Here is a 141788-nt window from a genome sequence, read left to right as displayed (position 1 = left end):
TCTCAACCTGAGTGAGATGATCCACAGATGCCAACACTGACATGGCACAGATGTGCGAATTACCTGACAAGGATTTTAAAACAGTCATTGTAACAATGCCTCGGTGAGCAATTACGAACACACTTGACACAAATTTAGAAAATAGAAGTCTCAGCAGAGAAATAGAATAGAGAATCAAATGCAAGTGAAAAATACAATAACTGACGTAAAACCCAATAATGGGCTCAAATAGTAGACTGGAAGGGACAGAGGAACCAGTGAACTTGAAGACAGAACAATAGAAAATACCCAATCTGAACAACAAAGAGAAAATTGCTATGGACTGAACTGTGTCCCCCAAATTTATATGTTGAAGCCCTAACCCCCAATATGACTGTATTTAGAGATGGGGTTTTTAGAAGGTAATTAGGTTAAATGAGGTTATAAGTATGGGGTCTTAATGTGATAAGACTGGTAGACTTCTAAGAAAAGGGAGAAAGAATTCTCTCTCTCCACACCCATGCACTGAGGGAAGGCCGTAAGAACACAGCAGGAAGGTGGCCACCTGCAAGCCAGGAAGAGAGCTCCTACCAGAAACCAAATCAGCTGGCCCCTTGAAACCAAATCATCTTGGCCTTCCCAGCTCCAGAGCTGTGAGAATTAAATCTCTGTTGTTTGAGCCACCCAGCCTATGGTACAGGCACACCTCAGAGATATTGTGGGTTCAGTTCCAGAAAGCCACAATAAAGTGAATATCGCAACAGTGAGTCAGTCACATACTGTTTTTGGTTTCCCAGTGCATATAAAAGTTATCTTTATACTGTAGTCTATCGAGTGTGCAATGGTATTATGTCTAAAAAACAAGTATGTACCTTGATTTAAAAATACTTTATAGCTAAAAGATGTTAACTTTCAGCGAGTCATACTAGTAACATCAAAGACCACTATTCACAGATCACCATAACACATATAATAATAATGAAAAAGTTTGAAATATTGAGAGAATTACCAAAATATGACACAGAGACACGAACTGAGCAAATGCTGCTGGAAAAATGGCGCCAATAGAGTTGCTCAACAGTGGGTTGCCACAAACCTTAAATTTGTAAAACAAAAAACAAAAAACAATCCCACAATACCTGCAAAGCGCAATAAAATGAAACACAATAAAACGAGGTCTGCCTGTATTTTGTTTTGGAACCCAGACAGATTAAGATAGGTTTTGGTACCTAGAAGAGGGATGCTGCTCTAACAAATACCTAAGAATGTGGAAGTAGCTTTGGAACTGGGTTACGGATAGAGGCTGGAAGAGTTTTGAGGTGCCTCCTAGAAATATGGGTATTAAAGCCCATTCTGGTGAGGTCTCAGACCTCAGAAATGAGGAACACATCGTTGGAAACGGGAAGAAAGGCAATCCTTGTTGTAAAGTGGCAAAGAACTTCACTGCACTGTGTTCCAGTGTTCTGTGGAATGTAGAACGTGTGAGCAATGAAACTGGATGTTCAACAGAGGAGATTTCCAAGCAAAGTATTGAAGGCACAGCTTGGGTCCTCCTTACTGATTAGAGCAAAATCCGAGAGGAGAAGGACTTCCCTCATGGCACAGTGGTTAAGAATCCGCCTGCCAGTGCAGGGGACACTGGTTTGAGCCCTGGTCCAGGAAGATCCCATATGCTGCAGAGCAACTAAGCCTGTGTGCCACAACTACTGAGCCCGTGCGCCACAACTACTGAAGCCCACGCATCTAGAGCCCACGTTCAGCAACAAGAGAAGCCACCGCAATGAGTAGCCTGTGCACCTCAACGAAGAATAGCCCCCACTCGCCACAACTAGAGAAAGCCTGTGCACAGCAACAAAGACCCAACCCAGCCAAGAAAAAAAAAATTCGAGAGGAGAGAGATTAATGAAAAAGGAATTGTTAACCCAAAAGGAACTAGAACTTGGAGGTTTGGTAAATTCTATCCATGTTGCAAAACACGAGAAAACTTGTTCTGAAGAGAACACTAAGGGCGAGGCTGAGCAACCATTTGATAAAGAGATCATGGGTGTGACTCATAGATTTAATCAGCCATCTCAGCAGAAGCCAGGGACAGAAATGGGACTATACCAGCAGAAACACAGCCAGCTGGGATTAAAGGGGATAGAAAAACCAGACAAATGAAGGAAGGCTGTTGGACTTCTTAGATCCTATAGGGCCAGACAATAGAGCTTATTCAGCTGCAAACGTGCGCCGTGCTTCAAGAAAGGGAAGAATGACTCTGAAGTCGACTCAGAGATCTTGAGGCTGCCTCCTCAGCTTCAAAGGGTGGGGACATCACCTTGGTTTCAACAGGCCAGACAGCCTCCAGCCACAGTTTGGAGGAAGGGCTGCCCAGCAGAGCTTGGCAGCAGGATGGCTGCACTAGCAGGTCTGGAAGGTGGGACACAATGCTAGAGAGGTTTATCCTCACCTGAAGATCTCATGGAGTTTGCTTTGCTAGGTTTTGGGCTTGCTTGGGATCCATCACCCCTTCCTTCTTTCCTACTTCTCCCTTTTGGAGTGAGAACGTCTACCTTATGCTGTCCCACAATCGAATTTTGGAAGCACATCACCTATCTGGTGTCACAGGTTCACAGCTGGACATGAATTTTGCCTCAGGATGAATGATACTTCAAGTCTCACCCATATCTCATTTATGTGATATTTAGATGAGACTTTGAACTTGACTTTAGAGTTGATGCTGCAATAAGTTAAGACTTTGGAGGTTGTTGGGAGGGAGTGGATGTATTTTGCACGTGAGAACATGAATTTGGGGGCCAGGGACTGAAATGCTATGGACTGAATTGTATCCCACCAAAATTCATATGTTGAAGTGCTAACTTCCAATGAGACTGTATTTGGAGATAGGGTTTTTCAGAGTAAATTAAGGCTACATGAGGTCATAAGGCTGGATTCCTAAGCGGATAGGACTGGTGGTTTTACAAGAGGAAGACAGCAAGCGCTTTCTCTCTTTCCATGCTCAGGCACCAAGAAAAGGCCACGTAAGGACACAGCAAGAAGGCAGCCACCTGCAAGCCAGGAAGACAGCCCTCATCAGAGACCAAGGCCGACACATTGATCTTGGACTTCCAGCCTCCAAAACTGTGAGAAATTAATCTCTGTTGTTTGAGTCACCCAGGCTATGGCACTTTGCTAGGGCAACCCATGCAGACTAAGATAAAAACGTACCAAAGAGTAAGTAAACAGAGTCTCAGGAACCTGTGAGACTAAAGATCTAACATTTGTTAGAAGGGGTGGGGGTGGGGGCTGAAAATGTATTCAAAGAAATGGTGGCTGAGAATCCCCCAAATGTGGCAAAAGACACACACCTACAGCCTCAAGAAGCACAGAAAGCAGGATAAACTGAAAGAAATGCACACTAAGACATTACAGTCAAACTTGTAACCACTAAAAACACAGTACTCAAAATATTTGCAAAAATAATCTTCAAAGTTTCAGTGAAAAAAAACAAATATAAAGATGTCACCTGCCTCTATTCAAGAGTAAAATGATGAAAGGTAAGGATTTCTAGTGTTTTCAAGTTGTTTACAACCTAATATGCAGCGTCAGTTCAGGTCTACAGCTAAGTTAAACGATGGTATGAAAAAGCCTAGGGTACAAACTACATACAACTGAGGCAAATTTTTATAAATATGCACATTCTCAGGTAACTCAGCTTAAAACAGGTTGAAAGCATCAGAGGTCCCTTCTGTAGTCTCCCTTGCTAGGTTGTCAGTCTTGACCCTTGGAGTTAATGTGATTCTTAGTAGGTAACTTCTCAATGAACATGGTCTAAAAGACCAAAAGTGCAGAAGTGGACTTGCCAGGCCAACATTCCTTGGCTTCAAGGTGGAAACTTTGTGACCAACTAACAAGCCTGACTGATATTTTTGCTGGTTCTTGGTACTCATTTGAGTAGTTATCTCAATCAACATTTCCTGAGTTCATCCCCCAGCTCTTTTTGTCCATTCTTATTATCCACCTCCTAAGTGCTCTGGTATTTAAGACCACAGACAACGTCCCTTCCACCACCACTCTCAACCCTGTACAGGTTCACTGTGAATTGCCAACCTCTTATTTCCACCCTTGCAACTTGCCTAAAAGGACCATTTATCCCTTCAAAACTTCATCTCCTTAGCATTATGAGACCACCTACCCCAGCCAAGATGGCCTCTTTCCATCATGGCACACCCTATTTCTCTTGCAAGGATTTGGTAGCTTACACACACATTAGGGTGTTGGAAATAATTTTCCCCTCTCTCCAGGGAAATACACAACGTCCTCTGTTACTTTAAAAGATGTAAAACCCTTCTTTCACACTCTAAATAAGCTATGTCCCATATCAACAATGACTTCTCAATTCAATCTTTTTTTGTAACACAGTCTTAAATTCCTTTGTGGCCCTCACAGCATGTATAGTAATTGTTCAATAAATGTGTTCTGAATATACTACAGGTACATGACCTTTATCCAGTATGAATTCTCTTTTGCTGGCCAAAGGCTGAATGCTCACTAAAGGCTTTTCCATATTCCTTGGTTTTCCCTCCAGAATGAGTTTTCTGATGTTGAGAAAGGGATGAACTCTGGCTGAAAGCTTTTCCACATTCCTTACACTTATAAGGTTTTTCTCCAGTGTGAGTTTTCTGATGCTTTGTAAGAGATGAGCTCTGGCTGAAAGCTTTTCCACAATCCTTACACTTGTAAGGTTTCTCTCCAGTGTGTGTTCTCTGATGACGAATAAGGGCTGAGCGGTCACTGAAGGCTTTGGCACAATCATTGCATTTGTAGGGTTTCTCCCCAGTGTGAGTTCTCTGGTGTTGAGTCAGGGCTGAACAGTAGCCAAAGGCTTTCCCACATTCATTACACTCATAAGGCCTCTCCCCAGTATGAGTTCTCTGGTGCTGAATAAGGCCTGAACGATCACTAAAAGCTTTCCTGCATTCATTACACTTATAGGGTTTTTCTCCAGTGTGAATGACCTGATGCTGGGTAAGGAATGTGCTTTGGCTGAAGGCCTTCCCACATTCATTACACTCATAAGGTTTCTCTCCAGTATGAATTCGCTGATGTTGAGTGAGGTATGAACTCTGATTAAAGGCCTTCCCACATGCATTGCATTCATAGGGTTTCTCCCCAGTATGGATTATATGATGCCGAATAAGGGCTGAGCGGTGACTGAAGGCTTTCCCACATTCGTGACATTTGTAAGGTTTCTCTCCCGTATGAATTCTCTGGTGTAGAGTAAGGTGTATGCTCTGACTAAAGGCTTTACCACATTCATTACATTCGTAGGGTTTTTCTCCTGTGTGAATTCTCTGATGTAAGACAAAAGCTGAGTAGTAACTAAAGGCCTTTTCACACTCATTACACTTCCAAGGCTTCTTTTCTGCACAAATTTTCTCATGTTTCATTAGATCTGAATTTTGTTTCAAGTTCTTTTTAAGTGAATCACAATTGTGCCGTCGTTCTCCTTGCTGCTGAACAAGTAACGTCCTCCGACTAAAATTTCTTCCAAATCCATCACACTGGTAACTTCTCTCCCCAGAAGGTTTCTTCTGAGGGACAACCTCTTGTATTAAATGTTTCTCATGGTTTTCCTGCTGACTCTCTAAAGAATCCTCACATTCACTGGAACTTTCCTTTGGAAATCTCTCTATTAACACCCCGGTGTTAACAGGGGCTGATTCTTCTTCAGAAATGTCCTGCTCTGGAGTTAGCTCCTTGCATTCCGGTCCTGTATCCCAGTCTCAAAGAAACAAAAATACAATGTATCATTTCCTACACTGAGAGAAAAATAATTGCTGTGGTAGGAAAATAACAAAACAAACAAAAAATGCTTACAGGGGACTGAGGAACTTGTAAGTTCTCAAAAATAGTCCTGCAACCTTGAGAGAGCATGAGAAAAGAAAGATGACTGGGCAAAGCAGTGCTCAACATTCCTGTATCCAGCAGGGGAGGAAATGAGAAAGAATAACAGAACAAGACTAAACAGAGGTGATGGGGGAAATAGCAGATAAGAAACAGGGTCTGGTGGAGACTGGACTGGGATCTGAAAACGATGGTCTCCCATGCATTGCCCACTGTCACCACCTCACCAGAGCATCATGCCCTGAGAATGTCCATCACTAGCTGATCTTACCACCAATCTTTTCTTGTTCCAGTATGTCCCAATCACTGCTAGCAGACTAACCTTTTAAAAGCCTACCTCTTACACAAAAATCTCTGTTGGTTCCACTGTCTCAAGGTGAGACACAAATCCTAGAAGCTAGCATTCAAGGTAGTCCAGATCTACAAATTCAATTAGTAATTAAAAAGCAACTGATCATCTCTGATCGTGCCACACCGAGCAAATTGGAAACAGCAAAACAGAACCAACCTTTACAAAAAAATAAGTAGTGTGTGGGGAGGGGAAGGTCAAATTCCCACATGCTCAGATTGGTCCCCAACCTGTCAGGACTCCTGCCCCCCAAATTCCAGGCTTCTTAGGAAGAGTTTGGGGGAAAACCCTGCACTGCTAGAAATGTTTAAATATTCTAGGCTTAAATGGTCATTAATATCCATTCCAACCATGACTCTACATGAAATAAATCAATACAATATAACATTCTCAATGACGTATCATAATCAAGGAAGTGGCTAGGATTTTAAGGATAAATAGGTAGAAACAGCTTAAAGGCAAATGGACTTTTAGCTAAGGGGAGTGGAAGAATTGAAGCCCCAAACATTTGCAGAAAACACATGGTTAGCGGAGGATAGTCAGAGACTTGCCTGTCTCGTGTTAAGGGTTCAAGTTGAACAGAGAAGATAAAATGACTAGGCAGGTAGGTCTTGAAGGCAGGTAGAGGAATACAGAACTGGCAGAGTAAACAACTCACTGTGGGAAATCTGGCAGTATTATGCTGCCTAATTAGACAAGGATAAGAAAGTATAATTAAAAGCTAAAGAAAGTATAATTAGCTGGTAGTCTACTGCAGTATCCAGTTTGACAGAAGTGATAGGCTCAAATCCACGACATCTTTCAAAAGAAAAGTTAGCAGGACTTAATCATTAGCTATCATTTGCTTAGCATATAGCCAGGTACTGTTCTAAGCATTCCCTTGGGTTATTTCATTTGATCCTCACAACAACCCTATGAGTTAAGTGCTACCATTACCCGCATTTTACAGTTGGGGAATTTGAGTCACAGAAAGAATAATTAATCTGTTAAAGCTCACAGAGCTAGTAAGTAGTTCAGATTGGCTTTGAACCCAGGAAGAGTGGTTCCAAAGTCTGCACTCTTAACCACTATGCTATGCTACCTCCACTTAGAGAAGAAGGCAAGGGACGACTCAGAGATCAATTTATAGTCATTGTTCTGAGACAAAAAGTCACATTATCCTGCAGAGATAAAATAACACATATGAAAAAACCTGTTTAGAGCCTTGCACCCAAACAAATTATTAACAAACATTAAAATGTTGATTTCATTTCACCTTATTTGGGAAAAAGAATTGGTTTGAAAGGGTGGAAAGTACTGACTTTCTAAAAAATAAAATTATGACTCTATAACAGATCAGCATCCACAGACCTGGAGTATGGCCCAGGAGAAAGGCACTTCACTTCAACCTTTCCATGGGTCTAGCGAAATCTGGAAAGGCTCCTCCACAAGCACTGCAAAGACTTTTTTTCCCACTGACCATCTGGGTTTTACGTTCACTGTTTCCAAAAGTCACTCACCTGGACTAGTTGCTTTTGAGACTTCTCTCTCCAGCTCCTCCCCACATTCCAACCGAGAGATTACATCAGGCTTGGAAATTGGAAGCCCTGTTTGTGGAGAAAGAAAAAGGAGTCTGGTAAAGAGCTCAGTGCTAGCTCCTTGGTCGTTAGAAAAGACAGTCAGTATAAGAGAGAGAAAGGTCGGTTCTGGATTTCTCCCTCAAAAGCGCTCAGAAGAAGGTAGGAAGATTGATATGGGGTCTATTTGAGTTCAGAATAATTGAATGACTTGTTTTTACCTCTCCCTATTAAAAGAATAAGCACCCATCTCTTAAGAGGTGTTTTTATTAGAACTTTGTCTCAACATCCTTGGTCAGGGAGTAGGGAAGAAGGACGCTACCACCTAGGCAATTACGATATAAAGGTGTCCACTTCTAACTCTAGAAGGTTTAAACTTATATCCAGAAACAAAAAGAAGAAATTGCCCGCATCAGACCTTACACAGGGATTAAGAATCTTTGAATCTAAGAACCTCAGAGCTCCTAGGAACTGAGGAAGCAAAGGTACCACACTGGGTAAATTCCCACACTGGGTGTGGGCCGGGGTGATGCTTACCCAGCAAGACCAGATTCCTATGCTTCTCAGGCACATCTCCTTGAGGAGCGTTCAGCTGCCCCCACTGGGTGACAGCCTCAGCCATATCCCTGATCATCGACTCCTGAAAAACGGAACACATCAAGTGCTCACCAAGGGACGTCCTTCCAGAAGCCTCTGGGAAGGACTCAAACAGACAGCATAAGAGGAGAAAGACAGGAAGGACAGGAAGGTTAGACAAAACGACCTCTACCGTCCCTTCCAATACTAAGATTCTCTGGTGTATTTGGAGTCACAGACTCGCTCCTTACCTCCACGCATCAGAATCGCATGTAACCTGCAAGTGCGAAGGAACACCTGCAGGGTAAAATCTGAAGGTACCAAGTTACTAGTTTATGTGGTGAAAAGTTAAATTATAGAACTACAGAAATCCTTACTATTTGGCAATAGTGGAGATATGGGAAAGTGGAGATATGGGATATCTCCCAGTATGGGATATGGGAAAGTGGAGAAAATATAATTATGAATGAAGTATTTTCTTTATGGTATGGTTTTAGAATACAAGAGATTCAAGAAATATGAATTATTTTTCTCTCTCGTTTTCCTTTGAGAATAAAATCAGTCCAATATATTTTCTAAAAATTAAGATGTTTGCTACACATGTCACAGTATATAGATTTGTAAAACAGTATTTCAAGCCCAAATTATCAGAGTTCCGAAAGTGTTCTTGCCATTTCTCCCCAGTCAGTCTGACCACTCTCCCACCCGCCTCCACCATCTACTCTCTAACCCATCATACACTTCTCCTCCTGCATTCTCTGTGCTCCAGTTGCCGGCTGCCCTTTGGCTGCTTGAAATGTATGTCATACTCCCTCCCTTCTGCCCCTTTACACGCATTGCTTCCTGTCCCTGAATGTTCTCCCCTTGCCCCATCCTTTCAGCTATCTTAATCCTACTCACACTTCAGATCTCAGCTCAGGGGTTACCTCCTCAGGGAAGCCTTCCCTGACTCTCTGGGTGGTAGCACCATGTTCCTTCCCTCCTCTTGGGTTATGCACACATCAAGGGGACTTTGTGATTAACGTCTGTCTGTCCCATTAGACGCTAACCTCCAAGAGAGTAGAGGCCAGGTTTAATTTTGCTCAGTGAAGCAGCCCTAGTCTCTGGCACAGAGCAGGAACACTGTGAATATTTGTCAAAGAATTAAAAGAAGGTGAAACACTTGAACAAGAATTAAGTTTAAATGGGGTGTTCTATAAAAGTGTGCCTGGGAACAGAGGTGGGAGGGGAAGAGAAGTGTATCAAACATTGAAAACATTACAGGAGTGTTTACTTTACCTTACCTTAACCTAGATGACATGCACAAAGTTTAGATCATCTACTAAAATGTAGGGAGAGTGAGCAGGGTGTGTAATGCTCCTTTGAATCTAGAGCTGAATCGGTTTACTGCTGATAAAACAAATGTCTAATAATTGTTCTAACTCTATTAAAAATTTTTTCTATACAACTTCAATGTAATGGAGTCACATTGAAACAGACCAGTCCCTGGGATGCTAGCAAATGAACCAGTCATGGCTTTCTTTGAAACACCACTTTTGCCATAGCCCCTGAATATATATGTATATACATATATACATGTATATATGTATACACACACACGTATATATGTATACATATCCTCCAAAACCAAGTGGTAAAATAATTCACATCATGACATAAAGTTAAGAGAACTACCTACTTTGAAAATCCCCTGCTCAAAATAATTTAAATCTTTTTCTAATACTTGAACTATGAAATCACTTCCCTTTTTATTTAAGTTATGGTCCCTTAAGGCCACATGCCTCAGGAGTGCTCAACACAAGCCATGCAATTTGTACAGTCTCTTTTCTTTACAAACAACGCAGCAGTAACAGACTACCTAGCAGTTCCTTTCAGACTTTAGTTCTGAGAAAACCTCAGCAATCATACTCATTTAAGGAGCTGCTGCTCAGTGTGAGTATGTGGGGGGCTTGAGGGCACAGGCAGACCAATCACGCACTGTCCAGCAGATGCTACTGACTCTCTCTCCTCTTCCCTCTGAAAGAGATCTACCAGTTCACATCAGAATCAGTACTGGTGTTTCTTCCTAGAGTTTTGCATGGATTGTCAGCACCTGGATGCTGTGAGGCAGGTCTGAGGTTGACAGGCAGTCCCAATGCCTTTACCACGGGGTCTGCCATTCTGCCAGTATCCTAGGCCAGGTCCTACAGAAGCATCTTGACTAATCTTCTCTCTCCAATCATTCACAGCATGCTTCGTCTTGCTGGGCCTCTAAAAACTTTCATGGGGCCTCATCTGCCTTTGGAATAAGATCCTGTGTGGATTTTTCCTGTGGTCTGGCTACAACACGCCTACACTTCCCTCATCACACTCCAGCTCACTCCACAGTGACACACCTTCTCCCTGAAGACCTCTGACTCTCTCATCACTTGGAGACTTTTTGCCAAAGCTGTTCTCCCTCTTGGAATATTCCTATATTCTATTTTCCAACTACCTACTCTCTCTTGTCTTCCAAAATGCAGCTTTTATCCCAGCATTTTACCCCCAAATACTCTAGAGGATGGAAAACCTCTTCTAAGGTCTTTTATGACTTGTCTGTACTAGTAATTTCTCTATTAAAAAATATATATATATATATTTCTTCTTGCTGTTTAACTATTTTACTTATCTATATCATTTCCTCAGTAAACTTCACAAGGCAGAGGCAACTGGCTTTTATTCCTTTGCATCTCGCCAGGAGGCCAATTACAGCACTGAAGAGCTTGTAAGTGTGCATCTAGCACTAAGCGGATAGAGAAGTGATGCCAGGAGGGAAAGTTCTGTCCATGTGAGGAGCATTTACTATCAGGTTCAAAGCTCATCATTTTATTAGGATGAAGCCAGTGGTCTAGGAACCACGGCTGAGCAAGTCCATAACAATGCTAGAAACCATATTCACGTTCTGAGAACAGAAAAAAAAAGAAGAAATTTAAACCCACCTGGGATGCAGGGGTCAGCAGCACAGTGGTCAGGCCATTTTCTTTTGGGTTTCCAGCATGGGGAAGGTCTGAATTCTCAGAAAGTGACCCTACAAGTGGAAATAGGAGCCACAGTGATTACCCTTGCTTGCAGTACACTCACAGAAACTGCCACACACAACTACTTGTCACCTAAGAAGAGTCAACACAGGGAACCAAGGGACAATCCCACAACATCTCTTATACAAGACAGTCATGACCATGGCTGCCTCAGGTTCCTCCTATGCGCCTCTGCCCTTAAACTCCAGTAGAACTCTGCTACGAGATCCTGGACACTTAAATACATATTTCCATTTCTCATCTGCTGAGTGTAGTCAAAATAATCTCAAAGGCTCGGTGTGTCAATCCGTGCCTCAATGAGTCACTCCTGTTCTATTCCAGGCTCACAGGATGAAAGACTAGTTAAATTCTTTTTGAACATTGGCTTTTCAGATACAAAACTGGCTTTCTCAGAAAAGCAATGGGCCTGTGGGGAAAAAAATCCAAGTACTCTAAACAAATCCTGTGACTTCTCGAATCCTCACTTTCCCCATCTGCCAAATGGGTCAAATATGATAGTCTCCTTCCTCCATAACCGCCTTATGAGGTTCCTGTGAGAACAAAAGAAAGTCATTATCAAAAGCCAAATTGTCAGATCTGGTGATTTGGGGGTGCAAGAGGCATACTTCATCCTAAAGACCAGCAGGGCAATGTAGGTAGCGGGCTCCCCTTAAACCCCAACGTGAGACCAACTGGTAGGAATGGGCTCTCTCCCGGAGAAGTGATGCTTGTCCTTCCAGAGCTTGCCCCAGCCAGAGGGCAGCCTTTCTCCTCTTTTCTCTCCAGCAGGCGGCATCCCTCCGAAATTCTCACCTCTGCCCTTAGGCTCCATGGCGACTTCCTCCCCGCCGGCGCAAGTGACGACCGTGGGAGAATGGCGCGACGAACGCACTAGGGGCCGGGGGTCCACAGCTCTAGTCCGCCCCGAGGCCCGGGAACACGCGCGCGACCCTATAGCTGGGCAGCCCCGTGTCCTCCACCCGGGGGCCCTCCACCGCCCTCCTTCCGGCCACTCAGACTCAGAAGGACATGCGCTCAGCCCTCCCGGAGCCCAGGCTCGACCTCGCGAACAACACTGTGGAGGCCCGGCTAGCGACAAAGGCATCTAGGAGCCGGCTGGGCCGAGTCGCGCCGGCCCGAACTCGCTAATGAACTACAGCTCCCAGAATCCTCCGCAGGGCGCGGCGCGCCTTACCGGAGGACGCTTCCCAGAGGACCCCGCGGGGCCGCCTCTGCCCCCGGTCCTGCGTCTCTGCGGTGGCGCGCGGCCGTGCTGGGTCTTTAGGAGTGCTCGGCCCCTCGGAGAGCTCTTTCCTGGACGCTCCAGGGGCCGCCCCTTCCTCAGTGTGTACTCTGGGCTTCGACCCCGGAGGACGTGTTCGGCCGCGCCAAACCCCGCCTCGAGAGGGAAATTCACGCCCCGCAACTGTAACTGGCAGAGGGCGGCGCCCCCGCTACCCACCCAGGATTCCTCCCTGGCTGCTGTGCTCCCTCGGAGGGAAGGCGCCCGCGTTCCAAGGATGTTCACCCCACCACGTCGCTTCCCCTGTACTGCGCCTCCACGACCCATTGTCGGGGGGCAGAGATTACCTCAAGTAACCAGGGATGTTTATTCCATGCTGCACCTCGAAATAATGAAAAGCAGAATCTCAGTCCCGGAAAGCACCTCAGTCCGGTCCCCAAGAAGCTATTAGTTAATAGTTGGTACCGCTGACCTTAAGGTGCCTGGAACATGAAGGTCTTTCGAACTCCCAAGGAGCTCTAGGAAACGTCAGCTGCGAGTGGGGTTATCTTCAGGCTGGTGCATGTTCTCACCTTCCTTCCCACAATAAAGTGGCCAATTTGCTATCCAGCTCAAGTTCCCAAGAAAGAAAATCAAAGTACGTAACTGTCCCTGCTTGGGTATAAGCCACAACGTCTGTTTGTCCTTTCTCTAATAGAATCCCCAACTTTTAGCTAGGCTTAAGGCTGCCTGGAGTAAAAATGACATCTCTCATCGTCCCTACCTCTTACCAGGGGGATGAGAGCAAAGTGATTCTTAAAGGGAAGAAGAAACTCCTGCATGCTGGCTGGAACGCAGTCTAGTCATTGCGGATGGTGTGGACAAGGTTAATACCCTAGGAATGGCAAACCAATAAAACAGAAGGAACTGAGCCCCTAACATTTTGGTGGAACAGAGCTTGGGCTTTAATGTGGGAGAGATGTAAACTCCTGTTTTGTAGAAGCCACTATTATACTGGGTTTCTGCTATACAGATAATTATGCTTATCTCCTAATTCATCTCTAGGTTGGCTGATTTTGGTCCAATCAGCTAGGGCTGGGAGGAGAGGGTGCATGTGATAGAGAACGCAGCCCTGCCAGCTCAAGCTGGAGGGAACCAACACCCCCCCTCTCCACCCCCCCCCCATCAGCAGGAGGTATTCTTTCAAAAAATAGTGTGTGAAAGGTACCACCAGTTGACATATCTGGAACACCTGGGAATACCTTTCTTCCTTTTGTCAACTATCACCATGAAATTCCCTTTCGTTACCAGATCAATGGGCAGTTCTCAGTCCTCTTCACTTTACCTATGAACAGTAGCTGATAAAACGGACTAGTCCCTCCTGGGAACACTCTGGTTTTCCTCCTTGACTGGCCACTCCTTCTCAGTCTCCTTAAGTAGTTCTTCCTCCTCTTCTCCCTAGCCTCTAAACCAATGGTGGTCAAACTATAGCATGGTCAGGATCACCTGGAGAGCTTGTGAAACCATAGTGCCGAACTTCACCCCTGTTCAGGATGTCTGAGGTGGGCCTGAGAAATTGCATTTCTAAGAGGTCCCTAAGTGATGCTGAAGCTGCTCATTTGGGAACGAACTAAATGTTGGAATATCCCAGGGCTCAATCCTTGGACTTTGTTTCTTTTCCAGTCAACACTTACTCCTTGCTGATCTTGTTCATTCTAGATATTCTAAATACCATCCAAATTTAGTCAACTCCCAATTTATCCCTCTAGCCTAGGCTTCTCCCCTGACCTTGAGCTGTCTCCTCAACCTCTTTACTTGGATGTTCGATAAATATCGCTGATGTAGCATGTTCAGAAGTGAACTTTTGATGTCTTTCCTCCCCCACTGTAGTTTTCCCCACCTCAGTAAATGGCAACTCCATCCCTCTATTTGCTCTGTTCAAACACCTTGGAGTCACCATTCTTCTCTTTATCTCACCACCCACATCCACTTCCTCCCCAAATCCTGTTGGCCATACTCTCAAAATCTATGCAGAATCTGACCACGTCTCACCACCTCCACTGCTACTACACTTGTCTAAGCATCCATCATCTGTTGTCTGGATCGCTGCAAATGCCTGCTAACTGCTCTCACTCCTACTCTTGCCCTGCATATTCTAGTCTCAACACAGTGCTCCCCTATCTCAGAAAAAAAGCCAAAGTCTTTACAGTGGCCCGCAGAGCCCTTCAAAATCTGCATCACTGGGAATTCCCTGGTGGTCCAGTGGGCAGGACTTGGTGCTTTCACTGCCATGGCCCGGGTCTGTGTGGTGCAGCCAGAAAAAAAAAAGTCTGTATTATCCACACCCACTAACTCTCTGATCTCATCTTCGACTACTTTCCCCTCCTTTGTTCTGCTGCAGCGACACTGGCCTCTTTGTCACTTGTCAGTCAAGTGAACATGCTTCCACTATGGAACCTTTGTGCTTGTTCCCCTGTCTGGATATCCTTCCCCAGATGCCCACATGGCTTGCTCTCTCACCTCCTCCCAGCCTTTGTTCATCTTCCCTGTGAAGCCTTCTCTGACCACACTATTTTTTTCCCCATAGCACTTATTACTTGCTAACATATGATTATTAATTTTGTTTACTAGGTGTCTCCAACACACATGCACCACAGATTAAGCTCCATGGGGCAAGGAGTATCACTAGAGTATTTACTGGTACTTAGATGATCAACAGCTGTATGAGACTATGCTCTGTACTTGTAGAGAAGGAATAAATGCCTGCAACTAATATGGCCCTCGTTGCTTTTCTTGGCTCTCATTTGTGTGCTGTTGGAAAACCTGGACTTCCTTTATAACTCTGCTTTTATTTGCACAGGCCCAACGTTTGAACGGACACTACCAGCTGGCCCAGGTGCATAAATTGGTGTCACAAAGCAGCACAGAGGAGTTGGAACCCCTTGGGATTAAAAACCCATTGGTCCCCAGTGAGTCCCCATTGTCTCTTAAGGGTGGATTGACCTTGAGCTTTCCTAAATTTATTAAAGTTCCTAAGTTTAAATTTGAGAGTCCCTGTTTCCTTCTAGTCTGTCTTTGTGTTTGCCAAAACAACCTGCCAGGAAAGCATCCTTGCCTTCCTCAAGAAGCTACGGTGCCATCAAAGGCCATGAACTTTGACGTGAAAGTTGACGTAAAGAGAGGTAAACAGGGAATCCGTTAATAACCATGGAAGAGGGAAAAACCGAAAAGTAAAGAAAGGGTTTGGGTGGCAAACAGGTGGAGGTTTGAGGGACATGAGATTCAAGAGAAGAGAGAGTTACTAAAGGTCTCAGGCAGTCAGAGAGGAAGGCAGACTTGAGACAGGAAATTGAGCTTGGATTGAAATAGCAAAGGGAATAAATCAGGCGTGAGTCCTGTGCCTGGTCACGTTACCTCTGGGCCTCTGCACAGACCCTCAGCTCTTTGCTCCATCTCAGCTGCCAGAGCCTGGAAGCGCACTCAGCCTTGTGACTGCACCACCTGCAGCGGGACAGTTATTGGCCTGGGCGGGCCAGTCTCTCCCCTTGCTTGCCACAGGCCAAATAACTGCACACTGCAAGTTCCTGGCTCCTGGTACCACGCCCAGACTTGTTGATGTGCCACACGATGGGTTGTGGGATCTGGCTATGATGCAACCTGAAAATGCGAGGAAGATGGGAGGGATCTGATCAGATAAAATCCTTCTGCTTCTCTGCCCATCACCTGCTCCAAGGCGTGGTTTCTCCAAGTAGACTGTCTGGATAATTCTTTTTTTTTTTTTAATTTTTAAATTTTATTTTTTTTATTTATTTATACAGCAGGTTCTTATTAGTTATCTATTTTATACATATTAGTGTATATATGTCAATCCCAATCTCCCAATTCATCCCACTACCACCACCCCTCCCCGCCACTTTCCCCTTTGGTGTCCATACATTCGTTCTCTACAAATGTGTCTCTATTTCTGCCCTGCTAACTGGTTCATCTGTACCATTTTTCTAGGTTCCACATATATGCGTTAATATACGATATTTGTTTTTCTCTGACTTACTTCACTCTGTATGACAGTCTCTAGATCCATCCACATCTCTACAAATGACCCAATTTCATTCCTTTTTATGGCTGAGTAATATTCCATTGTATATATGTACCACATCTTCATCCATTCGTCTGTCGATGGGCATTTAGGTTGCTTCCATGACCTGGCTATTGTAAATAGTGCTGCAATGAACATTGGGGTGCATGTGTCTTTTTGAATTATGGTTTTCTCTAGGTATATGCCCAGTATATATGGGATTGCTGGGTCATATGGTAGTTCTATTTTTAGTTTTTTAAGGAACCTCCATACTGTTCTCCATAGTGGCTGTATCAATTTACATTCCCACCAACAGTGCAAGAGGGTTCCCTTTTCTCCACACCCTCTTGTCTGGAGAATGCTTGCAGAGCCAAGCAGATGCACTTGCTGAATAACCTACCATCTCTCTTCTCAGCCCATTGTGAGGCAGTGGCCAATGGGGAATAGATTGCCTTGCTTTTCTTCCCATCCCTCCCTGTTTCACTTCCTTTTCTTCACTCTTGCTGCCCTAGGTTTGTACCTCATAAAGCACCAGCTCTTAATTCTTGCCTCAAGTTCTGCTTCCTAGGAAATTTGGGCAAAGACTGGGAACGTGGTCTCTGACTCCCCCATCCCTCTAATGGCCTCATTGTTTCAGGGGAGAACTGTGGGGGCATGAGCGGTGTGATTCATGCTGGAAGTAGGAGCAGTTGTTAGGACCAGCTGAGTAAGGCTGAGGCCCAGCCTGAGACTCAGTTCAAGTAAGGAGGAGCTGGAGACATTGGGAGAGAATGATAGAGGATCTCTAGTCCTAGCACCAGGAGTTTCAAGGAAGCAAATACCTTAGTGTCAGCGGCCAGATGCTTAAGGAATGTATATTCTCTAATATGGAGTAGCAGAATTTGCACATAAAATTTCTGACCATTCATCAGAATGAAGGAGTCACCCTGATGGGAGAGGAGAAGTTGCAAACAGCAGTCCAGCAAAGAGCCACAGAAGGAAGCCAAGGTGGCTGGTGACTTCACAAGCAACAACCAGGAGAGACTTCTGGAACCTGACAAATGCTGATTAGGCATTTAATCTGGAATTTGGGAGGGGCAATCCTGAAGACTGAAGAACTTGAAGGTGTCTGAGACTTGGAGGTCTATCTAGGCAGTTTACATCAAAGAGATACCAAGTAATACAGTGGCCTGCACCAACTTTGTCCAGACAGGACATTCAGGGTTGGTTTCAGCCCATTCTTGGTTTGTTTGCTGGTATATGTTTGCTTTGTTCACCCACAACAAATAAATAATAACAGTATTATGGATTCTTTGAAACTCATCAAGTTACTTATTCAATTGAAGGAGGTCTTACTCCATCTTATCCTTCTATCAGATAGACTTATCAATGAGGCTTTTCAAGGGAAAATTCCCGTTTCCTAGCAGGGTCGCTGCTGGGGGGTTAATGGGAAAGAAATAGTGGGAAACGGCATTTGCATGGTGAGAGAAACCAACAGACCTTTAGATGAGAAACAACTTTCAGCCAACTCCACGTCATCCTTTTGCACCAAGACACACCATGTCCCTCCCTCTCACACACACCCCAAACAGAAAGAGACAAGCAGTAGACCTGGAGGATCATTAGGTCCTCACCACAACCAGGTTCAATAACAGCCAAGAGCTACATATGGAGCCGACTCTTGGCAACAAGTTAGCCAACTTCGAAGAGTGTGATTATATGTGTTTAATTTATAATTCATTCTCTGTGTACTTAAAAACGATAGTTGTGTATGGATAAATTGTTTGTTTGTTTGTTTGTTTAAGTAAGAGTGGCAGAGAATTGGCCTGAAGAAAAACAGCCCTGCAAAAGGATATTTGAAGGATTCTAGGGTTGAATTACCAGATGCTTATGAAGGATTTGCAAAGAATTATGCTGGGCTATAGGGACAGGAAAGATGTACCTCTTTCTCTGTTACCACTACTTTGCTACAATTAGCAAAACCCTGGAAGCATCAGCGCTCCAGAGCTGATTATAAAAGATGTGGTCTGTTACAATTCTGAGGTCAGGCCAGCCTCACAGGGAGGTACACTGCCTCCCCTCTGGTCCTGGTCTGAGATGGTATTCTCTCTGGGTGGAAGAGTTAGTTCCTTTGCTGTTGACTCTATGTACTGTTTTGAAAAGTTTAATAGAAATTTCCTTTGGCTGTGAATACAGTGGTTAAATACATAAGGCTTTAATCTCTCTCATTCAAGATCAGAAGTAGGCAGTCCAGGGCTGGTATGGAGGCTCCATAAGATCATCAAGGAATCAGATGTCTTCTGTTTGTTTCCTCTCCCATTCTTCAGGCATGGCTTATATCCTCAAAGTCACTGATGGCTGCTGGAATTCCAGCCATTAAGTCCACATTCCAGGTAGAAAGAAGGGAAGGACAAGGGCAAAAGGGAGTTTCCTAGCTGTCCCTCTCTCTTTCTTTCTTTCTTTTTTTTTTTTTTTTTGATGTGGACCATCTTTTAAAGTCTTTATTGAATTTGTTACAGTATTTCTTCTGTCTTATGTGTTGGTTTTTTGGCTGCGAGGCATGTGGGATCTTAACTCCCCAACCAGGGATCGAACTTGCACCCCCTGCATTGGAAGGCGAAGTCTTAACCACTGGACCGCCAGGGAAGTCCCTGTCCCTCTCTCTTTTAAGGTGCCTTTCCTGAAGTTCTGTCCAACAAATTCCAATTATGTCAATATACCATTGGTTTGGTAATTGGTATATCAGTATTTCATTGGCTTCATTAGCCATACCTCACTGCAAGAGGGGCTGAGAAATATAGTTGAGCACTCTGCTGCTCAGAGTACACTCAGACTTTCTATTGTTAAAGACAAAAAGAATGACTACAAGTTAGGCAACTAACAGCTTCTGCCAAAATAAGCATTACCCACTGCTCATTATCAATGCTTTAGCTATTGCAAGTTACTTTAGCATGAGGTTCTATAGTATGGCTCAGTAAGTTGAACTGCTGATCCTAGGGTATTTGGAATTGCTGCTTTATTACTAAGCAGGGATTCTCAGAGATGCAGGTGTAAGGAAGCCAATCTATGTCCCCACTGTGTAGGTGAAGATAGGACAGTCTTCATTTTGGTTTCACAGATACTTATGTTGAGGGCAAGAAGGACATCACGTCTAATAGGACATGGTGGCCCTGCTTTCAGTTACATCCTCATGTCCGCTGCTTTAGTCCTGAAGGATGACCCCTCGTGGGTGAGCTATGCCTGGAGTTAACTTTGGCTTTGTGGTATTCTTTGAGATTAGACATGGCCGCATCTCCTGGTTCACTGTGGTTGACTTCTTCAGCCTGGGACCCCACCCAGCTGCCATGGCTGCAGCTGGCTGTTGCAACTGAACTTTGAACTTCTGGTATGAATGTGTTTCCCTTCAACAGCTATGAGTGAATATATGATGAGAAAGGGAAGGTATTGTGTCCAGGGTATTGATGGAATGACAGAGCCAGGCTAAGGCATCTTAGGTACCAATGAGATTAAAGATAAAAACAACCACTACCCTAGAAGCAAGAGCAGTTGGGTAGAAACAAGAATAGTTGGGTGATGGGTTACTCTACCAGAGCCCAGAGGTCAGGTAAGAGGGCAAAAGAGGCAAACTCCAGGGAAACTGAAGGTCCTGAGGAGCTAAAGTGAAGAACAAGAGCATATAAACCAAATCAGAGCTCCAAGAAGCTCCAAGAAGAATGGATTAAGAGCTAATAGCACAACTACAGTGAAGGTATTTGCATTGCTAAATATATTAGCTTGATGTTTATTTTCTTACTAAAGTTTCTAGTTCTAGAAAGTGCATTAGATTTGGGACTCAAGTTTTCATGACTAGACAGGTATTCATTCATTCGGGAAATATGTAGTAAGTGTCAGGCACCACACTGGGGACACAGCAGTGCACAGATATGAAATAGTTCCTGTCTCATGGAGTAGTCAGTCTAGAAAAAATAAATGCATGCATGAATGAATAAAATATATGATGCCTATCTTAGAGTCCCCTTCAGACACTTACAGAGCATATTGATTGGAGAACTTATGACCAATTTGGGGATCCTCAGAGTATGATCTTCAATTTGAAGCATCCCGGGGGAAGTCTATGGCAGAGTCCATTGAGGCTATTTATTGAGACCTTGGTACCAAATGGAGGCATGAGAATAAGCAGTAGTTAGAAGTGCTCAGACAGAAATCTTTGTTATTTTGAATAAGAGCATCCTAAGTCTCTATGGGGGTCCCATGTCGGCAGAAGCACCTCTATGATATTCTGAAGCCCGTTTGGTATAACGTTGCTGATGCTGGATGATAGATGATTTGCAACTGAACACTTTCCCACACACACCACATTCGTAGGGCTTCTCCCCAGTGTGCACCCTCTGATGTTGAATGAGTTGTCTTTTCTGGAGAAAGGGTTTCCCACATTCAGTGCATTTATAGGGCTTGTCTCCACTATGAATCTTCTGATGCTGATTAAGGGACGAGCGGTCAAAGAAAACTTTTCCACACTCACAGCATCCAAAAGGAGTCCCTCCGGTGTGGACTCTCCTGTGGCAGAGGAGCGAGGAGCAGTCAGAGCTTTGCCGCACCCCTTGCACCCAGAGGGCTGCTCTCCGCTGTGAGTGAGCTGGTGGCGGGCGAGGATGCTCTTCTGGCTAAAGGATGTCCCACATTCTGTACACTCATAAGGCCTTTCTCCAATATGGGTTCTCTGATGTCGTGTAAAAGAGGATTGGACAAAGAAAGCCTTGCCAAACTTGTTACATTTAAAGGGCTTCTCTCCCGTGTGAGTTCACCGATGTTCAGTGAGGGTTAATCGGTCATAGAAAGTTTTCCCACATTCGTTGCATTCAAAGGGGTTCTTCCCAGAGTGAGACATCAGATGTTTCTAAGACTACTCAGATAGCTGAAGGCTTTCCCGCACTCTTTACAATCGTAGGGCTTCTATCCAGTGTGAGTCCTCTGACTGCAACTGCGGGACAAGTGGTTGAATAAGGTCTTCCTACATATGCTGCAAAGCTTCTCCCTTTACTGTTGGTTTTCTTGGCAGGAGTGGATCCTTGCCTGGAGTCCTTTTCCTTGGGGGAGGATTTCTTCAAAGTCTCCCCTGAAGGATTTTCCTTCATCGTGCCCTCAGGGTTTTCTGGGCCAAGTACAGGGCCCAGAGGACCATCTTCTCTGAGTTTTTCCACTAATGTCTCTCGTGACTTTACTTTTTTAGAAACATCCTGCCTTTGAGTTGAGTCCTGGCTCTCAAGTCTAGCCTTCTGGTCTAAAACAAATAGAAAACAGAGATATAACTGGGTTTAGTGCCAGTGAAAAAGAAAACATTGTATATGTTAAGAAAAGAACGAATACAAAATATTGCCTGGTTTATTGGTAGCTCCTCAAGAGAAAGACATCATGGAGAGGGTGAAAAATGGCAGAGGAAAAGAGAGGAATAGAGACTGGAAGTGGAGGGTGGGCATTTAGTCCATTAAAAAAGTTTCAGTTATTCATTCATAGATATTTACTAGGTTCCTACTAAGTGCTAGGCGCTTGTGAAAGTCACTGGGATTCTAGGGGCTTCCCTAGTGGTCCAGCAGTTAAGACTCTGTGTTTCCAATGCAGGTGGCACGGGTTCGATCCCCGGTTGGGGAACAAAGATCCCACATGCCTTGGTGTCACGGCCAAATAAATAAATACATAAAAGAAGATTAAAAAAAAAGTCACTGGGATTCTAATAAACAAGACAGACACGGTACCTCCCCTTGTGATGCTTGTATTCTACCAGACAGAAGACAAAGAATAAACAAACAAAATAGAGCAGACGGTGAAAAGCACAGTGAAGGAAATAATGAATGGGAGTTGGAGTGGGGCCTTCATTAGAGGGACCCTTAAGAATGGTCATCTAGAAGCGACATTTAAGCTGAGATCTGAAAGACAAGGTAACCATATGAACAGCCAAAAGAAGAGCATTTCAGAGGGAGATACAGATGCAGAAAAATAGGAGAGACACAAAGAAGCACAGAAATGACCGGGCAGTTTGTTATGTGTCCATGAATGTAAACAGCAGAGAGTAAGTGGGGAGACAGGCTAGCACCTGAGCAAGGGAACTGTCAGTGACTATGAACGGTGTTTTAGAGGAAGAGGAGGGAGATATGGTAAAGGGTAAGCAGGAAAGATAAGAAATGTTAGCAGAGCTGAGATAAACATAGGTCTCGGAACTTCCCTGGTGGTCCTGTGGTTGGGACTTCACCTTCCGGTGCAGCGCTGTGGGTTTGATCCCTGGTCGAGGAGCTGGGATCCTGCATGCCTCATGGCCAAAAAGCCACGGCATGGAACAGAAGCAGTGTTGTAACAGGTTCTAATGAAGACTTTAAAAATGGTCCACATCAAAAAAAAAAAAAAAAAAAAAATAGGTCTCAACCCACCCTCAGAAAAAAACCAAGAGGAAGGGCCTTGCTATGCACAGCTCCACTAATTCATTCCTCTGACAAGTATTTGAGTGTGTGCTACATACCAGGTACTGTTCAAAACACTGGGGATACAGTAATGAACAATATAAAACAAGAATCTCTCATGGAGTTTACATTTTAATTGGAGAGTAGGTGTGGACAGACAATAAACAAAATAAAGAAGTAAAGATATAGTATGTTAGGAAGACAGAGCTGGGAAAAGAGCTAGGTCGTGCAGGGGCTGGAGGCGGGAAAAGGATGGAGAGAGTTCATTTTTAGTTAGGCTGGTCAGGGCAGGCCTGACTGAGAAGGTGGCACATTTGAGCAAGAACTTGAGAAAGGTGACAAGAAAGCCATGTCTCGATCTGGGGGACAGGTTTTCCAGGCCAAGGCCCGGTATGGCAGGGACCATCCCCACAGGCCTATGAGACCCCAAGGAGCAGGATCTAAGTGAACTGTCCAGCACAGTCCCACCTGCCCGACTCATACATACCTAGAGAAGTACCTCCTGGGACTTCTTTCTCTTCCGCTACCTGAAAATCAAGTTTCCACGGCTCTTCACCTCTCTTCAACTGGAAAATCACATCAGGTTTAGGGGCTAGAAGTCCTGTTCACAAAGAACAGAATGAGAAATGGCTGTTTAGGATGGAAATTCATTCATCTCAGGGTTTAATAACAGCCCCTTACTCTCTAGAGAGGAAGATGGAACTGTCCAGAAAGCACACGCTGATTTCTAGAATAAGACACTAATTTCTATTCTCTGAAGGTAAGTCAGGACTGACTTTCTAGAAAATCTGAATTAGATCTTTTGAAGTAGTTCCCTTCTTTTTCCCAATAAATATCTAGGAACCTCCCCACTATGGAACTGGTATTCCTGGGGGTTTCGGGAAAATTCTCGGCCTAGAGGAGTGGAATATGGAGAAGGTTCTGCACCTCAAGGAACTAAGGTGATGAAGACACCCTGTGTCCTTTGGTAGTTTTTTAAATAATAAATTTTATTCCCTTAATTATCCTTCTGTGCAACTGTACTGAATTTGATGAAACTACAGATCAAACTGGAAGAGTTTTAGAAATATAATTCACCTTTTGTACAGTTAATATAAAACACTCAAAACTGAAAACATCAATAAAATTTTTTTTAATTCTCAAAAGATAAATTATGATGTCTTCGGCTTTTAAAATTTTCAAGTAGTGGCATTTATAAAGCCTTGATTTTCTATACTTAGTTTTTAAATGCATAATTAAATATTTAAGACATACAAAAGGCATAAAAACTAAAACAAACACCTATGAACCTACCATCTAACTTAAGAATAAACATTAAAGCTAAGATTGAAGCCCTTCCCTCATCCCCTCCCCCCTTTCCCCCCATGAGGTAAACACTACGCTAAATTTGATGCTAATCACTCTATGCATTTTAAAATGTGTTTCCTCATCTTCTTTGCACTTTTTAAAATACTTTAAAATATTCTATATTCATTGTAGATAATTGAGAAATGCAAAAAAGAGAAAAGGAAAAGCCACCGCAAGCCTACTAGTCAAAGATAATTAGGGGTAAAATTTTGGTGTAGATTCTTCCAGACTTTTTCTATGCATATAGATATATGTTGTAAATGTACTCAAGTTCCAATCACTTTGTATCCTGCTTGTATCACTTAACAATATATCATTACTGTTTTTCTAACCCTATAAATATCATCATTGTCAAGGCCCATATTATACTGTAGTCCATTATGGATATACAATTCATTTATCTAAATGCCTATTACAAAGTATGTATGTTGTGTCCATTTTTCACAATTTTAGGCAAAACTGAGATAAACATTTATCTGATTTTTTTCCCCTTAGGACAATTTCCCGAAGAGAGGGTACCCATTTTCAGTTTTATATGATACAATTTTTTTTACTTAAAGCTAGGGTCTCAGTCCAACCTTCACTTATCCTATAGACTCCATCCAGATCAAAAGGAAAGTCTTGGCCCAGGGTTTCCCTCAGGCTGAATGATGAGACTTCACTGGCATGACAGCCACATCCTTGGCCACTTTTCTGCACTTTCTTGTCCCTGGCCTTAGGAACTTCTGTGGCTTGGACTCAGCAGTCTTCCTTAATGCTGTTCAGATGTCCTGTTCTGCTTGCCATTCTTTTGGTCCATTACTGTGGTCTAGGGAGTTCTGGGATTATCTCAGGCTTTCCTCTCTCACTTTAAAAACTGTAGGTGGTTCCTTTTCCTACAAGATGCTGTATGTTTTCTCTATATCTTACCTTTCCTTAATTGTTGTTCTTTTTTTTTATTATTGTTGTTCTTTATGACTGTATTTCAATTTCTTTTTTTTTTTTGGCTGCATTGGTCTTCATTGCTGCACGTGGGCTTTCTCTAGTTGCGGTGAGTGAGGGCTGCTCTTCGTTGCGGTGCGCGGGCTTCTCATTGCGGTGGCTTCTCTTGTTGCAGAGCACGGGCTCGAGGTGTGCGGGCTTCAGTAGCTGTGGCACGCGGGCTTAGTTGCTCCGGGGCATGTGGGATCTTCCCGGACCAGGGATCGAACCTGTGTCCCCTGCATTGGCAAGCGGATTCTTAACCACTGCACCACCAGGGAAGTCCCTTTAATGTCTTTTGAGTGAGTTTTGACATCAACAGGAACCTGTTCTTTACCTCTTGGTAAGGAGGTAGGATTTCATTACTACTTTGCTAGGCAATATATATATATTTTTTTAATTATTTATTTATTTATTTATTTATGGCTGTGTTGGGTTTTCGTTTCTGTGCGAGGGCTTTCTCTAGTTGCGGCAAGTGGGGGCCACTCTTCATCGCGGTGCGCGGGCCTCTCACTATCGCAGCCTCTCTTGTTGTGGAGCACAGGCTCCAGATGCGCAGGTTCAGTAATTGTGGCTCACGGGCCTAGTTGCTCCGCGGCATGTGGGATCCTCCCAGACCAGGGCTCGAACCCGTGTCCCCTGCATTGGCAGGCAGATTCCCAACCACTGCGCCACCAGGGAAGCCCAGGCAATATATTTTTAAAGCAGCTCCTTGAGGTATCTACCAAATCCCAGTAGTACTAGGATGTCACTAGTTAAACACAAACAAACAACAAAAAGTATATAAACTCACAAAGCATTCTTTTATCCTTCCCGGGGATCTATTCAAAAATGTACAATTCTGTCCCAGTAAGAAAGGAAGGGCCATATTCTTTACACACACACTGGATGGCAAATTCTGAGTCACTGAGGAAAGTCATGCTCACCCAAAGAAACAAAATCCTGATAGTTCTCCAGCATCACCTCCCTGTAAAGGGCTCTCTGAATAGGAATCAGCTGCTTCCACTCATCCTTTGAGACCTTCACAGCCACATCCTTAACCTGGAGTAACTTCTAAAAAGACAAACATATTCTTACTTATGTGTCCTCTTTTATGTATCACTGAGGAGGCATAAAGACCACAGCACTGGAAGATAATGGAATGGATAAGAAATGGTTTTGATGATGTCAAGGGGACTGGATATTTTAAGGAAAAGGTACAGGTCTGTGACCTGAGGCATGAAACTCTTGGTTATGGCCTCATACCATCGTACCCATGGTCTCAAGTACAGGTTTAAGAAACTGACTGGGTCCCATCCAGCCAAGAGAAAGGGAATCAGGGACTTCCCTGGCGGTCCAGTGGTTAAGACTCTGCGCTTCCACTGCAGGGGGCGCAGGTTCGATCCCTAGTTGGGGAATTAAGATCCTGCATGCTGTGCCATGTGGCCCCCCCAAAAAAGGAAACAAACCAAGAAAAGAAAGGGAATCAGAAGCCAGATGCTAGAAATTCCAGCCAGTTTCTTTGTTAGGGTCATTTTTAAAGTTCTTGCAGAACTAGGAGGCTGTACTCAAAATGATACTACTCAGTGGTCAGTCCAAGACAATACAATTGCTTCTCCAGCAACAGACAAAGGGCAGCAGAACCAAGCAAGATGGATAGACCGACCAGAGCCCTGCAGCATTGGCTGTTACCACAGAGGACCATGGGAGATAAAGTGTTAGCCAGAGAGCTAAGGACTGTTATAGTCACCTGCAGAGGCAGGTGGACCCCACCCAAACTTTGGTGCCAATGTTGAGACTGATGATGCTACACCCACACACACCAAGAGTATGAAAAAGATTATTATTTATTTAATTGAGGTCTCTGGGGAGAGCAGGGCAGGCCTCTCAAGCAGGTTCAAAATGGCTTAAGAGAGCAAGGAAAGAAGACTGGCCTGGGTTTTTATCGTGGTTAGGGGATGGGGCCAAGGTGTGGGTTCCCACATGCCCATGGGAATGGGCTTGTGTGGTTTGAATCTCCTGCTGATGTCAAAGGAGAGAACATTCAGGCTTCCTCATCAGCTTGTTCAGGTGTGGGGCGTAAGGGGAAAAGGGAGAGGTGAGGCTTTAAAAAGCTGTCAGCAGTCAAATATCAAAAAGTGGAGGCAGGCTACACAGAGTAACGATACAGCCAGGGAAGGAGGGAGAATCTATATCCCCTTCTCTCCAGTCCTTCTCAACCTTATGACATTACAGCACCTGGAAGACATAAGAGGTAATAATATTCTCAAGGGAAAGATTCATTCATCTGTCAGAAGTTTTTAAATGAAAATCTGAAAGACCCTTCAAGGAGTGGAGCCAAGAATAATGGTCTCCCCAAGCTAGTCCACAAAGAATGCCAGAAAAATATTCTCCTGGGCTTTCGTCACAAATGCTATTGCAAGATGTAGTCAGTAGGCAGTAGAGAGGGCAGGAGGGTAGAAAGAGGAAAAGGAATTAGGGGTAAAGGCACCCATCAGTACCCACCCGAGGCTGACTCCATGAGATACACTGCTATACAATCCAACGGGATAAGGCACATTTGGCACCATCTTCTGGATTCCAACTATGGTTATGACCCACTACCAATCAGATTTTATTTCTATTTTTTTAAATTTCTTTTGTTAGTAGACTTGTGTGCCTGCTGGATATGGAAGGAACAATGATGGTGCTATTCATCTTTATCTCTTGCTCCTTGAGATCTCTAGACAGAGAACCTGGATATACCATTTTGAACCTTTAGAGTGGCCAATAGCAAGATTACATTTATACTTTCTGTGTGTGCAGGGCATCTGACACGTGCCTGGAGGTGACTGCAAATGAGAATGATGCTGGAACAAAGGCTGCTCTCTAAAGCCATCAGGGAACATGAGTCTTGTGTCTTTCCATCCCTCAAGAGAACGTTCTCAAAATTCTCCTCTGTACAGACAAGTCCTCCTGGACTTACTGATGTAATACCCACAATTAACTGGCCCTGGTCTCTGTGTCTCCTACTTGAAATTCTCAAAACACTATTGATTGTTGGCCATTGAGAGCCTAATGACCTTAAATCATGTTTCCACCTCTTGCCCAATCAGCTGTGGCCAAGGAGCGAGGTTTGGGGGGGGGGGGCGGTGAGGAGTTCTTGGAGAAAGGGATTACAGCCAGGCCTGGCCAGGCTTACTATTCTATATAAAGTAGCTTTCTTAGTAGCAGTATTTCAAGGTGAGTGACAGGCAGCTATTGTTTTGTCTCCTGAGATCTGCCAACAACACTTCACACTTTTTAAGGAAAATCTTTACCCACAACTGAACATTTATAAAAAATGACTTCACTTCCTGGCCAAAGCTGATTGGCATCTGAACCAATGAGAGTCTTTACCCTGGAATTTTGGAAGTGGAACCAAGAAGAGGTCAGTCTCTTCTCATGAGGTTCCACTTGAGGGAATGAAAACTTGGGAGCCCTTGACAGTCACATTTTGTCACGCCATCCGAGAGCAGAAAAAGCTAGTCAGCAGTGACAAGAAAATATGAAACATAAATATATACAGAAGTAGAGGCGAGGGGTTACAAGAGGGCCCTGAATTTGTTCCGGCCCCTGGTTCCAGTTTACAGGCACACCTGCAGTCTTCTCCTTGGGTTCCGTGACCTATCAAGTATTCTCAAAATGAATCCCCTTTTTACTAGTTTGAACTGAGTTTCTGTAATTTGCAACCCAAAGAGACCTAAGACAAGGAGCAAAACCTCCCAGTTTCCTCACCTGAGGTTTCATTTTTCATGTTCTGCTACCAAGACCTCTCTTCTTAGAGCTCTTCGGGGTCCTGAGGATACAGAGAAGACACAGCATCCAACGTGGCTCACAAAATCAATCTTAAGATGCCCACCAGTGCCATGAAAAGAAACTATGCAAGTTTCCAGCCAAGCCTATAAACTCGTTTCCAATCCACTCCCAGATGAATCCACATCAGGAAATAAAGGGTCAGGGTCATTTATCTTCTTTGAACTCTCAGATTTCTGTCTCAATCACCTAATATATCCTATCTTATACTATAGTTATTTGTATTTTTGTTTTATCTTTCTAAGTAGATGATGAATCTTGGGAGCCAAATCTTGCTTTCCTCAAAGAAAAACTACTTCCACATATTTGGTACTCAAGAAATCTTTGCGAACTAATTGAAATGCCAAGTTTTGCAAGAAAGCCTGATTGGTGTTGGAAAGCGGCACGGAGGATGAAAAGAGGGAGAGCCTTTGGGCAGCTGCAAGAGGCCGGGTGGAAGGGGCTGAAACCCTGGACCATGTGCAGGGAACTCAGAGAAATGACCCATCAGGTGCTTTCCGGGAAAGCTGGATCAGCAGGATTCAGCGGAGCCGGTTCAATCCAGGTGTACTGGGCCCCTAGGACGGGTAAGCAGGGGGACTGCACGGCGAGTTTCGGTCAGGAAGGCTAGGGGAGGGAATGCGCCGTCCCACCCGGCGGACAGCACTGCTGACCGTGGCCCTGCGCACCCCCAAACACGACACCTAACACTCGGGGGCCAGGCTATCGTGACCTCGCTTCACTTCGCAGCCACGTCTTCACCCTGAGTCGTGCTGGGCCCACAGCTAGCGCTTGCTCCTCTGCCCCGCCGCGGGCCGGTTCAAGGTCAGCCGGGGAAGCGGTGACCAAGGATAGTTCGAAAACACCCCATTTCGGTTCCACCCTCAGGTCATGGCGCTACGCGTCCCTCCCTACCTCCCGGCCCCTTCCTCAACACATCCCTGCCCGGCCGCCTCTCCCACCACACCCAATCCTAGGTCCTCACCCTGGTGGCCGACCCGCTCGCGGCGCCGCGTGAGGCGCAGAGAGCGCAAAGCGCCTGCGCAAAATGCGCTCGGAAAACTACGATCCCCAGAAGGCCTCCGGCGTAGCGGCGCTACTAGGCCACGCCCACTGAGGACGCCCCGCCCCGTAAGGTAGCAACGGGGTATTCGTGTCCATCACTTAAAAGGTGCAACCTCGCCGTTTTTAGTAAATATGGAGGAAAGCCGATGAGTAAAGAGCCAAAGCGGTCTCATAGCCCTGTTCGCTTGCCCCAGCTTAGCCCGTCACCCTACCGCGGATGGCTCTGTTTCCTAGGCAGCTTGCTATCCAATTCTCCAGGAGGATATTTTTAAACATTTTCTACCCTTCTCAGGCACCTGCTACTTCATCGTCTCCCTCACTTCGGGAGGGTGTGGGTGGGGAAGACGCCTCAGAGTTTCCATACTTGCCCGTAATCAAATCTACAAATTTGCCTTTCTTCACCTCCATTCTTTCTGCCTTCTGTAATTGTAACAATAAACAGAGCTACACCCGGGGTTCGCAATTGTAAAAGTCAATAAAGCACCTTCAGGCTTAAGCAAGTTGGGGAAGCATTTTCTGTCTCCTATACCTAAAGCATCCTGATAAATGTTCACATCTCTAACATTTTAAAAGAAATCTTCCCTCAGTGTCACATCCGCCTCCAACTACCATCCTCTCTCCTTCTTATCAAAGCCAAACTATTCAGCATTGCGGATACTTGCTATTTTTACCATACACATCCCACTCATTCCTCAACCAAGTTTATTCCAATATGACTTTGGCGCAACCATTTACGTTACCGACAAATGCCAATAGACTCTTTGTCCCTTTTGACCTCTTGGCAACATTGAATGCTTTTTTTGACAACGTTGAATTTTTTTTGGCAACATTGAATGCTTTTTGACTATTCCCTTTCTTGAGAGTCTTTTGTCTTGAATTCTGTGACACTGCTCTCACCTGGTGTTCCTCTTACCTCTTCTACTCACTCTGCTTTAAGGGCTTCATGCCCCTTAAATGTTGGTGTTCCTCAAGGACCTGTCCTAGACCCTGGTCTCTTCCTACACTACACCTTCATGAGCAATTTCCCTCCACTCACATAGTTCCAGATATCACCTATATATCTGGGATCACTCTTTTCCATTTCAGTCTGCCTATAGAACATTCCCATATATGTTTGGATATTTCACAAGCATCTCAAACTCAATATATTCAAATGAAATCACTCTCTACCCTCATGTGGAACACTTTGGGTGCACCACCTTATTCCTTGGCCCAAATTTTACCCCAGCCATGCTACAGCAATCACTTTTGCACAGATATAATCAGATAACACCTCATCTTGGTTGTATCCCATACTTCTCACTTTCCTCTTGGAGTTTCTCTGACTCTGCAACCAGGGAAGACTACAGAAATCCCTGGTGGTCGTTCAGCAGCACTTAACCAATTGGATGTGGGAGCTGGTAGTTAAACACTCCCCACTTCCATATCAAGGGCTGACAGTTCTGAGGCTCACTCACCATGACGCCTTAGGTCCCAGCAGGATCGAGCCTCAGTTGCCCACAGCAGTGACCAACGTGATCTTATACTTTTGTATTGGCTTTTTCTTCTTTTTTTGCAGGTACTTGTTATTAATAATGTAATGAGTAACTTCAGTATTTTAATATTCAAATCTTGCTTTATCAGATTATATAATGCAAAAAATTTAAATATCTCAGTGGCAGGGCAATAAAAGCAAATTGCTAGTGTGTTAAGTGAAGTTACATTTATGCTATTAGTGGATCAGCTACTGGGTATAGACAAGAATGTGTTAGCTAGATCCATGGCTGCATATCAGTCAAGGGGTGACTTGCAACTATCTTCTGATACAGAAACAAGATGAAGCAGAGAACTAGCTGCAGGTGGCTCCACTTCATTAACTTTACTGTGATAACTGTAGTAGTTAACTTCCAGGATCTAGCTTTTTAACCAGCCAAACCAAGGAATCAGAAAGGAAACAGTGGGACAAATCCTTCCACTTTATCATCATGGCTATAATTTTCCTCACTGTTTTATGTTTACAGTTTTGGAGCGTCCATTGCCAGCACCCATTCATGCTTTGCCCATTCTAATAGAGCTTCCTCCTCCCTCCAGAATCATAATAAATGGATTCTAATATCCTGCTCAGAAAGAGATAAAATACATGATCACATGAAGTATCTTTTAACTTTCCCTAACTAGCAACCTTGGATACTTCCTCCTCCATATCCTCATTGGGTTGTTAGAGGTTCATCAAGTAACATCTTTTCCCCACTTGAGTTCTGGTCGAACTCAGAACAAAGGAGGCAGGCACATAGAGATCAGAACAGCTGTTTTGAGAGCTGTTGAAAAATGTGTCTGAGGGACAGTGACAACAGGTTTCCCCAGCCTGGACCCCACCCAGATATTTGTCCTACTGGAAGCGGAAGACTGCTTTCTTCAGGTACACAGTGCTTGCCACGTGGCCAGGAGCAAGCATCCCTCTAACGTCTCCAATGATCAAAATAATCCCTTACATTTTACCTCTAACAGCCCCTGATGATTTTGCAAAACTGTGCTACACAATACAATAGCAGCTAGCCCAGGGTGGCTACTGAGCACTTGAAATGTTGCTAGTCGAATTTGAGATGTGCTGGAAGAATAAAGTACTTGAAGACTTAGTTTTAAAAAAATGTAGTATCTATCTCAATGCTTTTTATATTGACTATATTTTGAAGTTTTAAAAATATTTGAATGAAATTCAAATATTGATTGAAATGAAATATTAAAATTAGCTTTTGCTGTTTCATTTTAATATTTAAAATATGGCATTATATTCCTGTTGGGCAGCACTGATCTAAACTGCCTGGACTCAGGTATAGAGCTTAGAGTCTCTTCAAGTTGATTTCATATTTAATGGTCCTGGAGGGGAAAGGTACTGCAGTTTTCCAGGGCCAGATCTGGGTCCTTGTCTCCCACATTGGTGCCATATGATCTTCACACTTCTACTATCAATATAAGCTGAGACATACATTTCCCCTGTACATTCAGGATCTTGTTAACGTATAGTCAAGGAAGACTCTCACCAGGATCCCCATCACCCCAGCATGGGTACTTCAACTACTTTCTGCCTTTTTACCGCAGAAGTCCCACCTTAATAACAGAGACCACTTAGGAACTTGACATCCACAGCCAGCTTTCTCTTGGACTTTCTGAGGAATCACGATTCTGGCTTTATCAATATGTTATCTAGGGACTTCCCTGGTGGTCCAGTGGCTAAGATTCTGCGCTCCCAATGCAGGGGGCCCGGGTTCAATCCCTGGTCGGGAAACTAGATCCCACACGCATGCTGCAACTAAGAGTTTGTATGTCGCAACGAAGATCCCGCGTGCTGCAACGAAGACCCGGCGCAGCCAAAATTAAAAAAAAAAAAAAAAAAATGTTATCTACTGACCGGCACCCAGTAGCCTTGCTCCCCAGCTCCTCCTCACCTCTGTCTTATTTATGTGAGACTTGGGGGTTAATTTATTCTTAGAAGCACAGGCCTAGAGGTGAGATAAATTTCTGGGATTAGTAGTCCCACCAATTCTCTGTCCCAGGCTTCAGTGCACCGGTTTTCTCTATTTACCATATTGTCTTCATCTCAAAGTTCCCTAGCATTGCTTATCCTTTTCTTTAAAGCATTGATTCATGGTGTGCTTCTATTAATTTGTGTGGTAAGTGTTCAATTCTCTTAAACTTAGATAGGGCTTATTTAAGCACCAGAGAGATTATTTCATTTTTTTGAAACCCCTTTTAAAGTATTTTGCCTTGTATCTTAAGAATGTTGGCATAGGGACTTCCCTGGTGGTCCAGTGGGTAAGACTCTGCGCTCCCAATGCAGGGGCCCAGGTTCGATCCCTGGTCAGGGAACTAGACCCCGAGTGCCGCAGCCAAAAAAAAAAAAAAAAAGATAGATAGATTTAAAAAAAGAATGCTGGCATACTTCCAGTTTGTCCAATTTCTGATTCGAAGATTTCACCCTACTAATGGCCATTCAGTGAAGCTAAAACCTCAAAACTTAAGACCTCCACTACCCCATACCCTATTGAGAGGTAAAATGGCCCTTTCCTCAGAATTTTTAGCAGGAGATGGAACAGTACTCCACCTTTTAAAAATGCTCTGCAGATCACCAAATTTTAGAAGGGAACAAAGGGAGAACTGCTGACTTTATGTCCCCACTCTGTTTCGATTACCACTTTACTCAAAAGTCCATTCTAGTCTCATCTTGCTGACAATGGCAGAGTATCTTAGGGGAACACCTGACCTTCAATTTACTTTTAACAAGGCAATAAATTAAAGATTCAGAACTCTCAGAGACAGTCATCAGCCAAAAGTTTGTCAGTAGTTTCTTTTATTTTGTATTTGACATTATTAAGTAATGATATTATCCACTTCAGTAGATTCTGCACTGTTTTTCCTCAAGTTACTTTGGAAGTCCACATGTGAAAAGTCTTCCTGCCGCTCATCTGCTTTAAGAAAGGTGGACCAATAGGGTTGGTTAGTAGTTTAGGGAAGGGTCTGTTTGGAATTCCAGCTTCTTGAATCAGACTTTTACTCCCAGGGAGAAATGCATGTTGGTCCACTGGGATTCATGCAGGGTGAGGTAAGTTCCAGACAGCCTTTCAGAATCAAGTCCTCTTCTGGGTTTCACCTTAAGCGAATACAAAGGGAATGCAGATGCCTACAGTCAAAGTTGCCTGGAGCCTGACTGTCAATAAAATAAAAACATAGGACTGGGCCCAAGGAATAGAAAGGTTTTGGGAGTCGAGATTTCAAGTTTAGCAATGTGGGATCACCTCATGGCAGACCTTAAATATTCAGAGACGTTTTCATTAAACAGGGAGCTATTTTAGGTCTTGAGTAAGGCAATGATGGGCAGGAAGGGATCATTTGGAAAGACTGGCCTAACAGTAATATGGAAAATGTAACTTGTGACAGAGGCTGTTTATATTAACCAAATGCTGAGGTGCCTGTTGACTTTCCTAGTCTCTTGGTGCTGGGTTCTGGTTTATGAGATATAAACAGAAGTGATGGCCCTTAAAAATATCCCAGCATACCCCCCAGCTTTCTCTTTCATGATGACCTTTGAGGCAACATGTTCTAAATGATGAGGATGAAGGAAGACAGACTCACATCTGAGTTTATGTGAGAAATGAATCTTTGTTTTTTTTGGGTTTACTTATTGCCCCATAGCTTAACATCCCCCTCCTCAATAATGAAGAGGAAAGAATTCGAATCAAGGAGTGTCTGCTGCAGTAATGGAAGCCTGAGATGATAAAGGTACAGGCTAGACTGTGAAATTCAGAGAAAGGATGTGAATCTAAGAGGTGTTTTAAATAGAACTTGGTAAGTCAAAGAGTCATTAATTCGATAAATATTTATCGAGCACCTATTATTTGCAAGGCACTGTGTGAGATACAAAGACATATAAGTCACAACTCCGAGTGCTTACAATCTGGTTGAGGAGATAATACATGTACATAAATTATAAAACAAAACTTATAGCATTATGGTAAAGAGAACAGACTTTGAAGGGAGACCTGTATTCAAGACCTGGCTTCACCTTTTACTAGCTGTCACATTGGGCAAGTTATTTAACCCCTCTAAACTTGTTTGCTCATCTGTAATATGTGGGTAGTAACAGTACCTACTTCAGAGGGTTAGTGAGAGGAGCAAATAATCTACTCCTTGCAAAACTCTCAGCTGAGTGCTTGCCCCATAATAAGCGCTCAATAAGTGCTAGCTACTAGTAGTAGTATTAAGAGATCTAGAAGCTGGGACACAACAGAACAAGGTCAGTGCCCAAAAAATCTCCAAGAGAGAGGGACTAATGGCTATAAAGAAAGAACTGTTCTGGAAACAACAGTATTGCTCTGACATTAGTGTGCCTTCCCCTCCTGCTGTGGCCTCCAGTTATTTAAAGTGTAGTGATACCTGGGGCCCAGGACGAGAGGTGTGTCTGAGGATCGCCTCCTAACGTTTGTCCCTATTGTCCGACAAACCTCTGCAAAATGTTGACTCTAAAGAGTCACATCTTAATTTCTGGCATCCCACATCAGCTCTATAACACAGTGGGTAGAGAGTGTTCCTTCAAACACTCTGGTAACAGAGGCAGGTAAGGAGAGTAGTAGCCAGAATAGGAGCAATGACCGGGAGATGGGTTTAAGATGGGGAAGACCTATCTTGAGTTTGCATGGAGGTCCTTTAACTAAAGCTTTTGCTCAACTCAGTCTATTCCCTGTTTGGCATAACGCCTTTGATGTTGAATAACTGATGATTTGGAACTGAAAACCTTCCCACACACACTGCATTCAAAGGGCTTCTCTCCTGTATGAACCCTCTGGTGTCGCGTAAGCCGGCACCTCTGGCTAAAGGCTTTCCCACATTCGCTGCATTCATATGGCTTGTCTCCAGTGTGAATCTTCTGATGTTGAGTAAGGGAGGAGCGGTCAAAGAAAGCTTTCCCGCACTCGCTGCACTGATAGCGAGGCTCTCCAGCATGGGCTTTCTGATGTCTATTCAGTGATGAGACACCATAGAAGGCTTTCCCACACTCGTTACATTCATACGGCTTCCTGCCCGTATGGATTAGCTGATGTCGAGTAAGAATACTTTTCTGGCTAAAGGCTTTCCCACATTGATTACATTCATAAGGACTTTCTCCAGTATGAATTCTCTGGTGTCGAGTAAGGGACGAGCGGTCAAAGAAGGCTTTTCCACACTCGTTGCATTTAAAGGGCTTCTCTCCAGTATGAATTCGCTGATGTACAGTTAGGGATGAACGGTCGAAAAAGGCTTTCCCACAGGCATTGCACTCGTAGGGGCTCTCCCCAGTGTGCGACATCAGATGTCTACTGAGACTGCTCCTGTGACTGAAGGCTTTCCCGCACTCAGGACAGTCATAGGGCTTCTCTCCAGTGTGAGTCCTCTGATGGCGGATAAGGGAGGAGTGGTCAAAAAAGGTCTTCCCACAGTCACTGCATTCCTGGTCTCTCTCTTTAGTGAGAATTTTCTTGGGAGGGGTTGCCCCATGCTGCAACCTTTCCTCCTGAGAAAGGGATTTCTTGCAGGCCTCCACTGCAGGGCTTTCCTTCTCTGTCCCCAACCCACCATCCACTGCATGAACTTCAAATTTAGGAGATGGAGGACCTTTCATTCCAAGCTTTTCCCTCAACGTTCTTTCTGATTTTTCTTCTTCTGAAGCACCTTGAATCTCAGGCTTAGTCTCCCAGTCTGGAATGGACAGAAAACACAGGTGCATGTTTCTTTCCTGGGCTCGGAAATGTTGCAGCAGAGAGGAGAGATGCTATGATAAATCTGAAAAGTCATGTACAGTCACCGCATTGCTTGCTCCCAGAAATAGTGTTACACTCTAGGGAGAAACCAACACTTGGGACTGAAACGGGGAATAGAACTGATAGTGGAAATCTCAGAAAAGAGGAGAATTTCCATTGGGAGCATGGCCAGGTTAATTAGGAGAGCTGGCTAAGTGGAGGGGATGGTGAGGAATAGGAATGTCAAAGCATGAATGGGTAATGTGACAGGTCTGAGAAAGTAAACATTTGGTGAATAATAGTGAACAGAACTTTAAGGTGCAGAGAAAAAGAAAAAAAAAAAAACCCTGGTGGGGGACAGAGAATAAATAATAAAGCAGAAGATTTGAATTTGAGAAAAGGGTGATACCCAATACTCCCTCCCACATACACCTAAATAACAACCACAAAACAAAACAAAACTCTGCCCTGCCCGGTTCATACTCAATTACCTTGAGAGACATTCTCTGCACATTCTTTCCCCTCAGATCCATGAAGCTCCACTATCCAAGGCTCATCCCCTCTCTTCAACTGAAAAATCACATCAGGTCCAGGAACTGGAAGTCCTGCTCATGGAGAAAGAAACAAGCCAGGTGGTCATGTGTGATTAAATACACAATGATTCCAAAGCTAATCCCAACCTCTAAGTCTTGCAGAGAGCAAATGCAAAAGGCAGAAAGTGCACACCAGAAATACAGAGTATGAAGTCATGCAAGGAATTCAGGAAACTCTGAATGGAGGTCAAGACTGAGGTTCTAAAAAGGAACAAATAGCATTTGGTCAGAGAGTTGATAGACTCCATTTGAATTAATGTGTTTATTCTTCCCCACGAAGTGAATGGGATGATCCTAGCTTTAGCACTGGTAGGATGGGGGGAAGAGTCCTTAACTCAGAGAAGATGAGAATGAAGAAAGGTCACCTTGAATAAGAATGTGTAATGTGGGGGCTTCCCTGGTGGCGCAGTGGTTATGAATCCGCCTGCCAATGCAGGGGACATGGGTTCGAGCCCTGGTCCGGGAAGATCCCACATGCCGCGGAACAACTAAGCCGGTGCTCCACAGCTACTGAGCCTGCACTCTAGAGCCTTCAAGCCACAGCTGCTGAAGCCCGCGCACCTAGAGCCCGTGCTCCGCAACAAAGAGAAGCCACTGCAATGAGAAGCCCACGCACCGCAACGAAGAGTAGCCCCCGCTTGCCGCAACTAGAGAAAGCCAGCTCACAGCAACGAAGACCCAACGCAGCCAAAAATAAATACATTTATTAAAAAAAAAAAAAGAATGTGTAATGTGTATAATGTAGGTGCCCATTTTTGTTCGTTTATTTACCCTTTACTATTGTGATTTTATTTAAACAAGAGGATCATGTTCATTGCAGGAAATCTAGAGGCATGTACAAGTAATAAGAAAAAATCACCTTTCGTACTTTGTATTCATTTCTTTCTTTCTATTCACTTTGATACTGAAAGATACCTATAGATACATTTTGTTAAAAACCGGATAATGACAATTATATCTCAATTTTTGAAAATAAAAAAAACTCCTGGAGAGTGATTTTGGAAAATAACTAAGACTACCCCAACTAAAATCATTCCTATCTGATTTATTTTGACATCTATAAGTAGATAATTCCTAAATCCATCACGATTCACTATATATAACATATGTCACTCCAGGCACTTTCACATGTAAAACATCATTTTGGGCAGAAGACTCTCAATTAAAAACAAACAAAAAACAAACAAGTAAAAACCCCAAATAACTGGATAATGAAATAATGCTAAATTTTAAACTTGATTTTTTCACATAATAATAAATTTAAAATATTATTTTAATTAGCACAGCTCTACCTCACCACTTTAATGGCTACATGGTATTACATTGAATGGAATAACATCATTTATTTAATTAATCTCTTGCTGACAGACATTCCAGACTGTTTTCAATGTTTTGCTAAAACAAACAATGGTATGATGAATATTTGTGTACACCACAGGCTGCTAATCTTATTATTTCCTTAGGACAAATTTCTAGAAGTGAATCTGTCCATCTTTGGTTACATTTAAAAAACAGATCCCCTCCTAGAAATAGTCTTGAGGTCTAAACTTCCCCTGCATTGGGACCCCTGACTTGGGCAAGAGAGGTACTTTCTTCTTGGGCCCAAGGATCATCGATCTGGTTGTATGCTGACTCTCTGCTGAGAACGGCCACATCCATCACCTGCCCATGGCTTCCTGTCTCTATCCTTAGATTTCTATTTTTCCCACCAAAGTCTGTGATAAAGGCTCAGCAGTCTCCCTTAATGCTCCCTAAACATTCTCTTCTATTTCCAGATTTGGCCTGTTTAAGCTAATCCAGGGTGTTGTGCTTGCTTTTTTGACCTGCCTTGAATGAAATTTGCGATGTGACTCCTTTTACTGCCACCTGCTGCTGATTTTAAGTCTATTCTAAATCTGTACACACTCAGCCTCTTATTCTGGAAGCTCCTGAGAGGTTCTCCTTACAGGAGCCCAACTTTACTCTCACGAATACCTCACATCAGCAGTAGCTCTTAATTTTCCTTTTGTCACACAAGTCTCTATCATTGCAAAGTGCCTTCTGCAGGCATCTCTCTAAGATGTCCTTAAGACAAATATTCAAAATCAAACACATTTCTAGTGACTTACTATGAGCTACAACCTTATAATCTCACCCCTACATGCCCTCTTTTTTTTCCTTTTGGCATGCGCGTGTGGCATGCAAGATCTTAGTTCCTGACCAGGGATCAAACCCACGCCCCCTGCAATGGAAGCGCAGAGTCTTAACCACTGGACTGCTAGGGAAGTCCCCCTCTTTTTTTACTTTTAATTGAAGAATAGCTGATTTACAATGTTGTGTTAATTTCTGCTGTACAGCAAAGTGACTCAGCTATACATACATACATATATATATATATATATATATATATATATATATATTCTTTTTCATCAATAGATTCTTTTCCATTATGGTTTATCCCAGGACACTGAATATTGTTCCCTGTGCTAAAGAGTAGGACCCTGTTGTCCATCTGCCCTTTTTTTTTAAACAAAACACTTCTTTCCCCCTCCTCTGCTTCTCTGAGGAAAAATCTTCCCTCAACGAGAATGCCCCTTGCACTCCCCCTTAGTACTCTGGATGGAGCTGAGTGAGTTACTGCTGAGCTGGGGGAAGACCTGGGTGTAGGTAACTCGGCCTCTTCTGCTGGCCCCAACCCTCTGGAGAGCAGCTCCCTGCAGCAGGCTCTCACATGCCCTGCTCCTCCTGGCCCTGGACCTGGCCCTCCGTGTTGCAGGGCCAGGCTTCTCAGCAAGGGCCCCTTGGTTGTCCAGTCTGCTTACAGCTCAGGGAGCAAGCCTGTCCCAGGCTGGGATTCAGGATTAAGAAATCCACTCTTGCTGTACACCTAAGCCACATCCCTCTGCTCTTCGATCTTGTCTCTCAGGGGTTCTGACTTGGGTGGGAGGAGAAGAGGTGTCAATTTATTAGCCTCTCAAGCCCACATCAACACAGTAGAGTCTACTCCTGGTGGGAAACTCTCCTTACCCAACGAGACAATGCTCTTATAGTTCTCCAGCATCACCTCCTTGTAGAGGTCCCTCTGAGTAGGGACCAGACGCCTCCACTCTTCATCTGTGAAAACCACCGCCACGTCCTCAAATGTCACTGGGTCCTGGAAACACAATGACGTTCTCCTTATTCATAACCCTTCTCTTTACATGGACCAGACAAAACTGTCATAATGATGACAGCCTGGAGGATGCAGAGGGAGTGGAAAGAAAATGGTTCTGACAAAGTAGGGCTTTGAAGCATTTGGGGAAAGTGCTATAATCCCCCGAGGCATGAAGTTCTTGGTCACAACCCCACACTTCCTTCCTAGCCGAGTCTCTGAATATCAGGGACTCTTTTTTCAGACTTACAGAAAATGTGCAAGAATAGAACAAAGAATTCCCATGTACCCTTCACCCAGCTTCCCCAAATTAACATTTTCCACAGTGGCTTTATCTTTCTGTGTCTCTCAGTACATGCACATTCACCTATCTTCTTCCTGAACTTCTTTAGAGTAACTTGCAAACATGATGTCTCTTTACTCATAAATGTTTCAATGTGTATTTTGTAAGAACAAGGATATCCTCTTGTATAATCACAGTATGACTGTAAAAATCAGGATAGCAGTGATATTATATAATTATCTAATCTACAACCTTAGTCAAATTTCACCAATTGTCTCTGTGTGTGTGTGTGTGTGTGTTTTAACAAATCCTTCAAATAATGGTGTAGATTAGATCATCTTTAAGATCTCTCTCATTTCACTCTGTTGTTCTGTGATTCTGTAAGGTTGCACCTTTACCCCCAATCCTGAAACCAAGATGAGTCTCCACAGTGTCTGGAGAAGTTCTAAGCCAGAGCATGGAATTCAAGACTCTCTGCCCTTGGGCAGGGAGGGGGTAAACCACATGTCTCTATCCACACAAAACTCTCTTCAGGACTCTTTCAACCTCACTGAGGTGCTTTACAGTATGTGTCACATTCTCCACCTAACCCAACACCCCCTGGGATATGGGGGCCTACTTTCAGTCCATACATAGTGGATGTACTAAAGGGAAGTCAGAACTAGGAACAGCCCGCTGTTCCCCAAACCTTCCAATCAGACCCGTACCATTGGTTTTTAGGCAAAATTGCTCAGGGTGAAGGCCACAGGGGCTGTGTGCCTGGTGACAGGCTAGTGGGCACACGTTCAAGGCAAGGAAGCATTACTGAAAGATATCACAAATCAAATGGGAAGGACACACTCCCTAAGGAGTCCTTCTTCCACCTGGTTGGGTTTGATCAAAGAAGCTCCAAGATAGAGAAGGAAAAGTGGTTACATTCTGGAGCCTGATAGAGTATTTCAGAAACACAAAAGTCCACCTCACCTGGAATCTGGCAGTTGGAGACACAGCAGCCATTCCTTCCCGAGTGCTCTCCTTGCAGAGAAGTGCCGAGTCCTAATGAGGCAGAGGTGTGGGATGAGAAAGAGGGTATAAGACCAGTCTTGGTTTGTAGTTTTGTGACCCATGAAGCAAGAAATCTCCACACACCAGTGAGTTATGTACTCACCTTCATTCTCAATACCCTACAAAAAGGGAAGGCAAAGTAAAGTAAGGCCAAGAGCAAGCCCACCCCATCCCAGAATTAGAGCGAAAGGCCATGGATATTGCTATGCAGAACACAATGTGGTGCTTGTTTTACCATAATCTTAGAGGCAAAGTTCTGTTCCTGGCAGTCAAGAACATATCAAGGCTCATACCGTCTTTATAAATTCACATTCAACATTGCTCATAATGATTCCTAGACAAAATGCATAAGAAATTTTATGAATGGCTATACGGACAAGTCCTGTCAAGGAAATACCCATAGCCTCTTCAAAGGAAAAATGCCCCATTCACAGCAATACCCGATGCTAAAGGAGCAGCCCTTGGGCAGCCACAGATTGTTCCACGTGACCCTGTGTCTCACTCCTGGAGCCACACTGATTAGGCCACAGGTAGGCAATGTACAGGCTGACCAGTGGACTGACGTATGGTCTGGCTTGAAAAGATGACATCCATCCTCAGGATCGTGAACTAAGAAATGTCAGGACAACAAGTGGGTGATGAGCTGAAAGGATACCATGAGGGGCAGAAGTAGCCACGCGGGTCAGAGCAGCCAAAGGTACCAGGAAGCAGAACCCATGAGCATGTGGGAGGCACGAGGTAGAGAACAGGCTGTAACAGACTAAACACAGGCGGGCACGTTGGTGGTGAAGCACTGAAGCAAAGACCCTAGAATTCCTGGCCTTAAAGGCCCTAATGCACCTAGCACCACCCCAGACCGCAATTTGCATGCAGACCAGCCTTATTTATTCTTATATTTCCATAAGACTCTAACCCTCTTAGGCTTTGTGTGAACTTTACTTGCATTAACTGAGTACATCTCAGTTTCTCACAATCAAGAGTCTAATTAAGACATGGTCAAATCAAGCATTTTGGGGATTCATGAGTGGGGTGTGGGGAGAGTGTGGTCCTGAGAAGGAGAAGGAAAGGGTGTGTATGTGGCTCAATGACTACTGTCCTGCAGCCAAGGGAATGTATTCATTGATCCTTGTTATTCGTTCATCCATCTATCCAACCAACATTTATTCAGCACCAACTATTTATACCAAAGCAAAAGAAGTATGACACTGTCCTTGTCTTCCAAAAGCTTATGGACTACTACGCAGGACAAACAAGTAATCAAGTTAATATTTCACTACAGGATGAATAGATGCTCTAAAGGGATGTGCACAGGTAACTATGAGACAGCACATCAGAGGCTCGCCTAACCCAGACGGGAGGCAGGGAGGAACACTGCCTGTTTCTTGGCAGAAGTGGGACCTAAGATACGTTTTGATTTGGGGGAGGCATTAGAACATTCTAGGCACAAAAAAAATCAAGTTTTCCAAAAACAAGGAGGCAGGTCTTTACAGGGAAAGGATTAACAACTGTAATGAGTTTAGAATGGCAATGTCTAGGTTGGGGCAGTGCTGGGGGGGAAGATGGGGTTGGAGAAGCAGGCAGAGACCAGCTAGATCAAGGAGAGCTCTGGGTGGTCCTACTCCCACTGGCATGGGGATCACAGAAGGATTTAAGCATGGAAGGGTCACCACCAGATTTGTGTTTTAGAAAGATCTCTGCAATTTGTATCAAGGGCCTCAAAATAACATATCTTTGACCCAGCAATTTTCTCCTCGGAGTTTTTCCTAAGGAAACAAGTAAGAACACATGCAAAGCTTTTTATTAGTCATCACTAACACTAACCTTTACTGAGTGTCATGTGAGGCAACCTCCTAAGCACTCTACATGTGTCATCTCATTTAATCCTTACAATACAGCAAAAATTTGAAATAGCCTAAGTTTCTAAAATAGGAGATTTGAGGGCTTCCCTGGTGGCACAGTGGTTAAGAATCCCCCTGCTAATGCAGGGGACACGGGTTCGAGCCCTGGCTTGGGAAGGTCTCACATGCCGCAGAGCAACTAAGTCCGTGTGCCAATAGGATAAACTGTGATTTTATATGTGTATGTGTGTGTGAATATTATACATTGATTAAGATGAATGAGCTAGAACCTCATGTTAGTAATAGAAATTTCAGAAATATAATTACTGAGCAAAAATAAAGTTATAGAATGACTTACTACATAATAGTTATATAAAATTTTAAAACAGGTAAATGGTATCTACAAAAATCTATATGGGACAATAAGCAACAGATTGTGAGTATCTCTGGGAAAGAAGGGAAATAGGATTGGGGAGGGATACCTAGGAGACTTCAACTTTGCAATGTTTTGTTTAAAAAAAATCTAAAGGGAAAAAAAACAAAGAAATTCACACAATATTAAGTGAAGAATGCACACTTTTAAAATTACATAATTGAGCATGCACACATGTACAGAAAAAAGACTGGAAGAATATATATTAAAATGTAAATGGAATTTGAGTGGTGGCATTACAAGTGATTTTTATTTTATTTCTTACAATTCCTTGTATTCTGATTTTTTTTTTTTTAACAAGAGTTATGTGTTTACTTTGGTGTACAGGAAAAATAACAGGAAGGAAGGAAAGGAGGTGTGCAGAAAGTTATAGCAGACCTGAGACTGCCATTCTTGGGAACATCTACTTGCAAGGTTGGCCCTTGGCTGGGGTCTGGGAACTTCATTTTAAGAGGGTTTCCTAAGAGGTAGGGTGGGCCATTATGCCTAAACTATTTGTGCAAACAATATGGTTTCTGCTGAACACCTGCTGTCCTGCTAGAGGGCCTGGAATTTTGGTATATGTTAGGCAGGAGGTGCCTACGTGACTAGCCCTCACTAAAAAGCTTGGGCTCTGAGTCTAAAGAATTTATTTGGGCTGACACATCACACACATCTTGCTGCATTTTCATTGTCGGAGGAGGAAGTGCTCTGTGTGACCCCTCATGGGAGGGAGAGAGCATGAGGAAGACTTCCCATGGTTCCTCCAGACTCTGCCTATCTGTCCCCCTTACGACCTGGCTGTGTATCCTTGCGAGATCACTGTCATCATCTTAGCCATGAGTACAAATATGGGCTGAGTCCTGAGTCCTTCTAACAAATGCCTGAACGAGGGGTGATCTTGGGCCACCCCCCGACACAGGCGGCCACACCACTCTGGGTAGCTGTGGCAGAATGGGAGCAGAGGAGGTGAGTAGACCGGTGAGGAGACTATTACAATTAACTAAGCAAGAAATGATGAAGAACTGAACAGCAGACATAGAGAGAAGGGGAATTACTGTTGATATTAAGAACAGACCATTGGTTGGAAGCGGAGGCTGAAGGTGATGGGAGAGGCAAGGATGACTCCAGGTCACAGATCTGAGTAACGTGTGAATAATGGCACCATTCATAGAGATGAGCGACAGAAAAGTAGTTTTGGAGGGAAAGCTAAGAAGTACAGTTTTGGGCATTTAGAATTTGAGCTGTTCCCACATCTTTGGATAGGAAAAAAATCAGATGACTCTGGCTCCCACTGACCAAGTTGTAAAAATTATTACTTGAATTCTGAAAAACTGTGAGTTTCATTCAAAATAGAAAAGTTAATATAAAGTATTTTAAAAATGGTTATAATACAAAGAAGGCAATGTTCAAGCCTTTAGTTATATATAATAGTACTTTGCTTTTTTCTATTATTTGTATGACTATTCATAAAGTATAGACGTATCCTTGAGATATATAGTTGTATTCATTCATATAAGCATGAAAAAAGAAACCTAGGAAAAGGGGATAAGCAAAGTAATCCCAGAAATAGGAATTCCGTACCCAAAACAGGAAGGACTAACCAGCAATGGGACCAGGTAGAAAGAACATGGGCTCCTCACAATGAACCAACCTCAGATTCTAAAGAGGCAAAGTAACTGCAGACTTAATCCTTCTTCCCTTAGGAGATGAGCCCTCCAGCTGGTCTTATTAATTATAAGATACTAATAAGGTAAGTTATGTTTTCAAAAATGCCAAAAGACTAGATCAATATATACTTTCTAGACAACGGGTTAACACCGGCCAAGCAAACTTTAAAAGAATATTGCCTTGAGGGTGAACACCAGTTTGCAAAAACTAAAACCTATGTGAAAGGCAAAAACTTAAAAACAAAACTTACTGGAAAAACAAGTTTGGTGTATCTATAAAAAAGAATCTCAACCTGAGGAGGGATTGGGGTTTGAATCTTGCTAGGAGGCCAAGAGGATACCTGTACAAATGGAAACAAATATACATCAGTTGGCAACCAGAGCCTCCAACTTGTGTTGTCTGCGGCAATATGTATTCTTATACTTGTTGGTCTGTCAAGATTCCTCCATCCCCAGGAGGGTCTCAAAATATTACCGTTGGGTCCTATGGAGATGTCAAAATTAGCATTTAGAGATACAGGAGAGTATAGGAGTAAAGGCTCTGGCAGACCGCTTGAAATCAAAGTCCAGCTCTGCCTCTTCCTACCTATGTGACCTTAGGTAAGTTTCTTAACCTCTCAGTTTGCCCATCTGTAAAATTGGGATAGTGAAAGTACATATCTCATAAAGTTATTGTGATGCTTACATGGGATAATACGTGTAAGGCATTTAGAATAATATGCTAAGTAAGTATGAGGAGTCCTAGGGAGGTAGAAATAATGAAAATACTAATTACACTGTGTTGCTGCTGTTTTAGAGTAGGTTTAAGTGTAAGTGTAGCCACAATATTGGGATCAAGGTATTTGTATATGTTGTCTAAAGCATTAGAACTTTTTGAACAAATCAGTTGAACTACATCTGAAATTGTGGTTGAAACTGCTCAATGTTTAAATGCTTAAAGACAATTTTCAAAGTTTCATTTTTTAGATTATAACTTTAATACACTGAGCATTAACCAAATTACAAACAGAGGTGAGCATAAAAGCTCCCCAGCCATTAAACGACCAGCTAATATTCCCAAGGCGCTCATCGTCCGTGGGCTCCCTGCCAGGCCAACTTCACTCCCCATCAGGTCTAGACTCCACCAGCAGTCACTTCGGTAAGCTGTCAACGGTACCCAGGACTCCTCAAATCCACCAAATTCACATGGAATCACTGCCAGCAAAGGGTCACCTCTGTTTTTCCTTTCCCTATTTCTGGATCTCAGAGTATTTCTGGAGAAAATGCTCTTCAAATTCTTATTCTATACCTTCAAAGAGTGCTCGCCTAGAAAGCTTTTACTGTTCCCATCTTAGCTACACAGCTATTCCAAACCTCCATGGCTACCCTTCAATTTCAGCAGAACACTGTCTTTCACTACACTGAAGCTTCGCAAGAGTGAGTTCTGAGCGAGGCAGGACTGTGGTAGAAAGCATTCCACAGGCCTGGATTACTGACTGTGAAGACTTGGGCGAGTTACTTAAGCTAACGGTTGACCCCCCATCCCCTGTTTTTTAATACCTATTTCACAGGGCAGTTATAATAGTAAATGAGACAATTAATGTAAAGCATTTATCTTACAGTCTGTTCAATAAATGAAAGCTTCTTTCCTTTCTACTACCCAACACCAACCCATTCAACCAATATTTCCAAGTACCTGTTATGTGCTAGGCAGCCTGGGTGTGAGGCCAGCAAAATGGAAATGTCTCTTTTCCAGGACTTTACCTTAGTGTCCTACATCTGTGTCCTACTTTCTTTTCCACCATTGTTTCCTCTCAGAATCTGCTTCCTGCATGACCCACTCTTCCTTTCTCCAGCATCTCCCATCGCTTCAGTAGCTTCTTCACATATCTTCAAACAGATATAATCCTCCTCGATGTGAAATTATCTTCACTGAAGCCCACGGCCTCCCTCTGGCAAAACAGTTCTCATTTAGATTTTCCTTTCATGATCAAACTTCTTCTACATACCTACTGACTTCACATCATCACCACCTACTTTTCTCAAAGCCATTTTTCTGCTCCTGCCACCCCCACACACCTGAAACCGCATGCTTGAAAACTGCCAATGCATTTCTGAGCTCTAATTCCGATAGTCCTTTTCTCCTTATTTCTCTGCAGCGTTTTGACTGTTTGGACAAGTTTCTGATGCTGCCCAAGGCTCAGACTGTGGACAGTGTTCTTCTCGCTATCCTGCAGAAAGTCCATCCACACCTGGTGCTCCATTCCCACCTTTACAGAAATGCTTATCGAGTCTAGTCCCAATCCCTCTTCCAAACTCATCCTGCATTTCCAAATGACTAAGAATTGTGAATACGGCATTTTGCCGGCATCTTAAAACCACCTTCCCCTATGCAATTCCCCACATGAGCTCCTCTCCCTGTCCTTACATTTCTAGCAGATGCTCTATTATTCTCTCAGGTGCCCCAAATTCAAACTCTTACCTAGCTCTCTTTCCTCCCAAATCTAGTTAGTCACCAGATCCTTCCGAGTCTTCTTTTGCAATGTCATTTGTATCCTTCCCCACCACTGACACCACCATGATTCAGGTCCACAACAGCTTGCTTCAGGACTACCACCACTACCAAGCATTCCTAACTGCTTCCCTGCACGAGTCCCTTCCCCTCTCTAGTCCTGGATGGAACCTCTAGAATAACGGTACCAAAACAGTTTTAGTCCTGTCAGTCCCCGATCCGTCCCATACAATCCACCCCGCTGGCCGTGTCTTGTCCTGATCCTCTATGCTCTGACCCCGTTGTGCTTTTCCCCACCCTTGTGTCCCACTATTCCTCGATACTTCACTCTTATACATAGCATTTCCTTCTCAAACCTGCCTAATGCATCGCTACTTCTTTCCTATTTTTTTTTCACATCAAATTCTACCTCCTCCATGAAGGTTCCCTGATCTAGTGCGGAGGCCTATGGTAGGGAGCTAAACGAGACAATCTGATGCGATTTCTGGGAAAGACGGACGGACTGGAGTGGGCGGCACCCTAGATTTAGTGTCAATTCCACCCACGTTTATTAAGCACCTATTAAGGGAAGAAGGTACGGGAGGAGCGGAGGAAGGCTCCAAACTTCCCACGGAACACATGCACACACGGGGGCTGGGGGGACAACTTTCCGTCCGCACCTGTCCGAGCCGGGACGTCGACACACACACACACACACACACACACACACACACACACACACACACACACACACACACACACTCACGCACACACTCAGACGTTCTGCAGGTTGGCTCCGCCCGCGTCACCTGTTCTACTCCCACAGCACCTCCCCCAAGTTCTCAGTGTCCCCTTCTCTCGGCCGCTGCACTCACTCGGCTCCGCCAAGACACACACCCACAGCCCTCACCTCCGGCACAGACTGCTCGCGACCCAGGAAGACGGCGCCTTTTCAGGTCGGGAAGGCAGTGCGCAGGCGCAGAGGGTTCTGACGTCCGCGCTCCCCACCAATGCTCGGCCTTCGCAGACTCCATTTCCCAGAAGTCTCAGCGGCTGGCGAGCTTTAATATGATGTCTAGCGATCTGCGCAAGCGTACCTTTCTAATGAAGGGGTGGGCGGTGCCGGATCGCACGCGGCAGTGCGGCAGCCTGAGCGCGGAGAGGGAACCGTCGTGGATGCTAGGGAGGCTTGTGGTCAGCCTGGAAGTACTGTCTATGTGTGATGTCACGTCCCTCCAGTCCTACGATGGGAGGGCCGTCCTAAGGAAATGTGTCTCTTTTAGCTTTGGGGTCCCGTCCCTACTGGGAACGACTTCGAGTCTTCTGGCCCTCGGAAGGGGCTTGTTTCTGCTTCAGCTTGTTCACTTTTAAGGAATTTGGTTGTAAAATTTGGGCAGGAGTGACGCAGAGTTTGGTTCTGAGGATGGGGCTGGGTACGTGCCATTTTTGTGCAGAAAAGAGAAGAGCCCAGGAGTAGGGCAGGTAGCCCGACTCACGACATTTTGAGCGCACTCCAGCCTGTCTTCCTTGGTGCTACTCGAAGGACACTCGTTGGAGTCTCGCAGGGCTTCTCAACCTTGGCTGCACGCCGGAATCACTGAAGAGCTTTGATATATTGATTCCTGGGGCCCACTATGAGGAGTGAGAGTTTGAAAAGATCTGCAGGTGATCCTAATGTGCAGCTAAAGCTAAGAATCACTGCTCTGTAGCTTCAGGGAAGACTTGAGATTATACAAAGAATGTGATGAAATTCTACAGTCAGGAACAAGTCTACACTTGCACTCAGAAAACCTAAATTGCCTGCCATAGGCAAGGCATTGTTACAAATATAAATAAGACACAGTTACTGCCCCAGAGGAACTAGTGTTCCAGTGGACAAATCAGAATGTGAAATTGTTACAACACAAAGCAGTGTGTTCTACAATTATGTCACTATTGGGAGACACTATTGGGAGTACAACTGAGGAAGCAATTAACTATGGCCAAGAAAGTTGGAAAAAGCTTCCTATAACTGGTATACTTGAAGAAGAGTAATTAGGAAAAATGCAGAGAGAACAGCATCTGCAAAGGTATAGGCTAGAAGATCAAAGTGCAAAGAATTAGTAGCAAGATGAGTGGCTGGTGGATAAGGTTTAGGGGCTGCTAACCATAACTTGGAGCCAGGTGGAGGACGATTTTGTGCTATAGTAAGGGGTTTGGACCTTCCAAGAAGATTAGGACTTGGAAAAGTTACGCTGTCCAAGACATATTTTCTTGCTGTTCCCTTCTGTGGGTGGTTTTTTTTTATTCGTTTAGCCTTATGCTGAGAGTGGAAATTTGGGGGTCCTAGGTGAGTTTCTTAGAGTTCCCCACCCTTGGGCAGGCCTTAGGGTTTCATCGCTACCTTAACTCCCCAGGTTGCTGTCAGAGTGGGAGCTTAAGTTCTCCAGGGTTTAGCAGGGTAAGAGTTGGGTTTGCTGCTCACTCACCTCTCAGGGCTCTAGCTCGCACTTCCTTATTTTTTAAAATTGAGGTATAGTTGATTTACAATATTATATTAGTCTCAGGTGTACAACATAGTGATTCACAATTTTAAAAGATTATACTCCATTTATAGTTATTATAAAATATTGGCTATATTCCCTGTGCTGTACAATATATCCTGTTGCTTATTTTTTACATAGTAGTTTGTACTTCTTAATCCCCGATCCCTATCTTGCCCCTCTCCACTTCCCTCTCCCCACTGGTAACCACTAGTTTGTTCTCTATATCTGTGAGTCTGTTTCCGTTTTGTTACTATTCACTAGTTTGTTGTAGTTTTTAGATTCGGCATATAAGTGATATCATAAAGTGTTTGTCTTTCTCTGTCTGACTTATTTCAGTAAGCATAATACCCTCTAAGTCCATCCATGTTGTTGCAGGTGGCAAAGTCTCATTCTTCTTTATGGCTGAGTAGTATTCCATTGTGTGTGTGTGTGTGTGTGTGTGTGTGTACACACACACAAGTCCACTGTCCTCCTTGGCAGCAGATGCCCATTGAAGGAGACCCAGCCCAACCTACCCCCATTTTTTGCTGGAATATTTTATACCACATCTTATTCATCTCTTGCTGGACACAGGTTGCTTCCATATCTTGGCTATTGTAAATAATGCTGCTGTGAACATTGGGGTGCGTGTATCTTTTTGTTTTCGTTCATTTTTTTTTTAACTTTGCAAATTCCTTACTTTCATGCCTGTGTGTTTAGAGAGATGATTTATAACTTTTCAGCATTTTTAGTTTTTTAGTTTTTTTCAATTAGGGTTGTTCAGGAAACCCAATCTGCCATGTTGCTGGAAAGATTAAGAGAATTTTAGCCAGTTTTCTTAGAAGAGTTAGGAAGGGCATATGGATGCTGAACAGCCAAGAAACAACCTTGTTTAGAATAAAACAAGGCCTGCCAGCTGGGGGCTCTGCCAAATTGCAAGATGTTATGGCTATCTGCTGCTGTGTAACAAATCACTTCAAACTCAGTGGCTTAAAACAACGTTTATTATGCCAATAACTTCTGTGGGTCAGGAACTTGGACAGGGCACAGCAAGGGTGGCTTGTCACTGCTTCACACTGACTCCATTGGGAGGACTCAAGTGTCTTTATCACTTGTGTGTCTGGTACATGGACTGGCATCCGTGGCTGGGCTCCCCAGGACTGTGGACCAAAGTCCCTACACGTAGCCTCTCTTTGTACTCAGACCTCCTCACAGCGTGGTGGTCTCAGGGTGGTCAGACTTCTTACATGGCAACTCAGGGCTCCAAGAGAGAGAGTCCCAGTGAATGAGACAGAAGCTGCATGGCCTTTTATGACCTAGCCTCGAAAATCAATGGTCACTTCTGCTTTACACTGTTGGCTGAAGCAGTCACAAGCTTGCCCAGATTCAAGGGTAGGGCATTACAGCCCACCTCTCAAAGGGAGGCGTGTCAAAGAAACGATGGTTGTTTAAAAAAAAAATCTGCCACATAGGATTTTAGCCTTCCCCTTTCATGGGTGTTTCTCTATGAGACAGGTGGGGCGGGGGTGGAGTGTGGCCTTGCAGTGTCCCTATTTCAGCGGACAATTTTGCTGTGTCTCGTTGTTTTGCTCAGCTGTGTTGCTGTCTCCTGAACTGCTGCAGGTTGCTTCTAACAGCAGCCCCTGCTCCTCCCAGGCCCCCTCTTGCAATTCTAAGACCCCTCTTCTTGGACACCCTTTGACCTTATTTCTCTGAGCGTCTCTTCTCTTTGCTGCTACTACCTGGTACTCTGTATCCAGATCTACAACTCTCCAAACTCTCTGTCAAAAGAAAACATCATTCTTTTATATCATGTGGCCTTTTAAGAGGTGTTATCTTAGCAGAAGAGCATGGGCCCTTAGTGATAATTGTTTTCAGTTTTACCACTCAGTCTATGGGGTAGAGGATGGTTTGTCCCCTAGCAAAGGGATTTGGCTACTTAGCAGTAATATTCTTTACTTTCTACTACCACCTCTCTTTTCCTGGGGTGTATGTGTATCATCAGAAGCTGGGTAGATGAGGTGGAAGAGAAATATTCAGGCACAATTTTACACTATGCCTGAAAAGCATTGCTTCTTCTGATGCCTAGGTCTGATTCCAGGTCAGACTGGTAATTTACTTCTATACCTTTGTTTGTTTAATATATTTTTTTCAAAATAGATACCAGTGGGTTTTTAGTCCACCCTAAATGATTGTATATGCCTGAACCCTAATTGTGAACAGGTTCCTGTTTTTACCGTGGGACTCCTTACCCAGGTAAGTCAGATGGTGGTGCTCTAACATCCCACATTAGTTAAGGAGGCTCTGTCTGCCAGAGCACACGTTGGACCTGCAGAAATCTCTGTGCTTCAGTTCTGCCTTTCAAAAGCACCAGCCAGTCTTTCACATTTTTGTTTCTTTTAATTAGTTCTTAAAATTCCTTTAGCTCTTTAAACTAGAGTAAGCCATCTCCTTCAGGCTAATGTGAGTTAGAGAGATGCTCTTGCTATCTGATTTTCCTCTGGATAAACTACAGTTTAGCAATATTGTTCTTAAAATCTGATATTTCCCATTATTTTTCTGTGGTACTAGAATTTTAGCCAGGCACAAGAATAAAGACTACATTTCCTGGTAGCTAGGTGTGGTCATGTGTTCTGGTAAATAGGATGTAAGTGGATGTGTTGTACAGCACCTTCTGACAACCTTCCGTAAAGGAGAGCTGGACTCAGAATAAAAAGGAATGAACTACTGATACACATGACAACATGGCTGGATCTCAAGGACTTTATGCTGAGTGAAAGAAGCCACTCTCAGAAGTTTACATACTGTATAATCCTGTTTATAAGGTATTCTGGAAAAGGAAAACTACAGCACAGAATAGAGCAGTGATCACAAAGGGCTGGGATGGGAGAAGGGTTTGAGTACAAAGGAGCAGCAAAAGGGAATGTCAGGGGTAATGGGGAAACCTATCAGGCTGCTGGGGACCAGGGCTCCCCTGACTGCACTTGGCGTCAAATGGCACACCAGAGCACTCTGAGTCGGGGAAGAGACATCACTGTTAAGCTATTGATTAACTCTCCCGGGTAACACATGTGCATTGTAACAAGGGCCTCTAGCTCAAGGTCTGTCCCAAAGGACAGAATTTAAGAGTGGGAAATGTCAGGCACTGTAGCAGGCCAATGCCTAAAGGAAAAGACATCAGGGGCAGGCAGCGCCCCTCACGTTCATCTGAAGCAGTTCCATTTCTAGTTATGTCAGCCACCAATGAGATGACGCTCTTTTCTCATGTGTCCATACCCTCCCCTTTTTGGTTCCAGAGCACAGAAGAGAACAGAAACTCCTGTGTCAGCCATGGTTCCCAGGCAGCCCCCCCTTCCCACACCTCCTCGGCTTAGGAGAAAGAGGGCTTACTTGCCGGGCACTTGCTGTGCCATCCTGGCCATCTGTGCCACCAGAAGTGCTGGCAGAAAAGTGAAACAGATTGAAAAAACAAGAAAGGAGAATGGGGACTTCCCTGGTGGTGCAGTGGTTAAGAATCCACCTGCCAGTGCAGGGGACATGGGTTCTAGCCCTGGTCTGGGACGATCCCACATGCCGCGGAGCAACTAAGCCCATGCGCCAAAACTACAGAGCCTGTGCTCTAGAGCCCGTGAGGCACCACCACTGAGCCCGCATGCCACAACTACTGAAGCCCACGCACTCTAGGGCCCATGCTCTGCAACAAGAGAAGCCACCGCAATGAGAAGCCCGTGCACCACAACAAAGAGTAGCCCCCACTCGCTGCAACTAGAGAAAGCCCACGCACAGCAATGAAGACCCAATGCAGCCAAAAATAAATTTATTAAAAAAAAAAAGGAGAGTGGACTTTTTGCCCTGATTTAATAGGTTATTCTTCCTTGAACCCCTAATTAGGGTCTATAAATCAACCTCTCAGTCCTCACAAATCCCCTCTCTGATTGAGGAGTGCCTCCAGAGAACCACTGTTTTAATATCCAGACCGTTTCTCCATTTCTTTTAGGTCCTAGATGATACACGTTTCCAGAAGAGGAGGGAGTCCAAAGCTCTCCCTTCTTTGAGTTCACCCTTCGCTGAATCCAAAACCGGGGGACGGTGGGAGAAAGACAGGCACGTTAATAGCCTGTAGAATAGCAGTTAGTAGCCTGCAACTGATCTCAGGTGGCCTCGGGCCTGCAGCGGCTTGAAGCAGGATTTCGGTTCCCACCAGAGATTGAAGTCAGGCCGTGGCAGTGAGAGTGCTGAACCCTAGCCTCTAGACCACCAGGGACCAGTGACAAGTGACAAGGCCCTGGCCCATCAGCTGTGTAGAAATGAATTTCCACATAGAGTCAGAAAGCAGTGAAACAAAGTATTTATTAGGAGGAAAAAGGGTACGTGTGGATAGGCACACAGGTGGGCTCAAAGAGAGGGGCCTGCCCCTGTGGTAGTTTGAATCACTTTTATGGGGCATTTCTTCCACGTTTCCTTTGGCCGATCATCTTGCTTTGCCTGGTTCTGAGTTCGTATTTGGTATATTCCAGGGTCCTCTCATGTGTGTGCATGCACCTCTTAGCCAAGATGGATTCTAGCGAAGAGGCCTATGGGTAGGTTGACATCACCTACTATGTGGTGGCGGCCCCTCCCTTTTTGACCTTCAAGGAGCCTTTCTGCGCATGTGTAGTCAGGAAGGTGTCCTTTACCTCGAGATGAGAAATAAGCGGTCTCTTATCTGGGCAGGGCTTAGCTTCTCCTCCTTCCTGCTATTTTGGCCCCTTCCAGCCTGGGACCCATCTATCTCCTGCTTCACCATGGGCCATCAGATCTCTTGAGCACTTTATAAGAAATACACATGTCTGGAGAGCCTGCTAGAAATTCTTATTTGGCAGATTAAGGGTAGGGCCCAGGCTTCTCTTTTTAACAAATCTCCAGTGACTTCTGTTGAGCAGCCCCAAGACAGGCTCTCCGGCCCAGGTACTAAAGGCACTCCCAATATGGGGGTTGCTTCCGGTTCCCTGCCCGTGGCTGGGAGCAGGGTGAAACCTCCAGCCACGTAGCTGATGCCCACTTTCCCCACCCGCAGCTGCGGGAGCACGGCACCCAGGATTCCCCAGTTGACAGGGCGCAGGCGCTGCTGGGTCCCGCCCCGCAGCCCCGCCCCCACGCCCCCCGCGTGGCGGCCGGTCTGCGCAGGCTCAGGACGGGTCTCGGGAGGTGCGGCTGGGGCTGGAAGTCGGGCGTCCCTTGGATCTTTGTGGGTTTATCGACTCCTGGCGCGCAGGCCTGCACTGGGCACCGCGCCCCGAACCCGTGACACAGTGGGGAGTGTCTCTTCGTCTGCCCGCCTGCGAGGGGCTGAGGAGACCTGGAGCTGGGCGCAGAGTTGCGGGGCCGGTCGTTTCCCTGTGAGGCTCTCGCCAGAATCCCTGCTGCCTCTGGGCGGTGGAGGAGCGGGCACGGAGTTCGCAGGTGTGGCTGTGGCCGTTTTTCCTGGTGCTCTGCGTGAGAGCTGGGTTCCAGAGCCTGGTCCCTAGGAGGAGAGCGGCGGAGCGGAGCCCGTGGGCGGAGGCCGGGCGCGTGAGGGGTGTGGGAGTGGGAGCGGGAGAAGAGCATCGCCCCCGCAGCCATGCTGCGCGCCGCTGGGAAGTGGACCCGGGTTTGACAGCCCTGTTCTGGGCGCTGCGGGTTGGCTGGGCGTCGCTGCCGGAGTGGGAATGCCTGGTGTCACCCAGCTTGCTCCCCGCTCCCTGAACCCCGGGAGGACCTCAGGGACCCGGCCGAAGGACAGAGATTTGGACGTGGTGAAAGGACATCGCCCCTTAGCACCAGCTATGGACTCCACAGCATCAGGTTTGGCTCTCGAGGGTGCCGCGGGCCAGACCCCTCCTGGGGGGGTTAGTGCTGGGTCGAGAAGGAGGGCCCTAGGAAAGGGCCGGGGAATCCCACTGGAGAGGCAGAGCCTGCAACCGCCTTCCCTGTGGCGGTGACTTCCAGGCTAAGGAGCGTGAAGTCCCAGCATCCAGAGACCATGGAGGGCATGGCCATGGGAGACTTATCCCAAAGGCCAGCGGACAGAGGGGAGAGCAGGAGGGGATCTCTTCCTGCTGTGGCAGGGAGACGGCAATAAATCTGCGAGGGAGTGGCCCTTGGCCAGGGATCAGAGGACAGTGGGGCCATTTGGAGCCTTGCGACCCTCTTCCTTTATTACTTCATTAAGTAATAATATTCTTCCAGATCATCTGGGTACAAGGTCAGCAGTGTACACGGTGGGCACCTCCTGTGACCACCGTCCCCCACAGTGTTAGTGTTAGGGAGAGCGCAATCCAGGTGACCCAGGAGATTTTAAGCCATTCCTTTCTTAGTTTAGAATCTCTTTTCCTTCACCAAGTGGGCATTTTATTTTATTTTTGCTGCATTGGGTCTTCGTTGCTGCACGCGGGCTTTCTCTAGTTGCGGCGAGCAGGGGCTACTCTTTGTTGTGGTGCACGGGCTTCTCACTGCGATGGCTTCTCTTGTTAAGGAGCACAGGCTCTAGGTGCATGGGCTCAGTAGTTGTGGCTCGCAGGCTCAGTAGTTGTGGTGCACAGGCTTAGTTGTTCTGCGGCATGTGGGATCTTCCCAGACCAGGGCTCAAACCCATGTCCCCTGCATTGGCAGGGGGATTCTTAACCACTGCACCACCAGGGAAGTCCCGGGTGGGCATTTTAATTCTTCAGTGCACACGCTCAGGGTCATAAAACTGGCCAATGACAGAACTGGGCTAAATCTCTGGGACTCTCACCCCCTCTTTTTTCCTATATGCCTTGTGGTCTGTAGACCAGCAGCACAGGCTTCTCCTGCAAGCTCTCTAGAAATGCAGACTCTCACGCTCTACCCCACATCCCCTGAACCAGCCTGTTTAGCAAGATCCTCAGGAATCCATATGCACATTAAAGTTTGAAAAGTGCTGACCTGTGCTATACCACGCTGCCTGCCTACCTCCCTGCTTTTGTTGGTGGTGGCCTTAACCACTTCTCTGGCATGGTTGGGGTTAGTTCTTTGTTTGTTTGAAGACTTTAAAAACAGTACGATACAAAGGCCTATAATAGAGGGGCTCTCAGAATACCCTCTAGAGACCTAACGGTGCTTAAGAACATAGAGGACAGCTGCTCAGGAAGAGCTGGCCTCTGTGTTGCTTCCCAGGGATAAGGGGAGAGGTGTAACTTCTTCCCCAAAGTCCTGTATCCCTATGTGGCCTCGTCCTAGGCCTTATTTTGTATTGTTAATCTGTCTTATACCCTCAGGTTACATTAAAATTCCTTGAAGTTCTTATCCACGTTTATATTTCCAAAAGGCCTAGTAAATGACCTGCATGTTGGAGGCCCAGTAAATAACTCTCCGATAGAGTGGCCAGACTGTGGTCACACTTCAGCTACCTACAGCTTGCTGTGGCCTATGGACAGGTGGGGACCTCACGCAGCTGTGTACAAGGGCAGCCTCTAGCCCGTCCGTCACATCCCTTTGGCCCAGCCTTGTCCCCAGAACCATGGAAGTGACACACTGACTTGGGGAGTCTGGGAGCTGTAAATCTCATGAGGGTTAGCCTTCCTTATGGCTCCTTTTACCTTCCTAGTTCTCCCTTCTCAGGACCCTGCTCTTCCTCCAGAGAGATGCCCAGGAGAAAAGGGAACAGCCAGCTTATTCCTGAGAGCCAGGCCCAAGGTGAGTTGGGGTTCTCTTAATTTTTCCTCAATTGCCTGAACTATGGATAGTTTTGCCTCCTTTTCTCTGGAGCCTCCTCGTTTGCCAAAGGGAACTGACCCCAATTCCTGCTCTGCAGGAGGCCGAGCCCATCAAGGCTTTTGCTGGCCTCCTTGCCCCTTGCCCAGGGCCCTCTCCTCTCTGCTCAGTGTGCACTCACTCAGATCCTTTGGTTTATTTCTGTAACGGGCGCTGTGGTGAGTACCAAGTAATGTGAGAGCACCCTGGCCCTGAAGGAGATGTCACAGCCACAGAGGGGAGAGGACTCTCGCACCAGGATGCAGCCCCAGTCACAGTAAGGATGTGCGTGGTGTGATGGCAGATGGAATGGCACAGACAGGCCTTTCCATCAGAGTTTGGGAAAAGGAGAATCAGCCTGTGCTGGAGAGGTTGGGGAAGGTGCACGGAGAAGTGGGGACAAGGAGGTTCTGAGGGCTCAGACAGGTGAGGAGGTCATTTGAGGCTGGACCCCTGTGCAAATGTTATCTTCCAGGATTAGTGTGGCAACACACTTAACTTCACTGCTTCTGGCTGCGTGACCTTGGATGAATCACCTAAACTCTCAATGCCCTGGTTTTGCCAACTGTAAAATGAGGATGATAATCATGTTGATGATAATGATGAAAATAATAAAAGCTGTTATTTGCTGAAAACCAAACAGGTATCAGGAACTATTCTACACAATTTATTTATACTAATTAATTTCATCTATAAAACAGTCCCATTTTGAAGAATGGCAACTGAGGCACAGAGAGGTAACCTGAGGAAACCAAGGCACAGAGAGATAAAGTAACGTGGTCCTGGTTATCTAGCTAATGAGGGAGGGAGCCAGTTTCAGATCTGGGCTGTCTGGCTCCAGACTCAACCACTCAGTAATACAACCACCTCATGTAGTTGTTGGAGTCTTCCAGCAAATGGAGTTGCCTAGTCCTTGTCAGCTTCAGTTGCGATGGGGATGACGGGGTTAATGGTGACTGACTGTAGAGGTGGATTCAGGTTTGGCGGTAGGAGGCTGGATGTGGAGGGAGAACCAAGTGGAGGGCTGTGAACGCCAGCCTGCATCGTTTCCTAGCATCCAAGGTGGTGGTTTAGTGGGATTCTGGCTTGATGATAGACATTTATAATCAGTTTTCTAGTCAATAGGGGAAACTCTCACCAATAAGGCATTCTCTCAAGTAATTAGTAGAGTAATAAAGAGCTTAAACCTCTTTGGCCCTGATGTACACCGTTCAGAGGTGTATCAGAGAGCTTCGTCTAGTTATGCTGTGGTAGCAACAGCCCCCAGCTCTGGCGGGCTCACAGTAATGAAGTGTGTTTCTTCCATACGTTGCCTATCATTAGTGGGCTGGCTGTGACTCTGCTCCACACCCTCTTCACTCTGGGATTCAGGCTGAAGGGTCAGCCCTCCTCTGGGATGTGCCGTTCTTGTGGCTGGGGGAAGGTGCAGTGTGAGACTCAGGGGATGGCTCTCCAGGCTCCTGCTGAGAACTGGCATGTGCCGCTTCTGCGCACAGCCCATTGGCCAGAGCAGGTCACGTGGCCATGCCTAATGTCCGTGAGGTGCGAAGGATAAGCCTCCCGTAGTAAGGGGCCCAGAGGGAGGGGCAGTAAACATTCTGAACAAACAGTTACACTGTCTGTTTTCTTGCTCACAGATGTTCACTTCCCTCCCTCCCTCCTGCACACAAAATTTCTACCCAGGGGAGATAACCCAAAAGCCCCATCCCGTCAGAGCATCAGGATTGAAGTCCTGGATGGTGTGATATTTTGGACATCAGGTCTGGATATTTCTCCTCTGGATATGGAGATCTATGAAAAAGACAGGCTGCCTGAATCCATATATCCCACATACAGTGGAACAATGGGGCTGGATAACCACAATAAACACCCCTGTTCAGAAAGGGGAACCATGGGAGGAGCCCAGCAGTCCCTGGTCTGTAACAGTTACGAAATTCCACTGGGCAGAGTATGCATATGGCTGATTCACTTTGTTGTGCAACAGAAGCTAACACAGAATTGTGAAGCAGTTATACTCCAATAAAGATCTTTTAAAAAAAAAAAAAATTCCACTGGGCAGACTTGGTGAAGACCTTGGCCTTGGGAGTGGGGAAGTCTTTTGGTTCTATGCAGTGGTTCTGCTCCCTGGGTACAGCTCCCCAGTCCAGTGTTCTCCTTGGCTCTGCCCTCCAGAAGTTCCTTCCTTTTGCAGTATCCCCCTTGGTCACATATGAAGATGATGTTGGAGAATAAACTCTTTTGAGGGCTAAGCAGCTTTTTCATTCTGCCTGAGTACGTTGATGGCCCAAGGATTGTTTCAAGTCATGAACATTCAGTGTAACTCTCAAAAACTTGACCAGCTTTTTGTGTACTTCTTCCATTAGCTCCCTATGTCAATAGCTTTTCCCACAGTTCTTGTTGAAATATGCCCCTCTCTTTAGACTTAATTGTGGAGCTTTTGGGGTTTCCTTGGGAAAACCATACTTTTAGTCACTGTGAACAATTTGGTCCCACTGAAAGGATTTACTGGGAGCCATCTGAAATTAATAAGAGGTTTAAACAAAAGGTTTGACAATCACACCCATGATTTGGTCCTTTGTCATGCAAAAGCCATATTTATTTTGTCTTTGACCAGCTGGAAATGAGAATTGGTTAAATCTCCAACCCTGCAGGTCCTGGAATTTCTGGACACTTTCTTTGGCCTTCCATTTTTATTTTGCAAATCAGCAAACTCTTGAGCTCATTTTTTTTTTTTTTCCTGTAATACTGTCAAATGACATGCCAATGACAACCAACTCATACTACTGAAATTATGTTTCCCTCCTCTTTTCATAACATCACAAGCTCATGCTTGCATTGTTCGTCTTTCAAGTTACTGCAGCAACAGCTTTACCCCACAGTTCACCACCAAATTACATCGGTTGCCATCTTGCCAATAAGTTTCCTCACTGCCTGGCCCTGAAGACAGTGTCACATATTTTAGGCTTTTTGTCGTGGCAGAACCCTACTTGGAGTACCAGCTTTTTTAATGAGTCAGTTTAGGCTAGTTATGCTGTGATAACAACAGCAAACCCTGAGAGACTTACACCAACAATGGTTCATTTCTTGTCCACATTACACACAAGCTGTGGTTTTGCCCCACATCTTCACTCTGGGATCATTTGCCATTCTCAAAGCAGAGGAAAAAGAAGCAATTGCAGAACCTCCACTGACTCTGAAGGCTTTTGCTCATTAAGAAGCTCATGTCACTTCCTTCACATTCCATCTGTGAAAGCAGATTATTTGGCCACACCTGAGTTAGTGGGGTAGGAAGATCAATTTTGTAGGGAGGGCCAATGAATATTTTGAACAAATAGTATAATCTATCACAAGAGGTTACTAAAGTAGTGAGTTTTCCACATTTGATTATTCTGGACTGCCTTTAACTTAATATATAATTGTTACTTTGGCTTATTCTATGGAAACCTTAGTAACTAAATGGGATTTGACTTTTAAACATTTTGGGGGGAAAGTAACAGTACTACCCTTCACTTATCTGCTTTATAGTTCATAGTTTATGGATTATTGTACAATGTAAGTCAAATGAGAGTGTTGCTGTTATAGAGAGTGCCAGGATAGTTCTGGTTGGGACCCACAGAATGGTTGTACCTTGTGGGCACCTGAGATCCAGGGTCTCACACTCAACTTTGCACATTCAGGAACTGAAAAATGATTAGGCTTCGGGGGAGAGGATTTATGTTAATCAAACTCGCAAAAGACTTACTGATTCACCATAAGGCCACTTGATATACTTTCACTGAACTGTGTGCTGGCAGGCTGTTTTGGGGATAAGTTATTCTAAGCCCCAAATGATTTTATTTGGCCTTAGCAACAGTTGTCATTGAAATCCTAGGTCACAAGTTTCAAAAATACTTAATTAGAAAACTACTGATACCAGTGCATTTCAGAGTGCAGAGCATATGAGTTTGTTCTAATTGATTCCATTTAAATGTCACTAAATTGAGAGTGAAACCTTTTGAAAACTGAGGAAATGGATTGTATTTCTCTGTTCCATATAAGCAGAGTGTCTCTGTAGGCCTGATTCTCCTGAGACCCCGATTACATTTCTAAGCAGCTTGATGTTGACATATGTGGGCACTGGGTGGGATACCAAGTAGTAAGGATGACACAATCCCTGGAGCAGCTTAAAATATTTTTGAGATGATAAAACCCAGAACAGGGGCATTGCGATAGCTAGGAAATCTCGGAATCCCTTCCTGTACATCCTGAGGTTCTACTCAGACACCAGTCTACTCTTCTCCCCAGGGCCATGAGTGTGCTCCCCGAGGGTGCAAGAGTGTCTTCTGTGTTTCAGGACCTGATGACATTTGAGGATGTGGCTGTGGAATTCACCCGGTGGGAGTGGGGGCAGCTGGACCCTACTCAGAAGGACGTGTACCGGGAAGTGATGCTGGAGAATTTCAAGAACCTGGCCTCCCTGGGTGAGCTCAGCTCCTCCAAAGCCCAAAGCCTGCCCATCAGGCCATCTTTATTTCCTTGGTGTTTAAAAGCTAGGGGTGTCTGGGCCTGTTGGCTGATTTTTGCCCTGGGATTCTGGAATTAGACATTTATATTCTCTTTGGGGCCCAGAGATACGGTATTTCTACTCCTTGTTCCTAGGCAAAGTCCTACTCCATATGCACTCAGAATAAGAAGTTTCATGACTCTGCTCCTGATACTTCACAATGCTTATTCTTTGGAGGCTGTCTACAAGCCTTGACCTCTGACATACAGTCATGATCCTTTTCCTTTCCCACCAGGGTTTCCAATGTCCAAACCGTATGTCATCTGCCGGTTGGAGGAAGGGGAAGAGCCCTGTATTTTGGAGAGAGAAATCTCAACAGGTGCCCCCGCAGGTGAGTGAGTTGGACCAAAGCAGATAATAAGGCCCAACTGAGAGTGGGAAGTTCCCCTGAGCCCTTGGTCAGGGGGCTTTTCTTTGAAAAGGTGAGGTCACTTGCCAGGAACCCTCAACACCAGTATTTTGAATACGTGTAGGCTTTTGTAATGTTTTCTGGTGGGAAAAGAAGAGATGTTCATTTTCTTCTCTAGTGTTTATATTTCCCTTGTTACCTATCTCTGCCCACCTTTCGGGGTTCTTGGGGCTGTGCATCATCACTAGATGTCACACGGTCAGTATTAGATGGAATCTAAGGATCAACAGATGTAAGTGCCCAGCAATCCTATATCAGCAGGGCTAAGAGAGTTAGCAAGGGACCAGACTGAACAGTTAAGTAGCCCAGAAATTAAAGGGTTACTGGCAAGGACATCCTGATGGATAGTCAGGAAGATCAAGGTGAGGACACTTCAAGCTTGGTTAAGCTAAGCTGCAACAGAGGTGATTCCAGGAACAAAGACTACTCCTTACTAGCTGTTGATGGAATCTCTTTGAAACTGTTTATTCCTAGGTGATTTGAGAGCACCCCGTAGGCTCCACCCCTTGGGGTAGAATTCTGGACACAAAGCTCTCCTGACTCCCATGTGTACCCCAAGCATACTGGAGATGACAGTCTGTGTCAGTGTCCATCTCTGAGGCAGAATCAGCCTCAGGCCAGAGCTAACGCTCCTGAAAGCAGGGCTCAAATCCTGACAGCACAGGCTGGGCCTTGTCATGGGAACCTAGAAGAGAGGAGAGAGAGGGAAGATGCTGATCTCCTCTGTATTTAGTACTCTCTTGATCTTGTTTCCTTCCAGAATGAGGGCAAGGGTCTGACGTCTGGATCTAGTCTCATCATCAATATCTGTCTGTTTACAATGTTCTGCAAACATGGCTGTGTTTCAGAATCTCTCGGGGAGCTTGTTAAACATTCATATCCCCAGGAGCCACACAAGACCTACTGGCTCAGAATCTGGCCTCTGGAGCCCTGGTTAGGCGTTGCCAGTCATTTTCCTCTTCAGAAGGGTCACTATTATTGTATTAGCTTTCTGTTGTTGCTGAAACAAACTGTCACAAACTTAGCGGCTTTAAGCAACATGTTTATTATCTCACAGTTCATAGGTCAGAATCAAGCATGGGTCTCACAGTGTTACAACCAAGGTATCAGCAGGGCCGAGTTCCTTTCTGGAGTGTCTAGGGAAGAATCTGTTTCCTGTTCCTTTGGGTTGTTGGCAGTACCAATTCCTTGCATTTGTAAAACTGAGCTCCTCATTGTCTTACTGGCTGTAAGCTGAGGGGCATTCCTAGCTTCTAGAGACTGCTACATTCCTTGGCCCATGGGGCCCTTCCTCCACCTTCAAAGCCAGAAATGGTGGATCGAGTCCTTCTCACACCACATCTCTCTGACTCAGCCAGGAAATGTTCTCTGATTTTGAGAACTCTTGTGATTAGACTGGGCCCACCTGAATAATTCAGGATAATCTCCCCATCTCAAGGTCTGTGCCCTTAATCACGTCTGCAAAGTCCCTTTTGCCATGTGAAGTAACATATTTATATGTTCCTGGGATTAGAGCATGGAAATCTTTGGGGGATAATTATTCTGCCTACCACAATCACATACAGTAATATAATACGTGGTATATGTATATTACATAATACATAATAATGTGTGGTGTGGACTGAGGTGTTGAGGGAAGACTTTGTGGAGGGCATCTTCCTAACCCTCCTCTCATCTTTACAATCTTTGGACTTATCTTGTGTCCTGGAGTCCAAACACTGTTCTCTCAGGTTTTCCTAATCTCCAGTCACCTGCTTATCTTATTCTTGACACGTCCAAAACTTTCTTCAGACATACACCATTCTTGGAAGAAACTGTACACCTCTTTTAGATATTATTTTATTTATTTATTAAAAATTTTTTTAAAATTTTATTTTCAGCTGCATTGGGTCTTCGTTGCTGCGTGCGGGCTTTCACTAGTTGTGGCGAGCGGGGGCTACTCTTTGTTGCGGTGTGCAGGCTTCTCACTGCGGTGGCTTCTTTTGTTGCGGAGCATTGGCTCTAGGTGTGCGGGCTTCAGTAGTTGCAGCACGTGGGCTCAGTAGTTGTGGCTCGCGGGCTCTAGAGCACAGGCTCGGTAGTTGTGGCGCACGGGCTTAGTTGCTCCATGGCATGTGGGATCTTCCCGGACCAGGGATCGAACCCGTGTCCCCTGCATTGGCAGGCGGATTCTTAACCACTGTGCCACCAGGGAAGTCCCTAAATATTATTTTAAAGGTTAATTATCTTACATCTATTATAGGACTTTACTTCCTCTTGGCACATAGAACAGGTAATAATAGACTGTCTTTTTTTTTTTTTTTTTCCCCAGACTGGGAGAGAAGGCCTCAAGCCAAGGAATCAATGCTAAGTCAGGGAATTTCCAAAGAAGAATTATTCCAGATAGCATCAGTGGAAAAACACATTAGAGATGAACTCTGGTCCTCCAAACTGAAAGCAACTTGTGGTTGTGATGACCAGTTAGAGATGCACCCAAAAAAGCAGGAGAGACATCTGAAAGAAATGTCACTCACTCACAAATCTACTACCACCCTTAGGAGTGATCATGAGTGGAGTGAATTTGGGACAAGTGTAGGTTTAAGATCAGTCCCTGTTAACCAACACAGTGTTCTCATGGGAGAAGGATGCTATAAATGTGATACAGATTTCAGAGAGACTTCAGGGAGAAATAACTCTCAGAGAACCCATCCAGGGAAGAAACCTTGTAAATGCAATGAATGTGGGAAGTTGTTCCATTTCCAGTCAGAACTTAGGCGCCATCAGAGATGTCACACTGGAGAAAAGCCCTATGAGTGCAGTGAATGTGGAAGAGCCTTTGGTCATATTTCATCCCTTATTAAACATCAGAGAACTCATACCGGAGAAAAGCCCTATGAATGCAGCGAATGTGGCAGAGCCTTTAGCCAGAGTTCATCTCTTGTTCTACATTATAGATTTCATACTGGAGAGAAACCCTACAAATGTAATGAATGTGGAAGGGCCTTTGGTCATACTTCATCCCTTATTAAACATCAGAGAACTCACACTGGAGAAAAGCCCTATGAATGCAGAGAATGTGGGAGAACCTTCAGCCAGAGTTCCTCTCTCATTGTACATTACAGATTTCACACAGGAGAGAAACCCTACAAATGTAACAGATGTGGGAGAGCCTTCAGCCAGAGTTCCTCTCTCACTCAACATTATAGATTTCACACCGGAGAGAAACCCTACAAATGTAATGAATGTGGAAGAGCCTTTGCTCACACTGCATCCCTTATTAAACATCAAAAAAGTCATGCTGGGAAAAAAACCCTATGAATTCAGATAATGTGGAAAGGCTTTCAGCTGGAGTACACACACCACTAAACCTCAGAGAATATATATATATATATATATATATATATATATATATATATATATATATATATATATATAATATGAGTGTAATGTATGTGGGAAGACTTCTGGTCGGAGGACCTGTCTTGTTCAGCATCAGACAGGACATACTAAACTGAAGCTCTATTAATATCAAGAGAGGGAGTGGGCTTTTGTCACAACTCCTCCCTTATCAAACAAACACCAGAGAATTCAAACTAGTAAGAAACTATGTGAACGTAATGGATTTGGAAAGGCTTTAGTTAGTGGACACACATTATTCAACATCAGACAATTTATACTGGGGAGAAGCCTTATCTGTGTAATGAGTATAGCACAGCCTTCAGTCACATATTATTCCAAAAACAAAAAAACAAAAACCAGATAACCATACTGGAGAGAAACTCCTCAAGCATGGTAAAAGCTATCAGTAATCCTTCTCTTCTTGCCTTACTAAGCATCAGGAATACACACTAAAGAGAATCGCTGAGAAAGCAGTAAATGTGGGAAGGCCTTCAGTCACAGCACATCCCTTATTAAGCATCAGAGAATTCGTTCTTGAGGAAAAACCCTGTGGATATGGTGAATGTGGGGGAGCCTTCAGCCAAAGCTCTTCCCCTTATAAACATCAGCAAGCTCACCCCACTGGTTAGAAACCCTGGGGATGTAATGCATGTGGGAAAGGCTTTGGTGGATGTTCTGCCCTTTTTGCACATCAGAGAATTTGTACTAGAGTGACTCTTTGAATTTAGTGAAACTGGGAAAGCCCACTAGCCAGAAGCCAGAACTATACATATTGTATAGTTCCCTTTATATGAACTCCACTAGTAATAATGTGTGTCCTCTAACTAAAGCCTTTCCAAATCCAAAACCCTCAGCATACATTAAGGCTTCACCCAAAAGGGAAACCCTGGGAGCTTAATGAATGTGAGGAAAGTTGATTCATAAAGCTAGAGCTGAAAGGAAGCTAAGAAACCACCTAGTCTGGTGATCTCCTACCTGCTGGGGGTTGTTTTTATAACCACTTGTGTTCTGTCTCCCCATCCTGTTACTGATGGGAGAGGGGGTGCTGTGTGGGTGAAGAGAGTGAAGGCTGATGAAGGTGGAGGCACCAGTGACCTAGCCCAGCCATATTTTACAGCTAAGGAATCTGAGCTTTGGAGAGTGCCGTGCCCTGGTCTATACACCTAACTGCTGGACTTCTTTCCTCCTGGTTCACAGCTATAGTTTGGGGATTCAGAGACTGAAGGCCTTCTCTGCACAAAAGCTCCATGCACTTGTTTCTCTGTAATACATGTTACTTTTATGAGGCAGTAGAGTACTCTTATTAAAGTTTTTGCGAGCAAAAAGCAATTTTAATAGATCTTTATGCTACTAGATTTGGGATTTTTGAAATAAAAAAATTTTAAACATCAATTAAAATATGGGTATTATTAAAATCAAAACCTCAAAAACATTATCCTAAGTGAGAGTAGCCAGATGCCAGGGACCACATATTGTATGGCTCCCTTTATATGGAATGGCCAGAAAAGGCAAATCTTCAGAGACAAAGTAGATCAGTGGTTGCCTGGGGCTGGGAGTGGCAACTGGGAGTGACTGCGAATATTTCAAGGAATCTCACTGGGGTGGTGGGGCTATCCTAAAACTGGATTATGGTGATAGCTGAACAACTTGGTAAATTACTAAAACTCATTGAAATGTGCAAATAAAATGTGAGTTTTATGGTATGTAAATTATACCTCAACTCTTTTTCAAAAATCAAATATACAGACATACCAACTATTGCTAAACCAACTTTCCTATCTCGTCTGTTACTTCAAGCCATCTGTGTGTCTTTGCTATCACCTTCCATTTTCTGTAATGGTTATTCCTAAGCTTACTGGGTCTCAGGTTCATATCATGTTGTCTCTGCAACCTATGTGGAGAAGCCAAGGCCAAGAGCTGTCATAGGCCAGAGGAGTCTTGACTAAAGGAATTAGCTTACACTAAGGACAGTCGTTCAAACATTTAAAGTCCAGATGAGGTAGCTGAGCCCAGAATTCAGGGAACCAGCTCAAAGTGGGTCCATGCAGACAAGCAGGATCTAGGGGTACAAGAGGTTGGCAGAGGGGAGTAGGCAGGTAGAAGGCACAGGAGGCATCTGGACAGCTTAGATCATGATGCCAGCCTAGGCGCCTGAAAATCATGGGAAATTCTTCCCAGAGATTCAAAGTTCACAAGCAGAAATAGCAAATATTTTACATTAGTAACAGCTTAGTTTGCTCTATCACACATTTTTTCCCTCCAGTGCCCTTCTCTAACCCCCGCCCAGGTCACTTTATATACCTGGATACCTGCAACAACTTTGTAGCTGGTCTTTGCCTAACATCTGTCCCTTCCTCTTTTGTATCTCGACCACGTTAACCATTCTCATCAGCGTGCACCCATTCGCACCCCTGAAAGCCTTTGTACTGCCTACAGGAGAAATGCTCACCTCTCAGTTTAGCATTTAATGCCCTCTCCAGTCTGCCCTAATCTCCTGCTGCTCCTGACAAGAACCTCTATTTCAGAAAAACTAGCTTGCCTGCAATACTTAAGACATGCCTCTGCACTTCCCAGCTTGGGCCGTTCTGCTCAAGCCGTTCCACCAGCCTGGAATGCCCCCTCCACTGTCTAAAGCCTAATAATCAGTCAGAACCCTGTTCAAAGGTCCCCTCCTTGGGGAATAATTCTCTTGAACACTGATGAGAAGTCAGGTCTTATTCATCTGCAATTGTAAAAGCATTTGTTGTATCCATAAATATTTAAAAATGAACAATATATAGATAGGGATAGTTCTTATCACTGTCTTGATCTATTTAAGTCACGGGTTGTTTATCATCTTGCTACTTCTTTGTCTCCTGAACCAGATTATAAGCTGCTTCAGGTCATTTCTCATACTTCCTCTCAGAAATCAGCACCCAGTAGGTCCTTACTAACCACGTATTAATTTGAAAAACAACTTGTATTGCCCGTTTTCTCAGTGCTCTGACTGCACACTTTCTACTAGATGAAAATCTTTCCTTCTAGAACACTACCAATCAAATATTTTCTTAGAAAAATACTATATTGCTCCTGTAATTATTTTTCAATTTCAAATATAGATTAGCATTGTTCCATCTTTTGGGGTTGTTGTATGCGTATATGAAAATTCATTGCTATTTTATTTTGTAGCACTACAATGACTTCTCATTCCAGCTACCCAGAGTTGGGCCAAACTTCACAGGTTAAGGAAACAGTCACCCACAAGACTGCTCTCACTTCAGACACCAGCCATGAATTGGGGGTCCCTAGGTCGCCCTTCTGACCATCTGGCTACAAATCTGGGAGTTCCCACTACTCTTTCAGACTTGGTAATTCTATATAACTACTCTCAGAACACAAAAAAGTGCTGTATTTATTATGCTAATTTTATTATAGCAAAAGGATACAAATCAAAACCAGCCTAAGGAAGAGACACATAGGGTAAGGTTTGGGAACAGCACAAATGTGAGGCTTCCCCAGGAATACATTACCCTTCTGGCATATTGATGTGTAACAACAATACATAGAGTGCTTCCAGCCCAGGAAACTCACCTGAACTTCGTTGCCCAGAATTTTATTGGGGTTTCATTACGTTGGCGTGATCAGTTGACCACACAGTTGAATTCCATCTCCAGTGCCCTCCACCCCCAGGTTGGGCTGATACCATGTGGCTCAAAGCCCCAACCCTCTAATCACTTGGTTGATCTGTCAGGCATGGCCAGTCCCCATCTTGAGTCATCTCATTTGTGTAAACTAGGGGCCAACCACGAGTCACTTCATTAGCATAAACTATCAGATATGGTCCCTGGGGGGGTCACTATGAATAACAAAGATATCCTATCACTCAGGAAGTTCCAAGGATTTAGAGGTTACCTCCTAACACATTCAAATCAATGTAAAAATGCTTCTTCAATTATTATTCAAATAAGTCATAAAAATAAAGACTGTACTTTAAACATTCCTCATCAAATAATTGCAATATACCACTTCTGCTTGCAGACCACTGGCAAGAACTTAGACATAGGACTATGGCTGATGGCAAGGGAGGCTGGAAATGGAAGTCTTTGTCCTGGGCAGCAATGGGGCCAATGAAAATTGGGGGATTCTATTACTAAGGAAGAAGAGAAGGATGGATATTGACAAATGACCAGGAATCTGTGCCTGAAGACCCCAATACTTCAAAGCCATTTGGGAATGAGATCATATCCATGATCCTCTCTGGGTCTCAGTCTTCTCCTCTGTAAGATGAAGGGCTTTGCACTTGTGGAAATAAATGAAGACTACCCAAATGAGAAGAAACAGGCTGTTTATTCAGAGCTTGCCATAGCAAAGGATCAGCCACTATCACCTGCACCTGGCAGAGACCCAAAGGCATGAAGGGATTAAGAAAGCTTTACGATGAGAAGAAAAAAAATGAAAGCTTCAGGTATGCTCTGACTGGAAGTTGTCGGCATGGGAAAACTGGAGGGGGGTTAACTAGGAGCAGGATATCTTATGTGATTGGTTTGGGCAGCATATTTGGTTTTCTATGGTTGGTTCTAAGTTGGAAGTGAGGGCAAAGAATAGGGGGGAAGTAGCAGTCATTTGGCTGTTCTGAGCTGATTGCTGCAGAGGCTGTGGTTTGGCTTCCAGGCTGGTTGCTGCAAAGGTGTGGGACAGAGTTCTATTGTCATATAAGGTGTATCCATTGTCCATTGGTATATTTAGTCCCTCAGTTCTCCCTTTTGGTCATTTTCTTGCTTGAGAGAGGTTGACCAATTCAGAGATGCTAGAGAGCCAGATATTTATGGAGGATTGTTTGGTTGTCTCCATAGTAAACTTATCATGAGATCTTTTTGATCTTTTTGTTGTTGTATCATCATGGCAATCATCTGATGAGAGAGAAGCTGTGCAGAAGCATTGAGCCAAGTAGTGTTTTCTTTAAGGTGATGTACTGCCTGTTCTACCATGCCTGTTTCATTGAGCCAAGTATAGCAATGGCATAGATGCCCCCATGATTAGTCGGTAAGAAGTTTAGTGCAAAGCAGTTGCCCATAACTACTTGAGCCAATGAGCTGAGACAAATCTACAGATCTTCAATCTAGGGAAGAGGTGATGTCATTAATAACTTCTGGCAGAGTTAGTGAGTGATAGGTCTCTTATAGTCTTTTTGTCTCCCACCATTGGAAATACTGCTCTGATTGTTCACATAAACAATGAGTCAGCAATTCCCCAAGGCAGAGTGCATGAATAATTAAGGGTGGCCGCATTTTGGAGCTCTTGCCTGGGTTGGAATTTCCAGCACTGGTGATTTATAAAGTTAGGATTTCTATATACAGACAGTTTTGGGATGCTATTCCTAAAGTGCATGAAGTTTTAGTCTGAGGAAAACGAGACCTGTTGACCTGCTTGCAAAGGAAGTAGAATCCATTAGGGGCACATAGAGATCCAGGAAAAAAGTTGTTCATGACATGAGATGGGAACCAAAGCCTCACATTAGCTCTACTATATATTTGGATCCCTTTACTTTCTTCCAGCTGATAAGTAACTGGCCTACTACCCTAATGAAGGTTGTTGAATTCAAATTTAGAATTACCTGAATTCTGATCAACAGATTGTGATAATTGGCTCTTTTTCTGGGAGAGTGGGACACTAGCAAAGTCACAGGTTGATTTGTTTAAGGTCATTTGTCCCTGTAGGTGCTAATGGAAAAACCACTGGCTTTAATTCTCTATAGTCTTATTTGGTGAGACCAGAACCGTTCATATATATTTATCATGATGGTCTGCCAATGGATGGCATATCCAGCAGTTGGTGAGACTTAGAGTAGTGGCTACTATTTAGGATAATCTAAGAATGGCATTAGAATGAGTACACTCTGGGGACTTCCCTGGCTGTCCAGTGGTTAAGACTTTGCCTTCCAGTGCAGGGGGTGCGGGTTCAATCCCTGGTTGGGAAGCTAAGTTCCCACATGCCAAAAAACCAAAACATAAAACAGAAGCAATATTGTAACAAATTCAATATAAGACTTTTAAAAAAAGAATGAGTATGCTCTGACCTAACAATTATAATGAAGAGGAAACAAAAGAGAAAACGGGTCATTATGGGTGGATGACAACCAGGAATCAATAGAAATGAGAAGGATAACTATAAGCAAGCAGATGAAAAACAAAACAAGACTTTTTTTGAAGTATAGTTGATACAGTATTGTGTTAGACAAAACAGGGCTTTGACACAGGTCTTGGTCTGACATCTTGGGCAGAAGCTATCTGTTATCTGAAGTCATCTATTTATGCCAAAGGTCTTTGGTCAGCTGTATACTTCTGAAGACCAGCTGCTTCTAGAGCATCTGGGAGAATGCTCAGTTTGAAGTCCTCTACTGGAATAGGCTTCCAGTTGTGTCAATTTGGAAATTCTTCTTTAGTTGTAAAATATGTATTGAAGAACTGACCCCCTGGAGTTTCACTGCTGTATTTTTTTTTTTTTTAAAGATTTATTTATTGATTGATTGATTACTATGTTGGGTCTTCGTTTCTGTGCTAGGGCTTCCTGTAGTTGCGGCAAGCGGGGGCTACTCTTCATCGCGGTGCGCGGGCCTCTCACTATTGTGGCCTCTTTTGTTGCGGAGCACAGGCTCCAGACGCGCAGGCTCAGTAGTTGTGGCTCACGGGCCTACTTGCTCCGTGGCATGTGGGATCTTCCCAGACCAGGGCGCGAACCCGTGTCCCCTGCATTAGCAGGCAGATTCCCAACCACTGCGCCACCAGGGAAGCCCTCACTGCTGTATTTTTTAACAGTACCCGATAAGGTTCTATACAATAAGGTTCAAGAACAATTTTTCTCTGATGTCTCAGACAAAAATCTCATGGTTGAAGATCACAAAGAGGCTATTTAGGAAGATGCTGTGGGAAGATGTCCTTAACCTGCTGATGATAGGACTGGGTAGAGTACATGAATCCCTTGTAATATTTTTCCATGTCTGCATGCAGCAGGGTAGAGTCTAGTATTGGAAGTGGAATCTCTAAATAAATGGGTTCAGTTCTTAGATAACTGATGTATCCCCAAGGGAGTGAACCATATGGCCATAAGGGCTTCTGGGAGTACCCTGGCCAGGGAGCTAAAGGGTTTCTGAGATTTTTGCTAATTTTAAGTTAAGGATGTCATTGATTCCTGTAAAGTGTGTGCTTTGATCACCTGATATAAAAAAATGGGATGTGATAGGTTGGATACACAAAATCAAGCAGCTTTTAGTAAGGACTATAGCTTTTCATAGCAACTAAATGCTTCAGTCCATCATAAAAATAGACATATTAAAAACTAAAACACATACCCATTTCATGAAGGGTAGGAGCTGGATAAAATCCATCTGAAGGTGTCCAAGGATCTTGGAGGCTTTGGTTCCAGGCCATGTCCCACCTTTAGTTTTTCCAAAATTATGTTTATAGGTGACACGTGACCTAAAAATAACCTGTTAAAAAGTTTTCTTTTTAAAGTTTATTTGCCAATGTTAATTTAAGATTGTAACCAATTTGTCTGTATCATGATGTGTAGTTTCATGGAAAAATTTAGCTGTCATCTGAAATCATCTGGCGCCACCAAGTGGCCATCTTGGGAGCACCAGTGATGATCTGAGTGAAGGTTACATTTTTTAACATTCTTCTTTTTCAGAATCAGGGGCTAAACATTGATATTCTATAGTGGCCTCTCTGAATTCCTCCAGAGATTTATCCTTTGAGGCTTTAGTTAGGAACCTCACCTTGGTTAAGGCTGCTTGTTTGGCCTAATGATCTGCTAGTGCATTTCCTTTCACTTCCATATTATCTCTTTTGTATGAGCCTCAGCCCTTATAATAGCCACCTCTCTAGGAAACAGGAGTGAATCCATAAGTTCTGTTGTCCATTTTTGATGGGGATTCTAGGAGAGGTTAGGAAACCTTCTTTGTTTCAAAGCATCTCAAAGTCATGTTCTGATCTCAAGCATATCTCCTATCTGTGTATATGCTTACTCTCCGGTCTTTGGCCAGTCGACTAACTATATATAGTAAGTGCAATAAGTTCTGCCATCTGGGCTGCTTGTAACTCAGGTAGAGGACTACATTCTAAAGAGAACTTAAATTAGTGACACCGTATCCTTCTTGATAACCTTTGGTTTCATATTTGAGATATGCTTCATCAACAAAAATATTAGTTCAGAATTTTTAATTGGAGTCTCTAGTAAATCTGAGCAAGGCACAGAAAGTTTCCTAACTAAGGTAAGACAGTCATGAGGTTCTCCTTCTGTTAGGGGCAGGAGTGTGGCAGGGTTCAGGATGCTGCAGTAGTGAACAGAAATGTGAGAGGGAGAGAGTAACAGAATATAATAAGATGTTAATTAGCAGGCTGACAGTGTAAACTCTCTCTTTTCACAGATGACATGCTCTGATATGTAGAAAATCCTAAGAAATACACTAAAAACCTATTGGAATAAATGAATTCAGCAAAGTTTCTGGATACAATCAGATCAATATACAAAAATCAATAATATTTCCATACATGATCCATAAAAGGAAAAAACTGATAAACTGGACTTCATCAAAACTGAAACCTTTTGCTTGGTGAAAGACCCTATTAAGAAAATGAAAAGGCAGGCTACAGGCTGGGAGAAAATATTTGCAGACAACTTATTTCAAAATGTACTCCCATCTAGAATATACAAAGAACTCTCAAAACTCAATAGTAAAAGAAACCAAACAATCCAGCTAGAGAGTGAGCAAACATTTCACCAAAGAGGACATACAGATGGCAAACAAGCACGTGAAAAGACATTCAAACATCATTACCTATTAGGGAAATGTAAATTAAAACCATGATGATTTATCACTACACAACTATTAGAACAGCTTAAAAAAGTGTTTTTTTTTTGTTTTTTTTTAAATTTACTTATTTTTGGCTGTGTTGGGTCTTCGTTTCTGTGTGAGGGCTTTCTCTAGTTGCGGCAAGCGGGGGCCACTCTTCATCGCGGTGCGCGGGCCTCTCACTATTGCGGCCTCTCTTGTTGCGGAGCACAGGCTCCAGACGCGCATGCTCAGTAGTTGTGGCTCACGGGCCTAGTTGCTCCGCGGCATGTGCGATCTTCCCAGACCAGGGCTCGAACCCGTGTCCCCTGCATTAGCAGGCAGATTCTCAACCACTGCGCCACCAGGGAAGCCCCAAAAAGGTGTTTTTTAAGTGACAATTCTAAATGCTAGTGAGGATCAGAGGAACTAGATCTCTCACACATTGCTGGTGGGAATATAAAATGGTATGGCCACTATGAAAAAGAGTTTGGCCATTCTTAAAAAACAAAACATACATTTACCATTCAATCTAGCAATCTCACTGCTTGGCATTCATTCCAGAGAAATGAAAGCTTATGCCCACACAAAAACATGTACATGATGGGTATATACCTCTAAGTATTGAAAGCAGGGACCTGAAAATCTATTTGTACCCCATGTTCATAGCAGTATTATTCACAATAGCAAAAAGGTAGAAGCAACCCAACTGTCCATTGGCAGATAGATAAACAAAATACAGTATATACATACAATGGAATATTATTCAGCCTTTAAAAAGAAAGGAAATTCTGACACATGCTACACAAGGATGAACCTTGAGGACATTATGTTAAGTGAAATAAGCCAATTACAAAAGGACAAACATTGTATGATTCTACTTATAGGAGATAGTTAATCAAATTCATAGAGACAGAAAATAGAATGGTGGTTGCCAGAGACTGGAGAGAGAAAGGAATGGGGAGTTTCTGTTTTGCAAGATGAAAAGAGTTCTGGAGATGGATGGTAGTGATGGTTGCACAACAATGTGAATGGACTCAATGCTCTGAACTGTACACTTAAAAATAGTTAAGATGGTAAATTTTATGTTATGTGTATTTTATCACAATTTGAAATTTTTTAAGTGTCAAAAAATGCACATGAATATTCACAGCAGCTTTGTTTGGAACAGCCGAAAATTGGAGAAAAACTACATATCCTACAATGATGAATGGTGGAACAAAAGGAAGAAACTATTGATGCATTCAACAACTTGGATGGACATCAATGGTATTATGCTGAGTGAAAAAAGCCAATCTCTCTAATTCCATTTATATAACATTCTCAAAATGGCAGCATTTTAGATATGGAGAACATATTAGTGGTTGCCAAGGGTTAGGGATGGTTGAGGAAGACAGAAGAGGGAGAATGTGACTCTAAAGAGAAAGCACAAGGGATCTTTGTGATGATAGTTCTGTATTGTGATTGTGGTGGTTATAGAAATCGACACGTGATAAAAATTGTATAGAACCACACACCACCCCCAAGAATGCATGCCAACTGATAAAATCCAAATGAACTCTGTGCATTGTATCAATGTGTACAATGGTTTTGATACTGTATTATAGTTATACAGTTGACCCTTGAACAACATGGGTTTGGACGGCATGAGTCCGCTTATATGCAAATTTTTTTTCAATAAATACTGCTGTACTACATGATATGCGATTGGTTAAATCCATGGATGCGACACAACGAATTCAGAGGGCCAACTATGGGACCTGATCACCCATGGATTTTGGTATCCGTGGAAGGTCCTGGAACCAATCCTCTGTGGATACTGAGAGATGACTGTATAAGATGTCACGATTGGGAAAAACTGGGTGAGGAGTGCATGGGACCTTTCTGTACTATTTTTGCAGCTCCCTATAAGTCTGTAATTATTTCAAAATGAAGTTAGAAAAAACAAACCAGAACTTGACTGCTTGGCCATGGGCCAGCAAGTTCCCTTGTGACCTGAGCTGTCCATCATGAGCTGGGTGCCATCTGACCCACCAAGCCATAAAGCTGGGCACACAGCAGCATGCCATCATCAAATGGAAGTGGTATATATGAAGCTGGGCTCAAGCAGATCCTGAAGGCACAAGAAATTGTATGATTTCCTCATGACCATGGCCTCTACTCTTGCGACATTATCTTCTCTCTCCAACCCCTACCTACAGCTTCACGGTAACCTCCCTCTGACCAGTTGCCTAAAGAGGAAAACTCTTGGGTTCTGCATGGTATGCAAGCATCACCTAAAAGGACACAGCTGCACAACATCTCACTTTGGGAAGGCTCTGCGGGACAGTGATGAAGGGAAATCCTCTCAGTGGGCAGAACTTTGAGCAGTGCACCTCGTTGTTCATTTTGCCTGATCAGAAGCACAGAGCTATACTTTTTCATGGGCTGTGGCTAATGGCTTGGCTGGATGGTCAGGTACTTGCAAGGAGTATGATTAGAAAATTCAAGGAGGTCTGACAAGGAGTCTGGGGAGAGGTGTGTCGACAGACTTCTCTAATTTGGCATAGAATGTTAAGATAATTATGTTCCATATGAATGCTTACCAAAGGGTGAGCTCCACAGAGAAGGATTTTAATGAGGTGGACAGAATAACCAACCTGTGAATGTCAGTCAGCCTCTTTCCACAGAAACGGACTCAAGAACAAAGCACTAGGGATGGAGGTTACGTTTGGGCTCAGCAACATGGACTTCCACTCACCAGGGTCAATCGGGCTCCAGCCACTGCTTAGTGCCCAATATTCCAACAGCAGAGACCAACACTGAGCCCCCAACATGACACTACTTCCCGAGGATTAGCCAGCTATCTGGTTGCAGATTGATTACATCGGGCCAGTTCTATCATGGAAGGAGCAGCACCTTGTTCTGACTGGAACAGACACTCTGGATATGGATTTGTCTTCATTGCCCGCAATGCTTCTCCCAAAACAACTATCCAGAGCTTTGCTGGAGTTGGGTATGAAGAGCTTTTTAATTCTATTTATTCCCCCCTCGGACCTTCACTGAGACCCTCTCCGTGCTCGTCTGTACCTCGCACTTCTGGTTGGGAAGAGTCCGCAGCATCAGCTCCGTTCCGAGGGAGGAGGATGTCACCGGCTCGCGGTCCCGCCGCCCAGTAGGTCCCGACGGTCCCGCCGGGTCCCTGGAGAGAACACCGTGAGCCAGCCCCGCCCACACCGGCAGCCAGCCCAAGCCCCGCCCCTGGGTCCTAACGCGAGGACCCCCGCGGGGGCTGTCCGAGGCTGCGCCGGACTCATCTCACTTTGCTTCCCATCCAGACAACCCCTCACTCGGACCTGCGCTGCGGCGCGGCCCCCTGACCTCGGAAATTCAGTCTCGGGCCGAGGTCCGCGGCCGTTGGACGAGGAGCAGTCGCGGCAGGCGGTGGGAAGGCTGCCCGGACGGAGGCGCTCGTGGTTCTCCACCATGGCGGCGGCGGTGCGCGCTGTGGGAATTCTCCCAGCGCTGTGTGGCGCGTCGGCGGGTGAGAGGCAGGACGCTGGGAGCAGGGGCTCTGAGCGGGGCGGGAGTGGGGGTTCGCCCGGGGCCTGCAGACACCCGGGTGGAAAGAAGCGAGAAGCCGCGGCCCCGGCCTCTCACGCCCGGCTCTTGTCCCGTTGGGACCTGCTGTGTGACCTTGCGCGCGTCCGCATCCTCTCTGGGTCGCAGGGCCCGGGTCTGTAAAGTGAGGGTGGACTGGACGCGGTCCAAAGTCTCTTTCAGTTCACGAGGCCGCTCGTGCATGCTCGGTTAAAAGGGGCAGGGTAGTGGCAGGCAAGCATCGCCTTCCCCGCGGGCGTGATCCACAGGTTCATTTGGTGATGTTGATGTGGGGTTCGAGGTGGATGGCGGCCAGCGAAGCTCGAAAGGCTCTCCTCCAGCTTGAGTCGGATAGGACTGTCAGTAGTTTTGCTTTTATTGTCCTCTCCCACCCCTAGTTGGTTGTTTGCAGCCCGAGGAAAGGCAATCTGCTATCCTCCAGCCTGATGTTTATCTCTAGGAACCACTTCGTAATTAATTTGACCTCTATTCGCTCTATTTTATCGTAAACCCACAATCCAGCATTCGTAATTCCGAAATCCAAAGATCTGTAAAAATCGAAAAGTTCTTTTTTGTAACTCATTTTGTTGGGAAACTTGACCTGCAATCGTTTGTCGGAAAATCTGACCTGAGCATTTTTTACTTTTGTTTATGTTGTGACCACCTCCTCCTTTTCCAAAGCCCCGATCAAATAGCACCTAGCATGTGTAGCTTTCTTTCATGAGCTCTTAGGTGTAGCAGGGACTGTCTTAAACTCTTTATGCTTTTTTCTTTGCTTCATCTTCACAATGCCTTTATTATTCCCATTTTACAGATGAGGGAATTAAGGCACACAGAGGTTGAGAAACTTGTTCAAGGTTAGGCTGGGAGGATGTCAGGTTTTTGCACCCACACCATCTGGCTCCAGAGCCTCTTTCTTTCTTTCTTTCCTTCTTTTTTTTTTTTTTTCTTTTTCTAGTGTATAAACTTTTTTTGGTAGTGGCTTTATTGGGATGTAATTTACATACCACAGGATTCATCTTCTTAAAGTATACAGTTCAGTGGTTTTTAGTGTATTCACAGAGCTGTGCAGCCATCACCACAATCAATTTTAGAACATTTTCATCACCCCAAAAAGAAACCCTGTACTCTTTTAGCTAGCATTCCCCCCGACCCCCATTGCCCCCAGCCCTGGGCAACCACTGTTCTACTTTTTTCTCGATAGTTTGCATGTTCTGGATATTTCATATAAATGGAATCATGTAATATGTGATCTTTTGTGACTGGCTTCTTTCACTTAGCATAATGTTTTCCAGATTTGTCCATGTTGTAGCATAAATCAGTAGTTAATTCCTTTTTATGGCTGAATAATATTCTGTTGTGTGTATATACCACATTTTGTGTATCTATTGAGCATTTGGGTTGTTTGTACCTTTTGGCTATTATGCCTAATGTGGCTGTAAATATTTGTGTGCAATGTTTTTGTATGTACATATATTTTCATTTCTCATGTGTATACACCTGGGAGTGGAATTGCTGGATCAAATGGCAACTCCATGTTTCACTTTTTGAGGAACTGCTACACTGTTTTCTAAAGTAGTTGTACCTTTTTACATTCCCACCAGCATGAGGATTTTTATTTCTCCACATCCTTGTCAACACTTGTTATTTTCTGTCTTTTTGACTGTAGTCATCCTAGTGGGTGTGAAGTGGTATCAATTTGTGGTTTTGATTTGCATTTCCCTGATGGCTAATGAACGTCTTTTTTTGTGCTTATTGGCCATTTCTATATGTTCTTTGGAGAAATGTCTATTCTAATCTAGATCCATTTTTAAACTGGCTGTCTTTTTATTAGTGAATTGTAAGAGTTCTTTATATTTTCTAGATACAAGTCCCTTGTCAGATAAATGATTTGTCAAATTTTCTCCCCATCTGTGTGTTGTCTTTTCATTTTCTTGATAGTGTCCTTTGAAACACAAAAGTTTTAAATTTGGATAAAGTCTGATTTACCTATTTTTGGTTTTTGTTGCTTATGCTTTTAGTGTCATATCTGAGAAACCACTGCAAAATCCAAGGTCATAATTATTTACCCTTATGTTTTACTCTAAAGGTTTTATAGTTTTTGCTCTTACCTTTAGGTCTTTGATCCATTTTGAGTTAAGTTTTATGTGTGGTATAAGTAGGGCTCCAACTTCATTCTTTTTGCATGTGGATACTCAGTTGTCCCAGCATCATTTGTTGGAAAGATTATTCTTTCTCCACTGGTTTTTCTTGGCGCCCTTTTCAAAAATTAGTGTCCAGTGAATGCTGTCAGAGCCTGTTCTGAAGTACTGTACTGTGTGAAGTGGTACACTGTACGGTTACAGCCTGGCGCTGCAGGGGCTCCTGATGAAAGAGGGGAGCAGAGTGCTGTGGGAATTGGGGAGCCTTCACCGAGAGGTGGTGTTTCAGGCAAACCAGGAGAAGCTGTCAGAGACACACTAAAGGATTCAAGAGCTGAGTGTGTTCCAGACTGACTGCGAGTCTCCTGCGGCCAGAGGGGGATGGAGAGGAGAGTGGTGGTGAGTCTGGTGTGGCCAGAGGGGGATGGAGAGGAGAGTGGTGGAGATGAGGCTGACGTGGAAGCTTGGGGCCAAGTCGCAGCCCTGTAGGTGATGCTGAATTTTGAATTTGTTCTGCAGATAGTAGGGAGCCAAAGAATGATATATCAGGGCTGTGCGGTGACTAGACTTGTAGTTTTAGAAAGACCTGCCTGTTACCAAAGGGAAAAGGGGAGGGGGGTAAATTAGGAGTTTGAAATAAGCAAAAAAAAAAAAAGAGAGAGAGAAGGGCCTGCTTGACAGCAGATGGTGAATTAGAGGGAGAGACACTGGAGGCAGACTGGAGACCTGTTCGGAGGAGACTGTCCTTACCGTGTGGCTGAGGGATGGAGCCTGAACAAAGAGGGGCAGTGAGACTGTAGGAGGGTGTGCAGCTGAGAGGTGGATTGATTTTTGAGGAGAATCTATAGGGCTTGGTAACAGGTCAGATGTGAGAGTGAAGGAGCCGATGTGATGTGATTTCATTTACTTGGGCAAGTGGTCATGGAGCCCAGAAATTACTCATTTACTTGTCTTGGTTATTTTATTCTATAGATAATACTATTCTTTAGGTGTTAAAAAATGTTCCTTTTCATGTAGAAATGGATCTTAATTTTTTTTTTTTTTTTTTTAATTTGTAGGTCATTTATGGTCCAGGCAGCTTTACGTAAACAGCTTTCCAACAGCTTCCATTTTGGCATTGAAGACTGTTCCCAGCAATGGTGAGATTTATTTATCTAACTACCTTTTCTTATAAGAGTTAGCGTTAAGAGTACTTTATGTAGTTTTTAAAAATGTAAAGGAATGAAGTACATTCTTTGTAATAGAAATGGATAAGGTCTAAAGAGTATTTTTCAAATTTTTAATGATTACAGCTGTTATAATTCAAGGCTTTAAAAAATAATAGCCATGATTTATTGAGTATTGACTTTGTCAGGTTAATAGTATGTTATCTTGGTTAATCGTCACACCAGTTGTTATGAGGAGTTGTTATTCCCATTTTACAGGTGCTGAAGTGAGTCTCTGAGAGGATAAGTGACTTGCTTAAGGTCACACAGCCAGTAATGGCAGGACTGGGTCCTGAGCTGTCTCGGATACTGTGATGTGTTCTCGAAACACAGTGTTTGTAGAAGGGGTGGGAAGAGTGCTGACTGGTAGAATGACCGCACAGTTCTCGGCTCCTCCACTTTCTGCCTGTGCAACCATGAACTAATGACACCCCTTGGACCCTCAGTTTCCTCTTCTATAAAATGAGGATGGTAGTTCCTACTTTAAAGATTGTTATCTTAAAATATTGTACTTCCGAAGAGTACTAAAAGGTTTATATCTTAAAGCCACTTCCCTTTTCTAGGCCTTCTCATCTTCCAGTGACACTTTAACTTCCATCTGGTTATATTTCTAAACAGATAGTGTATATACTTGTTCTTTTCTCTGTTAACATCGTTATGCTAGTTGAAGATTTAATTAGGCACCATCCCTGCTTTTTCTGAGCATAGTTGTAAGCACAGTTTTGGTTGAATCTATAGGCAGTTATGTATATGTTCTTCACAGCTGAGCTAGGTAGTACAGTTGACCCTGTATGACCAGAACGGGTTTGAACTGCACGGGTCCACTTATATGTGGATTTTTTTCAAGAAATAAGTACTACAGTACCATGCAATTCGAGGTTGGTTGAATCCAAGGATGTGGAATCGCAGATAGGGAAGGCCAACTATATATTATACGTGGATTTTTAACTGGCGGGGGGGTCAGTGCCCATCACCCTCACGCTGTTTAAGGGTCAGCTGTATTCTCTTATTACGTTTCCTTTCTCCTACAACATTTTCTTTTTCCTAGAGTTAGTAATTGCCTTGTTTTTAAAAAATTGCTTTGTATTCTTTGTACCTGCTGCAGTATTTTCCTAAAGGCTGCAACAGATTGGTCAGAAATAGCAATAATTTTTCTAAAATCCCTGAAACACATCACTAATTAACCAGTTTGATTTAATAGAAGAGATTTAAATTAGAAGGAAGAAATTCTTCATGGTGAAAACTGTTAAACACTGAAGTGAAACCTTCAAGGGCAGACTCTGTCTTTGAAGAAGTCCACCCAAGGGAGCTTCCTGGGCTTGACCCTCTGTGGACTCCATGCTATTCCTGAGACGGAGACTTCATGGTCCGAAATTAATAAGCATTCAAAGGATCAGAGCAAAATTGTCAATTGATCGTTGGTGGATGATAATCTGTAATTGAACTTCAAATGTGATTTAGCATGAGCTGCTGCCACCTCCTGTTTTAAAAAGCACAATGCAATTTGAGCAAACTCAGTTGTAGCAACAGTACATTAAAAGAGATTATTTCTGAACTCTGAAGTTGATTTCTTTCTACTTTTGACAGTTGGACCTTTGTAGGCTAACTACATTATTACTTGTGAATAGTATTTTGGTCTTTTGAAAAAGATTAAAGAATTCTAAATTTGATGGTAGTGATTTTTACACTCTTCAAGTATGTCAAGGATTGTAGTGCTAAACTACAAGAATAAATTCATGTGCACTTGATATTTTGTTGAAGATTGAGAAGGTTACAAGAAAAACTAAAATGTGTCCAACATAATGGGATTTAGAATGATTATTGAAGATCTGAATTTATTTAAAATGAAAAGCCAGTATTTTCTATGTACTTTTAATTGAGTAATTTACAAAGTAAGCTAATAGGTCCAGAGAGACCTCACTATGTCATCTGAGCCAGCCTCCAGAAGTTTTATTTTTTAAAGAAAGACTGTCCTCAAAATACGATTCTTAAAAGTTCAGGATTTTAGTGACTTATTTTTATTAGTAACAGTTAATTTTTTGGTGCTGGCAGTGTTTCTCCATAGGTGTGGAGCATCTAACAGAGTTTTATTCCATCTGTCTGCAGGCTCTTTGTCATCTCCAGGAACCAGAGACAACCGTCATTTTATCAGCTTGACCTGTGCGCTACAGACACAGTGCTGTATTTCTTCTCCCAGTAACTTGATGGGCCAACAGTATAGATTCTATAGTTTCTTCACTAAATGTACGTAGACTGGGCGCTAACTTCCCATTTCCTGAAACAGGAAAATAAAAGGTGCTTTTGTATCTTAATTTTTCTTTTTCCTCCTTAAATGAATTAACACTTCAGAGATTAATATATGATGTACAGGCATACCTCATTTTATTGCACTTCACTTTATTGTGCTTTGTGGATATTGCATTTTTTACATATTTAAGGTTTGTGGCAACCCTGCGTTGAACAAATCTATCTGCACCATTTTTTCCAACAGCATTTGTGTGTTGTCTCTGTGTCATATTTTGGTAATTCTTGCAATATCTCAAACTTCTTAGTTACTATTATATTTGATATGGTGATATGTGATCAGTGGTCTTTGATGTTGCTACTATGACTGGCTGAAGATTAGCATTTTTTAGCAGTAGAGTATTTTTTATTTTATTTTTTTTGAATATTTTTAAAATTAAAGTATATATATTGTTGTTTTAGACATAATGCTATTGCATGCTTAAGACTGCAGTATAGTATAAACATAACTTTTATATGCACTGGGAAACCAAAAAATTTGTGTGACTCACTTTATTGTGATATTTGCTTCGTCGCAGTGGTCTGGAACCAAACCCACAATATCTCCGAGGTACGCCTGTGCTATTAAAATAAAAATGTTCCTCCGTGTACCTCCTAGAATTATCTCACATGCTACCAGTTGTACTGTACTATACACACTTTTGGGAGTACTACTTTACTTTAATCCCCTCATTTGGGGCACCTGAGGTCTAAAGGACCTGTGGAATCCCTGGAATTCCAGGATGGAATTGTAGCCCAAATCCCTGCTGATTTAGATTCACACCAAGAATATACTCAAAATCTGTTTTCAGTTGCACTTTAGTTGAGGAGACAGGACTAATCAGGAAAAGTTAATTTTAAGTAGATGTTGTTTTGCTAAGATTACTCCTATCTGAGATAGTATTTGAGAGTCCAGTCTGAACTGAAATTAGCTTGTAATAAATGGAGATTAAATCCACAATTCAGCATTAGGCAAATTAAAAGAAATTAGGATTATAAAGCCAATTCATTTTAGACTATTTGGTAAATACAGAATCAAAAAGCAAAAAATGACTTGTAATCCTACTACCCTGAAATCCTGGATTTGCTGCTTTTTTCATGCAGCAGTACGCTATACATTTTCCCATGACAGTACATGGGCTTCTCCAGTGCAGTGTCATAACTGTAGAATATTTCATTGTGTGGGTACAGATCACTTTAATTTGGATTAAATTAAATAATGACCTACTAGGTCATTCGTGTAGCCATGCAGAAAAGAGGACCAGATGATGGGGAATTGCAAGTAACACAGTCTTCCTTGTATCAGAGGGTTTTGGTGTAAAGAGAGAAGAGAGGTGGGTAGAGTTGGAGCCATGAGGCTCTTCCTTGGTGCCCCCAGCCCCAGTGTTTTCTGAGAGCTGACTTTGTGCTTTGATGGTGGTGGTTGGGGGGTGTCGGGCGGGTGTATATCAGACTTACAGGCCTTTTTAAAAATAGTCTTTTCCCTGCCCTGAAAGGCCTTTTCTCTAACTCTTCTTGTTCTAGAGGTGCCCCTTGCCCTCTGAGACCTCTCACACCTGCCTCTGACTCTCCATTAGCCTCCCTTCTTCCTCAGTCATAGGACTCTGTACCCTTATGAGTTTATTGCTCCCAAGTCAGGGCGGGGTGGGGGTGAACTCAGTTGAAACCAGCATGGGGCTAGTTTTTGCTGTTTTAATAGGAAATAGTCTTTGACTTTCTAAATCTCTTCCAAGAAATAAAAAAAACCGTAATTTTTTCAAAACTCATTAAGATTTCCTAAAAATGTTTAACATTGTATTTATAAATCTATCCCTCTGCCATAGAGGGTCCACCATTAAATGCTGGAGTCTTTTAAATCTTCGTCTTAATATCGTTTCTTTTAAAATCGAATCCCTTTTAGTCTTAACGAGTGATTTGCTTATTCTGATTCTAAGAGAAACTGTAATTGATTGACCTCCTTATGCCTCCATTAAAAGTGCTCTCACTGTGAACTTTCAAGTTTTTGATGGTATTTATAGATACCATCATTTTTAAGCAATTAGGAAAGAAAGTCAGTCTTTAGTGAGACTTTAATTTGAGGTTGGTAATTTTATTTCAAACCTGTGGTTCTTTTAAAAGAATCAGTGTCAGTCTAAAGTTTGAAGTTAACCCTTTGCTTTGATCAGGGATACACAAAGCAGCATGTGATGTGGAAGCTTACTTACTTTTGTGAGCTTCAGTTATGCAGATCATCTGTAATAATACGTTTGTATTTTTAAACACAGGGTACTGTATAGCTATAAAGCATTAAAAAATATTATAAATCCAAAGCATTTTTCCCTTTTCATGTTATCTACCCAAAGGATCAAGGTGTAAGGCCTTTCAGGAAGCTAGCAGGTAGAACTTTCATTTTTATTTTTATTATTTTTTAAAATTTTTATTGGAGTATAGTTGCTTTACAATGTTGTGTTAGTTTCTACTGTACAGCAAAATGAATCAGCTATATGTATAATATATATCCCCTCTTTTTGGGATTTCCTTCCTATATAAGTCCCCACAGAGCATTGAGTAGAGTTCCCTGAGCTATACAGTAGGTTCTTATTAGTTATCTGTTTTATGCATAGTATCAATAGTGTATATATAGTGTATATATGTCAATCCCAATCTCCCAGTTCATCCCACCCCACCCCCCACTTTCCCCCCTTGGTATGGTAGAACTTTTAAAGCCTAAGGGCTCAGAAGAGGAGAATGAAGATACTCATTTGAGTTCTAGAATATGTTTAATATTTCAGGCATGTAGATATATGTATCTTAGATTTTTGACTAGTACAACATTTGTATGGCTCTGATTCTTTATTAAATTGGTAATGGAACAATCTGTGGTCATAAAATCAATTGGTGATCCTGTGAAAGGTAGAAGTCCTTGTGAAGACAATTTAAATCTAATAAACGACATAGCTATACCAATAAAATTCAGAAGTGGTCAAAAGTAAAGAATCTGAATATTCCACAAGTACAAAGGGGAAAATACTGCTTGCAATGTATGATAGAAAAAGATCTGGGGACCCTAGAAATTCACAAATGGAAATAAATCAGCAGTGTCAGGGTCTATATATAAAGAAAAAGACAACAACGATGATTTAAGAAATACACACCTACACATGCAGGTATTAACTATCAGACCTCTACATACTCATTCTTTCGCAAGTATTGGTTAGGCTATAATTAGAGTTGAAGGTGAATTTGGGCATCTCATTTTGAAGGATATACAGAGATGTTTAGGGCATTTACAGAATAGAGCAAACAATCCAAATTATTAAGATTTTTGGGTTCAAATTGCATTGTTGGTACTTTGGGCTAAGAGATCTGTATTTTGGAAGTCTAGTTAGTGATTATCTCAATAGTTATAATGGAGGCAAGAGGGCAGGGAAGAGACCAGTCACACAGTTGTTAAAATGTCTGGGAAACAAATCTACTGGAAAGTAACAGGGATTGAAATATGGTTGTCTTTTGTGGGGGAAGGCCATATTCTGTAAAAGGAGTAGAATCGCTTCCTCTTGGGCTTTCCAAATGCAACCATGTGATGTGTGCAAAGAATGTTTTAATTTTGCTTTCATTGCCGTAATGATATGTGACCCGACTTCTTCCAGCCTTTTGTATTCAACAGGAATAAATCAGTAGACCGTAGATCACTGCTTGAAGAAATTTTTTAAAACCTGTTTCTTTACAGTGACAGCAGATGAGCTGTGGAAAGGTGCCTTAGCAGAGAGTGGTGCTGGAACAAGAAAAGGAAGAGGCAAAAGAACTAAGAAAAAGAAAAGAAAGGATTTGAACAGGGGTCAGATCGTCGGTGAAGGTAAACTTGTTTATAAAAACAGCTAATGTGCTTTCTAAGATTTTTTCTCCAAAATTTTATAGATATTTTACAAACTAGAAGCATAAAACATTTCTCATGAAGGGTATTAGGTTCTGTGATTTTCGGGTCCAGCCAAATGGCTTATTGTCCCATGATTCAGGGAAAGGAAAATCCCATAGAAAGGGATTGATTCATTTAGTTATTCATTCAACAAGCCTTAAGTGCCCTTGTGTGGCATCTGCTGCAAAAGTCCCTATCCTCAAAGAACTTATGATTCAGAGGTAGAAGGTGGAATAACTGGAGAACTGGCTTAACTTTTTCTCTGAAGGGCCAGGTAGTAAATACTTTTTTAGCCTTATGAACCACATGGTCTCTGTTCCAACTATTCAACTCTGCTGTTGTAGCACAAGAACAGTCATAGACAATACATAACCGAATGGGCATACCTGTGTTCCAATAAAACTTTATTTACAAAAATAAGTGGTGGGCTAGGGCTTCCCTGGTGGCGCAGTGGTTGAGAGTCTGCCTGCCAATGCAGGGGACACAGGTTCGAGCCCTCGTCCGGGAACATCCCACATGCCACGGAGCAACTAAGCTCGTGCGCCACAACTACTGAGCCTGCGCTCTAGAGCCCACGAGCCATAACTACTGAAGCCTGCGCGCCTAGAGCCCGTGCTCCCCAACAAGAGAAGCCACCGGAATAAGAAGCCCATGCACCGCAACGAAGAGTAGCCCCTGCTCGCCACAACTAGAGGAAGCCCGCGTGCAGCAACGAAGACCCAACGCAGCCAAAAATAAATAAATAAATAAATTTATTAAAAAAAAAATAAGTGGTGGGGTAGGTTTGGATTGTGGGCCTTACTTTGCCAACTTCTGGAGCACATGATTGTTTATATTTATGTTTTTTAAAGAATAAAAATAGTATACTTGAATCAACATTCTTTACTGTGGTTGCTGACAAATTATCTTTGATAGTAATAGCCTTTTGGATGTAAAGAAAACACCTTTCGCTGCACTTGTAGCTGCTGCATGTCTACTTGGATGTTTTTCTCCATGACTTACCTTATATCTTTTTTATTTAGTTATTTTTTTAACATTTTAAACAATCATATATGTATGATTCTCAATTAAAAAAAATAGAGAAACCTAAAGTCCCCCTTGATGCCTTTATCTCCCCCAATCCCAGTTGCCTCCCCTAAGGAAACCACTGATTTCATTTTGATGTGTTTCCTTCTGACATTTTCTAATGCTTTTATATATATAAATACCCTAAAAGGAGTATACATTTTCTTTTAAAAATAATTAGATTATGTCATATGGTACATATTGTCGTATAATTTGCTTTTTTTCACTCAATAATAGGTCTTGGAAATTGTTCTGTATCAGAACCTATAGCGCTACCTTATTCTTTGAATTTAGTACAGAGTATTTCATAGGTTGGATATGCCGTAGTTCATTTTACTGTTCCAATATTGCTGGACATTTAGATTGTCTCTGTTTTTTGCCTTTACAAATAACACTTCAGTGGACATCCTTGTCCCAGCACACATATGCCTCATACCTGCATGGGAGTGTTTTTCTAGGCAATACCAGTAAGTGGAATTACTAGCTGTTACGGTAGATATGTTTAAAATTTTAATGGGGACTTCCCTGGTGGCGCAGTGGTTAGGAATCCGCCTGCCAATGCAGGGGACGTGGGTTCGAGCCCTGGTCCGGGAAGATCCCACATGCCGCGGTGCAACTAAGCCCGTGTGCCACAACTACTGAGCCTGTGCTCTACAGCCCGCGTGCCACAGCTACTGAAGCCTGCAAGCCTAGAGCCCATGCTCTGCAACAAGAGAGGCAACCACAATGAGCAGCCCGCGCACCGCAATGAAGAGTAGCCCCTGCTCACCGCAACTAGAGAAAGCCCGCACGCAGCAATGAAGACCCAACGCAGCCAAAAAAAAAATAAATTAAAAAAAAAAAAAATTTAATGAACAGTGCCAAGTGGCCTGTAGAGTGATTATGTTAGCTTAAGCTCCCACCAGCGGTATCATTATCTATATACACGTTGCCTGGCATTTTAATACTCAAGAAATGAATGCCTTTAAAAAATTCTTATTTATGTATGTTTTTAAACCTGCAGGGCGTTGTGGCTTCCTATGGCCTGGTCTGAATGTCCCTCTTATGAGAAATGGAGCTGTGCAGACCATTGCCCAAAGAAGCAAGGAAGAGCAGGAGAAGGTAGAGGCGGATATGGTCCGGCAGAGAGAAGAGTGGGAGTGGAAGAGGAAGATGAAGGTTAAACGGGAGCGAGGCTGGAGCGGAAACACGTGGGGAGGCGTCAGTCTTGGCCCTCCTGACCCTGGTTCCAGTGGAGGTAGCAGCGTCCTGGTTTTGCTTACATTGTGACAGAGAGAGCACTCCTACTTCTGGAATTCTTTGATATGATTCTATTTACTCGTCTGTTTAGATTGCCTTCTTCCTAAAAAGGATTTGAGCATCATTGAAGTAACTTCACATTATTACCCAGATGTATTTTATGGAGCACTAGAGGCCTGTAAGCCAAGAAGTATTCCACAAATAGGGGGCAAAGCACTGGGTTCTGGTGTCTTTATTGTGTGGCTTCTCACAGAGCATTTGAACATGGTGGTGTGCGTGGTGGCTCTATATAAGTCATCTGTGGGATGCAGTTTCCCAAATGCTGTTGGTCATGGGGCGTGGAGCAGCATGGCTTGGGAGTGCTATTTCGATAACAGAAGAAACCAAATAGTTGTCATTAAGCCTCATAGAAGTACACGTGAAATAAAAGTTGATAATACTTATCAGACTAAATTAGAGAACAAAGTCATCTCCCCACTGCTTCCTGAGTACCTAAAGAAGGAAAAATCATCTGAAATAGTCATTCTTGTCAATGAATAGGAGATGAAGAAATAGACAAGGGTTCGGCTGCTTGCTTTTAGTTTGGCTCAAAGAGGAGACGAGAGGTTGAGGTGGAGAGACTCAGGCCAGCGTGCTTAGGACTGAGCAGAATGCTTCCGTTGGGAGAATGAAGATACGGGAGGGAGAGGAAAAACCCATAAACTTACTAAGTCCCTAGTGAGGGCCCAGATTTAGAGTGCAGACAAATGGACGAACTTGTGATGGAAGAAAGGGCAGGGGACAGAGTCAGGTAAGCTGTGTTGGTGGTGGAAGGAGGGGGTGGGGCCTGTGTGAACGCTGTCTCTCCGGAGCCTTCAGTCAGTCTGTGAGGAGGAGGTGGGCAGGGATGAGCATGGCCACCCGAATATTTTGATGAAAAGGTAGGGTATCTGGGACGGGCCTCAAAGTTATCCAGTGGAGTGGGACTTGGACAGCGTTTAGAGGAAAGAAGATTGGCTCTGAGTTGATAATCGTTGAAGCTAGCTAATGGTACATAAGCTCACGTTTTGCTGTTTTTGGGGGGCGGTTTTTGCCTATGAATGTAAATTTTCTATAGTAAAAAGTCAATAAAAATAAAAGAACACAGAGAGTGTTTGAAATGGCTGCTGTGGTGAGAGGAGAGAGACCTAACTAAAAGGATGTAAAAGGCCAGCAGGCAGCAGGGAGGTCTTGACTGAGGTGGAGACCATGAGTTTTTAGTGGCCCAAGTGTGTCCCATGCTTTGACTTCTCTACAGCAGCACCTGGCAGGTCAGGTGTGCCCAGACAGCTGCGTTGATTCCATCCTGGATAGTGTGGTGGAGAGGGGAAGAGGTGAGGGACTTGAGGATATTCACAAGACCTGGTGGAAGTGTTGGACTGTGGTGTCTTGACTGAGTGGGAGAGACTGGAAGACCAGAGGGGTGATGGGGAAGGGGAACAGTGGTCGAGAGTCTGGAGGTGCTGGGGAGCCCCAAGGACCATCACCTTTGAGTCACTGAGTGAGAGCTGGAGAGGTAGGAGGATGCAGTCAGGGAGCTAGTGGTCGAGTTTATGAATTTAATGGTAGAACAGTTTCTGGTGAGGATGGAGGACCAGGGTGTTGCTTTGATAGTGGCACCAAAATACCTGAGATTCTTTCTTAGTTAAAAGTCAGTGATGGTGCCTATGTTAAAAAATGCTTTCATACACTAATTATATAGACACATTTATCTGTATACCTGTTTCTTTTCTCCCTACAGAAACATATGATGATTTCGATACCAGGATACTTGAGGTGGGCATGCTGAATAAAATACCCAGTTAAGCCTTCCGAGAAGTTGGGATGGACAGAGTGGGGTGGGTGGAGAGGGTAAGAGGAACAGTGAGGAAAAGCCTTTGATGCATGACTTTTTCTGAGCTACAGAGCTGCTTTGGGTAAGGAAGTAATGAAACTTTAATTTCAGTTACTTGGTCATATTGGCTTTTCTGACTGCTGCCCTTTTGGGGGGCCACCCATTAAGGTCTCAAGACAAAGCAACTTCAGTGGTATTGTTGATAACAGAATTTGGAGATTGCATTTAAATTTCCTCCTTCTTAAAGCAAAGGTTGCAGTAGCAATTTCTCCTTGAATTCAGTGTATCTGACACTCAGTTCAGCGGGCAGAGATTGAGGGGAGCCATGGGAAGGGTAGAAAGCTTGGAGTTACTGTGTACGTCCAGCTCTTGGTGGGGGAATGATCTGCTGGGCTGCTTGTAGGCCCTTGAAACTGAAGCTTGTATCAGGTAAACTGCAATCACTCTTTGCAGGGTGTTTCCTAAAATAGTCAACTTCCCTTTGAGCTAGTGCTGCATACTTAGTGTTGAATGCCATATGGAATAATCACGTATTGAGTTTGTGATTGAATGTGTATATTGTTTCTTCAATATCAGTTGCATTACAGAGTTTAAGATATATTTACAAGTATTTTAAGTCTCTGGGTCCTAGTTTACACCCTTTTGAAATTAATTCCTTTGAAGAACTCTTGTCTATGTGGGAGATTTCCTGTAAGATTATCCACGGGAGTGGGCTTGAGCTCCCTTTTCTTACCTTATGGGAAAGGGGCTGCCGTGTAAGCAGTTTAGTTAACAGTTTCATAGTTCTTGGTAAACTTATAAACATGCCGAAAAATGCAGATTTTCTTGTAGTTCATAATAAGCAGGTATTTCCAAATTTTCTATTTTCAGTTGAGCTTAACCCATAGAGATCCAGTCCTGTGCTAATTATCTCTATACACTGCATTTTATCATTTCTAAGATGGACATTTTTTCATATTTTAACATCTCTGATATTGGGATGTGATTGATTGACTGATTGATTGATTTTTGGCTGCTCCACGCAGCTTGTTATATCTTGGTTCCCCGACCAGGGATGGAACCCGGGCCCCAGCAGTGAGAGCGCCAAGTCCGAACCACTGGACCGCCAGGGAATTCGAAGGATGTGTTTTTATAATCAATTAGTTATAAACTATGTCAAAGTTTAATCAGCAACTTTTTATCTTTCTGTGGTGCGTTCATTAAAATAGGGTGTATTGAGTTTTACAGTTTCAAATCCTTTAAAAGTTGTCTCAGTCAAACTTTCTAACAAGCCTGTGAAATAAGAAGAGAAAGCCTTACTTCCATTTTACTCCTGAAGAAACAGTGCAGGTGGAGGTTTCCCACTGGAGAAAGTGTGCTGTTGGTGCTCGTGGGATTGAGGGATGATGTGTGTATTCACCACGTGTGCCTATGTGTGTGTGAGGAGGTCACTCCAGTTCCCTACTTCAGAATTCTCTTAAGGTGTAATATTTATGAAACATTTTCTTTTAGGTGAGGAATGTTTTCAATATGACAGCAAAAGAGGGAAGAAAGAGATCAGTCCGTGTCCTGGTTGCTGTGGGGAATGGCAGAGGAGCTGCAGGTGAATGGGGGTGTGATCATATACGAAGAGCTGGTGGTGGAGGGACAGCCGTGGCCTGGGCTCAGCCGTGGAGTCAGTGGGTTCAGGCTTTTTTGACTAATTAAATCTTTCAGCGGCTTGGGCTCACAAACCTTGTGGTAAACCCATATAATCCCGTAGAGGCAAAAGAAAGATCTTCCTACATCTGCCTTTTTCCATGAAGACAATGAATATTTTAAAAGGCTTAAGACACTATTGTTTATGTATAATAGTGAAAAACGAGGGGGAGGGAAAAACACTAAATGTTCACAATAGGGACACAGTTACAAGAAGAGTATAGCTATACATTGTAATAGTCTATAGCCATTAAAGAATTATGGAAAATTACTTACAAAATAATGGTAAGTCAAACGAACAGACAAACAAAAACCCACTTCGTATAAAACTGTGTAACATAATCCCAATTTTTTAAAAGTATGTTTATATGCAAAGAAAAGACTGTGAAGGATTGGAAGGATATACACTGAAAAGATTAAAAATGTTTAATTAGTATGTTTGCCAATCATTTAAATTTCTTCTTGATACTTTTCTCTAAAGTTTCCATAGTGAACATCTGTTTTTGAAATGTATACATGAATACATTTCAAAAGGGAAAGAAAAGTGGAAGGAAAAATGGAAAACTGCCTATTTAAATCCATACTGACACTTTCAAAACAACTACTACCTATAGATAGTATGTTGCCAGAGGAAACCACTCTTAACAGTTACTTTTATATCTTTTCAGAAATTCTTTCTTCATATATCTTCTTTTTTTAAAAAAATAAGTTTATTTATTTATTTATTTTTGGCTGTGTTGGGTCTTCGTTTCTGTACGAGGGCTTTCTCTAGTTGTGGCAAGCGGGGGCCACTCTTCATCGCGGTGCGCGGGCCTCTCACTGTCACGGCCTCTCTTGTTGTGGAGCACAGGCTCCAGACGCGCAGGCTCAGTAGTTGTGGCTCACGGGCCTAGTTGCTCCGCGGCATGTGGGATCTTCCCAGACCAGGGCACGAACCCGTGTCCCCTGCATTGGCAGGCAGATTCTCAACCACTGCACCACCAGGGAAGCCCTCCATATATCTTTTTAAAAAAATTTATACAAAGGGTCATATTATATCCATAATTTTATAGCTTGTTTTTCTTGCTTAGTATTATACCCAGAGATTTATATATTAGCATAAATGGATTCCCCCTCATTTTTTTGTATTGACTGCATAGTGTTCCATTGTATGGATAAACATAATTTTTGTAACCTTTTCCCTATTGCTGAATATTTATGTTGTTTACACTTTTTTTTTTTTTTTTTTTTTACTATTTATAAAAACAGTGAGCTTCTTGTACGTGTCATATGTTGTACTTTTGCAAGCATATCGATAGGGGAAATTTCTTGCAGTGAAATTGCTGCCTCTAAGTTACATACATTTGAAATGTTGATGAGTATTGCCAGATTGCCCTCCCAAAAGGCTGCATCCGTTTATGTTTATCTGCACCATCACACCCTTGCCAGTCCTGGATAGAGTCAGACTTTACTGATTGTAAGTAAGTGATGATATGAAACATAACTCTTAGTTTTGATCTGTATTTCTTTAGTTATGAGAGTTAGGACACCATTTTACATGTCTGTTGGCCATTATAATTTCCTTTTTGAGATCTGTTAGTTCACGTGTTTCACCCATTTTCTGTTGGGTGATTATTCTCATTGATTTTCCTCTTTGTATGTTAAGGACATTAGCCCTTTATCTATCATATATTTTGACTTAGTTTTAAATTTTTTCCACACGAAAGTTTTTAAATCACAGAAGCTTTACACCTTTATATAGCAAGTAAGTTCACCCATATATTCCTCAAGGACTTACATGGTTTAATTTGTTTTTTTCAAACTAGTAATTGTAATCCACAGCCCCTTTTGCCCCAGCTTCTCAGATGTCTTGCATATCTCATGGAACAGTACTGTCTTATGTTACTTTTCTGTGTATAATTTAAAAACAATACATTCTTCAAAATAAATAATGGTGATAGCAAATAATGCAAACATTTTCTTAACTTGTGGTAAACCTCATTTCACAGGATTAAGCATTTACAAACTCAGGAATCACTGATTTTTATTTCCGGGTTAACTGAAATCTGAATTGCGTTTGAAAGTTCCACTGAAATCATGGTTTTACTCTGTAGCAGTGTATGTTTTTTTCCCAACTTTTCTGGTTATTTTAATCTGTTTTCAGAATTCGTGAAAACCATTTACCTTATTAATTTAGCATGGTTAGGGTTTTTTTGGGTTTTTCGTTTGTTTTTTTATTCAGTGTAGTTTTATCTAGAAATTTATAAAAGGTAATGTTATGCATCTAACCTTGAATTTCACAGGTACATTCAAATGTAATGTTTCCAAAATGCCCCAAAACAAAGAAGCAAATTTCTGTAGCCTCATGCTTTGTCATTTGTTTTGGATAGCGGGTTTTCTGTGGGCAGAAGAAAGATGAACTACTGTGAAATGTTGCAGGAACTGAAACTTGAAATGTGGTAAAAGACATTATGTGCCAAATTTATGCCCCTTTTCATATTTTTGCTTTTTCTTTTAAAGGTTTTGCCATTGGGAAAGCCGCTGAACGGGCAGATGCTTTCAGAAAAGTATGTACATTTTTCCTTTGTTAACAGTAAAAGACCAATAAGCTATGTGCTAGACATTGTGGGAACCACAAAAAAATACTTACTGTCAATGGTTACTTACTTACTGTCAAATACTTAACTGGCAAAGGTTACTTATCTCAGAAAAAGCAATTTCAGAAGTGCCTGTATTCTTGCATCATTTCTATCAGACTTGCAACTGCTTACCAAAATTACGAGACAACAGGGAACGTTTGAACACTGTCAAAGATATTAAGGAATTGTTTGGGGTTTTTTTTCTGGTGTGATAGTGATGTTATACTTATGGTTTTTTTTTTTTTTTTTTAATTAAATCCTTAGCTTTTAGAAGTATATACTGAAATTTTTGTGTAAATTTGAAATTTTCCATAATAAAATATTTTATAAAAGGTATTTTTTGAAATCCCTGAGGAAAGGTAAATTCTAACAATAGATTTAAGGAATATATTTTCCTTCTTTCTTTCAGGCAAAGAACAAGGCAGTTCACTATTTGCATTATATAGAACGATATGAAGACCATACAAGTGAGTTTTAATCTTTTCTTTTAAAATTTGCAGGATTATACTTGTTTCATTTATGTGTGGCAATATATCTCTGTGGGTGTTTCTGTGTTTCCCTGCTTGTTACTGCATTCTTACATATAAATATATAAAATGTAGAAACAAACTTTCTCTCCTGAGAAGGTTACTAATGAGTGAAATCGGAGTTTGTTACTCATCCTTGGCCAACGTGTGGTGGCTGCTTAGGGTAGTATTGGTTGCTTTGTGATATTTGCAAGGGCATTAAAGCTATACCCCTAACCCTTCTTATGTTTATGTTTTTACTCTCCAGTATACCATGATATTTCTTTAACATTTAAAAGGACGCATATCAAGATGAAGAAACAACCCAGAGGTAACTAAAAAAACTCATAATTTGTTGAAGATAAAGCAGAGAAACTGTACCAATTTCATCCTGCCCTCTATTTTTGCTCACCTTTACCTGATCTCATTTTGAAAACACCAAAATGGAAAGGCCTAAGTTAGATTTAAGAAGATTGAGGCTTTGGGGAACTAAAAAGCAGTCATCCTACCCAGGCTCTCATGATTACACACACTTCCGGGGTAATTGTAGGTGGGAAGAGCACATAATGAATAAGAAACAGTAACTGAGTGAGTGAATAGTTGGGTTTGTAGTGGGAACATTGGTTACTCCTAGACAATTCATTGATGCTACTAGATGGTTCTTTTTTTTTTTTTTTTTTTTTAATTTTATTTATTTATTTATTTTTGGCTGTGTTGGGTCTTTGTTGCTGTGCGTGGGTTTTCTCTAGTTGCGGTGAGCGGGGGCTACTCTTGGTTGTGGTGGCTTCTCTTGTTGCAGAGCACGGGGCTCTAGGCTCGCGGGTTTCAGTAATTGTGGTGCGTGGGATTAGTTGCTCTGCGGCATGTGGGATCTTCCCAGACCGGGGATCGAACCCGTTTCCCCTGCACTGGCAGGCAGATTCTTTTTTTTTTTTAATAAATTTATTTATTTAGTTCTGGCTGCGTTTGGTCTTCGTTGCTGCACATGGGCTTTCTTTAGTTGCGGCGAGCAGGGGCTACTCTTCGTTGCGGTGTGCGGGCTTCTCGTTGCAGTGGCTTCTCTTGTTGCGGAGCACGGGCTCTAGGCGCACGGGCTTCAGTAGTTGTGGCACGCGGGCTCAGTAGTTGTGGCTCACGGGCTTAGTTGCTCCACAGCATGTGGGATCTTCCCGGACCAGGGATCGAACCCACGTCCCCTGCATCGGCAGGCAGATTCTCAACCACTGCGCCACCAGGGAAGTCCCAGGTGGTTCTTTTCTTATAGCTTATTCAGTTCCACTCATTTATTCTCATCATCAAGTACTGATTGAACATCTTCTGTGAACCAGGTGCTACACTGAGCTCTGAGGTTCCAGAGATGGACCATCTTCCTGTCTTGGAAAGAGCAAGCAGGCAGAGTTCAGGGTTATGGAGCTGTGCCAGTCATGCCCAATGGTCTCGAGGTGTGGAATTATTGAACATACTGATTTGTGTTTCACCAGTGGTTCTACAGTAAAAATGATGTCATATAACTCTAGGTATACTTAGAAGGTCTGAATCAGAAGATAAAATATTATACAGTATTTAAATTTTTCATGTCAAAGCTTCTCGTACAGCTTTGCTAGAGCTATGGCATGGAAATAAACTAAGAGAAAAAATATCAAATACAGTATTAGTTGTATTAATTGTATTTAATACCAATTGTATTAGTGCACCAGAACTTGCCTTCTGCTTTAAAGTCATAATTAATCATTCATATGCCAGATAAAAACCATTTATCTTATTATTAGAAAAAGTATTGAGTTGAACACTTAGACATTAAGGTTTAGACCTGTGCTAAGGTGTGTCCCATGTGGTAGTTGCAGCCTGTGTGGCTATGGAGCACTTGAAGTGTGGCTTCTGAGAGACCCTGTAAGTGTCAAACACCACCAGATTTCAAAGACTTAGTATAAAAAAAAAAAAGAAATATCTCAAAAATATTATTGTGTTGATTACATGTTCAAATGATAATGTTTTAGACGTATTGGGTTAATAAAATATATTACTAAAATCAATTTTACCTGTTTTTTAAAAAACCTATCTGCGAGAGAATTTAAAATCATATATATGGCTTACATTTGTGGCTTGCGTCATGTTTTTGTTAGACATGTTACTTTGGATACATCTTTATCTGAATGATTTTGGAAAGACTGCTACAATTTTAATTGCAGAAGTTACCTTTTTTATCTTCCCTGTCTTCTAATTAAAGCTGTAATTTTCAGTGCTGCCTTTAAGGCATGTGCTGAGTTTCATGCCTGGCTAATCAGAATGTTAGAGTCTAAATTTGGGCTTTTTCTCTGCATCATTCCTACCTGCATTTGCCAGGTGCTGATCTAGGCTCTGGGGATACAGCAGTAAGCAAACAATATCCTGGCTCTCATGGAACTCGCATTCTGCTGAGGGGCAACATTGGATAACGAGTTCGGCTGAGTGCTTGAAAGCAGCCATCAGGGTCTGGTTTGCAGGGGAGGGCACGGGGAGGGAGGAAGGAGGCCACCTTCACTAGTGTGGTCAGGGAAGGTCTCCTTGAGGAGGACGTATCTGAGTGAGACATTGAAGGTAAGAAGGGGTCATGCAGGGAGAGCAGGCTGAGGGAAACACTGAGTGCAAAGTCCTTGCGGTGGGAAGGCCAGCACGCGGAGGGTGGTGTCTCTGGATGAAGTCGGTGAGGTGTCAGTCACAAAGGGCTTTGAAGGCCGTGGAGTTCTTTGTTACAGTCAACCCTTGAACAGCACGTGTTTGAACTGCTCGAGTCCACTTATACTCTGCTTTTTTTCTAAATACTACAGTGCTTCACGGTCCGTGGCTGGTTGAATCCATGGATGTGGGACCTTGGATATGGAGAAACTGAGGACATGGAGGGCCGACTATAAGTTAGACTCAGATTTTCCACTGTGTGGAGGGTTGGCTCCCCTAACCTCCACACTGTTCAGGGGTCAACTGTACTTATTTTAATTCAAGGAACAGTGGGAAGTGAAGGGCTTTAAATGGGGAGTGATGTGTTTGCTTTGTGTTTTTAAAGCTCTCCCTAGGGAAGGGATTACAGGTAGACAAGAGTAGGGCGAATGGCTGGAGGGGAAACCACCCAAGATGTAGAGGCCAGCAAGGAGGTGAGAAGGATGGGCCAGTAGCTAGGAGGAAATCTGGGAGAGGGTGTGTTACCGAAGCTAAAAGAGTTTTTCCAGGAGGAAGTGGATGTCTCTGCTCAGTGCAACTGAGCATTCAGGGAGGGTGAGAACAGATGTGTCCCTCGAGTCTTAGTTAACATGGACATGGGGCGCCAAGAACCTTCAGCCATCTCTGTTAATCTTAACAGCCCTGTTTTTTTTTGCCCGTATGTTTAAGAAACTTATATATTATTTCTTTAATCCTTATAACATCTCATTTAAATAAGTGTCATTGTGGAAGTTAAATAAGTTGTGAAGGGTCACTCAGCTGGGAAGTGGTGAAGCCGGAACATGAACCAGCATCCCCTAAACCCAGAGCTGGAAGCCCCGCGAAGCCAGCAGGTGATGCCGCCTGCACTGTGGGCAGTGGGCAGGTGTTTGACTTGTTTTTCCTCTTTCTAGGCTATGGCCTCCGCTGCCACCGGGCCATCATCACCATCTGCCGGCTCATTGGCATCAAAGACATGTATGCCAAGGTCTCTGGCTCCGTCAACATGCTTAACCTCACCCGGGGCCTCTTCCACGGGCTCTCCCGCCAGGTAACTCTTCCCTGGGCTCTGAAACAGAAGGGCTAGTTTGTATTTCATTTGTGTGCTCTGAGACCACCATCTCCTGGGCCGTCCTGGAGTCGCTCTCGGGCCACCTGAGGACTGGGCATTCTTTGTTGTCTTTGGCTGCATCAGGTTAGTTAATCCAGCTGACGAGTTAGTTCATGAGAATTATCCTATAAAAAAATATTCCATGGGTGTTTTGAAGTTTTAAAATTAAGTATTTTTAAAAGCCAGTGATTATAATCTGTTTTATTATGGAAAGAATACCTGCTTGTTCCAAAGCTCCAACAACATAAAGATGTAAAGTAAAAAGAGAAAGTCTCTTTCCTTACTTCGTCAGTTCCTTTGGAACTGGGGTGAAGCTCCTTGGGTACCTCTACTCGAGAGCGGCCTTCAATTGAAGCACAGTCAGTTTTCATGTCACCTGTATAGGTAGTTCAGAGGGACATCTGAGTCAGTAGGAATATGAACATTAGTAGTTCAGGTTATTTCTCCACATAAATGGGAGCTCTGGGCCCCTGCCCAGCTCACCCCCTCAGCCTCGGCTAGGCTCACAATCACTCCGGCGGTAGGGAGGAAGGGCTGTCACTGCACGGGGCGCCCCCTCCTGGGCTGCCTCTCTGCCAGCTCGGCGGGGCTGGCTTGTCCCTTGAAAGGATGGGTGGACCTTAGCAGAGCTGGGTGAGCAGAAAGACAACCAGGTTCAAGAGACATTTGCTGACCTCCATTTGCTGAGGACTTTGACAGGCTTCCTGACAGAGTGTGATGGCTGTTTCTGAATAAAGTGATCCATGGCATAATTGTAGCCGTCTCTGTTTAAAACAGGAAAATTAATTGAAAGAAAAAGCTTTGCTTAAAAAACCTTTTTTGAACAGCTGTGTTCATTTGTGTGTGTGTGTGTGTGTGTGTGTGTGTGTTTGTGTGTATGTTACTACTATCTAAAACGTCCTTCAAAAGCACTTCTAAATTTACACTTACTGTTAAGAGGTTTAATTGTTTGATGTAGTAGCTAAGATATTTGTTTTAGATAGGTCATATTTATGGTCAAGTAGACCTGTTCTAAAATGCCATCAGCTATAAAAATTTGCATTGTGCTACTCAAAGAAAAAAAATGACACCAGTGTAAGCAACATGCCACTGATTATAAGACACTCCAATTTAAATTATGTTGTTTTTGTTTTATGAATCAGCTCTTCTCTTTTCTAATTTCAAATGTATATAGAATTAGAATGGTGCAAGGTGCACATAAAGTCTGGAAACATGAGATTGTACATTTCTCATGGTATTTTAGGTATTTTAATGTACTATCAATAAACCATCTATTGAGTTTATTCGCCTTTTTCTGACTTTTATGGCTACCTTCTGTTATGAATCCCCATGGCTCTCTTACACAGAATTCAATAGTTAGCAACTCGTGGCCAGTTTTGTTTCTCTAAACCACCCCCAACCAGCCCTAGTATTTTGAACCAAATCTCATATATCAATTTATTTCACTCATAAATATTTTATCATGTAGCTCTAAGAGATAAGGATTAAAAAGGACCCGACAATACTACTATCATACCTAAAAAATTAACAGTAACGAGATATCAAACATCTAGTCAGTGTTCATAGAAATGTATCCATTTGTCAGATTTAAAAAATTTTTTTAAATTAATTAATTTATTTATTTTTGGCTGCTTTGGGTCTTCGTTGCTGTGCATGGGCTTTCTCTAGTTGAGGCAAGCGGGGGCGACTCTTTCACTGCAGTGCGCAGGCTTCTTATTGCGGTGGCTTCTCTTGTTGCGGAGCACGGGCTCTAGGCGCACAGCTTTCAGTAGTTGTGGCACGTGGGCTCAGTAGTTGTGGCTCTCCGGCTCTAGAGCGCAGGCTCAGTAGTTGTGGCGCATGGGCTTAGTTGCTCTGCGGCATGTGGGATCTTCCCGGACCAGGGCTCAAACCCGTGTCCCCTGCATTGGCAGGCGGATTCTTAACCACTGCGCCACCAGGGAAGCCCTAAAAAATTTTTTTTAATACAATTTGTTTGAATCAGGTTGCAGAAAAGGTCCATACATTTTAAATCTTTGCTGTCTTTTAAGTCACTTTTAATCTGTAAGTTCCCCTCTTTTTTTTTCCTTGCATTTTTTTATTGTTGGAGAAATCAGGTTGTTTGTCCCAGTCTGGTGCTAAATATCTGAGGATCCTTAACATCTTCTCTCCCTGCATGTCCTATAAATTGGTAGCTAGAGCTGGGACACGATGAGGTTCAGGTTCAGTTTTGGGCACAGTATGGCACATGATCAGGAGGGTTAGGAAGGCAAGAGACCAGAGGCCAAGGCCCTTCCTTTATCCCACTTAGGGGTGGGGAGACGAGGCTGAGATGATTCCGCCCACAGCAGGTCACCATAGTTTAGCCGCAGCAAGTTCCTGCTCTTTAAGTTACAGACTTAAGTTTATTGTGGTTTTTTTTTTTTTTTAAAGTAAAATCTTGTTTTTAATCACTCTTAAATAATCCAGTAAGCAAATAAACTTGCTATTATATTACCTGGGCCATGTTTCCTGCTGTAATAATCACCCTCAGTTAATGAATTTTCAGGAGTTGCTACATTTTAATCAACCAAACAGTTTTGGCCATGCAAGATGAGTATCAGGGGTGGACCACGTTAGTCCAACCTCATAGACCTAACCTCGTGTTCTCAATTTGGTCGTGCCCAGGAGACCCATCAACAGCTGGCTGACAAGAAGAGTCTCCACGTTGTGGAATTCCGGGAGGAATGTGGCCCTCTGCCCATCGTGGTTGCCTCCCCCAAGGGGGCCTTGAGAAAGGATCCGGAGCCGGAACATGAGGTTCCAGACATCAAACTGGACTGGGAAGAAGTGAAGGCTGCACAGGGTATGAAGCGCTCTGTGTGGTCAAGTTTAAAGAGAGCCGCCACCTAGGCCTTCTTCTGGCCTGGCTCAGCCTGGCATCTCTTGCTTCTGGCACCTGGGAGAGACTCAACCCCTCACACTTTGGATTGCCACTTTTTCTTTTTTTTTTTTTTTAAGGAAAGGCCAACCTTACATTTCTTTATTGACAAACAACAAATAATTATAGATTTAATTTATTGAGCATGTCGTATATACCAATTACTGTGATAGGAACTTTACATACATATCTTAGTTAAAAACTACTTTAAATATTCATTTAAGCTAGCAAATTAGGGAGGCAGGGCTTCTAGTCTGACCTAATAAAAAATAATATGCAGTCAAGTTATAGTTACTTGACTGTAGTCACACAGCTAGAAAGTAGAGGAAAATGGGCAAACTTTGTTCTTTTTGGCTCTAGAAATTCTCCTTTTTAGTAAACCTCTTTGTATCGATGTTTTAGTGGTTGCTCTAGGTATTACGTTATACCTATATCACTTATCACCAGTCTACTGGTGTTGACTTTTTACCAGTTTGAAGTATAGGAATCTTACTTCCCTTTAAATCCCTTTACCCTCACCTGTTTCTATAATTGTTTTAAAATTTCCTCTGCCTACACTGAGAACCACATTAGACAACATTATAGTTTTGCTTCAACCATGAAACATAATATAAAAAACTAAAGAAGAAAAAAAAAAAAATAGCCTATTGTATTTACCCATGTTTTTGCTCTTTCAGTCGTTTGTTCTGTCCTGACATTCCGAGAGTCCTTTTGTCATTTTGAGTGGGGAAAAGCCAAGTTCCCCTCCTGTGTGTCTCCTTAACTCTCACAGTACTACCACACTCCCAGCACTTCTGACAGCAGATGTGGGGGGTTTCCCCTCACCGAGCAATCCTCTGCAACACCAGCTGCATGTCCTACAATTTAACTCAGTTCTGACACTGTCTACCTGGAGGTAACATCAAATTCCACTGGTTAAAGGCTCAGTCCCACAAGACTGCCCCCACCCCACTTCACACCAATTGCAAGTCCGGTTGTCACCTGTGCTTCTGACTCATCAGCTGTAAATCAGAGGTTCCCATGACTCCCTCATTGTGTTTGATTAATTTGCTAGAGTGGCTCACAAAACTTAGGAATACAGTTTATTTATTGCCTACCAGTTTATTATAAAAGGTATGATAAAGGATACAGATGAACTTCCAGATGGAAGAGAGACAGAATTTTAAAATTTTCATGAAGTCTAATTTGTCTGTTTTTCTTTTGTTGCCTGTATCTTTGGTGTTCTATACAAGTAATTATTGCTAAATCCAGTGTTGTGAAGCTTTTGTCCTATGTTTTCTTCTAAGAGTTTTATAGTTTTGGGTCTTACATTTAGGCCTTTGATTTCTTTTGAGTTTGTTTTTGTGTATGGTGTTAGAGATCAACTTCATTCTTTTGCATGTGGATATCCAGTTTTCCCAGCAACATTTGTTGAAAACACTGTCCTTTCCCCATTGAATGGTCTTGGCACCTCTGTCAAAAATCATTCAACCATATATACAAAGGATTACTTCTGGGCTCTCTATTCTATTCCATTGGTTTACATGTCTGTCTTTATGCCGGTACCACACTGTTTTGGTGACTATAGCTTTGCTGGATATTTTGAAATCAGGAAGTATGAGTCTTTCCGTTTTGTTCTTCTTTTTCAAGATTGTTTTGGCTAGTCAGGTGTCCCTTGAAATTCCATATGAATTTTAGGATGGGTATTTCTGTTTCTGCAAAAAATATCTTTGGGATATTGATAGGGATTGCATTGAATCTGTAGATCACTTTGGGTAGTACTGACATCTTAACAATATTGAGTCTTCCAATCCATGAACGTGGGTATGTGTTCACTTATTTACATCTTCTTTAATTTCTTTTAGCAATGTTTTATAGTTTTCATTGTACTTTCACTTCCTTGGTTAAATTAATTCCTAAGTATTTTATTCTTTTTGATGCCATTTTAAATGAAATTGCTTTTGTAATTTCCATTTGATAAGGGATATTGGTCTATAGTTTTCTTGTAGTGTCTTTGGCTTTTCTATCAGGGTAATGCTAGTCTCATAGAATGAGCTAGGAAGTATTCCCCCCTCTTCAATTTTTTGGGGAAAGTTTGAGAAAGATTAATATTAATTCATCTTTAAATGTTTGATAGAATTCAACAGTGAAGCCACCAGGTCTAGGGGTTTTCTTTGTTAGGAGATTTTTGATTACCTACTTAATCTCCTCCGTAGTTATAGGTCTATTCATATTTTCTATTTCTTCATGATTTAGTTTTGGTAGGTTTTGTGTTTTTATGAATTTGTTCATTTCATCTAGCTTACCCAATTTATTGGTGTACAACTGTCCAGTATACTCTCTTATAACCCTTTTTATTTCTATAGAATCAGTATTAACAACCTTACTTTTATTTCTAATTTTTTAGTAATTTGAGTCGTCTCTCTTTTTATTCTTAGTCCATCGAGCTAAAGGTTTGTCAATTCTGTTGATCTTTTCAAAGAACCAACTCTAGCTTTCACTGATGTTTTTCAGTTATTTTTCTATTCTCTATTTTGTTTATCTCTGCTCTAATCTTTATTATTTCCTTCCTTCTGCAAGTTTTGGGTTTAGTTTATTCTAGTTCCTTAATTTATAAATTAGGTTGTCAATTTGAAATCTTTCTTGGTTTTCAGTGTAAGCATTTATAGCTGTGAAATTCACCCTTTGCACTGCTTTGTTGTGTCCCATAAATTTTGGTATGTTGTATTTTCTTTTTTATTTATCTCTAAGTATTTCTAATTCCCTTTGTGATTACTTTTTTGATTTATTGATTGTTTAAAGTGTGTTGTTTGATATCTGTGAATTTTCAAGTTTTCCTTTTGTTATTGATTTCTGACTTATTGTTGTGGTTGGATAAGTTACTTTTTATAATAGTTATCTTTTAAAATCTGTATGACAGTTTCTGGCCTAACATATGATGTAGCCAAATTTTCTGATGAGATCTGCTGGTAGTTTTAATGAGGATCCCTTGTATGTGATGATTTACTTCTTGCCTCTTTGAAGATTGTCTCTGTGCTTGTCCTTTGAAAATTTGATTATAATGTGTCTTGGTGTGGATCCCTTTGAGTTTATCTTACTTGGAGTTTATTTTTTAGATGTTTATATTCATGTCTTTCATCAAATTTGGGAAGTTTTCAGCCATTACTTCTTCAAGTGTTTTATTCTGCCCTTTTCTCTTTTTTCTGGGACTCCCACAATTTGTATGTTGATCTGTTTGATGCTGTCCTACAGGTCCCTTAGCGCTGTTCATTCTTCTTCAATCTTTTTCTTTCTGTTCCTCAGACTGATAGTTTCTATTGTCCTGTCTTCAAGTTAATTGACTTTTTCTTTTGCCTGCTCAAACCTGCCTTTTAATCCCTTTAATAAAAATTTCCATTTCAGTTATTAAAATATAGCTACAGAATTTTTTTTGTTTGCTTCGTTTTAGGTGTTCGATATCTTTATTGGTGTTTCCATTTTGTTCATACATCGTTTTTTTTGGTTTTGTCCCCATCTTCCTTTAGTTCTTTGAGCGTCTTTAAGACAGTTGTTTTAATGTCTTTGTCTACTAGATCTGCCATTGGGTCTTTCTCAGGGATAGGTTCAAAAGTAGACATTTTAATCTAATAATGTGGTAACTCCAGAAATCAGATTCTCCTCCTTCTCCAGGGTTTGATGTTTTTAAATGTTTTAAATTTATGTATGTATGTATTTATATTGTTGTAGGTTGCCTCTATGTCAAGAATATGCCAAGATGTAAACTTAAGGTCTTCTCAGGTCTTTTCTGAGTCTGTGCCTTTCCCTGGGTATGCATGGTCACTTTATAATGTTCCTTGTATATGCAGCTCCTTTTGAACCTCCTACTCTTTAATGTGTGACCCCCAAAAGGTGAAAAAGAGAAAAATAAAGAGAAGGGGAAAAGGGCATTATCCCTTTAAATCCCCTTAAAGTCACTTCAGCTGGAGGTGGAGGGACTTCTAACAGTTGTGGGAGGTGCAACAAAATTAGCCACCAGCCTTTTTGTCTACACCTCTCTGATCAGAGGCAGCAATCAGTGATCAGAGCAGAGATCCCTGGTATTTGTGGGACACGGTCCTTTTTGCCCACCCTGGCTTCAGCAAGCTGTGTGCAGGCTGCTCCAAGGACACTTGCACAGCTGCCTGCCAGGTGGCTTAAAGCAGGGGTGGGTAGCTGCTACTGTGCTGAGTGACGAAATTGACCAAAATTAGCCACAATTTACCATCCATGCATTTCCCTGAAAGTCAGAAACCTTCAATAGACTCCACAATTCCCAAACAGTTACATCAGATTCTGCCAGCACAGTTGTCATTTAGGTGGGGAGACAGATTCCTGGTGCCTGCTACAACCAAAGGGTTCTGAGAACCCTTTCTTGTTGCCCTTGTTCTCTGTTCCTATTGTTGTCTTCCACCCCTATCTGCTTTGTGTGTGTGTGTGTGTGTTGTTTTAATTGAGCATTTTATATGATTTCATTTTCTCTCTCAGCATGTCATTATACTTTTTCTTTTTAGTGGCTGCCCTAGAGTTTCCAATATAAACTTACAACTAATCCAAGTCCACTTTCAAATAACACTGTACCACTTCATGGGTAGTGCAAGTACCTTATAATAATAAAGTATTTCTAATTCCTCCCTCTTGTCCCTTAATGTCATTCTTTTCACTTTTACATAATTTATAACCAGTGATACACTGTGACTATTTTTATTTTGAACAAACTGTTATATGTTAGATAACTAAGAAAAATATTTTATTTTTCCTTCACTTATTCCTTCTTTAATGCTCTTCCTTTCTTTATGCAGACCTGAGTTTCTGGCCTATATCATTTTCCATCTTTCTGAACAGCTTCTTTTAACATTTCTTGCAAGGCCAGTCTACTTGACAAATTCCCTCAATTGTTGTTTGTCTGAGAAAGTCTTTATTTCTCCCTTGCTTTTGAAAGATAATTTTACAGGATACAAAATTCAAGGTTGGTGAGATTTTTTTTCCCCTCGACATTTTAAACATTTCATTCCACTCGCTTCTTACTTGCATGGTTTCTGAGGAGAAGATGGATGTAATTCTTATCTTTGCTTCTCTATGGGTGAGATATTTTTCCCCTTGGCTTCTCTCAAGACTTTTCTTTACCTTTGATTTTCTGCAGTTTCAGAGGGTACTTTTTTTTTTGGCCATGTGGCTTGTGGGATGTCAGTTCTGTAACCAGGGGTTGAAGCCAGGGCACAGCAGTGAAAGCCCGGAATCCTAATCACTAGGCCATCAAGGAACTCTCTGATTTTCTGCAATTTCAGACTTACACATATATGGTCAAATGATTTTTGACAGACTCCAAGGTAATTCAAGGAGGAAAAGAATAATCTTTTCAACATTTAGTGCCTGGAACCCTTGGATATTCATGTGGAAAAAAAAAAGCTTGACCTTACTTCAGGCTACACACAAAAGTTAACTCAAAATGGATCATAGACCTAAATATAAAAGTTAAATCAATAAAATTTCTAGAAGATAATCTTGAAGACCTCAGTGTAGGCAATAACTGATGTCTTAGAAACACAAAAACATAAATCATAAAAAAGATACATTGGTAGACCAGTCTTCATAAAAATAAATGTTCTGCTTTTCAAAAGACAGAAAAAGAAAACCAAAAGACAAGCCACAGATTGGGAGCAAATATTCACAACACACATAACTGACAAAGGACTTGTGTACAACTTGGGTCATGCATCCCTCTGACAATATGTACACCTGCTTCTCATTATTTGTTCTGTACTGTGAATTTGCCAACTGCTAATATTCATTTGTACCCCTGAAGTGGATCCTTATGGTACTTCTGGGTCATTTGTGGACATGTGCAGAGTACTTGGGAACTTGAGTTGCCTGATGTGCACATTCTGGCTGAGGTTGAACAAGGTGATGCTCTGCTTTCATGTTTCAGCCCTTGTCCTGTAGCCAAGTATCCTTTTCACGGTCTATTTAGCACCATGTGTTTTGCATTCTTGTGCTTTTTGTTGGTGATTTTACTTTTTAAAATGGTGCTCAAGCACAGTTAGTGCTGACTAGTGTCCCTAAGCGCAAAAAGGCTGTAATGTGCCTTATGGGGAAAATACCTGTGTTAGATAAGCTTCATTCAGGAATGAATTACAGTGCTGTTAGTCATGAATTCAGTGTTAATGAATCAACCAAATACATTAAATAAGGTGTCTTTAAACAGAAACACAGATAAGACAAGGTGATGTACTTGCCAGCTGGTGAAAATGTAGTGACCATAGGCTTATAGAACCTAATGCTGTATTTATCCTAGGAGCAGTAGTTCAGTATTTACTAAGCCAGTGTTTGTGGTGACTTTATAGAACCTAGTTACTGTGAATAATGAGAATCAAATGTATATCTGCTATGTATATCTGAAGTATTGCTCTGTTGCATTCAAGATTTCAGAGCTGTTATTTGATGATTGGAGGGAAATTATTTTTAACCCAAATTGTATATCCTGCTAAACTATTAATCAAGTGCAAAGGTAGAATAAAATATTTTCAAACACAAGTAGTCTAAAAGCAATCACCTCAGCCCCCATTGAACTATTTCCTAGGAAGTAACTAAAGCATGTGCTCCCCCAAATGAAGGAGTGAGCCAAACAAGGGGCAAAGGTTGTATGGACCACAGGAAACCAGAGAGCAACGTGGCAGGGAGATGAGGGAACATGCAGAGTGATGACGAGGGGACATCTGGGCACAAGGTCCCAAGAGGACAACCAATGCAGATTGCAAAGCTCTGGGAGAGACTTCTTAACGTCAAAAAAACTGAGGGAATATCCGACACATCTCACAACTTGAGAGATTCAGAAAACTACTACAGTATTTCGGTTGAATTAATAATAGAAAAAAATAAAACCCTCCCCTTTAAAAACAAACACAAAACAAAAAAACCACAGATATTAACCCTATGGGAAATAAAAATATTTTTTTAAGGAAAAGAAAAGTAGCCATGTTACCGACACTTTGGATTCAGGCCCCAACAAAGGTCCTTCTGTCCGGCATCACTTGTGCCAATCGGACGAGACGGAGTTCCATTCGGAAGCGAAGGGAAGTTTTATTCTCTGATAAAAGAATGGAGAGGTGTGAGCGGCCTCAGAGTACACGCTTTTCCCGAAAGGCTATGGGCGGGGCTGCTCAATCGGGTTCTCTTCCATGGAGGGCGGGGTGGGCTCCTGCAGGTCCGGCGCAGGCGCATTGCTCACTGCCCTTAACACTGAAGGGCGGGGCAACGTCTCTGCACACCGCCCGCCGCCGCCATCTTGGATTGAGTGTGTCTTGTGCACCGTCTGCACACGGCCCGCCGAGCTGAGGTGTCAGGCGCAGCCACTGGCCGTGGGAACCCTGTCCGAAGTGCCGGGTGCGAGGCCTCTGCTCGAGGCACCCTTTGATCAGGTGACACCAGACTAAGCACAAAGGAAAAGAGAAGGGGAAAAGAGATTAGACTTTATTATTCAGATTCTGTTTTTATCTAGGAATTGTTAGTCAGCTTTGCCAGTGACGCTAGTGCCCACCCTCTGGGCAAGTGACAGGAGAGCCGTCTTGCATGTCGCTTTGGTGCCCTTGTCCCGGGCACCTCTCCCTGCCTCCTGCCAACTCTGGACCCCGGCGGCTTCTGCAGCCGCGTCTGTTCCTGTTCACAGCTGTTCTGGGCAATGACTTCTCTGGGCCCAGGAGACCGGAGCTCGCGGAGTCCAGCGGGGGCTCCTTACTGCTCCTCAGGGTTGGGGGTGTGAGGGGGGTCCATTCCCTGTGGGTCTGTTCTCTCACCCCAGCGGGAAGCAGAGTCTCCTTGAGAGAAAGGTTTCGGGGCCGGGAAGGATGGGATCCTGGTGGCCAAACACCGTAAAAGCCTTCCTTGCAGATTTTCAGGGTCTCCTGCTAAAATGCAACCATCCTTGGGGGCCGTAGTCCCTTTAAGCCCCGAAGGTGAACGGGGGCAGCTGAGAACCTGTATGGAGCTGGGGGAGCGGGGGAGGCAGGTGCTCGAGGGGACCGGGGAAGGTGGGGAATGCGATGCTTCTGCGGGGATGGCTCCTTCCCTGCCGGGGCGCCCGCTCAGCCTGCCTGCTTCAGGGCCGGGCTCAGCCTCTTAGCAGCGGCCTCAGCGGGGCGTGATCCAGAGGCCGCGCCGTGGAAACGGTGATCACACCTGCCTGGTAGGATCGCCGTGAGGTAACGGCAGAGAACACGTGGGGAGCTCTTAGCTTCCGTCCCACTGGGGATGCACGCCAGCCACTGGGGGCCCTCGTGTGGATCACAGGAGGGAGCAGAGCTGAGCGGGTGGTGAGGAGGCAGCATGGGGCCCTCTGGTGACCACGTGGCAGCTTCCTCTCCCCCTAAGCCTCCCCCACCTCCCTGCCTGGTGAAGCCAGAGTCCCCTGCGCCTGCCATTACCGCTGGGGGCTGTGACGGGCCACGGAGGACACCCTGTCGAGAGACCCCCGAAAGGGTCCAGGATCCTTCCCCTGTTAGAGTCAGAGGCCAGAAATCCACCTGACTTAGGTGAGTGGGGCGAAGGGCGGGCAGCCCTATCAGAGCATCTGGCGGACGAGGCCAGCTCCCCAGGCATGCTGTCTCGGGGTGCATTCCAGGCATTGTTTGCCCAAGGCAGGGCACAGGCCGAGACTGGAGGCCCCTGCCCCACTTTTAGAAGCGAGGGCTTGGCAGAAATATGCTGCCTGTCCACCTGCACTTGCCCTGCCTGCCATCCCTTCCCGACCTGGGCGACAGGAATGAGTCCCAGGAGGGGCCCTTGGGACCAATTCAATTCTTCCTCCTGGGAGCCGCTGAGAGCCCCTCGGTCCTTCTAGCCTCACTGTGTCCTGTTGGGGGGTGGGTAGGGTGAGAACCTACCTTCTGCAGAGAAGCAACAAGTCAGGGCATCTGCCTGGGAGGTGAGGGTGGGCGAGGTGCTTGTAGGTTTACAGAGCAGAGGCTGGCGGTGTGGAGAGCAGGAGCAGGCTGGGTCTGGGGACCCGTCGGCATCATCACAGACGTTCGTGGTACAGTGTTCGAAGAGTGGGCTGGGTGATCTGTGCATGACTCTCAGGGACGGCCGTGCCCCTCCCTAGCCGCTGATGGATCCTGTCCTGTGGTCCCCAAGGTTGTCATCCGTTCTTACCCCAGAAACTGAAGTCCGCAGGGCAGCTGGTGGGCCCCAGAGCCCGCGCACTGGACCTCCACACTCACAGGGATGGCTCTTTTTGACCTCCTGCCCTGTCTTCAGTGCAGGTTGCTAATTTAGCCCCTCTCTCTCTGTTCTGCCTCAGTGCAAATGGCAGAAAGCGGTGGGATATCTTAAAAGAGGAAGACATAACGCCCTCAAGTTCCTGTCAGTGGACACTTGGATTGTTTCTGTGTCTTGGCTACTGTAAATAATGCTGGAGTGAACATGAGGGTGCAGGTGTCTCTCTGGGATAGTGATTACCTTATGCTAAGTGAAGTAAGTCAGAGAAAGACAGTGTACGATCTCACATATGGAATCTAAAACAAACGAACAAAAACTACCTCATAGAAACAGATCAGTTTTGTGGTTGCCAAAGGTGGGGCTAGGGCGTGGGAGAATTGGGTGAAAATGGTCAAAGGTACAAACTTCCAGTTAGAGATAAATAAGTCCCGGGCATGTCTGTACAGCGTGATGACAATAGGTGACAACACTCTTCTGTATATTTGAAAGTTGCTAAGAGAGTAAATCTTAAAAGTTCTCATCCCAAGGAGAAAAGATTGTGTCCACTATGTGAGGTTATGGATGTTAATTAAACCAGTTGTAGCATTTCACAGTATACACATAGATGAAATCATCATGTTGTACACCTTAAACTTCTACAGTGTTATATGACAATAGTATCTTAATAAAACTGGAGGGAAAAAGAGGAGGGCAGCAGGGGCAGGAAGACAAGGGGGGCGGCTTTCAGAGGTGCGTGCCCAGGAGCCCTGAGGCTGCGTGCCCACTCCAGCACTAACTTACTGGGTGCTCAGGTGAGTCTCTTGGCCTCTCCAGCCTCCTGTTCTTCATCTGTAATGTCCCCGACCCCTCCCAGCACTGCCCCCAGGAGGGAGGAGTGAAGCTTGTTAGGTCTGGCTACTCATGCCTGGGCAACTGAGGGACTGAACGGTCTGGTCAGATGACCATGACCATGACAGTGACCTGCACTTGGTGGTCAGAGGGCTCTGGCAGAAATGGCTTCCTTCCCAAGGGACTGAAAGTTGGTTTACTATGTTAACCAAAATTTTGGGAATGAAGACTTAATGGAAATAAAGAGGCATTTATTTGGGGTTTTTTAGGACTGCAGCCCGGGAGAGCCAGATTCAAGAAGCACTTGAATTGTGTTCTGCTGGACTACAAAATGGAGAGCGCTTATAAAGGCAAAACCCGCAAGGCCACAGTTAGTTACGAGTTGTTGATCAAGAATTATAATTGGAGCTGGCAGGAGGTAAGGATCAGTTGGAGTCTGAAATGATTGTATCGTTAGAAGGGGGAACAACCTTGAGACCACAATTTTGCAGCTGGCAGATGTTGTTTTAAAAACAACTGGTGTCCTTGGTTTGATATAGTTAAGAAAATGTTGAAGTTCTCAGTGGTGCAGGGACGTGTCTGAGACAAGATTCTCAATGGCCACCTGCCCTGTTTTGTATTCCTGAGCTGTGATTACTGCCGTATGATTTCAGTCTGTCATCAGCTAGGTGGGGCTATTTTAAAGTGTGTCATGGCTGATTAAATGTTCAGTTCTGTGAGGAAAAGCAAAAGTGTCAGTCCAAGTTTCTGACAATGTCAGGAACATGGTTAATTAGTAAACACAATGCCAATAACTATCATCTGCCCAGGTTAGAGACTTAGGATCATTCTAGACCTTTCCCTCCTTCATTCCCATGATGGTGAGCCCAGCTGACACTTCCTCAGCCTTCCTTGGTCCTAGGTGCTTACCTGAACCAAGTTCTTGAATCCTCCCAACAACCTGGGAGGCAGGCTGAATATTCCCCTTCTGCAGACAAGGGCCCCGAGGCTGAGAGAGAGGTCACACACGTGTGCAGGCTCAGGGTCCGTGTCCTCAGCCACTGCCTTCCGTGGGATCTCTGTTCACCAAAACCTGGTCAGATCTATCCCACCTCCCCAGCCCAGCCTGTCTGCCGCTCTTCCCCCACCACCCCGGCTAGTGCCCACACCCATAGCATCTCTCACCTGGAGAGCTGCCCCTGCCAACAGGTACTCGCCTTCAGGGCCATGTCAGACTCTCCTAACCTCCGGAGGCCTCCCCTCCCCCACCCCACCTGGCTGGATTATTGCCCTGGCTCTGCCTAGGGAAGACTCCCTGCCTGCAGGTGCTCTCATCTCAGACACACTTCCTTGGCGGGTTGGGCTTCGGCCTGTGTTTCCCTGAAAAGCCCTGTGTGTAGTTTGGAACCTTCAGTATCGCCTGTCAGTGCTGTGGGTTTGAAGGACTTGCTTGGCAGGTCTGTGCCCCCTGGTCCTATGAGATGTGGCACATGACAGGTAACACTGGGGGCTGTGGAGCCAGACCCTTGGAACTCGAGTCACACCTACTTGCTCTGTGACCTTGGGTAAATCATTTAACCTCTCTTCACCTCAGAGTCCTCATCTAAATAGTACCCACCACATAGGGTTGTCCTGAGGATTAAGTGAATAAAGTGCTTTAAGCAGCACTGGGCAGCCAGTGTTGTTGGCAAGGCTTCTCCCATCATGTCCCTGGGCGCCTGCCTCCTACCAGGCTCTCCTTGACTACAAATTGGCTGAAGGACGTCTTGGAAGCTGAATTCCCTGCATGTATCAAACCTCTCTGGGTACCATCTCTAGAGCCTGGCACTGTGATGGTCCCAGATTACCTGTGAGAGAAGAGAGAGGTCACAGTTAGGAGCCCCAGCATCTGCCTCCAGCACCCCAGTTCTTAGAGGCTGCCATGACCATATGATGGAGACAGAACAAAGCCCATGAGTCACGCAGAGAGTGGGGAAAATCACTTTAAATCTTTTTCTCAAGTCGTGTTATTCTAAATGCCCTGGGCGGATGCCCATGTGTGCAGGAACACTCGGCCAGGCCAGAGGCACTTTGCCCCCTCAGAGGCCCCATTGTGACCCCGAGCAGGCCCCGAGTGATCCCGGGAACAATAATCCCTTGTGTGGGCCTGAAGGCTGCACTGGCCCACGGCCCACGGGCCACGGCTGGCAGTGCAAAGCCTCTGTCTCTTTAAGGTCAGCATGAGGAGGCCTTAAATCCCCCATGTGGGCTGCCGCAGGGGTTCTGATAAGAGGTGCTTTTCAGAGTTTGGTTTGGGCATGTCGGTGAAGCCCAGCTCCTCTAGACTCTGTCCCCTCCAGGAGAAGGGCGGATCTGGTGGGACCAGCTGTGAGCAGGACAAGGGGTAGCAGCTCGGTTCCCAGAGGAGGACTATCTGTGGATGAAGCCCCTCCCAGGCCACCTGCCCTGCGCAGGGAAGACCCTTAGGATGTGTCCCCAGAGCTGCCATAAAGCAAGGGGGCCACAGGCACTGAAGTCACAGGTAGGAGCATCCAGAATATCCTGGTGGGATTTGATCCACGGCTGCCTCTCCTTCTTTCTGTCCAGAGATGCACACCCTCACCCACGTTTGTAGTCACCACGGTCTGTTCTGTGCTGCAAGCTTTGGCTCTTGGTCACATACAGACATTGACTTCTCACTCCTTTCTCAGGCCCGTGGAGGGACAAGCTCTTTGTTCTATGAACTTACAGACACCCAGTTATTCACCTTCTTCACAAAGCATCAGCTGGCCTGGGGGGCCTTTGGCTTTGTCGGGGCTGCAGCGTGGAGCTCGGCAGCTGCCTGGACGGGCCTGGCCATGACTTTGCAGCTCAGAGCAGCCAGCCCCTTTCAGGAAGACAACGGTGCCCAGGACCTGGACTCGGCCATGTGGCCTCCTGCAGGCCCTGCTCGTGGTCTGGGTCTGTCCCACATGCCCGGCTTCATCCCCCTCTGACGTCCTCTGCCCACTGGTATCAGGTCTACTACAAGGTCTTGTCTCACTGTCACTTCCTGAGAAGCAGCCAGAGAACAGACCCTCATGGGGACAGGTCTGGACACGTGAGGACAGTGAGCGAGCACAGGGCTTCAGGGACAGAGGCCCCAGACCCAGCTCCAGGTCTCACCAGCTGAGTGAGTCTATCTCCTTACCTGCACAAGGACAGTCATAGCCGTCTACTGTGCCCACTGGGAGGGTGACAGGAGGCTCTCTGTATGGGAGGTGCTTCCACAGTGCCTGACCCAAGGCAAGAGCTCCAGACATGGCAGCCAAGATGGTCACACAGTGCAAATGTGGGTCCTTTGTGCAGTCGCGTTTGGGTGTTGGTGTGACCTGCCCTTTGGTCCAAGTCAGGGCCACCAAGCAGGCAACCTCTAAGGCATGTCCCACCTGCCCTTGGGGTGGCAGCCAGATGTGCCCCATAGGAGGTTCCCTCCTGCCCAAGACCCAGAGGCAGAGCTGAGGCATGCCAGCCACGAGAAGCTTTGGGGGGCAGACACCATCCCACACGTGGAGGGACCAATGGTCCCAGCACACAGTAGGTGCTCGTTTGACGCCCAGTCTCTGTGATCTGAGGACCTTTCTGCTGTTGCCCAGCAGGCTTCTTAAATGCCCCCTTCCCCAGGCCACGTGGGCTCCTGGGAGCACTGCCCTTAGCAAGGAGGCCTGCCCACTGGCCAGAAGTTGTACCTGCAAACACTTCCTAAATAGCTGGATGCAGATGGAGCTGAGCAGTGAGATGCACCAGCCGGGAGACTGGACCAGGGTCTGCTGGGGGTGGGGAGAGGCGGGGTGGTCTGGGTGAAGGAAAACAGGACCAGGAGGGGGCATTTTTTGAGGCTGCCCACCCTTATTGCACCCAATGCAAGAGGAGGCAAATCAAATGCCCAATGAAGCTGCAAATTATAAAAATGACTCAGGATAGAAGGAATGAGAAGGTCATGTCAGAGAATCTTCTGCAAAGCTTGGGATTAATGAGGGTTTAGAATTAGACAATTCCCAACTGAAAAAGGGAAAATAGAGAAAGAGCACATCAAATTTCCTTTAAAGAGGATAATTGAAAAAACACTGAGAAACCCTTGGGAAATTCGACTAAGCCTCTGGTTTTTTTTTTTTTTTTTTTGATGGAGTCGAATATGAGCTTCTATTAGCATCTTGGTGCATGATGAAAAAATTATAGACTTCCCTCAGTCAACACCTGGTAGCAAATTTTGTTAAACACGTGACAAACTTCCTATCATTTCTTAACTTGTATTTGTATTTTTCAGGATATAGCCCCAGTCACCTTTTGCTCCTAATAATGTAAAGTTTTACCTTAAATTTAAGTGGACTCAGTGAAAGTGGCCTTTTCTGGTACAATTACCCTGGGATAACAGCTCCTGAAGATACCACTGAGATCCAGTTTAGTCACAGGGTCCCCATGTTGGAAGGGGAGTGAGATGTCAACTAGTCAGACCTCTGCTTGAGGCTTCAATCCTTGCTCTGCGTGCCCGCTAGCAAGCGGTCGTCCAGCCTCTGCATCTACACCTCCACACTGGAACATGACCAGCTTTTGAGACACCTGTTCTGGTGTCCCAGCTCTAGAATATCATTACCTTCCTTTAATGAAGGGATAAAGGAGCATTTTGTAACGGGAGTGGAGTTTTCAGGATTCCTTACTGAGTGCCCTCCTTCCTAATCATCCTTTCTCCTCCAGACCCAGACATCTCATACCTGAAAGGTAGCACTGCCACTTGTCATACTACTTCCTTTCACACTGTGGCCCGGTCCCCTTTCTCTACAACAGTGTGGTCCAAGGAAATTCTAAAAACAGTTTCTTATCCACGTTCCTAATGGGAATAGAACATGGAAGATACTTCCCAGAAAATTTCTGATCAGCTTCATATAGAGTGAGAAGAACTTCTGCCCCTGTTTTCTTTTGGCTTAAGGATTTTCTAATTTAGCACAGACCCCCCCCCCCCGCTCTTCTGTTTTGTAGGAAAAAGAAGGGGTCCCCCAGGCTGGTACTTGGTTAGTTTCCAGAGATGGTGAAGCCCTCTGACCTCCCTGGTTCCTGGGGAGGATGGGATACCCACGCCGGGCTCTCTGAGATGCAGTGGCTGGGCACACTGTCACCTGAACTGCCCTTTGATGCTGCCTCTAGAGATTTGGTCTAAACCAAAGATTCCTCAGAAAGCTGACATGATTGTGTTCTCTATACTGGAGAATTAAAAAAAAACAACAAAACGAAAAACACCCCCATGAAAGTATTAAACATACAGGTACTTTATAAAGTATTTCAAAGGTTTATCACATCCCACTGTGGACATCTGCAAATATTTGTTGGGTGAATTTTATTCCCCATGACAGAATATTCTTGAAGACGGAGAAACTTGCTGCAAGATGGACACTCAAAAGAGCCGGAGGAAAATTCCAGTAGACGGTTCTCACGATCCGGTCCAGGAGTCAGCAGTCCAGTTCTGTGGTCTCTCAGATCACAATCCTCACTTCCCACTCCCACTGCCCCCTTTCAAATAGGAAACGATCTTGGAAAGACAGCTCAATAGTTGGAGGATAAATGTAGCAAGCCTCCTACTCTGACATGAAGGTATATGGGAGAGTAAACCTCTTTCTTTATCCACTATCAAGAGCATTTCTGCATTCTAAAGTGTTATGCTGGAAGGCGGGCCGATCAGTTAACACCCTCTCGGTTTTCAGCTAAAGTTCTGCTGCTGCTTTAGGAAGACTTCCATCTGATTAAAGAAAACACTGCATGGACCACGTACAGCAGAGTGGCTACGAATGAAAACACCTGAAACCAAGATAAATGACAATTAATGGCCGTGCATGGGGAGAGGGAAAGGCATGGGCTGTCCACACCGGGGTCGCCACGTGCATGGCTTGCGGTTGACAGCCCTTAAGTCTGTGGACTGCCACTGCTTCCCATCACACATGCAGATATGCTTTCCCGCAGAGCCTAGGTGTGACCCAGAACGCTCTCAGCACAGACTCCAGGTGACCTGATGTTATACTGAACTTGGTGTGCAAGGTCAACTATTTGCCATCACACGTCATCATATTGGTGCCATCCAGCTGGAAAGGAGGGCCCTCAGAGACCCTTCGAGTGATAATTGCAGGGAAGTATTCCCCTGCTCTTCATGGAAAACTTCCTTCCTGCACACCAGTAAGACCAGAGTCCACCAGCTGTGATCCCGGTGGCCTTGGCTAAGAGAGTTTGAACACTTGGGTTTGCTGCCTGGACATCTTCAGACCCCGACCAGAATTTTAGTCTAAGACTCTGAATTTCACAAGCATGGGCCAGGGAGCCAGGCCACAGGAAGTGAGGGGCTGGGATGGGGAGGAGGGATTTTGAGCTTTTGGCAAAAGGAGGGAGCTTACTGAGAAAGCTACTACTGGGAACAGAGGCTGGGAAATGTGGCAAAAGGTCACTTTGTGCCCTGTCAAGGCTCTGACCTGCCGTTGTGCACCTGGGCACCATCTATCCTATCACCCTGCTCTGGGTGGCCGGCCCTGAGGGCTGACTGCTCCCAAGCAAATATCTGCACCTGGCTTCTGACCTTGGGTGTAGGGTCAAGAGTTTCTAACCCAGGCATAACATCAGGGTGGCTACACTCCCGTGACTGTTGAAAATTCCCCTAAAACCAGCCGTAACTGTGCCTGCTCTTCCCCTGCCTCCACACCTGGGCGAACCCTCACCCTCACTGCCGGAGGCGGTAAGTAACCTGAGTTATTTAATAACCAAGGTAAGAAAATTTATCTGGGAATCAAATACCCTGTCTGAAGGGAGCAGTCACACACGAGTGAGAAGCCCCTGGAAGACCCCCCTGCCCACCAGGAGGGAGCAGTGTGCTGTGTCGGGGACCCCGAGCCCAATGGAGACCCTTGGCAGGAGCACCTCAGAAGTCCCCACAGGAACAGGAAACACCTATTTTAAAGAGGGGTCAAGAAACGGCACACGGGACATTGAGAGCCAGGGCCATGAATGGACATGAACTTGGGCCCTTAAAAACCCCTCTCCCTGAACAGCTGCCATTATTGCCCACCACAGTTAAGATCCAGGAACCTCTAGATTTCTCCAGAAATTTCCAGCTACTCTCAGGCAACTCTCGCCAATCCCAGGGATCCCTCTGGTGCACATTCTCTGCTGCCAGCTGAGGAGAGAGGGAGAAGCTCAGCTTTTGAGGCAGGTGAGGAGTCCCAGAGGGGTGAGAGGAGGCCAGATGCTCCCAAAGGCCAGGGGTGTGTGGGAAGTCGTGAGATGCCTGCTCACATCCCCGGACTGCCGCAGCCCCGCCCCACCCTGAGACCATGGGAGGGGCATGTGGGTGTTGGGCAGCGTCTGGGGTTAAATCCTGAGCGTGTCATCATGATCCTGTCTCCCATGTGCACAGACACAAACTGATATTTTGAATAGAAAGACGTGAATTTGCATTGAACTGGGCTCATATTTCCCCTGGGGGTTTCCAGCCCAGCGTTTCTGTCTGCTGGCAACATTTATAGAGTCCTGATTCCAGCCCTGCTCACTTTGCCTGGGCCTCCTCATGGCTCTCCAGCTCAGCTCCCAGAGATGTGGGGACGTGATCAGTCGTGGAAGGGATAAATAGATGTTGGCATAGTCCTCAGTGGAACACTAAACAGCAAAGAGAACGAACCTCTGCATCCCCACCCAGCAAAGTGGATGTGCCTCACAAACCTGAGGTGAAGAGAGAGAAGCCAGACATGGGAGAAGGCACATCACGCTCATGAAGATCCAAAGCGGGTGAAGTGGAACCTGAGCTGGAAACCAGGGCAGTGCTTATCCTCAGTTAAGGGGCACAGTGACTGCGGCAGGACAAGAAGGGGACTCCTGGGAGCTGCTTATGTTGTTTCTTAATCTGGATGCTTTGTTACACAGAGGACTTGTGAATTATGAATAATGGATGGATTATGGAAATTCATCAGGTTGTACACGTGCATCCAGGTCACCTCTCTGGATGCCTGTTTATGCTGCCTTTTGGTGGAAAGTAAAAGGGAGAAGTCAGAATATGGTAGAGCCTGGTAGAGCCCAGTGGTTCTCAACTAGATATCTGCCCAGTGGGCAGGTCATTAACTCCCCCCTGCTGCATTGTTCAGTCAAGGGCTGGCCCGCTATCCACATTCCATCTACATTTCACTGCCCTCGTCTGCAATAATTTTACAGAAATGGTTGTCAGATGCCTGGCTGATGTCTGTTCAGAGAGAAGGCTTCTGGGGTTGGGATGGGGGAGGTATGTATGGGTTCTCTTGTGAGGGGGTGATGAAACAGTCATTTGAAGGTGACAGAGGAGGCAGATGACCAGTCTCCCAAGAGAGGGAAGAACAGCCAAGGTGCTGCCTGGTTGGGAACCAGCCATCTTGGGAGATGAGCCCATATGGGGGAGGGTCCCACACGGTGGGACATCTGAGGGGGTGCCAGGGACCAGGAGGTGGCCATGCTTATGGAACTGGAGAGTGGCTGGGAGCTGAGGGCAGTGTGTGGCTTCCCCAGGGAAGGGGGTGGGCCCCTGGGGACCAGCAGACAGGCTTTGAGGAGCTTTCCCCCAGACCCCTCCCTCTGGGAACAGGAAGGGCACCCTCACTAACCCCCTTCCCAGAGCCCAGCTGCGCCCACCCTGTGGGTTTTCTCTCAGCCTCTGCTCTACCCTTCCCAAAGAGAGGCGGGGGTGGCACAGATTTGGCACCTGGGGCGGACATCTTGTGGTGTGTCATCACATTTGACCTTGGGATTTGCTTAATTCATAGGTCGATCGCTAGAAATCTGAGTGCTATTTCTGAAACTTTTTCTTAGTTTTTAAACAGTATCCATGGTTAGAAATACATCTGATATCATGAGTTAGCACACTGGTGCAAGGACACACATGCACAACTCTGGGAAAGAGTTTCATGAAACAATACATTCTCACATCCCCTGTCATTCTGATCCATTCCATCAACAAGAAAATCAGGTCATGACCTCACAGCCCGCCATGGATCTGGTCCCCCAGTTGGAGGTTGTTCATTTTAAAGCTCAGAGACCTACATGCACTGTGCTCCCCAGACACACAGTTTCACCCCCATCTCACCTCCTAATGGGGTGAAGGAGGTTACAGCCCTGTTCCACACATTGCTCATCATGAGGCCTTGGACGAAAGTGGTTTAAGAGCTGTCTCGTTCTCCAGGGAAACAACAGGAATTACTGTCCCATTTTATAGATGAGCAAACCAAGGCTCAGAGAGCACAAAGGGACTTGCACAAGGAATGGGCGAGTGTGAACTCCAGGCTTCCTCCTGCACAGGTTCTCAGAGCTGTCAGGCAGGAGACACCGTCGTCAAGAGACGAAGGCCTAATCCCAGCAGCAACCATCCACGGCTGGGGGTCTGGACATGCTGCGCGTGGCAGGGCCTCCCCACAGCCGCAGAGCCAGGGCCTGGGAGACACTGGCCACTCGACTTTCCATCTGTGGTCTCAGCACTGCCCCTGCCCTGACTGTGTGCTTCCCTGGAAGACACTCATGGAAAGCCAGGAACCCAAGTGGCCAGACGTTCTGCTCACACTGGTGGTAAGAGTGTGGGTGAAAGAGCACCTGGCCTGGACACCAGGCCTCTCCAATTCCTGGTGACCCTGGGGCAAGTTGTGCATGCTCTTAGGGCCCTAGTTCTCCATCTGTGAAATGGGTATAACGGCACCTCCCTCCTAGGGCTGTTGTGAGGGGTAAACAAGATTGTTCACAAGGGCTCAAGACAGTGCCAGGCCCCACGGTCATGTCTCCTCCCGCATCTGCCTCAAAGCCCACCCAGGCTTGGACCCCTGGTCAGTGCAGGCCTGGGCAGTGAAGCACTGAATGATGGCTGAGGAAGTCTGGGGCACATCATTTCCCTTTTCTGAGGCTTTGTTTTTTCAGAAATGAGGAGAAGGTTTATTTTATTCAAAATTTAGTGAACTAAAAAAAGTGCGGGGAGGGCCCGGGCAGCCTTCCACTCAGAACCTTTTCAGTGGGAGCTGTGAACAGGGCACATTGACTGGGGGCTCACCACAGCAGCGATGTTTTCATGGTAAAATTTGTAGGTGAAGCCCACTTGCAGCTGGATGGCGGCCAAAGCTTCCAGGACAGAGGCACCAAAGTAAAACAGGGAGGCGATACAGTGGTAGGTTGCATCCTGCAGGGTGAGAAAGGGCCATTAGAGAGGTGGGGCACCCAGATCTGGAGATGCGGGGCAGCTGTGTTCCCAGCAGGGCCTATCCACCCCACCTGTCCCTGCCTGGCACGGACCAGGCTCCCCGTCGTCATCTGCTACTCCCTTTGACACCCCCCAACCCTGCGCCCCTCCTCAGAGACATTGATTAACCAGAGCTGCCGAGCTGAGTCATCTCACTGGTTTGGGGCCAGAGTAAGGACTTTGATGGAGGAAGGATACTGCTTCCCCTTGAGGTGGGATCTAGTAAGCGGTGGGGAGGTGGCCCTTTGGGATTGGTAGCAATTGGTTCTGGGCCTGAGAAGTGTCAGCTGCGGTCACAGTCCCCAGTTCGGGTGTGGCCTTGGTGGCCAATACAGAGCGAGAGGCTCAGGCCACTTCCGCTGTTGTGTTGTTGTTAGCTTTTTCCTGGGGGGAGCCAGGGATTGGGGCTCCAGGTATGTTTTAAAAGCAAAAAAGCAATAGAACAGGTTTTTGAGTAGTTACGATTTGGAGGTGGTTTATAAAGTCTAGGTTGGAGGCCCTTTGAGACTAAGAGGCCTGGCTAACAGCCCCACCCCCTTCCAGGGGAGATAAGGGCAGGTGGCCCACGTGTAAGTTTACCCCCTTCATGGGCCTCAAAGCAGAATCATACGCAAGAGAGATCATAGGCCTTCCCTCTTCCCGGGCCAAGTCCCTCTCTGGTGACCCTGCTCTAGAAGGTGCTGACTGAGAGCTGGGCAGTGAGCGTGGCCTCACGCTGGGCAGCCAGGACCAGCCCCCAGCACCCTGTCCCTTCCCCCGAAATGGAAGCCAGCCCTCCTGGACGGTGGGAGATGCCAGCTGGCCCCTGGCAGGTGCAGGAGGTACAGGGAGGGTTGGTTGGGCTGCCGGTTTGCATGAAAAGGGCATTCACACAGGAGAAAGCAGAGCAGGCCCACAGAGGATCAGGCAGTGACAGTGACAGTCTGCTTCTGCATTCACCTCTGCCCGACCTCCTGCGGCGGGGAGCCGTGGGCTGCTATGTGCAGCTTGGAGCTGAGGGCCTGGCGGGCTCAGCCTTGGCGCATGGGTGGGAGACGTCTACAGGGCACCTCACCCAGCACTGGCAAAGCCAACCTGCCAGGGGCGAGGGTCCAATGCCGCACCCCATCCCCACCTCAAACATCGCAGGACTGGGACTCACCAGGGTGATCCAGGAAGTTCTGCTGCCGTGGGCACCAATTACACACAGGAAGAGCAGGAGAGTGGTGGCTATGAAGCAAAACACAGACGTGAACATGACCCAGCCCTGGATCAGTGGGATGGGCACATGGGACGAGGCAATCAGGATCCACACCAGCCCCCCAAAGACCTGCAGAGGGAGGGAGAGAAGGGGTGAGGGTCAGACCGGGAGAGCCCATGCCCAGGTAGGGCCAGACCCAGAGGTCACGCTGGGGAACCAGGGGCACTCTATAAATGTTAACTCAGTTAATCCTCATAACATCCCTGTGAGTGTGGTACTGACCCATTTGTGAGATGGGGAAACAGAGGCACCTTTGAGTTAAAAATTTGTTATCCCTAGAAAGGACTTAGGCCATCCAGTTTTTTTTAGTAGAAGGGCAAATTCTGAGATTATAGCCTTCCTAGTATTTTTTATAGAAAAATATCCTTTTTGTTTTGTTTTGGCCACGCTGCATGGCTTGTGGCCCAAGGCTTGAACCCGGGGAGTGAAACCCATGGCAGTGAAAGCACTGAGTCCTAACCACTGCACCGCCAGGGAACTCCCCAAAATATTCTTTCTTTTAGAAAATGGTAGTGGCCAGCAGATTTTTTTGGTCTTTACTTGGCAAAACAAATTAGCCACACTATATCATTAGCATTTAAGAAAAAAACTTGACCTTTAAATCCCCAAGTCCCAGAAGTTCTCTGACTTTTGGAGATGGGGTTGGAGTAGGGAGGGCCCAGGTCAGCCTGGTCTCCTCAGAGGTGAGAGAAGCATTCCTCCCCCTGTCATTATCCAGAAGACATCCCACTTGGTGTCCTCAGGGTCAGGGAGCCCCATGTTTTCAAGAGAAGCATAAGGACAGACTTAGGGTTCATAATCTCAATGGTACAGTCCGGCTCCCCCTGTGGACGAGGTACAACCCAAGCTGGGATTTCCTGTACTTGTCTTCCCTTCTCCTTGTTCCTCTCCATCCCAGTGAAGTCACCTCAGCCTCCTCCACCGACCCCACCCAGAGAAGGACTGGGCTGGGACATGGATGGAGATAATCACAGGGTCCAAGGTACTGCAGAGCTTAGCACCATCCTCCTGAGGGTCTGGGGGCTGAGGACAGGCTGCCCTCCCAGCCCTGCATCCCCGGGGGTGAAAATGCACATGGTACCCTGACCTTGTCTCCCTGTACCTGCTGCCCACTTGCTGGGTAAGAGATAGTGCTTCCTGAGGTGTTCTCTGAGACTCTTAGCTGAGAAGCTTCAGGAGACCATCACATTTGGGTAGGAAAATCAGTGCAGTGAAGAATCTGGAGTTATCAAAACCAAGTTGGTTGGATATGAATTGGCTATTGTATATGAGTTGGTTGGCTGATGAATTATATGTGGGCATCTCTGATCAGAAAATTCCTCTACGGATGACTGAGAGGCAGTGGGACACACTTTCCAACTTACAATAAGTGGAGCAAAATGGATTAAATAAAAACCCTCAGACTGCTGTAGAGTAAGATGTGTGTGTAGATTCATCCATAGTTGCCTCTAAGATCAGATTGCTGGGCCTTTATCATAAGGGACGCTTAACAAAAGGATGTGATTGTGCCGATGGCTGAGACAGACTTGGGTTTAGAAGGCACGAGAGTGTGGCATGGAGACGAGGGTGGATCTGGCTTGCGCATCTTGTGAGCAGAGGTCTGCTGGCACACGGCGTGAGAGGGCCTCTCCGCCGAATCCGCTGGAGCATGCTGTAGCATGTGGTTCCACCTCTTGGGCCCTGGCTTCCTCCACTGTACATGGCACTTGGCAGCTCACTCCCCATGTTGCCGGCTGCTGCGAACCGCCTGAAACTGTGGGCGTTGAGTGTGAAGCTTCTGGCCCTGTGCCCCCTCACCAGCCAACAGCACAGGGAAGACTGCTCACCCAGGATGCCGGCAGCCCAGTGCAGACAGGCGTAGAGTCAGCCAGTGACAGCGCAGGACGATTACCAGCCCCGAATGGGCAAAGCAGCCCCGACTGGGACATGGCCCCAACTGAGTCTTGAAGGGAGAGGTGGACTTAGGCCAAAAGGTCAGGACGAAGCTTTCCGGGGGAGGAAAGGGTACATGCCAAGCCCAAAGGATCTGGAGCAGCAGTGAGGACTTGGGAAGGCCGTGAGTTGGCACGAGGTTGGGGAACAAGGAGTGGCAGGAGGTACGGCTTGAGGAAGGGTGACCTTCACACAGGACTGATCGTTGGGCCACCTCAAAGGCGTCCCAGGCCCCGCTCAGTGGAAAGCTGAGATTCAGCATGAATCACGGGGAAAAGTCAGTGCCTGCCTCACTCCACCTATAACGTTTGCAGAGAGCAAACAGAGCAAGTACAGCACCCACACCTAGGAGATAAGGCATCCCGGGCAGGGAGCAGTCCACTCCACCCTGGCCTCAGAACCCTACTGGCCAAATATTTGTCAAGAGCAAAGGGGTAGGTGAGGGTTCAAGCACTTCCCTTCCTAAAGAGAACCCGAAGGGGCTCCCAGCTCTCAGGAAGCACACTGAGAGGCAATCGTTTTGACACATCAGTTACACAGGTGGAGGCATGGCCCCAGTTTCCGTTCATCTCTGTCAACAGGCCAGATTCCCACCACCCTCACCTGAGCCCAGGTCACCGTCTTGCATAACAGAGATGGTGCAGCCGGCCGGGGTGGTCTCAGACAAACATCTCTTAGCTGAGTGGCCCGAGAGTCACCAGGGTTGAGCTTGCTCTCTGGGTCCCAGATCCCCACGCTAGAAAACGGGGGTGGGGCCTGGGCTAAGGCTCAGTGGTCCTCAGCCCTCACTCTACACTGGAATCGCCTGGGTCACCTCGAAAACCCCGGCGCCCAGGTCTCATGCCAAGGAGAGGAGCAGAGTGATAGGACAAGAAGCAAACATCCCAGGCTCTTTGCCAAAGACTCTGGAGTATGTTTCCATAACACAAGTGGTCCATGGATGGAGTTTTAGTAACTCCTGTCAAACAAGGAGAAATGGCTCCTGTCTCCAATGTCCAGCAGTGCCGGCCAAGATGCCTCGCCAGTTCCTGACTGGCTCTGATACAAAGTTTCCTTTCCTCTCCTTAAGCTTCCATCCCTGTCTTGCTCTGAACGTGAGATCGCTCACCCTTGGGTGTCCTCTAGACACGGGGACACAGCCTCAGTGTCCATGAATGGGGTGGAGCTGGGGATCTGAGGCCTCTACCCACCCTGCTGTTTCAGGACTGGAAACCGCCCATCTTTCATTCAGTGTGGTTTCGGAGGCGGAGTAGAGGTGAAGTTCTGTAAGAACCAAAGGATATCGTACAAATCTAGACAAAAAATTTCCAAAGACTTAAAAAAGTTTTAATCTGTGGTCTACCCCATCGAATGATTTTTGTGAAAAAAATTTCCTCAGGAGATGGGTCTTGGGGAAGGCTCTCACGTGAACTCAAGGGTAGGTTCTTTCTTTTCTTTTCTGAATTAATCCAGAGGAGGCAGGCAAGGGTGGTTAGGGGTGTAGACTTCAGAATTACTGAATCTGAATCAGCTCTGCCACATTTTGCTGGGTCACTGGTTGTCTCTGGGCAAGTTACTTCCTCTCTGGTCCCTATCTGAAAAATAGTGATAGCAGTAGTGCCCACCCAATGGGACTGGGGTGAAATGAGTTTATATCTACAGGTGCCTGGCACACGGCGAGTGCTCTAAATCCTTGCTGTCATAACTGTCATACGATGGGGCGAAGCCTCTGCTGTAACCACGTGAAAACCCCAGTACGTCAAGATCTCAACATGCACAATTATCCCCTCCAGACCTTGTTGGGACCCAGAATTTTAAAATAACTTCAGAAGCATCAAAAAGAGAAAAACCTACAATCTCCCAGAAATCAAAAGCTGAGGAAAATGTGTCTGCCTCTGCCGAAGGAAACACAAAGGACATAAAAATATGAGAAAGCCTTCCTTCCAACAATGAGCTTTGGTTACAAAAGTGGGAAAAGGACTCCTTCGGCACATTCTTGAGATTGGTAGGGTGTCTCCATTGCTTGTGCAGGGCTGAGAGCTCTGGGTCTACAATTGTCCAGTGTTTTTGCTGCAGGACTTGGATCATTGAGGTCAAGGCAGAAGAATCGCTCAAATTCTCTGAATATTTTTCTGGGGCTCCATTTTACTCTGTCAGGGTTGCCGCAAGCAGGCACTCTTCCAATAACAAGGCAAGACGTGACCCAAGGAGGACGTCCACGTGGGGCTGTTCACACACACACACCTAGTAGTAAGTCCCTCGGAGCCCAGTGTCAGAATTCCCAAGCTCCGAGGGCACGGTGTGGTCTTGAAGGCACATGTGAACAGGAGCTTCTGCCTTGAACTCTGGAGAAGGAAACTGGCCACAGAACGCAGGTGGCGCGCCCAACCCTGAGCAGTCCTGCTACTTTGGTCAGGTGGGCAAAAATCACCTCCCCAGGAGGGAGAAGAGAGATGGACACACCAGTGAGACTTGTCCCGGCTGCCGAGAGCTCCGAGCCCTTAGGTGCTCTCCCAAGGCCACCAGGAACAGCAACTCCAATTTGTGTTTCTGGAAGTGTCTCTATCCACTGAACTCTTTTGGCAGTCAGGGGTCAATGCAATGCTGGGAGGGCCTATGCAGGTGACTTGACCAGTAGAGTAACGGTGTTCCAGGAGAAGCAGCAGTCCCAGCTCTGAGCCTGGGTTGACTAAAAAAAATCAGTCATTCCGTGAGGTAGAGTAGAGGGCATTTTCTTGTGCGTGTGTGTCTGGAGGCTGAGCTACTGCAGAGAAGGGAATAGGCACCAAGTCAAGAGGACATAAGCACCAGGCAGCAGGAGAGTATAGAGAGAGGGAGGTCAGAGCACTGAAGCCTTCCCCAAGACCCAAGAAAAGGGCTCTGAGAGGGAGGCTGGGGACTCCTCCTGTTCTGAAAAGCACAGAGAGCAGGAAGCAAACACTAGTTGTCATATGAGCCCCACCGCCCTTGTATGGAGGAACTGGGCTCCCAGCAAGTCAAAGGAAAGCCTTCCTTCACTTGCTCACTTACTCAGCCACCCATTCATTCATTCATTCACTTATGCACTTAACAGATACTGAGAGGAAATGGCAGCACTGGGGGCAGGTACGTGCAGGGAGACAGACTTTATTCAAAGACACACTAGTAAATGGAGCCCATCTCTCCCATCCTGGCCTCTCTCCTCCAGTTTTGCTGCCAAGCCCCACTCAAGCAGCTCTGGGGCCACCAAGGGCAGAGGCAGGTCCTGGTGAGTGTCGGGGCCCCAGTGAGGGTGACCAGCTGAACACCTCCGCCCAGGAGAGGGAAAGAGCCCAGAAATTTGCACAGCGTCCTCTCCTTGGACCTCATGGAGGTATCTGGGGGAAGGTCAGAGATTCTCTCTGTGAGGACCCTCTCCCCCTCTGCCAATTGAGGAGTCTGACCTCTGAGTCTACTCCCATGGAGAACACCAGGAGTGGTGCTGAGGCTTCGTGACTCAGTTTACCTATGCCAGGTGCTCTGCCCTCCTGGCCCCTTTGTCAGCAGGCTCCTTCCTTCTGGGGAACCATCATTACATGACCCTCCCAATATAGACTGAGATAATGTCCCTTTAATCTGAGGGCGAGACCAGGACTCAGGGGACCTTGAGTCTGTTTGTGAAGAGGAGGATAGAGGTCTGGGATTCCAAAAGACAGGGTGTGAGTTCACGTCTGTAGTTGATATTAACAGGGTGAGTGTGGAATGGGAAGTGGCCCCCTGTCCAGGCCTGAGTCCCTCTTCCCTCAGGTGAGTACCCACCCCACCTCTCTGCATAGCACTGGTCATTAGCATGTGGGGGTACTTCTCCCCTTTCTCCCCCGTCCCTCTCTTTCTGCCCCCTCGTCTCCCAGCCTGACTGTATTCTAATAGGAACCAAGGCTCCCGTGTGGGATTTCAGGTCGGCTGAGACTGGCTGTGTGGCCCTTCTTCTCACTGCACATGCACATCAGTGTGTGATGGCTGGTGACAAGGCTTTTCTTTTAGTTCCTACATGTATTTTCTAGGTCCGAGGACCTCGGTGTATTAAAATGATTCAACACAGGGGTTGTTTTGCCCCAATGTGAACAGAACATTATTCACATGGTGGGAGGGACAGAGAGCCTTGGCTAAGTATGGCAGAGAATCAAGGCCACTACATTACCCTAGGAAGTAGTTATGCCACTAGAAGCTACCCATCCAGAAGCTACCAGGAACCACAACTTCCCACCAGAATGCAGAAGACCGGTCAGAGCCCCACGATGCAGAGAGTACCAGGGCCCTGCTTCATGCTCTGAGGAATAATCTGGAACCCATGAGGAGCTGGCCCACACCTCCCCAAGACGTAGTGCTTCAGGGACCAGGGCTGTCATTCACCTGCTGTCCTCACATTCATCAGCATCCAGAGAGAACACCTGCTGGGGCATCTCATCAGTGCCTGACCCTGGTGGCCTCTGGTCCAAAGCACCAAGTCCAGGGACCTATACTTGAGAGCCAAGAAGAAGCGCAGCTGGGCTTGTATCAGGGGTGGAAGCCAGGGCTCAGCACGGAATCCAGGGGGAGTCAGCCCCCAGCCCCCATCCAGGTCCAGACTGGCTGGCCCCATCCTGCCTGGAGGCAGGCCCCAGGTGGCCCAGTCCCCATGCCCAGCCCTTCCCTCAGGTAATGTGTCCTGAGTCCAGAGCAAAGCCAAGCTATTCCTTGGGTAAAGAAGATGCGGTACGTATATACAATAGAATATTACACACCCATAAAAAAGAACGAAATAATGCCATTTGCAGCAACATGGATGCAACTAGAGATTATCATACTAAGTGAAGTAAGTCAAAAAGAGAAAGACAAATACCATATGATGTCACTTACATGTGGAATCTAAAATATGGCACAAATGAACCTATCTACAAAGCAGAAAAAGACTTACAGACATAAAGAATAGACCTGCGGTTGCCAAGGGGGAGGAAGGGAGAGGGATGGACTGGAAACTTGGGGTTGGTAGATGCAAACCATTACATTTAGAATGGATAAACCACAAGGTCCTACCGTATAGCACAGGGAGCTATATCCAATCTCCTGGGATGAACCGTAATGGAAAAGAGTATTTAGAAAAAGAATGTCTATATGTGTATAACTGAGTCACTTTGCTGTACAGCAGAGATTGGCCCAATGTAAATCAACTATCCTTCAATTAAAAAAAAAAAAAAAAAAAAAAGCCAAGCCATTCCTAAGACTCTGCAGAACCAGCCTCGGCTGGCAGCACAGCACACCTCCCCAACGCTCCCTGGCAGCCAGCGTGGAGGGAGCGGGTGTGAACAGCCAGCCTTTGTCCTGGCCTGACTTGAGTGTGAGCTGTGCCTTGCAGGGGCATCTGGAACCTGCCTACTCTCTTCTGAAAGCACTCGGACAGAGAGGGGGGCCCATCTGCGTCGAGTTGGGGGTGACCTATGGAAAGCTTAAAAGCCATCTTTTCCAAGGCAGCTTGGTTGTGACGACATATGCATGAGGATCCTGGAGCTGAGCTGCACCATCACGCTTAGCGGTTTCTAGAGGACAGCTCAGAGTCACTGACTTCTGATCAAAGCAGGCCTCCCATTCTGGAAAACCTGGAAAAGTCACTTCTCAGCTCCAAGGACAAACCCCTGAGAGACCTCTACCTATAATTCTTCCCCTCCCTTTAGAGAAGAGGAAAGGAGAAAACCCAGCAGTACCCTTACCTCCTTCTAAGCAGCTCCAGGGAGGGGCCTGCAACACGAGGAGAGACACAGGGCCAGGAGTCGGTGGGCACAGCCAGGGAAGAGAGGATCAGCCACCGTCCTGCGCTGGCAGCAGGGCCGGCCCGCACTCTCTGGTGACTGTAGGAGAGGCCCCTGGCTGGGGCAGCAGGAAAGTTTCCCCAGGAGCAGAGAGGGTGCTTCCCCCGAACCCAGGAGAACCTCAGGGCGCCTGGCCTCTTGCCCAAGCCTTTCACTGAGAGCCGTCTCCAGTATCCTGTCGCCCATTTAACGTTGAGGGGTAGACTGGCCTCCCGCTGACCACTCCAAACCTAGCTGGATGATGCGGGCTGTGCAGTGCTTATCAAATGCAGATTCTTGGGCCGGCCCAGGACCTAGTGACTCAGGACCTCCAGGGTGTTTTTGACAATAAGGCCTAGGCAGCTGTGAGCTCCCCAATGGCTCCGAGCTGTCCCTTCACTCGCTGGGGAGGGGGAGAAGAGGGAACCAGGCCTTGCCCAGGGCTGCCTGGTGGGCAGCGTGGTCCCTTCTGCTGTAGGCGGAAGTTCATCGTGGGTGTTTGGGTGAATGCAGGAAACTGCGAGAGCTCTGCTGTCACTGCAAGAAGTGCCACTGGAGATGGAGGTACCAGGCGAGCTGCCTCCCCTCTCTGAGCCTCAGTTTCCCTCCACCTCTCAAAAACTAGGTTTCTGTGATTCTACATCTCTCATCTCCTAGGAGTCCTCATGCTGCCTTCCCAGTGTAGCCAGAATGTGGACCACCCGTCAGAAAAGTGCTTTGTCATCCTGCCCCCACCCCCACCCCTAGGTGCTGCTGTTCCCCAGACAGGTGAAAATCTAGGGCAGGTCCCAGGACTTTTCTGGTCACTCTCAGATAATAAAAAGTCCCCAGTCACTTTGGGTCCTAGAAGCAGTCTCATTTCAGTAAGTACTCTGTCCAGTTCACTGTAAGAATGGACACTGCCAGCTGATTCCGGGTGACTCCCCACTCCCACCCCCGCCCCCCAAAGGGCACACTGCAGGCTTTGCCCCGAGCCAGCTGACCTTCTCCGAGTCCTCCTGCGCACCCTGAGGTGCGCACACTCTTTCCAAAGAAATGTTCTCTCAGTGTCCAGCCATTCTATCCGTGGCTCCACCTCTAGCAGGCTGGGGAAGAGGCAGTTGGGTTAAAGATTATTACATAACCTGTTTTCAGGTATCCCCTTCACAAGTTTCGAAAGGGAGGCGTCTCTCCCAGCACTTGGGGAGACCGGAGCTGGCCAGAGCTGAGACAAAAAACATCCCATGTTAACATCCCATTTTCTGAACACGTCCCAAGTGTCACGAAGCCCCTGGCTCAGAGGGAAGAGGAGGAAGGGGAGCCAGAGCCTTGGCTCCAAAAGGAAAAATTTCCTTGGGTGGCAGTGGGGGAACAGGCCAGAAGCAAAGCCCTGGGGGGAGTTGTTGGGGGAGGGGAGACATTGGGCGTTCCACCTGCACCTGAATGGGGGTACACCTGTGACCCCACCGCCTGCAACAGCAGCATGGCCTCTGGGGTGCTCACAGAGGCAGGGTCACACCACCTGGTTGGGCCTGCCTTCCCCTTCCTGTGAAGACACTGCAGCTCTCAGAAGTCAGGAGCTCAGGGGTAGGGGTGCAGGGCCAGAGTTGAGCTGCCCTGCGCCACCCTGAGCTACCAGCCTTCCCTGCTCTGTGGGCAGTTTCCATGTCTTGGGAGCTGGGCAGAGGTCCACCCTGTTAGTCCTGGAGGCTGAAAGTTTGGCATCTGCACCTCCCAGGCTGTTGGGAGGTCAGGCATGAGAATACGGACTGGGAGTAATCAACAACTCTCTGGACCACAGATTCAAAAAATAATCAAGCATTTCACACCCTCTGGGCTAGCAGAAAATTACAAAGTCTGACTCTACCGAGTGTGGCAAGATAAGGAACAATGGAGACTTTCATAAGCTGCTGGTGGGGTCAGGAAGTTATACAATGTGGGGACCCTCTTTACGAAAGCATGCAGAGTGAGTCAGAGTCTTGGAAGGGTCCTGAGCAAGTGGGGGTCCTGAGCTTAATTAAGCTTCATCAGCTTCCTGGAAACTTCACTTCTGGCTGTGTACGTTGGAATAACCCTTTTGGACATCAATGTGCTAGCATCTGGGAAAACAAGGGTGTGCATTCCCTATGACCCAGCAAGTCAAATTTCTGTGTGTTCCCACAAGAAATTCCCAAAAGTAAAGAGGCAAATACAAGGATGTTCTTTGGCAGTTCCATCTGCGCTATCAAAATGCAACAAATTGGAAATTGTCCAAACGTCCATCAATAGAAGACTGAATAAAGAGTGTCAACATGTATAAACTTCAGAACAAGGTTGCATGAAAAGCATGTTGCAGAAGGATGTGTACGGGGTGATAGTACTTTCAGAAAGCGAGAAAATATATAAAACCTCACCATGTGTAGTCATAGATAGTTAGGTGTGCAGTAAAGGTCTAATCTTGAACACACATTCAGCCCAGGGGTCGTCCTGAGGCTGGAGGGAGGAGAGTAAGATAGTAGCAGAATATCCAGGGGGCTTAGATGTCATCTGAAAGCTCTATTTCCTTAATACTGAGAGTAAATAAGGCAAAATATTAAGATTTGACAAAGTTGAGTGTTAATTACATGGATGCCTATTAAACTATATATACTTTTCTGTCATTTTTGAAATAGTTCTTAATTTTTAAAAAATTGATTCGAAGTTGGTACAACAGAAAACTAACCATTTAAAATGGACCAGTTCGATGGCATTTAATACATTCACGATGTTGTGCAACCATCACCTCTAACTCCAAAACATTTTCATCACCCTGAAAGAAAAGCCCGTACCCATTAAGCTGCTCCCAGTTTCCCTCTCCTCTCAGCCCCTGGCAAACCACCAATTTGTGTTCTGTCTCTATAGATTTACCCATTCTGGAACATTTCATATAAATGGAATCATACACTATGTAACCTTTTATGCCTGGCTTCTTTTACTTAGCACAGGGTTTTCAGGTTTATCTACTTGTATCAGTCCTTCATTCCTTTCTACAGCTGAATAATATTCCATTGCATGGAATATTACAGTTTGCTTATCCATTCACCCGTTGATGGGACATTTGGGCTGTTTCCACCTGTTGATTATTGCGACACACATGTTCATGTACCTATTCAGGTCAGGGCAAGAGGAAGAGGGTGTGCTAGAGGCTTTTGCGTGAAGCCCAATTAACACACTTTAAAAAAAATTATTTATTTATTTGGCCATGCCGTGTGGCTTGCGGGATCTTACTTCCCCAGCCAGGGATTGAACCCGGGCCCCTGGCAGTGGAAGCACAGAGTCCTAACTACTGGACCGCCAGGGAATTCTCAACACACTTTCTTATGATTCTTGTTATAATGCTCCCCAAACAGCTCCAAAGGCAGAGTAAAAAACTCATTAGGGCAACTCAAGAGATACTAGCAAGTCATTTTGTTGCTTAAAAATCTCTCTGCCCCATCTCACCTCACCTTTAGCCATCATCACTTACAGTCACCAAATTCTGCCTTTGTAAATACAGTAGCCTCTGAAGGAACCACCTGTTACTTATTACACATGCTCATTTTCAGGCTAAGTGCGACTGCAAGCGCAGAGATGAGCCATTTGGGGAAGGAATGTTCCAGTGACTGCAAGCCCCTTCCACTCTGGGCCTGGGTGTCCCTACCTGTAAATGGTGTGGCTAACCTTAGAGGTGTCCAGGGTCTCTCCTAGATGTCACTTCCTTGATATGGTGCCATCAAGCAAACTTAACCCCCCCTTCCCTTTCCCCCAACCCTCCATGGATGACAGAACCTGCTCCCTTTGTTGTTCACACCCTCCCTGACCATCAGGAGATAAGAAGCTGGGGTTCCGTTTTTAAACAGACTTGGACGTTTTCTTTTCCAGCTGACTCTCCAGGCAGCCACTTCTGCGGTGGGGACGCAGGGAAAGGAGTCTCGGAGCCCATGGAACCGCACCCACAGAAGAAATACCGCACCCGCTCCCCCCCCCCCACCTTAGGTGAGGCCCTGGGGTCCTGGGGAGTTTAGGCTGAAGGCGGGTCTGAAGCCTCCCCACAGTGAGCACTTTACAGGAGCCCAGAGTAGGAAGCGCTTTCCTGCGGCCACGGGCTGAGGCTGTGCGCCTCCAGTGTAAGGAGAGACCAACCGCGGTGCAGAGGTCTACAGACTGCTCAAGGTCAGCCAAGGCAGGGGACGGCTCTCACAGGTGCCTCTGCCCTCGCACACCTCCACACTGGGCACCGCGGCTGTGGCGGAGCAAACGACAGCGTGTTTGATTATTTCCAGATCCAAGTTGGAAATAATTCGCGAATTCCTTCACTCGCCAAAAACGTTCAAGAGAAAATAATCCGGATTCGGCTCCTCCTATGACACCAACTCAATCTCCACACTTCGCTTGGTAATACTCAGGTTTCTTTTGCTGATTTTTAAAATTTTAAGCAAAATCCTAACCCTGGAAAGAGCTGGGCCCCTCTACAGGGACGTCGCTCTCCAATAAGGGCTTCCTCTGCGCGGCCCATGGGAGACAGGTCCGGAGCGCAGCATCGGAACCGGCGCGCAAGGAGTGGACCGGGGCCGGCTTCGGATACCTGACCCGTGTTGTGAGTTCGTTTTTTCCACCTGAGTCTTGGAGACGGTTTCCCCATGGCCGTTAGCTAGAAGGGGCCAAAGTGTTACTGCGGGGTGGGCGTGCGGGAGAGTCTTTCCTCCCCGGGCCCGGCTACCGATGCTCAGGGACCCTCGCTGCTTGCGGATCAGTCGGCGCGCTGTGCGGATCCCCCAGGAGAGCGCGCGGCACGACCCATCCCATCCCGCCTTCCCCGGCGCGCGGGCGCGGGGCGCGCCAGCCACTCACAAACTCGAAGAGGAAGAGCAGGTCCGGGAAGGTGGTGAAGACCGCGAAACCGCTAGGCAGGCTGCTGCCGCCCGACGCCGCTGAGGGGGCCATGCTGGTGGGCTGGCGACGGCCTCGGAACCGGACGCGCGCAGCTCTGACTCTGCGCTGACCGCTCGCTTGCTCGGCGGAGCTCAGTGGCCAGGGCGCCCCCGCGCGCGGGTTAAGAGCAGGGGCGCCCCTGACGAAGAGGGAGGAGCCCCGGCCGCCGCCCGGCCCCCGCCCTAGACTGAGGGGCGCACCCCCAAGGGACCTGCCCAGCGCCAAGGGCGCAGCCCTGAACCACCCCGAGGTTGGGGCGGGGGTTTGACTCCTGATTCCCACGTCTCGGCGCCATCTCCCACCGGGAGCCAAAGCTACCGCGGTGAGGCGCTTCGCACACTTCGCACACTTTGCACTCTTTGCAGGTGATCGCCATTTCTTAAGAATGATCACCATCAACCACTAGGCCCCCCAAACTCTCCACCGTGGCACCCCTCGGGTCACCACTGCTCGAACTGTTCTTAAGTTGGAGCTCTTTCATCTTTCTGCTGGGTGAGTTAATATGCGTGACCTCTGGGTCCAGGCTCACCGTGAGACCAGTTCCCTGCCCTGCAGCGGCGGTGCTGAGACCAGCTCCCGCCACCCATTCCTTCTCCCTGCATCCTCAGAGCCCAGAGCCCGGAACACTGCACCCCGGTCCGCATCACTCCGTGGTGGAGCTGCTGGGCGATGGACTAAGGGCAGTCACAGCTGCCTTGGACCTTGGAGGGTGGAGGGGAGCCAGCACTGCTGAGGGCCTACTAAGCGCCCAGCACTGCCATAGGCTCGTTGCACACATGACCTCATTTAATTGCACAGAGCCTTTCCAGTAGGTGTCACCCCACCTACAGGCTCAGAGTGGGGAAGGAACATGCCCAGGCCACATGGAGGGCAACTGGGCCTCTTGACTCTAGAAGGCAGACTGTCCCACTGCCTCCGTGCCCCCTGCATAAAATCCACACACTTGAAAACTATATCTGTGAGTCTGCTTCTTTTTTGTTATATTCACTAGTTTGTTGTATTTTTTAGATTTCACATGTAAGTGATATCAACAATATTTGTCTTTCTCTGTCTGACTTATTTCATTTAGCACGTCTTCCAAGTCCGTCCATGTTGCTGCAAATGGCAAAATTTTATTCTTTTATATGGCTGAGTAGTATTCCATTGTGTGTGTGTGTGTGTGTGTGTGTGTATATCTCACATCTTCTTTATCCATTCTCTGTTGATGGACATTCATGTTGCTTCTATATCTTGGCAATTGTAAATAATGCTGCTATGAACATTGGGGTGCATGTATCTTTTCAAATGAGTGGTTTAGTTATACCCAGGAGCAGGGTCAGATGGTAGTTCTATTTTTAATATTTTGAGAAACCTCCATACTGTTTTCCAAAGTGGCTGCACCAATTTACCTTCCCACCAACTGTGTATGGGGGTCCCCTTTTCTCCACATCCTCGCCAACATGGATTGGAAGAATTAATATTGTTAAAGTGACCATACTACCCAAGGCAATCTAAAGATTCAGTGCAACCCCTATTAAAATACCAATGGCATTTTTTGCAGAACAAGAACAAATAATTTTAAATTTTGTATGGAAACACAATAGACCCTGAATAGCCAAAACAATCTTGAGAAAGAACAGAGCTGGAGCAATCATACTCCCTGACTTCAGACTATACTACAAAGCTACAGTCATCAAACCAGTATGGTACTGGCACAAAAACAGACACATAGATCAATGGAACAGAATAGAGAGCCCAGAAAGAAACCCACGCACTTATGTTCAATTAATCTATGACAAAGGAGGAAAGAATATACAATGGAGAAAAGACAATCTTTTCAATAAGTGGTGCAGGGAAAACTAGACAGCCACACATAAAAGAATGAAATTAGAACATTCTCTAACACCATATACAAAACTAAACTCAAAATGGATTAAAGACCTAAATGTAAGATAGGAAACCATAAAACTCCTAGAGGAAAACACAGGCAAAACATTCTTTGAAATAAATCGTAGCAATATTTCTTGGATCCGTCTCCTAAAGCAAAGGAAATAAAAGCAAAAATAAACAAATAGGACCTTAGTAATAAAACTTAAATGCTTTTGCACAACAAAGACAACCATTGACAAATGAAAAGGCAACCAACTGAATGGGAAAAATATTTGCAAATTATATGACCGATAAGGAGTTAATATCCAACATATATAAACAGCTAATATAACTAAAAAAAAAAAAAGATTTAAAAATGGGTAGAAGAACTGAATATACATTTTTCCAAAGAGGAAATGCCTACGGCCAAGGGACGTGAAAAGATGCTCATCACTAATCCAGGAAATGCAAATCAAAGCCATGGTGATATATCACCTCATACCTTTCAGAATGGCTATCATCAGAAAGAACACATATAACAAATGTTGGCAAGGATGTGGCTCCCTGCCTTTTTGAAGCTTACCCTAGGGAAAGGAGAGAGAGAGATCAATCAAACACTGCATGATAAATGTGTAAAGGGTTCGGTGCTGGGAGGAGACTGCAGGGATCCTCAAGGGCACCCAGCAGCCCAGCCTGGCTTGGCCTAGGGGTGGAGGGAGCTTGTGGGAGGAAGTGACCCTTGAGCGAGTGAGCAGTGGTTGACTAGAGGGAGA

At 44.9% G+C, this 141788-nt stretch overlaps 5 protein-coding genes, 1 long non-coding RNA gene and 1 pseudogene across 9 annotated transcripts; 2 read left to right on the top strand and 5 right to left on the bottom strand.

Annotated features, from left to right (window-relative positions):
* Positions 1 to 3448: 3448 nt before the first annotated feature.
* Positions 3449 to 11332, bottom strand: ZNF892 (zinc finger protein 892). Its single transcript, XM_068565138.1, has 4 exons — positions 11304 to 11332; positions 8308 to 8410; positions 7714 to 7800; positions 3449 to 5743 (listed from the first exon to the last, which is right to left on the bottom strand). The coding sequence occupies exons 2-4, from the start codon at positions 8402 to 8404 to the stop codon at positions 4464 to 4466; spliced, it is 1464 nt and encodes a 487-aa protein (XP_068421239.1). The 5' UTR covers positions 8405 to 8410; positions 11304 to 11332; the 3' UTR covers positions 3449 to 4463.
* Positions 11333 to 18805: 7473 nt separating this feature from the next.
* Positions 18806 to 30229, bottom strand: LOC137778143 (zinc finger protein 2-like; annotated as a pseudogene).
* A 4367-nt stretch (positions 30230 to 34596) lies between these two features.
* ZNF2 (zinc finger protein 2) lies at positions 34597 to 49932 on the bottom strand. 3 transcript variants are annotated; one of them, XM_068565139.1, is made up of 6 exons: positions 49874 to 49923; positions 48237 to 48424; positions 42493 to 42564; positions 41123 to 41249; positions 38015 to 38128; positions 34597 to 37482 (listed from the first exon to the last, which is right to left on the bottom strand). In XM_068565139.1, the coding sequence occupies exons 3-6, from the start codon at positions 42523 to 42525 to the stop codon at positions 36476 to 36478; spliced, it is 1281 nt and encodes a 426-aa protein (XP_068421240.1). In that variant the 5' UTR covers positions 42526 to 42564; positions 48237 to 48424; positions 49874 to 49923; the 3' UTR covers positions 34597 to 36475. The 3 variants fall into 3 exon arrangements, with proteins under 3 accessions (XP_068421240.1, XP_068421242.1, XP_068421241.1); XM_068565141.1 differs by lacking the exon at positions 48237 to 48424 and adding an exon at positions 46745 to 46834 and having other exon boundaries at positions 49874 to 49896; XM_068565140.1 differs by lacking the exon at positions 48237 to 48424 and having other exon boundaries at positions 49874 to 49932.
* Positions 49933 to 56644: 6712 nt separating this feature from the next.
* ZNF514 (zinc finger protein 514) lies at positions 56645 to 76085 on the top strand. 2 transcript variants are annotated; one of them, XM_068564813.1, is made up of 5 exons: positions 56645 to 57290; positions 59053 to 59141; positions 63532 to 63658; positions 63977 to 64072; positions 75933 to 76085. In XM_068564813.1, the coding sequence occupies exons 1-5, from the start codon at positions 57155 to 57157 to the stop codon at positions 75944 to 75946; spliced, it is 462 nt and encodes a 153-aa protein (XP_068420914.1). In that variant the 5' UTR covers positions 56645 to 57154; the 3' UTR covers positions 75947 to 76085. The 2 variants fall into 2 exon arrangements, with proteins under 2 accessions (XP_068420914.1, XP_068420913.1); XM_068564812.1 differs by lacking the exon at positions 75933 to 76085 and adding an exon at positions 66462 to 69143.
* On the bottom strand, positions 65974 to 79527 carry LOC137777854 (uncharacterized). The gene is made up of 2 exons (XR_011076651.1): positions 79407 to 79527; positions 65974 to 66302 (listed from the first exon to the last, which is right to left on the bottom strand). It is a non-coding gene; the product is annotated as an uncharacterized lncRNA (long non-coding RNA).
* Positions 79528 to 79659: 132 nt separating this feature from the next.
* On the top strand, positions 79660 to 107434 carry MRPS5 (mitochondrial ribosomal protein S5). Its single transcript, XM_068564295.1, has 12 exons — positions 79660 to 79860; positions 83116 to 83196; positions 85369 to 85506; positions 89255 to 89380; positions 91509 to 91742; positions 93504 to 93538; positions 95088 to 95178; positions 97773 to 97819; positions 98301 to 98358; positions 98666 to 98728; positions 101985 to 102121; positions 104828 to 107434. Exons 1-12 carry the CDS (start codon positions 79803 to 79805, stop codon positions 105050 to 105052), a joined length of 1293 nt encoding a protein of 430 aa, XP_068420396.1. The 5' UTR covers positions 79660 to 79802; the 3' UTR covers positions 105053 to 107434.
* Positions 107435 to 120375: 12941 nt separating this feature from the next.
* On the bottom strand, positions 120376 to 139245 carry MAL (mal, T cell differentiation protein). The gene is made up of 4 exons (XM_068564413.1): positions 139087 to 139245; positions 126467 to 126634; positions 125140 to 125265; positions 120376 to 120902 (listed from the first exon to the last, which is right to left on the bottom strand). Exons 1-4 carry the CDS (start codon positions 139177 to 139179, stop codon positions 120828 to 120830), a joined length of 462 nt encoding a protein of 153 aa, XP_068420514.1. The 5' UTR covers positions 139180 to 139245; the 3' UTR covers positions 120376 to 120827.
* Positions 139246 to 141788: the final 2543 nt, after the last annotated feature.

This window comes from Eschrichtius robustus, chromosome 15 (genome assembly GCF_028021215.1).
Source record: "Eschrichtius robustus isolate mEscRob2 chromosome 15, mEscRob2.pri, whole genome shotgun sequence".
Taxonomy (NCBI): domain Eukaryota; kingdom Metazoa; phylum Chordata; class Mammalia; order Artiodactyla; family Eschrichtiidae; genus Eschrichtius; species Eschrichtius robustus.
The sequence above is the reverse complement of the archived record's forward strand: the minus strand, read 5'-3'. Positions and strand labels throughout refer to the sequence as shown.

What these genes read in the sequence shown, in the direction of transcription:
- ZNF892 (XM_068565138.1), bottom strand. Translation starts at nt 8,404, where the DNA reads ATGATCAGGGATATGGCTGAGGCTGTCACCCAGTGGGGGCAGCTGAAC. An exon ending in TAGGAATCTGGTCTTGCTGG is followed by an intron (nt 7,801 to 8,307) that starts GTAAGCATCACC and finishes CTCCACAAACAG; the next exon opens with GGCTTCCAATTTCCAAGCCT. An exon ending in CTCAAAAGCAACTAGTCCAG is followed by an intron (nt 5,744 to 7,713) that starts GTGAGTGACTTT and finishes TGTTTCTTTGAG; the next exon opens with ACTGGGATACAGGACCGGAA.
- ZNF2 (XM_068565140.1), bottom strand. Translation starts at nt 42,525, where the DNA reads ATGGCTGCTGTGTCTCCAACTGCCAGATTCCAG. An exon ending in TAAGAGCATTGTCTCGTTGG is followed by an intron (nt 38,129 to 41,122) that starts GTAAGGAGAGTT and finishes CTCCATGAGCAG; the next exon opens with GACTTCCAGTTCCTGGACCT. An exon ending in TGCAGAGAATGTCTCTCAAG is followed by an intron (nt 37,483 to 38,014) that starts GTAATTGAGTAT and finishes TGTCCATTCCAG; the next exon opens with ACTGGGAGACTAAGCCTGAG.
- MAL (XM_068564413.1), bottom strand. Translation starts at nt 139,179, where the DNA reads ATGGCCCCCTCAGCGGCGTCGGGCGGCAGCAGCCTGCCTAGCGGTTTC. An exon ending in TGCTCTTCCTCTTCGAGTTT is followed by an intron (nt 126,635 to 139,086) that starts GTGAGTGGCTGG and finishes CTCCCTCTGCAG; the next exon opens with GTCTTTGGGGGGCTGGTGTG. An exon ending in ATGAAAACATCGCTGCTGTG is followed by an intron (nt 120,903 to 125,139) that starts GTGAGCCCCCAG and finishes TCTTGGTTTCAG; the next exon opens with GTGTTTTCATTCGTAGCCAC.
- MRPS5 (XM_068564295.1), top strand. Translation starts at nt 79,803, where the DNA reads ATGGCGGCGGCGGTGCGCGCTGTGGGAATTCTCCCAGCGCTGTGTGGC. An exon ending in TGACCCTGGTTCCAGTGGAG is followed by an intron (nt 91,743 to 93,503) that starts GTAGCAGCGTCC and finishes TTCTCCCTACAG; the next exon opens with AAACATATGATGATTTCGAT. An exon ending in GGGCAGATGCTTTCAGAAAA is followed by an intron (nt 97,820 to 98,300) that starts GTATGTACATTT and finishes TCTTTCTTTCAG; the next exon opens with GCAAAGAACAAGGCAGTTCA.
- ZNF514 (XM_068564812.1), top strand. Translation starts at nt 57,155, where the DNA reads ATGCCTGGTGTCACCCAGCTTGCTCCCCGCTCCCTGAACCCCGGGAGG. An exon ending in TCCTGAGAGCCAGGCCCAAG is followed by an intron (nt 59,142 to 63,531) that starts GTGAGTTGGGGT and finishes TCTGTGTTTCAG; the next exon opens with GACCTGATGACATTTGAGGA. An exon ending in CTCAACAGGTGCCCCCGCAG is followed by an intron (nt 64,073 to 66,461) that starts GTGAGTGAGTTG and finishes TTTTTTCCCCAG; the next exon opens with ACTGGGAGAGAAGGCCTCAA.